Here is a 132353-nt window from a genome sequence, read left to right on the forward strand (position 1 = left end):
TTTGGTCCCTAAGATTATCAAAGGAATAGGCATTCAGGAGAGACAGAGAGGTTGCCAGGTAATGGCTTATCTATCTCCCAAGCTTTTTCATAGCCCCCTCTGGAGCCTGAGGTGAAGAAACATCACAAAAGGCTCTCTTCTAATATATGGCACAAGTGGAAAAAAAGCTTCAGTTCCCTGCCCCTGCCCCCCAGCACTATTTTCTTAAATGGCAGAGGGGGAGTACTATTTAACCTCCTGGGGGTTAAACAGTCAGGGGTTCATTTTTGTCAGGGGCATTTCAGGGCCTGGCCTTAGACTTGTGTGTTCAGATCTGAAATCTGTTTTGAATGCTAGCTTTAGATCATGTGAGCTAATTATAATGAAGAATTACTCCGTTGATGTGTACAGTGTTTCTTACTAACCTTAATGTATGGTCGACTATCAGGGTAGAAAATGTTTTGTTTTTTAGCGGAACTAAAGACTGATATATCTGTGTTTAGAAATTCGTGTGCTGAATGAACCATAGTCTCACATATTGGTGTATTTCCCATGCTATTCAGAGGTTCAAGAGCACAGATGTGTGTGTTAAGTTCCAACAAGTCTCTTCTAATTTATGACAACCCTGTGAATCAATGCCCTCCAAAACAGCCTTGCTTGAGTCTTGCAAACTGAGGGATCGTTGCTTCTTTATAGATGTAATAATCCATCTCATGTTCATAGAATCATAGAATCATAGAATCATAGAGTTGGAAGGGGCCATACAGGCCATCTAGTCCAACCCCCTGCTCAACGCAGGATTAGCCCTAAGCATCCTAAAGCATCCAAGAAAAGTGTGTATCCAACCTTTGCTTGAAGACTTCCAGTGAGGGGGCGCTCACCACCTCCTTAGGCAGCCTATTCCACTGCTGAACGACTCTGACTGAGAAAAACCTTTTCCTGATATCTAGCCTATATCGTTGTACTTGAAGTTTAAACCCATTACTGCGTGTCCTTTCCTCTGCAGCCAGCAGAAACAGCATCCTGCCCTCCTCCAAGTGACAACCTTTCAAATACTTAAAGAGGGCTATCATGTCCCCTCTCAACTTCCTTTTCTCCAGGCTGAACATTCCCAAGTCCCTCAACCTATCTTCATAGGGTCCCTTGGCCCCAGATCATCTTCGTCGCTCTCCTCTGTACCCTTTCAATTTTATCGATGTCCTTCTTGAAGTGAGGCCTCCAGAACTGCACACAGTACTCCAGGTGTGGTCTGACCAGTGCCGTATACAATGGGACTATGACATCTTGTGATTTTGATGTGATGCCTCTGTTGATACAGCCCAAAATGGCATTTGCCTTTTTTACCGCTGCATCACACTGCCTGCTCATGTTTAGTTTACAATCCACAAGTACCCCAAGGTCTCGTTCACACACAGTGCTACCTAGAAGCGTATCCCCCATCCAGTAGGCATGCTTTTCATTTTTCTGACCCAGATGCAGAACTTTACACTTATCTTTATTAAATTGCATCTTGTTCTCATTTGCCCATTTTTCCATTGTGTTCAGATCTCGTTGAACTCTGTCTCTATCTTCCGGAGTATTTGCCAGTCCTCCCAATTTGGTGTCATCTGCAAACTTGATGAGTAGTCCCTCCACCCCCTCATCTAGATCATTAATAAATATGTTAAAAAGTACCGGGCCGAGCACCGAACCCTGAGGTACCCCGCTACTCACCTCTCTCCAGTCTGATGAAACACCATTGACAACAACTCTTTGAGTGCGGTTCTCTAACCAATTCCCTATCCACCTAACGATGTTGGGTCTTCCTCTTTTCCTGCTGCCTTCAACGTAGACCAGAAATGACATTTCATATTTCCTGTTTATAATATAAAGTGCAAATAAAGTTTTAAACGGAAGAGGAAATTCACAGGTTTCAAAGAGTCACTCTAGGATATATTCAAATTTGATGAAAATACCTTTAAGTCTTTATTCTAAGTGCCAGATTGGAAGCTCAAATTTCATTATTGCCCAAGTTTTATTAATGAAACTCATGCCTTTATGCTAATGAGCATTATAATGTGTGCTTCTAATTCACAGATTGCAACTTCAACTACTTCTGTGACATTAAGCTCCAGAAAATGTACATCACAAAAGAAGGAATCAACACACTTTCATCTAACATCTATAAACTGCTGGGTGTCAGAAATGCAGGTTTGAGAAGCTCTCCAATGCCCTCAAAAAAACATTTAAAATAGCCCTGTCACTTCTCAAAACAAGGTAATCACTAGGGTAAGGTGACTGTGCTAGGTTCTGTGATTTAACAGTTACACAGGACATAGGGTCAAATGAGTAGCTGTGTTGGTCTGAAGTAGCACAATAAAATCAGAGTCCAGTAGCATCTTTAAGACCAACAAAGATTTATTCAAGGTGTGAGCTTTCGAGTGCAAGCACTCGAAAGCTCGCACCTTGAATAAATCTTTGTTGGTCTTAAAGGTGTTTCTGGACTCTGATTTTACAGGACATAGGGTGTGCCCCCCAACCTGTGTAGTTTGTGATGTGAGAATCAGCCATTGATATTATTCCTTCCCTGTTCTGAAGATGCCATCAGATCCCTGAGCGATACTGGCCTTTTTATTTAACAGCATTGGCAATGATTTTCTGGGAGTTTTAGGTGATGGAAAATATGCTGTGGGAAAGGATTAAAATATTTTCTTGGTTAGCTGTTTCTCTGCTCATATTAGAAGCCACCCCTTGAAGTGAAGGAAATAAAAAACAAATCTGGTTGCAGATCTCGCACACCGAGTCTGTTTTCACCCTTAAAATCTGTTAAAATATTTAAATATTTTAGGGACACGAAGCTTCAATAGTCTGAAGCTTCAGAACTTTCACACAGTCAATTATTTGCAGAACACCAATATCAAAATCATTGGGCATCATTGGAGAAATCCATATAGGTATTATATCTCCTAAATTGTGGTGGGGAGCCTCAGAAATGGCTGATAATTCATTCTTTGAATTCACCTTATGAGTCTGAAAATTGGCACTGCACCCTTATGCCATTCTATCACCAGCCTTTCTTTCGTGAATCAGAAATGCTTTCTTCCAGGAAAATCTGGAAAGAAAATTAAATTAATAGTTTTTTTTTATAATATCATGGAACGAGGCCTGTCACTCGCTAAAAAAATTACGGGGGGCGGGGGGAGGAATAAGTAATATATCTATCCAACAGTCTCCATAAGTTCTCGTTCAACATTTACGAAGGGTCAAAGCAGACAAGATGGCAGCAGATCCATATGTCAGAATTGGATGGCAGCTGACTATCAACAGCGTGCGTGTGTGAAAGAGGTTCAAAGCAAAGTTCAAGTAGAGAGTGAGGGAGCTAAACCCTCCCCCTGCCTGCACTCCATCCTCCAAGTTTTTTCTTCCAACAGGCCTGTGTGTCTGTAAGGAACCCCCAATGGGGAAATAACAGCCCAGGAGAAGCTGTTTGGGTGGAAAGAACATGAGCAGCAGAACAGCTAAGCTTCCTTTTCCTGCCCACGCATGATGTTCTGTAAGTCTCCCCTCTAATCCCCACCCTTATTTATATAGAATCAGCACAGCCCCAGTTTGGTCATGTGATACCATCACGTCCTATTGCAGCTTAAGAAGGTTCAGCTAACAAGAGACCTTCCTGGCTTTGGGAAGCTTATAGCTAACAGATGTGTCTATTTTAAAAGAATGCCCTTAGTATACACATTGCTTGGCTCCGTTGAATGGCTCATAGATCTCTTTTATGTGAAAATAAAATGGGACATAGATTTTGACTAAAAGGCTCAGACTTGTGGTCTATCTAACAGCCTTCTGTATTTTTTTCAACCATATACCATGAATACTGCTAGCCTACAATGTCTTCTTATGCTTTTACTTAGCTCATCTCTGATCCACTGCTGCCCATACACAATCCTATGCTATCTGAGATCAAAATGTATTTTACACTCAAACAGAAAGTCCAGGGGCCAGAATCTTCTCTGAAAGCAGCACATGAATTCTGCAGAGTGTACGTGTAGTCATTTACCTGTCGGCCACTTCTTTCCCAGGTACATTTTCCCACCACACCCCCTCAAGCTTTCTTCTGTTCTTCCTTCCTTGAGGGTGCCAGGAATGGAGAAAAACAGAGGAAAGGAGATGCAAAGAAAGGGCCACAGGGAGCTTTCTGGGATACTTTGAATATCAGTTCACTAACAAAGAAAGAAAGCCCTCGGAAGGTCAAGTGAGGTTGCTTGTTTATCTTTCTTTTCCTGTATTGGGGGGGGGGGGGGGGACAGCAGCCTCACAGAGAAAGAGGAGGGGAAAGTAAACCCATAAAGCAAATCTCTGCTCATAGAAGTGTGGGCTTTTGGAACTCAATCACTTTAAAACAGATTCCAAAATGAGGGCAAAAATATATCCTGAGAGGGAATGGCAACTGAGAACAGGTAGTGTCACCACGGACTCAATCACAGATGTTGTGAAGGGAAAATATAAAGCGCCCCAAATCAAAATGGAAATCGAATGGTGCAGAGCTGGGGGGGGGGGTATTTGGCCTGGGAGAGGATAAAAAGCAAAGTGCAGACTCAGCCCTGATTTCCTTATCCACTGACCAGTCCTAGCATAATTGCTTTCTCCATTGAGTTGGATTGCATGATATGGCCAAAGTAAGTGAGCCGGAGTTTTTATTGATTTTGCCTACCAATGATATATCAGACTTTATGTGCTGTAGTATTTCCTTGTTTGTGACTTTTGCTGTCCATGGAACCCACAGAAGGAAGGTAACTGAGATTTTAAAAAATGTACAATGGAATTATACAATTAGTTGCCTATGCAGCTGCTTTTAAGCAAACAAAATAAATTGGGAGATTAAGAGAGCAACTATAAGGCAAACTACTCCTGTTCAGGTCTATTCAGCAGGACATATTCCCAGTGCTCTTGAGATTGTACTACCAGTCTCTGATCTCCTGTATTGTGTCCATTTTTTGCCCTTAAAATCTTGAAGGATATTTTCCCCTGGTTTCAGATAGATCAGTACAAAAAAACCAGTGGAATAGAAACTCTCTTTTGCCTTCTGATGGCATCTCAGGGCTGGCACGTTTGAAGGAGGAAGGCACAAAATGTAGCACCACTGCTACAGCAGGTACAGTCTTCTGTGGACACAGATCTGTTGTATACTGCTCATGAAATAGAAAAGAGGCCGTCCATTTGACTGGCTGCTGCTGGAATTGGTCCCCAGAAGTTGTTCTTCAGGATCACAGCCCCTGTAGATGCTACGGGTACCGAAAGTACAATTTTCTATGTTTTCTTTAGTCCATAACACTATACATTTACGTAGTACCAGTTAGAAAGCTATCAACCCTTTACTTTTTTTTCTCTTTTCCCCTTCCTTTTCCATTTCTGATAGTTGGCTCTCTGATTGTTTGTCCAGTAGGGGTCATCAGGGATTTTTGGTGGAGAGTAGACAAAACAGAGAAAGCCACACCAGATGACAAGAAATACTTTAAAAAGGAACAAGTAAATTGCATTCTAAGCATTTTTGCACAAAGTTTCTGACATTATGGAAAACGTCTCCAGGGGTCAATACAATCGGACATCCATAGAAAACTGAAGGGGTGGGTTAAGTTGAAGATGAAATGGAACATGTTTTCAAAGGCAGGGAGAAGCAGTGATGATCAACAGAGAGTTGTTTATTATGACTGGGTTTTCAGCTGCACTCCAGAAAGAGGCCAGAAAAGGAACAAGGAGGTGGCAGAGTCTGAAAGAGGAAGGAAACCGGGAGGAAAAGCAAAGCAGTAGAAGGCAAGAGCCAGGTTGCTTGCACAAATCCCACCCTTGTTTTTCAATTACTGTAATTTGGATTTCAGTTTTCTTATGGAGGTGGTTATTACACATTGTATTTATTCTCAGCCAGCTGGGCTTCCAAAGCAGCTTTTTAAATTAAAACCAAACAGTTGTCTTTTTTTTTTTTTGGCACAATGAATGAAGCTTTACCAAATACCAAAGCCATCTCTTGCAGTGGAGAAATGGAAACCATTCGTTACTAGAAACGATGGTGAGTGAGTTTCCCATATGTTGGATCTCCGATCCAAAGCCTGACTTCCTTCTGCTGATGGCTTCCAATAGACCAGCAGCTTGTTTGGGAGACATTCACAACTGATGATGCTTTTCCTAATGCTGATGAAAATGTCATACAATCATAGAGTTCGAAGGGACCTCCAGAGTCATCTAAGTCAACCCCCTGCACTATGCAGGACACTCACAACTACTTGCCCACCCACAGTGACCCAAATTTCATGCACAAGTGACCCACACACACACACACACACCAAAAATCTTCGGAATCCATCCTGGCCTGGAGGAAATTCACCTACCATCCCACAGTGGTGTTCAGCAATTCCCTGGGTATGTACAGAAGAGCCACAAGAGACAAGAGACTGGCACATCCCTTCTTGCCCACCCAGTCATAATCTGCCTAAGTCGATAAAATGAGAATTTCTGTCAGATGACTATCTAGTCTCTGCTTAAAAACTTCCAAAGAAGGAGAACGCACCACCTCCCAAGGAAGCCTGTTCCACTGAGGAACCGCTCTGGCCATCGTTGTTGATTTCTACAGATCAAGCTTCTGCTGAAGATGCAAGAGCAGGGCATGGCATTTTGTTGAGTCAGTTGGCAACAGGGACCCCGTAAAAGGCTTGATCTTGTATTATGAAACTATCATCTGGTCTTTTGTTTGGAATCCTGTGCAGTTAATGATTGCTGGTTTTCTTTTGTAGGTACATTAAATGATACCTGTTTTGCCTAGATGCTTTACACTTTAGAGTTCATCTGTCATGGGCCTTTTCTTCTTCATTTGGGGGTCATTTGTTTTTTTCTTCTGCTTTTGGGTTTCAATGTCATTTCAGTTTTCCCCCTTTTCAAACCATCTTCATTGGCAGTCCTACCAGCTCTTTTTACAGATGATTTCAAGAATTCCTGTGAAGATCTAAATAGAGACCCTTTTATTATTCTGGCCCTGCTCCTGGGCTTTCAGCAAGGGACGCTTTTCTGGCATTGAGATAAGTGATGGCCTCATTTGCCAGATTTCTGTGTCTCTGGCTGCTGCTTCAAGCACAGAAGCAAGGCCAGAAAGAGACTTAGCAACAGTGGTGCTATTCTACTCTGACAAAATTGGAGGCTGGACTAATGTTTCCATTTGCACAACCTTCCGTGTGCAAGCTGGACCTAGAGACACACTCCTAAATGATTGCTGTTGAATCCTCATGGATAAGAGCAGGATTGTGGTAGGGGACTTTTGGGGGGAGCTCACCCAGGAGTGACACCATTGTAAGGGGGTGATGATCTGGCATTCTCCCCAAATGCTGTGGTTTACCATAGAGTTGTGGACAAACACTGGACTATTGTCCAAGGTTGTAGAAAACAGGAAAGATTGTGCAACTTTCTGCCTGGAAGTCAGCTGTGGCATAGTGAAGCCTAGATTTCTATCTGCCTGTCTAGCACGGTTCAGTTTACATAGGCCTTGGCTCTGTATGCTAGAAGCCAAATCACACTTATGCTAAAGCAGAGGTATGTATGTATTACTACAGTCGCTTTAGTCTCATGCTTCGGCAACAGTTTCTGGCCTTAGATCCTTTGTGTTGGGGTAGCTATACCCTGCCACAAAACCCTGCTAGGTGACTTTGGGCCAATCACACATTCTCAGCCTAATTCACCTTGTCAGCATTGCTGTGAGAATAAGATGGAGCAGAGGAGAATTATGTTAAGCTGTTCTAGCGAGAAAGATGGGGTATAAATGAAGTGAAGTAAATGAACAGGGTGGTCACTGTTCCCCTAGGACATTTTAAGACCAGCGTCAGCCAGTGCGAGATAGTGGCAAGAGTGGCGGCCTCTAATCTGGAGAACCAGGCTCGATTCCCCGATCCTCCACATGCAACCATCTGGGTGACCTGCGGCCAGTCACAGTTCTCTCAGAACTGTTCTTGCTGAGCTGTTCTTGTGGGGAGAGAAAGGGATGGGGGATACGCTTCTAGGTAATACTGTGTGTGAACGAGACCTTGGGGTACTTCTGGATTGTAAACTAAACATGAGCAGGCAGTGTGATGCAGCGGTAAATAAAGCGAATGCCATTTTGAGCTGTATCAACAGGGGCATCACATCAAAATCGCAAGATGTCATAGTCCCATTGTATACGGCACTGCTATAGTGCCTAAGGAGGTGGTGAGCTCCCCCTCACTGGCAATCTTCAAGCAAAGGTTGGATACACACTTTTCTTGGATGCTTTAGGATGCTTAGGGCTGATCCTGCGTTGAGCAGGGGGTTGGACTAGTTGGCCTGTGTGGCCCCTTCCAATTCTATGATTCTATGATAACTCTGCTCCATCCTCAATATGAGCTTCCTTGTTTTCTGAGCTTTACTGGCATTGGTGTTCAATGGACAGAAATTCAACAGGTAATTTTTTTCTGGCCACAGAGATGCAATCACCTGGTGGATTTAAGCCTACCACTTAGTTGTTAAAGGCACAGGTGCCCTGCCAGAAAAATAAGTGTGAGCAGGTTTACTTTTCCTTCCTGTGGACACATAGCGAAGCTGTCTTTTGTTAGGAATAATTAGAACAGGAAACTATTTTCAAGCTTCTGAAAGGAATACTGGTGGTGGTGGGGAAACGAAGAGTAAAAACTGAAAGGACATAGAAAAGTTCTTTCTAAACTAGTGAACTGGTTAGGAAGCAGGTTACTTGTCTGCACTGCCATCTTGTGGCAGTTAGCTTACCACACAAGAGATCTCACTTGATTCTCCCCCACGCACACATCACATATGATCAGTGGGCTATTCTAGAGTGAGACCAAATTAGAGGCTGTAGCAGTGGCCTTCAACCTTTCCAGACCTGAAACTGCAACAATATGGGACTCTCCAAGCTACAAGATGACATCACAGTCATGTGACAGAAAGATAAGTTTCCAATGTCTCCAAACTTGCCTAAACTAAAAATGGATCCTCTCCACTGACCTCAACTTGCTATTTTGTTGTGCGAACAGGAAAATCCAGTTTCAAACAATTGCCATAGTGCATTGAGAGTACATTACCCAATGTGAATGAGAGCAGTGGCATGGAATGACTCCCTTGAGTCTATGGAATTATCAGCTGGAAACATCCTCACCCAAGCCCCTGCCTTGAGGCTAATATTCCCTGCAGATGATTTTGTATCCCATTCATATTCTAGTGCAGCGGTCCCCAACCTTCATCTGGTCCGGGACCGCCTCAGGGGGTGGGGGAGAGCCAGCGGCCGGCTACCGCAGTTGCTCAAAACGCGCACGGGCGGAACTGCCGCGCATGCGCGTTTTGGCCACCAGGTGGCGCTAACACGCATGCACAGAGTTGCCACCCATGCGCGTTTTGGCCACCAGGGGGCGCAAACGCGCACACGCGGCAGTTCCGCGCGTGCGCATTAGTGTCGCTGGCGTGCCGGCTGCCACGCCGTCTGCCGTGCTGGCCTCTTTCCCCCCCTCTCAGTGCAGGGGGGGAGGCAGGCGCGGCCGCTGGCGGCCTGCTCCGATGGCCTTTACGGCCCGGTACCGGACCACAGACCGGGGGTTGGGGACCCCTGTTCTAGTGTGTCAGAAATAATCCAAAAGTACATCTTTGTCAGCAGTGTACCACCCACAGGGGCCAGCTTGATGCCTCTGGAAAGGTATTATCCCTGTCGGGCCTGCGAAACACAGCTCTTCCACCAGGCATTTGGTTGAGGCAAACTTTGAACATCTTATTGGACTAATATCTGACATCCACCCTGTAGCCCAGACTTGGTCAAGCTGGTTGTGCCTCATGGAGGGTGGTTGGAGGGTGGGGTTGGTGGGTTTTATTTTCAGCTGTTGTTTACTGTGTTTTTATTATTGATGTAACCTATCCCAAGCCAGCTGGCCTTGGAGCAGCAGGTAGCAAATCCAATAAAAATAAATAAATAAATAAATTGGCAGACCACAATGTATGGATTTACCTGATTGGCTATATTTGCAGCACGAAAGGCAGGTGTGGATTCATACTGCAAACCCAAGCTCAACAATCAAATTCTGTAGATGACAATTACTACCTGTCAGCTTCTCCTAAGTCACAGGATTGTTCTGGCCCCAACCTGGTGGAATGAGCTTCCAGTAGAAGGGCTCTGTTGGAAGTCTATTCCAAGGGCTCTGTTGGAAGTCTTCTTCCAGGCATGTGTTTGGGGCCAATGAACATCACGACAACCCTGAATTAAACATCAACTAGGCTACAAACCTACAAACCCGCCGCCCCTGAAACTGGAAGCTAAATGGAGCAGTTAATTGACTAACCAGCTGGTATGACTGAGTTTTAAGCTTTTACTGGATTAAATTTAATACTATGTTATGGATACATTCTATCTTATTGGCTCACTTATTTTGGCCATGTCATGCGATCCAACTCAGTGGAGAAAGCAATAATGCTATAATTGATCAGTGGTAAAAGGAAACCAGGCTGACAAAGAACGTAGTGGTTAGATGCAATCAAGGTGGACACCAGCCAGAACATTATGCAACTAAAAGAAGTAGCGCAGGATCGACAATCGTGGCAACAGTTGAGCCAAAGGATCACCAAGTGTGAGACTCAATTGAATGGTGAACATCATCATTGTCTATATTGTGTGCTTTTAAAATGTTGGAAACTGCCCTGAGCTGGGAGGGGCGCTGAATGAATGAATGAATGAATGAATGAATGAATGAATGAATGAATGAATGAATGAATGAATGAATTTTTTAAAGCCTCAACTCCGGGTTCCTTGGAGAACAAATGAAAGGAAATGAAATCAACAAATAACTTGAGAAAAGTTTTGCAGATGGTTTGCAAAAATGCTTTAAAATGTTCATCTCATAGCATGCACAGCAGTTGTCTCAGTCTCATAAGTTGTTGTCTCATAGGGCAGCTGTTGTGGGGCTATGCTGAGGGGGGGGACGGTCCCTGCTTCCTTGCAACCAGCTGTCCTGAAGTCCCCACCATGTGATGTTGCTGACCACCCATAAGGCCTAAGATACAGGCATAGGGAAGGCAATCAGCTGGGGGAGGGGGGTTGTTTGACTACCCTACAACTGATCCTATATATATATATATATATAATATATGTATGTATGTATGTATGTATGTATGTATGTATGTATGTATGTATGTATGTATGCTAACGTCTTTGCATATATATATGTTGCCTTCTCTTTCTTGCAGTGGTTATCCAACAAAGAAAAATCTTTCTCAACACCTACTGCCTTTCAACTGGAAGCGTTGGAGATCTTCTACATGCAATGCAGGTGACCTAAGCAGTGGACTCTCTTTTGCAGTATGGCGATAACTATTATCACCTGTCAATGTTTGTAGATAAAGGAGCACAGGATAAGAAGAGCCTGGCTGGAGTACAGCAGATGTCTATATAGTCCAGTATCTGGTTTCACCCAGTGGTCAATCAGTTGCCTTGAAAGGCAATGTCTTGGCCAACTGTCAGTGGTCATCAAGATGACGACTACTTTAATGCAAACCAGGTTAGAACAGTTGCAAGAAAAAAGAGCTACAGGTGCTTTGGGAAGACATAAAAGAGAATTTCCCTGTGAGTTCCTGAGGAGAAGCAGCAGTGAAAGAATCAGCCAGCATAAAAAGGGAACCGTGTGTTGTACAGATGCATACACACACAAACATGCACCTCTAGAGATGCTAGATTTAAAGGGACATCTAAATATTTCCTAGCAAAGGGCTGTTTTGGTTTCTGGCTTCTATCAAACATGCTCTAATCTTCAGCCAACAAAATAATGGGAGGCACAATTGGAGTCTGAGATACTACCAGCTAAGAAAAAAAACACAGGAATGTTCAGCATGCTTCTTGAACAACAGATGCGCTTTTCTTGATGTTAGCAATGCTCTGTCTTGCCTAAAACTAGAAAACTGGTAACCCTGGAAAATACTGCAAATGGACACACTCTCCTGTTCCCTGTGAACAAGATGGCCACCAATGGTCCACTGAGGATGTGATTGTGGACTCTGTGTTCTTGTGACAGAAAGATGGACATTCTGGGACTATGGACATATGATTCAAATCCTCCCTTATTTCACTTGAGAAGTTACTACCTGTGAACCTGAAAGGGACATGAAAATGCATAGAAGGACCCCATGTTCTTTATCTTTAGCTCTTTGGAGAAAGGATGTGATGCAATAGGGAGATATCCAAAATGCAGATGCCTTATTCAGTATTATCATGGATATCTAAGGCTGAAACCAGGAGAGTAATAGGCTGCTGCTTTCTATAGTGCAGTATTTAATTGCTGCCTATTATGGTATGCATTAGCTGGGTTAAAAACACTGGGCTGTAATCTGAAGAACCGGATTTGATTCCCCACTCTTCTTCCACATGCAGCCAGCTGGCTGACCTTGAGCCCATCATGGTTCCCTCAGAGCTGTCTCAGTCTCACCTACCTCACAGGGTGTCTGTTGCGGGGAGAGAAAAGGTAGGCCATTGTACGCTGCTTTGAGACGCCTTCAGGTAGCAAAAAACAAGGGGAAAAAAGCCAATTCTTCTTCTTCTTGCAAGTCACATGGAAAGTAACGCGGCTCAAACATCCTCCAGTTTGGCTCATGTCTCGTTCACAGATCATGAACAGGAAATGGATTTTCATATGGTCAGTTTGACTGTTTGTTGACCTGTTCAAGGGTGTTTGGCAGGTAGCTTCACAATATTCCTTTTTGAGCATGCAAAACAGCACAGCTGGCTTTATGTGCCTTCCTACCATGCTGACTGTGTAACTGCCCAGCACAGCAGGGAATTGTTTAAATGAGCCTTTCTCAACCTTTTTATCATTGAGAAACCCCTGAAACTTCTTCAGGCTTCAGAAAAACCCCCAAAGTGATGTCAGCAGGCCACACCTTCCTGCCACACTCCCAGATGTCACCAGGAGACATATCACCAGAACTATATGGTCCATCACCTGATAATTTCTTAAAATATATAAATATATCCCACCCAATCCGCGAAACCCTTTCAGTGGGGTTCACGAAACCGCAGGGTTTCGTGAAGCCCTGGTTGAGAAAGCTTGGTTTAAAAGGCCAATTAAATCGGTCATAAATTGTATAAATTAGACATAAAAATGCTATGCTTTAATAAAATCCTACTTGTGTTTGTCTTAATGGCTGTTGACTGGCTTCGTTCAGCAGTGTGTTTGCAGGCGTGTTTTTGCAAAACGAATTAAAAAGCAATTCCTGTTTAGTAGACATTTACCATGCCTGTTCAGCATTAACCAAACAAGCTAGATCAGGGGTAGTCAACCTGTGGTCCTCCAAATGCTGGCTCATGGGGATTGTAGCCCCTGGACATCTGGAGGACCACAGGTTGACTATCCCTGAGCTAGATGATCAGCTCACATCTGACTGACACCTTCAAACACAGTAGTGGAATCAGGGGAAGGTCAACACAGCCCCACCAACAAAGATGCTCCAGTCAGGCATATGTTTTAGCCACATGCTTATCAAAAAAGGTTCTTGTGGGGATGAAGAACCTATACATTTAGCATTCAGGCCTTAGACGTCTGGTTTTAGATTTTTAGATTTTGAAAATTTTAGCCCGATTTTGTCATGATGGATTGTATTGCAATATTTATGTTGTTTGCCACCTTGAGTCTGCCTTAGGCAGAGAGGGTGGGTTATTAATCTAAAGAAAATAATTACATTAATATCAGTCTATTAAACTGTCTTTTTCTAGAGATTCTAGGCTGAACACCCACAGGATGGATGTATTATGTATACAAGTATACATGTAATCTGAATTTTCCCTTTTTATTCTGTAAGAAGTTTATGGTTGCGGAAATTTGGGTAAACAAAAATGTATATTTTACATGCCATGGGCTGGATCCATCAACATGTTTCTGCAGAAGGATTTCTGCCCACAAAGTGCACCCTTTTCACCTTCACCTTCTGGCTGTAGAACAGATATCAGATACATTGGAGCTGCCACTGGAGGGAGAAGGTAAGAAAGTCATATTCTGTAGCTGGAAACCTTCTTGATCAGAAATACTGTAAGAGGTCCCAAAGATGACGGACAAGGGTTCTGCAAGTTCTCCAGAAAGTTTTTTGAGCACTCTCGGGTGCATTTTATCCGGCCCAGGGGATCTGAACTCATCCAGTGCAGCTAAATGCCTCTCTGTCCATGTCAACCTGCCACCCAAACACTATTCCTTGGCTACTGCCATCTCTAGATGTGCCTAAACACTTTGACCTGTGGGAAAAAACAGATGTAAAATAGGCGCTGAGCCTTTCTGCTTTCTCTGCATCCTCTGTTAGAGTTTGTCCATCCACACCCAACAGTGGGCCTATTGCCTCCTTTACTTTACGTTTGCTCCTCACATAACTGAAAAATCTTTTCTTGTTAGTGAGCTTCCCTGGCCAATCTTAGCTCACTCTCAGCTTTGGCCTTTCTGATGATTGATCTACAGTGCCTAGTAACCTGTAGGTACTCTTCTTTAGAGCTCTGTCCTTCCCTCCATTTCCTGCACATTTCCCTTTTCTTTCTTAGTTCCTCTTGAAGTTCTCTGTTCATCCAAATGGGCTTCTTAGAGCTCCTGCAGTATTTTTGTCTTTCTGGGATAGTCATGGATTGAGCATGCAATCTCCCTTCCTTTCCAGCATTCTCATCATGTCTCTGAGTTTATTAAAGTTTGCCCTACAAAAATCCAACATCCGTGTCTGGCTACAAGCTTCCTTGCCCCACCATCTCAAAAGGAATTCTATGAGGACATGGTCACTTCCCCCTAGGGTCCCCACCTCCTTCACCTCATCCACCCTTGCCTGTTGGTCAGTATTAAGTCCAGTATGGCTGAACCTCTTGTGGGTTCATCTGCCATTTGATAAATGAAATTGTCAGCCAGGAAGGTCAGAAAGTTGCATGACTGAGGACGCTTCACAGAGTTTGTTTCCCAGCACACATTTGGGAAATTGAAGTTGCCTATGATGACAAGATCCTGCTGCTTGGATATTTTCTCAAGCTGCTCACAAAGTGCAGCATCCACATCCTCTCGTTGGTCAGGTGGTCGGTAGCAGATACCAACCACCACACTGTTTGTTTTCCCCTCGCTTATTTTCACCCAGATGCTTTCCACTGTAGATATACTCTCCTTCACTAGAATTTCCTGACAGGTAAGCCCTTTCCTCACATACAGTGCCACTCCTCCACCTCTTGGATCTATTCTGTTTTTTTCTGAACAGTTCACATCCATCCACTATTACATTCCATTCATGAGAATCATTCCACCAAGTTTCTGTGATGCCTACTAGATCATACCTTTCCATCAGTAAACCCATTGGCTCATGTCCATCCCAGTTTAGCCACCACTCTTCTTTCCTCCCAACCTTTGGCCATCTCTCTCTTGCACTTGCCTTGCATATTGATGTTGTAATAATAGCAGCAACAATAATAAGCTGTGATACATTTGTAAATATGAGGAAGTATGTTGCTTAGCTGCTTGCTAATTCTTTAAAAAAATCTAGTAGCCTGAAATTCTATGACATAATGAAGCAAATGGATCAGCCAGAAGGATCTTTAGGTTGGACCATCATGAGGTAAGGAGACCCCCTTTCTGGTCCTCTTTCCTTGGCCATGGCTTAATGTTTACACATTTTTTCTTTCTGAAACTATGACAGTTGACAGCTAGCAGTTGCTTCATGATGCTGTTTATTCAAAAGGAAGTAATTAGCAATATGTTAAATATGGCCCTTGCCTTGGAAAAAATTACAACATAAATTCTCAGAATTGGATTTGCCACATTTCTACATGAAGTAATGTGAGGTGGCATGGCTCAGGCATTCTGGAGATCTTTATGATGCAAAAGTTGCAATTCTGCTTCATTTCATAAGCTTTGAAGACAAAGCCAAAGAGAAGATGATTCTTGGTTTGAGAAGCCCTGCAGAGAGAACAAGAAGAATGTACCAGGGGGCGGGGAGGGTTGGCATCTGGATAACACCCACTGTGTTGGTCGCAGCCTCATCCAGCATTCTGTTCTGAGCCTCCATGCGTACAAGCATAATGCTTTGCATGTGGGGTGGGTATGCAAGTTTCAGTATCAATGGCAACTGCTAAGGCTCCAGAGTCTTGAAAGAGCTCATTACTGTGTAGCAGCAATTGCCCTCTTCCTGGGGGCAGCATTAGACCCCTGGAAGGATGTTCGCGCAAGGGGCCTCCCCCTTCTCTGATCCCACCCTGTGTTTACTGCCACCATAGGGGGTGAAGGTGGCTCCCACTCTCCCCTGTTTTCTACTAGATAGCAGACAACAGACAGAAATGAAGAAGAAGACGAAGACGAAGACGAAGACGAAGACGAAGACGAAGACGAAGACGAAGAAGAAGAAGAAGAAGAAGAAGAAGAAGAAGAAGAAGAAGAAGAAGAAGAAGAGTTGGTTCTTATATGCTGCTTTTCTCTACCCGAAGGTACCATATATATATATGGTAGCTGATGTCCCTGGTTACTGCCTTCTCCTGTTTAAGTAAGCCACTGCTGAGATCAGCAGCCCCTTCTGCCATCCATGCCATCGTTTACCTGGGCAGATGAGCAAGCAGTGATAGCACTAGCACACCTGGCAGGAAGCCTACAGCACTTTGCCAAGAATAACCGAAACCTAGAGCCTGGACAGAGTTTGCACCTTGCACAAAGAGCCTGCATCTCTACAGGTTTGGATGAAGACTTGGGGGAAGAGCCAAAGCAATTCCATATGTTTATTCTCCCTAAACTGTTATTTGCCAAGAGCTTTCACATAGCCCTCCTGCAGCCTTTCTCGACTTTGTTATTGTTGTGAAACCCCTGAAACATTCTTCAGGCTTCAAGAAACCCTAGAAGTGGTACAATAGTGTGGAAAATTCGAGATGCAGCAGCGAGGGGTGGTATGAAAATCAAATGAATAGATAAATAAATAAATGCCCATCTGGGGCCCTTCCCCTTCCCACCCCCTCCGGGCCCATCATAGGTCAGGGTGTGTGTGTGATTCAACATGACCAACATGACCATATATATATATATGGTCATGTCACCTGATAAATGGTTAACAAATTTTTAAAGATATACAAAATTAATTGACTCCCACTCATTTTGGTAAACCCTTCCTGGGCTGTGAAAAAACCCTGGTTGAGAAAACCTGACCTAGTGGCTAAAACTTCACACCCTCACAAGTCTGAGAACCACTCGGTTTAAACACATAACCTCCAGCCAATATAATAGTAATGTTGGGAGGGGGAGGAGTGTTAGGACCTGCATCACTAAAAACACAGATCCAAGGGTAATGATATCACCCAATCAGCCCTTTTCACCTTACAGGGGGAAGTTATTTTGATGATCTCTTGCATAGCTGGGGGCAGGCCAAAGAAATGATTCAATTTGGTTTACATTGGCAGCCTTGTTTATTTCACCTTAGAAATTCTAATTTGTAGTTTTGCTCCCCCACCCAAAAAAATAATAATGGAAGGCCAAAATCTCAGCTGGTTAGTTGGGTCCTACAAGAGCCTCTCAGGGTAAAATCTACGGCTGTATGTTTGGAAATGGTAAATTAGCTTATAGTCTCATTTGGCTCTATTCATGTATTTTCAGTAATGCACCTGGTTCTGATTACTGATTTCATTTCAAAATGATATCTATTCCCTGCTTATTTTATTTAGTCATCTTAGTTGTGCATGTGTTGTTTTTCTAACCTTGCATCATAAGATCATTTCTGCATTTTCAGTTTCTGTAGCACATGCTGTCAAAAACCCAGGTTGGATACTGTAACTCTCTTCTGTTAAGTCTTCTGTCAAGGGAGAAAGATTTCCTCTAAAAGAGAAATACTTTTTCTGATGGTGACAATTTTAGCTAAAGGAAGGATAGAAACATGTCATAGAATCCAGCCCCCAACAACCTGTGTGAGTTCAGGTATTAAGGCTGCAATCCTAAGAACACTTTTCTGGGAGCAAGTCCTGCTGAATAACATGCGACTTACTTTGAAGTAGACCTGTATATAAAATGAAGTCATTTGGATTTTTAGTTTTCATTGTTAGCCTCCAAGGGAGAAGCAGAGGAGGTCAGAGAGTAGAATTCCAAAATAAGTACATGTTCTTTGCTTAACTAAGATATAGCAACTGTCATGTTATGGATTCCTAAATATTTTATCAGCACCTTATATTTTTAGAAGAAGAAGAGTTGGTTCTTATATGCTGCTTTTCTCTACCCGAAGGAGGCTCAAAGCGGCTTACAATTGCCTTCCCTTTCCTCTCCCCACAACAGACACCCTGTGAGGTGGGTGAGGCTGAGAGAGCCCTGATATTACTGCTTGGTCAGAACAGCTTTATCAATGCTGTGGCGAGCCCAAGGTCACCCAGCTGGCTGCATGTGGGGGAGTGCAGAATCGAACCTGGGATAGGTCCACACTCCTAAACACTATACCAAGCTGGTTCTCTGTTTAAAAAAATTTTAACTGCTTGTTTTAATTGATAACATTATACTGTAAACATATATGTTATAAACCATCCCAAGCCAGCATCTGGGAGGGGTGGTTATATTTATATTCGTTTAGTACCCATTAGTCTTGTGTATTGGTATGCTGAATTCTCCACTGACTCTAGTTTGGTGTGAGAGCCAATTTGGTGTAGTGATTAGGAGTGCGGACTTCTAATTTGGCGAACCGGGTTCAATTTTGCACTCCCCCACATGTAGCCAGCTTGGTGGCCTTGGGCTCACCATGGTGCTGATAAAGCTGTTCTGACCGAGCAGGGTGTCTGTTGTGGGGAGAGGAAAGGGAAGGTGACTGTAAGCCACTTTTAGACTCCTTCGGATAGAGAAAAGGGGCATGTTAGAACCAACTCTTCTTCTTTTTCTTCTTCTAAATTAAATGATGCTACTGTTTCTGATCTTATGGGATCCTAGACTAACTGGGTGTTTGAGACTCAACTGAACCTAGAAAGTAGGGAATGAGATAAATGTGTACAGGAAACACATTCCAAAACTTCAGCATCCATGACATGGATGCAACTTGGAAAAGCCAAGCTCAATAGATGTCATCCCACTCCCCAACCTAAGTTTACATTATGTGTTCCGGTTATTTAGGCTATATTGTGCCATAAATCCTGCAGATTACTTTGCTTGGGCCACAGGCCCCCGATCATTGTCATTGCTCTTCTCTGAACCCGCTCAATTTTGTCCATGAAGTGTCCATTTTGAATCGATGGCTCCAGAACTGCTCACAGCACTGCAGGTGCATCTAACCAAAGTGGGACTATGACATCTTGTGATTTTGATGTGATGGCTCTGTTGATACAGCCCAAGACTGCATTCAACTTCTTTACCACCGCACTGTACTGTCTGCTCATATTTAGTCTACAGTCCGCAAGCACCCCAAGATCATGTTCACACTGCTAACCATCCAATATGCATGCGTCTGTCCATGAGGTTGGGAGTTCGATCCCAGCAGCCGGCTCAAGGTTGACTCAGCCTTCCATCCTTCCGAGGTCGGTAAAATGAGTACCCAGCTTGCTGGGGGGTAAACGGTAATGACTGGGGAAGGCACTGGCAAACCACCCCACATTGAGTCTGCCATGAAAACGCTGGAAGGTGTCACCCCAAGGGTCAGACATGACCCAGTGCTTGCACAGTGGATACCTTTACCTTTAAACCTCCATACCTCCAAAGATTATTAGTGGCTCTAAACTTATATAATTCTCTCTTAACAATTCCATCACAAAACCCATGTTTTGAACAGAACTATTCTCTGTTTTATTTTGAGTGCACAAATTAAAACAATATATATCATTTACAAGCCAATGTAGACTGTAGACTCTTACATTCAAGAACCCCAAATAGTTCAAATAGTTCAAAAATCCCAGAGTTGCCAACTGTTTTATGGGCTCCTCCTCCCTTGCCTTTAACAGAAGCTTTATCTGCAGCCATTAGCAGATGATTGTACTTATCTGCATGCTGTGAAGGGTTTCATCTGCTGGTTCCTGCAGGTTTAACCGTTATTAAAGACATAAGAGGCAGTCAGCCAGGCTATTTCCTGGCCAGTTGGCAAGCCTGATAGGGCTAAGGCAAAGGAACAAAGTCTTTTTATTTTCAGAAAGTTGATTTAAGCTCATTAGAGCTACACTCTCTTGTTTATATTCCAACCTTCCTCCAAGGAGCAGAGGTGGGGCAGCATGTGTGTGTGTATGTGGTGTGGGTATCTCTTAGTCCTTTCAACCAGCCAGAGACATCAGTATAGAGACGTTGCTTAAGGTGGGTGGAAAAGGTAGACATAAAGACAGGACAAAAACAAAAGAACGACAGTGGTGGTGGATCTAGACATTAGTTTCAATAAACAGTTTCCAAATATCTAAAAATAAAAATATCTAAAAATAAATCCATACACAATTGCTGGCTATGCGTGATGCAGTCAAATACTGATAGAATTCTAAGGTATTCAAAACATTGATTTACTGGAGGTTGGGTTTTATCTTTCTAGCATTGCAATACAAGTCTCTTAACTAGTAAGCATGCCAGGGTCTGTTTTCATTGATTATAGGTTAGTTTCCAAAAAATGGGTCGATAGTTTAAATGTAAACAGGAATCCTCAAAAATCAATGAATATCCTAATAAAAAACTGAGATGAGTAATAACTTCTTCCCAGAAAAACAAATGTCTGGAAACACCCAAAGTATATGTGTCAGGGACGTGTCCTGCAAATTACAATGCCAGCAACTACACAATTTAATCAGTCCTTGCTAAGATTCACTATGGTGGCCAATATATCCTACACATACTTTTTTTGCTGAATAAATCTTAATGTAAAATATTTATTTATTATTTATTTACTATATTTATATACCACCCTCCCCGAAGGCTCAGGGCAGTTTACACAAAACAAGAAACGATACAGGTAACTCTATTTGTAGTAATAAGGAGGCGATAACAACAATAACATTAAAGAACCATGGAAACTGCAAAGGGCATCAGTTCAACTCATACTGAGACCCAGTGGGTGGGTGAATTTGTAGTGGTCATTGTAGGAAGGAGGCTTGGGGGCTAATGGGAAGTGGTGGTTTAGGTCGACCTCAACCAAATGCCTGGCAGAGGAGCTCCCTTTTGCTCCCTGCGGAACCGTTCAAATATATGTGGAGAGTAGGTATAGACTTTAAGGCCATATCCTATTACTTTGGCAAATTGGGGCAAGCTAGCTATTTCTGTTCATTCCATCCTGAGACTTTGCATATCGTGTTCATTAACTGACATCAAATATTTATTTGCAAATGTTGCAGATTTCATTTTCTGCCTTGAATCAACTAGAATTTCCAGGAGCAGACGTTTAATGTCACTGGGCCATCTTTCAATAGCAACAAATGTTACAACTGTTAAGTATTGCTCTTCTGCAGATGGTGACGAATCCTATACTTCAGCTGAGAAAATGACAAAAACCCCTCCTCATAATCTATCAACTGTTCTAAAGTAAAAATCCCCTTGTGAGTTCAAGACTTCCATAAAAATAGATTTTCTTTCCAGTTTTTGGGTCTGGATTGGCCCATTGTGTTAATTTAGAACATGAATATGGATTAAACTAGTAGTGTTGTGCCATTATACACCATGGTTCTCTAGTTGTAGAACCTGCAGGAGTAATGGGATCCATTGTTACATAGACCCTAATGCACTCAGAGAGGAGTACCAGACAAGAGGCTTCCAAAAGAGCCCAAGGGAGAAAATCCAAATGCAAGGAACAATCTCTATCATTAGTACAAGTATGCCTGAAGATATGAATTAAGATCAGGGAAACCAAATCCTTCTTTATTTAATACAAGTTGTATCCTTCTTGAAGAAATCTGAGATGGTGAGGAACCCCACATGAATTCCCAAAACAAAATTTTAATTTGACGACTATATCTGCAAGATGTGTAGAAAGGAATGGCATGTAAAATATAAAAAATCCTAGGTATAATATTCATTTGAGTGTACTTGCGCCCATAGAAACAAGTTAAAAATTGCCCTTCTGTCCTAATCCAAAGATATATCAGCAATTAGCTTGTAAAAATGTAAGGTGTTTTTTAAAAGATGTAAGCTACTTTGAGTGCTATTGATCAGAAGAAAAGTCAGGTAGAATTCTTTTTTTAAAAAAACCCATCATATTAACCTTTTGTTAGAGAGAACATTTCCAGTTTTGATTTCTTGATATCAGCAGCTGTTTAAAGGCTCAGGAACTGGGGGGAGGGGGAATAACAAGATGGCAATGCTGGGGTCCAGTCCAATGCTTTGTCCTCTAAGCATAGCATTCACCTCTCTTTCCTTTTATCACAACTCTGTGAGACGGCTTAGGCGGAGAGTGTGTGTGTCAGGAGCCGGCCCATGGAGGCTGCTGATGAGGTCGTGGAGGAAGAGGAGCCTCAGCCAGGCACCATCTGGGAGGCCTTGAGCAGAAGGGAGCCTCTGGAGCAGGGGTAGTCAAACTGCGGCCCTCCAGATGTCCATGGACTACAATTCCCAGGAGCCCCCTGCCAGCGTTCGCTGGCAGGGGGCTCCTGGGAATTGTAGTCCATGGACATCTGGAGGGCCGCAGTTTGACTACCCCTGCTCTGGAGCAACAAAGGTGAAGGCAGAGTCAGGAGGAAGAGTGCCTGTCTGGCTGGTCGCCATCTGCTTCCTCGCAGGAGATGGGTCAAAAACCAGCACCCCTTGTGTAAGTCTTTGCAGGAGCATTTCCTCATCCCCTGGACATGTCTCTTTGAGGCTGAGGCACTGAGCTCACAGTCTGGGAATTGCGTGGAATTGTTGCCTTGTCCACAGCCATGCACCTAGACTCCTGCCCAGTCTGATCTCCAGATTGTGCCTGACTCTGGGTTGACCGTGACCTCGTCTCCTTGCCGCCTGCCTCGACCTCTTGGACCATCGACCATAACTCTGCTTTGCTGCCTGCCTTATGACTTCAGGACTGTGTACCGACTCGCCTCTGGTTCGTTACTTGGACTTCGGTCACAGACTGCTTGTTTCCGTGTATGTTTCCAAACTGATGCTGTGCTGCTGGCTTCCCGCCAGGTCTAATAATTACAGCTGGGAAGCTGCCAGCTCCAAGGTCAGAGCTGCTAAGCACAGCTCAAGTCCAATGAACATCTCCCTGCCTCACCAGGAGAATGCCTGGACTTCCAGCCCAGCCGGGGACAGGCCACTGGTCCAAGGTCACCCGGCAAAATTCCACGGCATCAGTGGACATTCAAACTGATACTAATCTGACACACTCCACCAATCCACCACACTGGCTCTCTCGTGTTACATGTTATGCTGCTGCTTTAACATAAGCTTTACCAGCAGGTGTGATCATGCATGATCGTGCTTATCTCCATGCTGTGAAAGAGAGTGTTGTTCACTGCTAAAGCCCCTACTTTCAATGAAGGAAATCCCAGATCTAGTCCCTTGCCTTTCCAGCTGAAAAGGAAAGTGCAGAAATGTGTGTGAAGATCGAGGATAAGTCCATCAATGACTCAGACGCTGCCTAGACTCTGCAGGTGCCAGTGAGGGAGGGGAGGTTTGCACAGATCCCCCCAATCTATTCCTTTGGGATCTCTCACACCTCAAGAGCAGTACTGGAGAGCTGCTGCTGGAGGGGAGGAGGGAATATCTCAAAATTGGTCCCTTCCTTGCACCCATGGACATTCTAGGTGGGATCCAAGCCAGGGACCATAAGCCAAGTTAGCTGACTGGAATCTCCACATGCATTCAGTCTCTCACACACAGAACCCTAAGCAAGGGAGGCAACATGACCAAAATAACCTCAGAGAGAAAACTTCCTAGTAGAAATTATGTGAGTGACAAATTGTGGCATAATGTTTCCATCCGTATACCTCCACAGGATCATTCAAAGATACATTCTGGGCTTTCCCACATATTGGGCATTGTTGTGTGAAGCCTGCTGTGTGGCAAAGTGTGAAAAATAATCACAACTCACCAACACTCCACAGCTCTCAAGCTGTCTCGAATGTTTCTAGGCTCTTTTCATGCATCTTGCACTCCTCACTCACTGCCAAAAACGCAAGGAAAGAGAGCAAGGCGCTTTAGTCTGGTTTCGCTTTGGTCTGCCTACCAATGTCACCAACCAATCCCCTCCTGGCATGGTTGATTGACATATGAACTTCCGTTGACCGCTGAAATTTTTTTTAATAGACTTATTCATTTAAACGTCTATCTGAGTATTTATAGAGGCACAATCACAGCTGAGGTGTGTCTCCACCTATCCATAGCTCCAGGTGGTTTTGCATTTTAAAAAGAACTTCCCATCCTGGGAAGAGGGAAGAGGGAGGCGGGTGTGAGGGCGGGACGTTGGAGGCGGATGTAGCGCTTCTTCACCTCCATACATTTCTGGTGCTGGTGGCCTGCTGTTTGTCCATCAGGTGATAGCGCTTTTTATGTTGGTGAATCCACTTTTGGGATTCACCAACTCGTGCTTTAAAATGGCGGATGTAGAGAGCAATTTGCTAGCCAGACGCGGGAGGTTGGCAATGTCGTGTGGAGCAGCCAGAATACAGCATCCTCAGATGGTAAGCATGCCGCTGAATTTATGGTGTGCGGAAAAGCCTGTGTGTTCCACATGTGAGAGGCATCCTCTAGAATTCCTGTCTCAACCAGCTGTTTTCCTACTCTGAAGGAACAATAATTCATGTTGCCCTAATCCTCCTTGCCGTTTATATTTGACCTTTCTATACCGCCAGCCTCATTAACTGTAGACAAAGAGAATGGTTTCCGTCAAGGGAAACCCTTCCACACCCTCCAAAGTCTGCTTATGAACCACTGGCTGCCAACCAATCATGTTTCCACCGACAAGGTGTGTCTCACACTCTTCCCACGTTCTGATGATCCCTTTGCTAACAGTCTGTTAATTTACAAGGTTATGTACCTGAAGCCGGATTTGCAAGGAGCTGTAGAATCAAGAAGGGTGGAAGGCAATTGTTGTGCCAATGCAGCTTTGAACAAGTCTGAAAATAAATGCTGCCTTGAATCTCCCCAGAACACTCTTTGCAATTTTATCAGATTTTCTCAGTGGAACAGGCTTCCTCTGGAGGTGGTGGGTTCTCCATCTTTGGAAATTTTTAAACAGAGGCTGGATAGCCATCTGACGAAGAGGCTGATTCTGTGAAGGCAAAGGGGTGGCAGGTTACAGTGGATGAGCGATAGGGTTGTGAGTGTCCTGCATAGTGCAGGGGGTTGGACTAGATGACCCAGCAGGTCCCTTCCAACTCTATTATTCTATGATTCTATGTGCATGCATACAGAGTCCAAGTCAGGTCCACATGAAGAAAGGAAAGGGGATTTTATCTTTCATCTTCCACTTGGTTTCATTTATCAAGACTGGACTTCCCACACTCTTGCTAATGTTTTAAAGGGGAAATTGATCTGTTCTCAAAAAAAAAAAAAAACCTTTCTCCCTTCAAAAGTCTCTTTGCATGGGGAACTTGGTTTTTAGTGAAACTGAGCATGGAGCTAAAGGGTTTCATTTCCTCTTTCACCCCTGCCTGTCCTCTCTGTCCAAACCAGAGTTGTGCATATGCACGATTTGCTTTTCCCAGCGGAAATTCATGATATTTGGTCCATCTTGCTGCACCCTTGTAATTTCCACCAGTGAAATGCAGCTGGTGCCAGTGAGCTGCCCTGGTTGCTATCTGAGGAAACCACTGTCTTCGTCACTACTTATTTAACCAATGGTGGAAAACGCACGTGTGCCACAGGTCTCCTTCGGCATGTCAGGGGTCTGGCGGTTGATTGCCTCCCTAGCATGTGGCTGCCTTTGCATTCTTCCGCTTTGCGAGCGGCAAGTGCCGCTCATGCTTTCCACGGAGCGGGTCTTGGGGTCTGGTTTCTATCTGACTGAGAAAGCTGTGGGTCTGGAGCACAACCAGAAACAATAAACATTGTAAAGATGATTTGATGTGATTTAGGCTTTTGCAGCAAGGAGCCGGTTTTATTGGCATGGGCGCCTCACCGAGGGAGTGACTTTGATGAACTCGCTCGTCTCTCTTTGGTGAACTGCTGAACAAACTTTCTCACATTAACAAGTCTGCATCCCCTGTGGGGCGGCAGCCCTAAGCCGGATTCTTTGTCCAAGGAACAATAATCATGGTTGCACTTCGAGGGTCCTTTGGGGAAGAGAGTCCTGCAGAGACAGGGGTCAGGGTGTGTTCAGCCAGCGATGCAAACCTGCAGCCACAAGAAGATGTCCTGTCATGTAGGCGCAACGCAGAAAGACTTTGTGGGGAAGAAATCGAAGTTAGCGGCAGATGAGGTTGCTTGCTCCATGTCCTGGCAGAGAGACTCATCCCATAAGCAGACTGCCTGGGGACAGAAGAATGTGCAACGCTAAGTCAAGAATATTGCCAGATATTGACATGGTCGCTACCAAGCCTAAGCCCAAACCAGGAGGCACAGTCTCAATTCTGGCTCTTGGATTTGGGACACCTTCTGGCAAGATATTCTCAAGGGCCCCCTTATAGCCAGGAAACAGAGGGTGCAAACTGAGAATTCTCCCACACCATCTCTTGGATGCTGCATGCAGGATGTTGTTAGAGCGATGGCCTTGGTAGTCTTGGGGGCTCTGGCAAATGCCCAAGCTTCTCACCCTATGGAATGTACAGTGACTAGCAGCATGTTACATCCCCCTCAGGTTTTCTTTAGTGCATTTGTGAGTTCCCTACCGGGAACTCAGTTTCAAAGGGTATGGCACCAAGATAGGGTTGCCAACTTCCAGGTGGGGCCAAGAGACCCCTCACAATTACAGGTGATCCCTAGATTACAGAGATCAGTTACGCTGGACAAAATGGCTGCTTTGGAAGGTGGATTCTATAGAATTATGAGGGTATAATACTTTAGAGTCCACCCTCTGAAGCAGCCAATTTCTCCAATGTAACTGATATCTGTAAGAATTCTCTTCCTCAAGCTCGGTTCTCCCCAGGTTCATTCCCAAATCTCCAGGTATTTCTCATCCCAGAGCTGGCAGCCCTATCTGCTATGAAGTAACTAAACTGAAAAGTATTGTGCTGTAGCTGGTAGGAAAGTTCTCTCTGTGATTTTAGCTCTGAGATGCTCGGTTTTCACACAGAAATAATTTCTTGATGGCATAATCGTGAGTTGAAAATAACCCTTGGGGCCTGTTAGGTTTGCCACAAGGAGACACTTTAACTTCATTCTGTAAGGTGGCTTTTCCCACCTGACAAGCTATGCATAAGAAACTGTCCCCACTCCCCCACACACAAACATCACAACCAATGTTTGTGGAGACTGTCATGGTCCAGCTCTTCCACAAGTACCTCAAGACCACCACAGCCATGCCTGGTAAGGTTAAGCTGAGAGAGAGGGGGGGGGGAGAGAGAGAGAGAGAGAGAGAGAGAGAGAGAGACCAACTGGTCCAAGATCACCCTGTGAGCTCCACAGCATGGGGGGGAGGGACCCTGCTAATCTAACAACTGTGCCACATTGTGCACGAGGAGCTGTTGAACTTTAACAGACCACCATATGGAGCCGCTTAAACTCCATTTGCCAGCTCTAATGCATGCTCTGAGTATGCAGCCAACGTGACACAGGAGAACTTGGAAAAGAGCGTCCTTTCTCGCAACGTGGCTGGATGCCAGGCGACGATTGTTGAGAGTCAGTGATGCTGCAGTGTGGGACTTGGGCCAGGGCAATCTAAGTTCAAGCTCTGCTCAGTTGTGAAGCTTGGCCAAGTGATTAAGTGGAAGGACTGTTGCCAAGTGGGACATACCAGGTTGGCATGCAGAATGTGCAGGGTTGGTTGGAGACTTCTCTCGGAAACACCCTGGGCCTCCCACAGAATTCCCACTATTCCCTTGGAAGAGAAAAGGACACGCTCACAATGTGCATTGCAGGGCTCCCAAACACCTGGAATGTCACTTTATCACAAATACCGCAACAAAACTAATGTGGCTGCATCTCTAACCGACGGGCTGTGAACAATGCGAAACCTTTCCTTGACCAGAGAATGAACGACCTGTGTCTCTCAAGAAAAATATAAGCAAAAGGGTGATTTCAGAGAACAAAATGAGTTGAGCGGGAACAAATTTGGGATTTCCTCCAGGAACATTATATACCCCCCTAGGCCTAGCAGGATGCTTCTGGTTGTTTTACTGCTACAGTCGACACAGAACAAAATGCTGCTCTGTGGATCCAGCGATGGGGCTGGAGGAGGAGTTGTGGGGAACACATCCCCCCGCTGCTTAGTCTGCAATCCAGGATATACGGATGTGGGAACCACAGCCTAGGTGGCAGAACTTTCTTTTGAATCAACATGAGTAGAATTGGGCTTTATGTCTTAGGCTGGTAACTAGCAAATGTGAGCCCATGCCACGTTTTTGGAAGGTCTGAGAAAACAGCTTGTGGTTTTCCTCTCTGCTCTCAATGAGGTGCTGATCTTCCAAGAACATCTTTGGGAAGCAGGGGGTTACTTTCCGCTTCCCAGCCTCCAAGCGCTACAACCCAGCTGTAGCAATGTGCTGCTACTGGAGAGGCTGAATTATGAGGGGTTTGGGGAGCGTGACAGCTGTTGGTTGCTGAATCTTAAGTGCAATACCATGAATTCCCACACTTTTCAGTCTCTCCCTGGTTGCTCCTGCAATTCTCACTACCCCCTATCTTTTGTCCAATAAATGGAAAGAAGTTGGAGCGCTCATGTTAATTTTTAAGGTATTTTAAAATGGCAAAAGCCTCTGCTTGGGCTGTTCCAGAACAGGCAGTTACTCAAATGTTGGGGGGAAATTGAGTTCATCAGTAATAAAAAATGTTGATTCCAGCTTTCCCTCCCTCCCACCTCCCCCCGTTTTGTGAATATTATGAGAGGGGGAAATTCCACCTTCCATTGGCTCTCTGCAGCATCCTTGGAATGAGTGCCCAGGATTCAAATGACTTAATGCAGCTGGAACCCAGAGCTTACACTTCATCCTAAAGTATTCCCACATCAGTGTGGGTCAGCCAGTTAATAATGCAGAGGGATGCCATGATGTCACTCTTTCCTATTGTTAATATGGCCTCTTATGTCCTCATGACCAGATTTACCATCCCGATTTACAGTTCTCTCAAAACCACTATGCCACACCTGTTTGAAGCTTCATTTCACTTAATCATTTCCAGAATGGCTCTCTTTCAGAGCTGGAGCTAGATTCGGTGCTCTATTTTCACAAGACTCTCAGAGATGCTTCTTCTTCTTTTTTGCATTTCTCTCCCTTGCTTCTTCAAACATGGCTTAACAAAACATGCAACATGACACCAAGATGCTACACATTGCTGTGCCTCCTACATTCCATCGTTAGCTGTTGGCAATGTGATGATGTGGTCAATGAAGAGAGAGAAAAGATGTGCAGAGCTGGAAGTTCCACCTCTTGCAATATCTAGTACTGCTGCCCTTCGTTTGCCTGTCCCTACCTCCAGCATCAGAAATGATTGTCTGCCGTACCCCAGAGAGCCAGCAGATTTCTCAGAGGTTGACCTGGGGATACTTCAGTGCAAAGGTCAGTCAAAGAATGGAGGACATGCTTCTCTGCAGACCACTTGCCCACCTCTCTTGCAATTTGCATCTACAGGAGAGGAGAGCAATGGTGTATTACAGGACATGGTCTCAGTTCTTGCAGGAGGACCATGAAGCTCACCAGGTCTGCCCAATGTTCCATCTGAACGGTGTATATCTTAGAGCAGTGGTCCCCAACCTTTTTCCAACTGGGGACCGGCGGGGCAACTGCCCCACCCGCGCAGCGCGCCTGCGCCCATGCAGGCGCACATGCGCCATGCGTGGCCAAAATCACGCATGCACGAAAGTGCCGCGCATGCGCGATGCGCTGCGTGCCCTGATTCCCTCTCCCCCCCTCCCACAGTAAGAAGCTTCCCGGGCCACAAACTTGCGGCCCAGGGATGTTTTTTACTGCGGGGGGGCGGGGAGAGGGAACCGCAGCCCGGCGCCCAGGCCTTCGCGGCCCGCCACCGGGCCGCAGACCGCAGGTTGGGGACCACTGTGTTAGAGTGTTCTTGAAAGAAATCTGACTCCTTATCAGCCCTTCCTGTCTGAGGGCTCCCTCCCAATAGGGGCTCAGGGCAGTTTACATAAAACGTCATGAGTATACATCGAAATCTAGTGACAGTAACATAACAGTGGTTCCAAAATGGAACATAACAGATTATAACAAAACACTATAACAGATTCACAGTGACAACAACTCTCAACTTTAAACATGAACCTGTGGGAGGTCAGCATGGTTCAGATCATGGAGGGGGTGTTTGGGGGACCAAGAGATGTTGTTGAATTAGCCAGCCTCAACCAAATGTCTGGTGGAGAAGCTCCCTTTCACATGCCCTTTGGAACTGTGGTAGTTCAGGAAGGACCCTGATCTCTCTGAGAAGCTAATTCCACCACATGGGGGCCAGGATTGAGAAGACTCTGGCACTGGTTGTTGTATGATTTTAAGTAGGATCTTACTAGCATGAGAAATGAAGCCTACTGATAACCAGCAATAACCATTTTAAAAAATACCCAATGAAGGGAAGTGCTTGGGATGAAGGGCTAGGTGGGGGTCAGGTTGGAAACCTGACTTTGTCAATTGCCTGTCCTTTCCTCATCTTATAATATGCCTTAAGGTTACTCTGTGCGTACCATAGAGACTGTCTACTCCCTTGAAATAGCTATAAATGTGTCTTTTTGTTGTGCCCTCTATGCTTCATTCTCTGTAGTTTCCTTGCCCAAGAAAAGGGAAGACTCCATCCTGTACATTGTGAGGCTCTGACCATGGAAACTCTGGAATTCAGGAAGTTTAAATGATGCAAATTTAGCTGTAAATACACAGAACCCAGTGGCATGGCATTCATTCCTTGGGTCCCAGCAGAACTCTTCCAATAAAATGTTCTTCCACCTTCATGTTCAGCCTTACAAACCTGGTTTGCATTTGCCACCCTCACTCCACCTCCATCCCCAAATTCATACACCCCATTAACTAAAGGATGGAAAACATTAATCTGCGATGGGATGGGGAAGGATGCTTGCGTGCAGTAAAACTCCATTGGGGGGGGGGGAGGTGTATTTCCTTTCTGCTCAGCCTTCAGTCAGATCCATAAATAAAGGAAAGGGCCTTGGGGACCCCTAGGAGAAACTATTAAAAATAATTAAAAGAAAATGAAGCAGGTTAGCTTGAGAAGATTTGGCTGGGCAGCAAAGTTCTCATAGGCCTTTCCCCATAGTTTTAGATATTAGGTAATGCACTGGAAGGGGAGGGGGAGAGGAAGATCAGGTACCACTGCTTGCTATTTCTCATCGGCTGGGGAGAGAGAGGCAGTGGCTCTGTGATGGAGTACCACTTTGCATACAGCAGGCCCCTTCAGACCTTGGCATCATGGGTACCAGGTGTAGGGAAGGATCTTGTTTCTGCCTCAGGTCCTGAAGAGCTACTACCAATTCAATCTGAGTAGACGATGCTCAGTTAAATTGAGTCAGGCTAAGGCAGCTTTATACGTTTGTGATGAACCTTCTCAGTGGTTTGATCACAAACTCCAAATGCAGACATTTGCATATTCTGGGGGTTGTGAATTGCTGGGTTTGGGGTGGGGAGATATGTGCCATTCCTTGCTTCAAAAGTTCAGACAATGCAAAAGATGCCCAATTTGGAGCACTCATGATTTTGCTCTTCCCAACGTTACATAGTGACTTAAGTTGCACTTAGAAGTCAGTCCCCCTGTTCAGCTCAGCTCTACCACTGATGAAGAGGAGGGAGCAAGCTAAAGATCAAGATTTCTCCCCCAATCAGGAATGATTCTTCTCCCCCCCTCCCCCAATCAAAGGACTCACTAAGGGCTCGATCTAGCCGCCTGTGCTTTGGTGCCCATTAAAGTCTATGGCATCTTAGACTATCATGGGAATTTTGGCATTCCTGCCTTTCCTGAGGTCTGGGGGGTTGGGTTTGAGGTAGAGCCTCCAAACTTTCAGGGTAGCTCCAGGAGGCTCTTCCCTGCCCCCCATCCAAATTTAAGAATGATTGGTCCAAGGGGTCCTTGTCTAGGGGCTCCCGAACAGGATGCCCCCATTCCTCCATTATATCTTATGGGATCAACTCTCTGTAGGAGATAATGGGAAGGATGGGGTCACCCTCTGCGGCCTCTGCTCTCCCCCCCCCCTCCTAGCTGGTGCCTGGAGATCAGTTGTTATTCCTGAAGATCTCCAAGTCCCCACGTAGAGGTTGGCAATCCAGCTGGATGCACATGGAGAAGGAGTGGAGGATCAATCTGGGCTCTTGAGATTAGAGTCTCCCATCATCTCCAACACACTGGATCTCAAGATCCAGCAGGGAATGGGGGGGGGGTCAGCATCCAGGATAGCCACAGGGCAGTCATGTGTGCTATCACCCATTGTATTCCTGGGTACAACAGGTTTTGCCCCTAGTTCTGAGTATAATTCTGAAGAGGCATGCCTATATACAAAAGCTTATGCCCAGAATTATACTTTTATTTGTCTTAATGCTACTGCTGGACTCAAATTTTGTTCTTGGGCTAGTGCAGGGATGACCAAACTATGGGTCCCCAGATGTCCATGGATTTCAATTACTTTGAGTCTCTGCCAGCATGGTAATTGTAGTCAATACACATCTGGAGAGCCAGTTTGGCCATCCCTGGGTTAATGACTTTCCCTTAGCCAAACCTACCTCATGGGGTTGTTGTGAGGATAACACCACGGAAGAAACAGAATCATGGATATCACCCTGGGCTCTTTGGAGAAAAAGTGAAATAAAAAGGGACTAAAAATAAATAAGCCTTCTTCATTGCCCTCCATGGCCACTGTCTGGCCACTGTGTGGAGCAGGATGGGTCATGGTTTCATAAAAGCATGAATTTCAAATGTGCTATTTGCTGCTCTTAACCAACATGTGCTCAACTACTTTTGCGGGAGTGTTTATGACATTTCAGTAGAAACAACTATGTGGAAGGAAGCCAACAACATGGCTCTTTTCATATACTCATTCCACAACTTGGAAATTGTCCACAATGTTTGGTGTTGTTTGTGTCTATTCATGCAGTGTTTTCACAACTTTGATCACTTATTAGGCAAGTAATTGCTTCTATGGTTTGCTGTACACAGGAATTTCACTCCATATTGCGTTTTGTTTTCCCTATGAAGGAAAACAGTAAGAAAGTCAGCCTTAGGGAAATGTTGGAGTGTTATTTGTTAAAATAGGGCTGTTGTTTTGCAATTCTCCCCACTACCCTGCTTTTTCCTTATAGAGGCTATATGGTCTTCCTCACCAGAGCAAAAGTGTGTGTGTTTGTTTGTTTTTATTATGATTTTGAGTGAGTTTTAGTGTATTAATGTGATCTTTCTGATTTGCTAGCTTATTGTGTTGTGTGGGGTGGGCCTTTAATTGTGAAACTTCTTGATCAAGAGAGGAACACGGAGAAATGGTACTTTGCTCATTTCCCACCTACCACCTTTTGACAAAAAATGGCTGGAAACCCTGCGTCTCACTGCAAGTTACCTGCTCTTGTGCAGCACAGAGGAAAAGATGGACATGCACATTCAGTGCAGGCAAAACCTTCTGTTCTATAACAGGGTAACATCTACATTAACGCAGGGCATTTGGGTTCTGTTTCCTTTGCCATCTATGTGTGCATAAGAAGCATTCATACTCCAAGAAAGTGTGCGTTGGGTAGAGCCCTGATACCTGAAGGAATTTGCCACACAGCAACATTGCCCCCATCTGTGATGCTTTGCTTTCTCTCTCCAATGTGTGAATAACAGCCATTCAATCAAGAAGAACATTTATGGACAGCTGGTAGTGGAGTGCTAAACCATCCCCCTAACTTGAGTGACTGCAAAGTCTGGATGAGAGGCAGGTTTTACCCCTTTTAAGTCACCTTCCACTTCAGTAACTGTGCCCTATAAAGCTCAATGATGAAAATAATGTGCAGCATGCATAAAATAGTCTGGGGAACTGTAGCATCCAGACTGCTACTGCCTCCAGCAGGGCTGGCAGGACACCTGAAGGTGCATTGGGTGCGCAATACACCAGCCAGATGGTCATGTTCTTGATTGATCTCCGCCTGAGGCCAACATATTCAATACCTGGGATTGACAGTGCAGGAAGGCCCTGAAGGAGAAATCCTCTTGGATTAGGATTGCCACTCCTCCTCCTAGGAGGCAAGTTTCTGATTTGTGTGCATTAGGATTATGAGTTTCTGGAGGGAGAGCCCTGATCGCTATTTATGACATCACAGGGCTGCCCAATTCCAGTTGTTCATTGTATGTAGGGTGTGATTTGTTGTGTGATGTTTGTACCTGGAGGGGTGGCCCGATAGCCTGCTGTGGCATCTCAGGGATGCTGGTCCAAGTGTGTGTTGTGTGTTTGGTTAAGTGGTAGATCATATTGTGTGTTGGGGTTTGCAGTTAGAATTAATTAGTGGAAGCAATCTGGCCAGGGGTTGGTTAGAGCAATCGATTTGGAGCAGATTGTTAATACCTGGCACTCAAAACACCCTTTCTGCCCCTTCTCTGTTCATATTTCTTGGGGATGCTGCTATACTAGACCAACAATCCTAGACAATACTAGACCAACACTAGACACTAGACAATACTAGACCAACAATCCAACTCAGTGCTGTGGCCCAAATCACACGTCTTTGTGACTGAAATATAAGGAACATCAGCCTTCTCCCATGGCAATGAGTTCAGAAACTTGATACAAGCACACTTCTAAAACTCTTTTTAGATGTTGTATTATTTTTTTACAAATGTGCAAGCAGATCTAAAAGACATCTGGAGTGGTGTAACTTTTTAAGAGCCTTGGGATGTAGAAACATGGATTTGAATCTCTGCTTGGAATATGAAACTCCCAGGGTGATTCTGGGATGCTGTCAGTCTAACCGACCTCATAGGGTTGTTGCAATGATAACATGAGATAGGGGTAAACCATGTATACCAGTCTGGCCACTTTGAAGAAAGGGCGAGTTACTGCATAGCAAAAAGGCAGTTTTTGATCATGCTTCATGGATGCATCAAAGTCATCCTGATCTACTCTGACCAGCAGATACTCTTCAGAATTCTTTTACATCACCTCCTAAACGTAAAGGTATCCCCTGTGCAAGCACCGAGTCATGTCTGACCCTTGGGGTGATGCCCTCTAGCGTTTTCTTGGCAGACTCAATACGGGGTGGTTTGCCATTCCCATCCCCAGTCATCACCTCCTACCTGGTCCTTTAAACTGGAGATGCCAGGGGACTTTAGGACCTTCTGCATGCAAGGGAGATGCTCTACTATCAAGCTACTGTCCCACTTTGATCTTCTCCCGAAAAGCTGTCCCTTTCCAGAATCTGGACAGATGCAATTGTGTTTGCCTTCTTTTTAATCACCCCAACCATCTTTTTCACATTTATATCTCTAGCCATCTTTCTCTATTCTCTCCCCCCCCCCCCACCCCACTCACTCTCTGAAATTCTTCTCCAAAGCGATCAGCTTCCAAAGTGTTTCTGACATGGCACTGAAGATAAAACAGAAGCTTTTCAGAAATCTGGGCTAGCCAACGGATGCTCTACCTGTCTGCAGAGCCCCTTTCAAGCAGAGCACTGGGCAGGACAACACACCTCACTTGGGGCATTGTACGGTTTTCACGTAATAGGATAATGAACCTCAAACCTCCCTGCTTTCATCTATGCCACGTTTCATTAGTCAGTAATACAGATGTGCAGCAGATGTTCCCAGGTTATCAGAGAGATGGCAATAATGTGCAATTCATAGGGTGATGGGTTATGAGGAGAGAAAGCTCTTTGAAGAATTGAGGGGGGGGGAGTGAATAATGGCGTTCAATTCTTACCATTGTGCACCATTTCCCTTTTAAACTGCATGTTCAAAGCAAGGCCTTTGGCTAGATGTTGGGGGCTTTAATTCATTCTGTTCCCATTGCATATGTTGAACTCCTTTTCCCTCACCTCTGCAGATCATATCAGATACAAGAGACCAGACTGTGCTTTTGTAAAAGCCAAGGCAGCTGGCTAACCCTTGCGCATAAGTGCTCGTACAAGCAGTCTACTTACATGAGTACTGGGAAAGTGAACACTTGCAAGACTGGGGCTTCCCTAAGCAGGAAAACCACAGCTATTCCCTGCTTGTGTCTTAATGAATTCACTTTTCTCAAAGTGAAGCCCTAAGTGGCTGCAAGTCATCATTCTCTCCTGATCTATTCTATTCTCACCACCACCATATGAGGTAGGTTGGGCTGAAAGAGACTGACGGATCCAAGATCGCTTTAAATGCAGAGGGAGGATTCGAACCTGAATCTTCTAGACCAGGGTTAGTCAAACTGCGGCCTTCCAGATGTCCATGGACTACAATTCCCATGAGCCCCTGCCAGCGAATGCATTTGCTGGCAGGGGCTCATGGGAATTGTAGTCCATGGACATCTGGAGGGCCAGTTTGACTACTCCTGGTTTAGACCCTAGTCTGACAATCTAACCCAGGCTTCCTCAACGTTTTAACCATTGCGAAACCCCTGAAACATTCTTCAGGCTTCAAGAAACCCCACAAGTGATGCAATCATGCAGAATATAATTGGGGAAATAGCTGTGTACATGCCCACCTGTGGCCCCTCCCATGACTGGCCATTTGGGGGGGGGGGCAGGCCAACATGACTATATATGGTCATATCACTCAATAAATGTTTTAACAAATTTTAAAAACATGTGCAAAATTAATTAACTCCTGCTCATTTGGGAAACCCTTCCAGGGCTGTCAAGAAACCCCCGGGCTTCACAAAACCCTAATTGAGAAAGCCTGCTCTAACCGATATATCATGCCTCCAAAAAAAGGAGATCATGCTATATTCCAAGCACTCCTTCAAGAATTCTGGCTTCAGATCTAACAACTTGGAAAGGATCCACCCATCCCTAAAATTTTGAAATGTATAATCGTAGGAGCTCGATTTGCTAATGTATTAGATTTCCATAAGTGGTACTCATGTCAGGCAAAGTGATTCATCAAAAGAAAGTGACTTCTTTGATCCCAGCTATCATGCATGTTTTGGATTTCCCGTTTTTTTGTGGATGACAGTGAAAAGAAGGATGGACTATAAGCAAGAGCAAGGGATGAAAAGACATTGGTTAAGGAATCCTAGAAAAAGTTATTCCTTTCTAAAACCACTGAAGTAATTCGTTAGGTCTGTACTGCAGGAGACTTAAGCAAATGGGATTAATTTACCCTAGCCTCATTGCCTGTGAAAAATTATTCACTTCACTTCCAATTGCAGAGTCAGCTTGGTGTAGTGGTTAGGAGTGTGGACCTCTAATCCGGCGACCCGGGTTTGATTTCACACATGCCGCCAGCTGGGTGATCTTGGGCTCCCCACAGCATTGATAAAGCTGTTCTGACCAGGCAGTGATATCAGGGCACTCTCAGCCTCACCCACCTCACAGGGTGTCTGTTGTGGGGAGAGGAAAGGGAAGGTGACTGTAAGCCACTTTGAGCCTCCTTCAGGTAGATAAATGTGGCATATAAGAACCAACTCTTCTTCTTCTTCTGTGTCCAACAAATGTTTTTAGAAAGCAGGCAGGACCAGGTAGGGCTTTAGTTCAGCAGGGCTTCTGATTGGCTACTGGAGATCTGATTGACTGTTCAGGTTTTTTTTTTAAGTTTCTTTGGCAGCAGCTGCCTTCACAGCAGTGTGACTGAAGGTCAGCTGTATGCAAGAAAATATTTTAAAACAACATGGGTCTTTTAAAAAAGGCATCCTGGTAAACAGAGCTTCTACCTGAAACATTGAAGAGTTACTATTGGAATCACATATCCTAACTCCCTTTTGTGGTTTCTGTAATTGGGTCCCCCTCCTGCGAGGAGCCGTTATATGTCTGCCTCTACCTCCTGCCATGAGCCTCTTGTGGTGCAGAGTGGTAAGGCAGCAGACATGCAGTCTGAAAACACTGCCCATGAGGCTGGGAGTTCGATCCCAGCAGCCGGCTCAAAGTTGACTCAGGCTTCCATCCTTCCGAGGTTGGTTAAATGAGTACCCAGCTTGCTGGGGGGTAAACGGTAATGACTGGGGAAGGCACTGGCAAACCACCCCGTATTGAGTCTGCCATGAAAGCGCTAGAGGGCGTCACCCCAAGGGCCAGACATGACCCGGTGCTTGCACAGGGGATACTTTTACCTTTACCTCCTGCCTTAGCCAGGCCCTACCCTGAGGTTGGTAATTTTACTGCTGGGACTGTCTTAAAGCAATACAGATGATGGCATGCCCAGGTGTGAAAATGGCACTGGGAAGAAGGAACACAACAGCATACTGGCCTGGTCCATATTGAGCCTTTCGGCCCATGGCTAACGTGAAGATCTAGGGATCCTGTTTTGGATCCTCAGCAGCACGTGTGGATCAACCCTAGTTGCCAGTCTTGTTTCCCCTTTCCACAAGAAGGGCATTTCTCTCTCTCTTAAAAAAAATGCAAATACTTTATCACAGAAAAGCTCCCAGCTGCAATTCATCATAACACTTTTTAAATATAATAAGGAAAGCAGATTCTAGCCAATGTTGTAAAGTTTCTGTTGGCAGCAGGAAAGGTACACTGCCCTGCCCAGGCAGGCAGGGTTAACAACAAGCTACTCCAACCCCAGTTGGAACAAAAGGAGTCTTTCATAAACCCTTACATTACAGGGAAAACCATTTGTGTGCATGTGTTTTCTCTCCCCCCCTCCCCTTTTCCAAGCAACTGCTGAGGGGACTGAAAATATTGGGGAGGGGGGAGATGAAGAAGCCAGTGAAGAACTATTGCTACAGATTCCACAAGCACTCTGGAAAAAGAAAGAGGAGGGGCAATAATCTTGAAAATCCATTTGCAGACAGTCTGAGAACACACTCCAGAACATAAAGGACGGAGACGGGCAGAGACCCATCTCCATCCGCTGCTGCTGCAGCCGCCGTGTCAAGGGACGCCTGCAGTTTATGTTCTGTGTTCTTCCCAGCTCCATTAATGGCTGGAAGGGTGTCAAGTGAGGAAGGGGAAGCAAGCTGACATTCCTCGGAGAACTAGCCAAATTGATCCTAAAAAGGGCATTGTTAGACTGTTTTAACCAAACAAGGAAGGCTGTGTGACCTAACAGCACAGGAGGGGGTGCTTTTTTTTGAGGGGGGGGGTCATAAAGCCAACCAGATGTGAAATATCCCTGAGACAAATGCAGCAATTCCTTCTCAAAGGCAAAACTGTGGGATAGGGTTAGGCATCCCCACTGCTTTCAGACATGAAAAACAGAGGCATTTGGAGAAAGACCAGGAGATGAGGGGTGAAGTGAAACAGGTTAACAGGGGAAGAGATGGGCACCCTTAAGCCGTACCGTGTGCGTACAGGCCACCCAGTGAGCTGAATGGCTAGGGTACCTGGTTCAGTTCTGCCCATGATTACTGCCAGTTAAAATAACCACCCTACCTGCCTGTGCCTTGTTGTTGAAGTGGACCAAGAGCTAACATGACCAGTGTTCTCTTTTCACCTGTAGACAAGGCAAAACAGAGAGAGCCATCCGTGTTCTTTGTTACCATTAGAACACAAAGCCATTGTGGGCACTGAAAATCCTACTGGTGGCTGTTAACTTGGATGGCTCAATGGAAGCAACGGTTATGAAGGGCACATGGCAGGACTCCCGCTTTGCTTTATAACCGTATCAGAATGATTCTAACTCACTATGGTAGTGGGGTTCCCCTCTATTAGATTGGATCCAACTTCATTGATGAAGAGTATCCTGGAATGGAGCGCTGGAGTGCCCTTGTCCCCAGACATTCTGCTGTGGTGTGGCTACTCCCCAGGGTCAGAGTCCAGGAAGCAGAGCCAGGTGCCAGAGCTCATTAGAGGGGGGCTCCAGGGGCTGGGGAGGGGCAGGGCATGCAGCCCTTGTCTCTCCCCCACCTGCAAACTGCAACCAATTCCTCACCCAGCCAGGAGGAAGCAACATGGGGAAGCAAGAATGATGAATCAATGGATAAACCCAAGGTGAATGGTAATATCATCAATTAGATGCAGAATGATGTGGTTTTGACAGACTGGAAGGCTACTTCTTCCATTACTAGGCAGATTCCCAGGGCACTCAGGAGAATTTTACATTTCTCTGCTGCTTGCAGATATAGAAAATAACACAACTCAGGATTGTAGAATCTCTGTCATAAATTAGCCTGAGTTCCTCCATGTCAGTTATACTGCTTAATTGAACCTGGCGCCTGCTAGCCCCGGCCTTGTAGTTTGTAGCAATAAAATAGAATGGTGATGTTATTCTAACCTTATCTTGTTATGGGCACACAGGGTTGTTGTCAATTCTCTCAAGGATGGGAGTTTGGAATCCTGTTGTTGTTTCACATATGTCTTTCCTCACTAACCCCCCTCCTTGGGAACTGTCAAGTTTTGGGCGGGAGAAATGTATTGATAAGCTGAGGCAAATCTGGCTTCGAGTCAGATTTGACTTTCAGTCCAATGCGTATAGTGCTAATCAATAAAACTATTTTCTTTTTGAATAAGTTTTGTTGTGAGTTTCCTGTGCGTCTGACATCAAGTCAAATCTCACAACTCCTTTCACCTGCAAAATGCAGGGCGAGGGACATACTTTTTCTGAGCAGGGAGAGGGCCTGGATTGGGACCTCTCCCAGGGCGACGGCGCGAGTGCCGGCCCGCACAGCTCGGGCATGATGCGGGCAATCTCGGGGACAACCCCGGGGCCCGAGGAATTTTTGGAACGACACGTCACCCAGCGCAGGCGATTGTCTAAATACGACCGCCCTACTGGGGACGAGAGGTGGCCGGAGCACCTGGGACTGCCTAGCTACGCGCTGGAGCCTGTGGGTGAGACACAGGACTTGCAGTACAAGCTGGACAGGGTGACTAACTGGCTGCAGGATCTTTCGGGTCGGTTGGATCCGGAGGAGAAGCGCCGAACGCAACGCCTGCTGAAGGAAGTGCTCGGTGGTGGTGCGCACGATACCAGCCTGCGACGAGTGAGTGGTGGGCTTGCACTGCGGGAGCACGGCATGGCGGACACGCAAGCGGCAGCGGATGCTGAGGCGTTGGCCAGGGCCAGGGCGCAGCTGGAAATCGAGGCGGAGGCAGAGGCTCGAGCGAGAGCGCAACGAGAACAAGAAGGCGAGGGCGAGGAGCGAGAGGACGAAGGCGGCGCGGGCGGCGATGGAGCCGGAGGAGACGGCGCGGACGGAGGCGAGGACGCAGCGGCGGCGGCAGCAGCGGCGGCGGCGGCGGACGTTGCGGGAGCCGAGGCGGCGGCGGCAGCAGCGGCGCGCGAAGCGGCGCGAGCGGCAGCGCGAGCAGCGGAGGCGGCCCGGGCAGCGGAACGAGCAAGAGTGGCGGCGGGGAGAGGACGAGGCATCGGCCGCGGTGCAAGACCCCCAGTACCGGCCCCGGCACCGGCGGATTGGGGCCCGGGGCGCCTACCAGCCCACCTCCGGGGTGTGGAGATGCGGAGCACCTATAAATTCAAGGCTAAGTTTTCCGGAGACCCCTCCGATTTTCCTACGTTTCTGGTGCACCTCCAGGCCTACATGATGGAAATGGGGTTCACTTTCCAGGACGACGCTGAGAAAGTGCGTTTCGTGGGCCAAGCCCTAGAAGGCAAAGCAGCCAAGTGGTTTGTGGACTTGTACCGCTATCACCCCCAAGCCATTCGTGACTACAACCATTTCATGAGAGCCCTGCGCCAGATGTACGTGGAACCGTTCGAGCGAGAGACCGCGGAGAAGAAACTCAGGGCTCACCGGCAAGGGAAGTTGTCAGTGGTCGAGTACGCCAGGGAGTTTAAAGAGCTGGCTTCCTCGGTGCCGGACTGGACGGAGCCCCAACGCGTGCTGTCGTTTGTGGGGGGCCTCAATCCTACTCTGGCAGACAAATGCCTCCTCCTGGAAGACCCGCTTACAGTCGAAGGGTGGGTCCAATTGGCTGGGGAGATGGAAAATCGATTGGAGCGAGCTTCGATGGTACAAGTCCTGGCAGGCAAAACCGTGGCGAAAACTTCCACCCCGGCGAAAACCAAGCCCCGAGCCAAGTTGGAGCCGTCTGAGCGCACCCGGCGCATGGAAAAAGGGCTGTGCTTGGGTTGTGGCCAAGCGGGGCACTTTCTCGCAAACTGCCCCACAAAAGCAACAGCGACCCCGAGGGCCGTGAGCAGCGCCCCACCGAAAGCCCAGCCCGCCAAGAAAACCACTCCCAAGAAAAGTGCCAAGTCTCTCCTGGTGCCAGTGGCTGCCGTGCCAGCAGTGGACGACTCGGAGGAGGGAAGCGGGCTGGAGGACGAGGATCAAGCCGAGGAGCAGTCGGGAAACGAGGACGGTCTGCTGTAAAGGCGCCCCGCCAGCAGGCCGCCAACAGGGGCAAACGCGTGGTGAGTGATTCCCCCTTACTACTCCTACCTGCCAAGCTCTCCAACCCCAAGTCGGGGAAAACAGTGGGAGTCCGGTGTATCGTGGACTCAGGGTGCACCCAATCCCTAGTGAGCCCGGCACTGGCCGAGACTTTGGGGGTGGGAAAGGTGCCGCTGAGGGAACCCTTGCCCATCACCCAATTGGATGGGAAATGTGCTCCCGGAGGGGAGGCCACGGCGAAAACGCGCCCAATGGACTTGGACATAAAAAAACATTGGGAGCAAATCCAGCCTTTGGTAGCCCCTCATTCTGCCTTCCCTTGTGTGTTAGGGTTGGATTGGCTGAAGGAACATGACCCCCTAGTGAAGTGGAAAGAAGGGACTGTGGACTTTACCTCTCCCGCCTGCGAGCAGCACGCTCGACCGCGGGATTCCCCACTGACGGGGGTTGTGGCCGCTTTGGGACCAGGGGGGGCAGCGCTCCCTCCTGAGTATCGGGACTTTGCGGATGTGTTCGCGGAGGTAGAGTGCAACCAACTGCCCCCCCACCGTAAAACTGACTGTGCCATTGAATTAAAGAAAGGGGAACCACTCCCCAAAGCCAAACTTTATTCCATGAGCCCCCGGGAAATGGCGGAGCTTAGGGAATTTTTGGATAAGAACTTGGCGAGGGGTTTTATTAGACCGGCCACATCTTCATTGGCGGCCCCGGTCCTTTTTGTAAAAAAGAAGGACGGTTCGCTACGTTTGTGTACTGACTACCGTGGGTTGAACGCGGTCTCCACCTGCAATGCCTACCCGCTCCCCCTGATAAAAGACTTGTTGGGCCACTTGGGGAAGGCACGAATTTTTACGAAATTGGATTTGAGGGAAGCCTATTACCGAGTTCGGATCAAGAAGGGGCACGAATATCTAACGGCTTTTAACACCCCCCTGGGGCAATTTGAGTACACCGTAATGCCGTTCGGCCTCGCCGGCGCTCCGGGCGTGTTCATGAATATGATTAATGAAATTATGCATGATTTATTGTACCAAGGGGTGTTGGTTTACATTGATGATATTCTTGTGTATTCTGAGAATGTTGAGAGTCATGCTGATCTGGTACGCGAAGTGCTCAACCGCTTGCGGAAGCACCAATTGTTTGCTAAACTGTCTAAATGTGAGTTCCACCGCGATGCGGTGGAGTTTCTGGGGTTCCGTGTCTCCCAAGCGGGGATTGAGATGGACCCTGGCAAGGTGCGTGACTTGCTGGCTTGGGAACCTCCCCGCACCAGGAGGCAACTGCAAAGCTTCTTAGGGTTCGCTAATTTTTACAGGACTTTCATCCCCAATTTTGCCAAAGTGGCGTTGCCCCTCACTGACTTGTTGAAAACCAAACAAGGGGGAAAAACGGCGAGCCGCCCGGGGACGCCCCTTCTGTGGACTCCCCCCTGTCAAAACGCATTCGACAAACTAAAGTTGTTGTTTACGTCCGAACCAGTACTGGCCCATGCTGACCCTTCTAAGCAATTTACCGTACAAGTAGACTCCTCGGACGTAGCAATGGGGGCCGTGATCCTCCAAGAGGGGGAGGACGGAAAATTACACCCGCTGGCCTATCTGTCAAAGAAATTCTCGGGGGCAGAGCGAAATTGGGCAATTTGGGAAAAAGAGGCGGCTGCAGTAAAATTGGCCCTTTCCACCTGGAGGCATTGGCTAGAAGGGTCCGCGATCCCATTTGTAGTCTGGACGGATCATAAAAACCTTCAGGCACTCAAGCAGCCCCGATCGCTTTCCGCCAAGCAAATGAGATGGGCAGAGTTTTTCGCCCGTTTCAACTTCTCCCTAAAGCATCTGCCGGGTAAAATGAACTTTTTGGCAGATGCATTATCACGCCTGCCCCAGTACAACAGCAAACGAGACCCATTGGTGGACACCGTTTTCACCCCCGCCCAACTAGGGATGGCCGCCGTGACGCGCAGCCACGTAAAGACTGATACGCCCATCCCAGGGGGCTGGGTCCAGAAGGAGATGTCACAAGATCCGGAGTTTGGCTCCCTCCGCCCTGATCTGACTGAGAAGGGGGGGCTCTTTTTTAAGGGCGAGAGACTCTTTGTTCCTGTTGCGGCCAGGGGAAAAGTTTTGAAACTTTGCCACGACGCAAAAACTGCTGGACACTTTGGTTTTGTGAAAACTCTGCACCTAGTCAGGAGACAGTATTGGTGGCCGTCCCTGCGCAAAGATGTGGAGAAATATGTGCAGGGATGCCCTATTTGTATTGCCTCAAAACCGGTTGGAGGCAAGAAAAAGGGGCTATTGCAACCACAGCCCACCCCCTCTCGTCCATGGACAGATGTCACTATGGACTTTATTACGGACCTCCCTCCCAGCCATGGGAACACCGTTATATGGGTGGTAGTGGATGCTTTTTCAAAACAGGCTCACTTCATTCCCTGCACGGGAGTGCCTTCAGCACCAAAATTGGCTTCTCTTTTCATTGAACACGTGGTACGTCTGCACGGGATCCCGACACGTGTCCTGACGGATCGGGGCCCCCAGTTCGTTTCTAAGTTTTGGAGGGAACTCCTGAGACTTTTGGGGGTGGAGCAAGCCCTCACTTCGGGCTATCACCCTGAATCAAATGGCCAGACCGAAAGGGTAAACCAAATCCTGGAACAGTACTTACGTTGTTTCATCAATCACCAGCAGGACAATTGGGTCTCTTTATTACCGATGGCTGAATTTGCCTACAACAATGGGGTTCACGCCTCAACTGGGGTATCACCTTTCAAAGTAGTGTATGGGACTGATTTAGCAACAGCCCCCACCTGGGAGCTCAGCTCCACTGAGGCTCCTGACATAAATAAATGGGCATCCACCATCAGTACAGGTTGGCCAGAAATTGTAGCTAGCCTCAAGGAGGCAAAACAAGCCTATAAAGCTCAAGCGGATAAGAAAAGGGTACCTGCACCTGATTGGAAAGTGGGAGACCTGGCCTATTTGTCTACTAAGAACCTGAGGTGCCAGCAGAAATCAAAGAAACTTGGCCCTAAATACGTGGGGCCATTTAAAGTGATAAAACTGATTAATACTGTGACTGTTGAGCTAGCTTTACCAAAGACTTATAGGAATGTGCATCCGGTTTTTCATTCCAGCCTGCTGCGGAGAGCTCCGGTCCCAGACGAGTGGCACCCTCCTCCAGACCAGCCTGTGCCAATTTACATCGACAAAGACACCCACTATGAAGTCAACCAAATTTTAGACTCTCGTTTGCACAAGGGTCGCCTTCAATATCTGGTCGATTGGAAAGATTTCCCCTCGGGGGACAAAGAGTGGGTGGAGGCAGGGAATGTGAAGGCACCCCGCCTTCTCCGGGCTTTCCATCGAGCATTTCCTGATTGTCCTCGCCCGGTAGATGCCGGCTAGATGGGGGAGTGAAGTTAGTTTTAATGCGGAGGGATGTCAGGATTGTAGAATCTCTGTCATAAATTAGCCTGAGTTCCTCCATGTCAGTTATACTGCTTAATTGAACCTGGCGCCTGCTAGCCCCGGCCTTGTAGTTTGTAGCAATAAAATAGAATGGTGATGTTATTCTAACCTTATCTTGTTATGGGCACACAGGGTTGTTGTCAATTCTCTCAAGGATGGGAGTTTGGAATCCTGTTGTTGTTTCACATATGTCTTTCCTCACTAACCCCCCTCCTTGGGAACTGTCAAGTTTTGGGCGGGAGAAATGTATTGATAAGCTGAGGCAAATCTGGCTTCGAGTCAGATTTGACTTTCAGTCCAATGCGTATAGTGCTAATCAATAAAACTATTTTCTTTTTGAATAAGTTTTGTTGTGAGTTTCCTGTGCGTCTGACAATATAGTTGCCAAGTTCTGCGCAGCAGCGATCAAAATTCGTAATAGAATGGTCTGTTTTAAATGAATCTGGACAGCTGTGTTTATCTACCTTTTCTATTTTCTATTGCTATCTTTTAAGATGTTTTAATTCCTGGTTTTAGTGGATGTTACCGTATCATCTTATGCTGGTCTATGACCGTAATAAAACTAACTGAACTGACTGGAAGGCTAAGATATGCAGTCAGAAATATCAGTTACAGGAAAGTTATGGGAAACGGATGGGGAGTAAAAATCCATCCTGTGGTAGGAATGTGTACTTCAGTGTCATCAACATATAGGCAATACTGAAAATCAAAGAATGTGAAGACATCCATCAGTATCAATGTGTAAAGAGAGAATAATGAGGAGCCATGGTTGAAGCCCTAAGGATGTCGAATGAACTAGATGGGAAGAGAATCATCAGCGACCAATAAAGACAGAACGGCTGATCCTGTATGAGATTTCCAGAGAGCAACAATCCAGAACCCTACAGTACCCCTGGCTCTGCTTCCAGTCCATTAAAGTTTCACTTTTTAAAAAGCTGATTCTCTGGCTCTGTCACCACTGTCTTTTTCACTGCTCTCACTAGCCGAAGGGCATCACCTTCCAAAAACTAAGAGGAGAAATTCCCAGCCATCCAACCCATTCAAGTCCTGAACAATTTCTGAGTCGTCTGGTGGTCGGCCAATTCATATTCATTAAGCCAGCCAAACTCCCAGCACCAGAACTACAACATGACAAGAGAACTAATCTATTTTAACTGATTTCACCGGCACCTCCTACAAGCTCAGATTTGCATTTGGGTAACAGGGTCAGAGAGGTAATCCCCCCCCTCACCCAGTCTCAGGAATAGATGCAATGGATATTAATATAATTCATTTCCAAGCTGCTAGACCACCCTTCAGCTTGGCTTGAAGCATGAGAACACATGAAACCCCCAAAATACCAGCATAAATAAATGCTTTTACCATCACCACCCACTCCTGAGAGGAGTACAATACCATCTTCTCCCCGGAGCATGCTGTATGAAAAAAAGCTTTAGTGCTATTGTGGGATACAATTCTTCAAGCCCATGCGTTTACTTGGATGTTAGTGGCATGCACATGACATCATTCAAGACCGACGGGGGGAATTCATCTCTGCACAGGGCTCTCCTGCTATTTCAGAGGGTGTTTTTGCAACTCAGTAATAGGATACAGATCAAGCACACGCCGTTATTAAACTTCAGTAAATAAGATTTTAGCAGTCATCTGGCACTTATTTTATATGCTATAACAATCCCTTTAAAAAGAAATTAAAATTCTGGAGTCAAGGTACCAGCAGCTTTCTGGCTTTCACTGTCGGGGCTAATGAAAAAAACTCTCCTCCCCCCCTCCCAAGTTGCAAAAGGCAAAGGAGTATGATTTGGTAGGGGGAAGGGGTAGGTGGACAAAATGGGATCTGTCTTTGCATTTTGCTCAAAAGTTGAAATTGTAGGGAATTGCATGACTAGTCAGCAGAGCGAAGAAAGTCCTCCAAGCTTTCCAGAGACAACAGGGCTATCATAGGAGCTGAATCCCTATCTGAGGTTAACGGTATGAGAAATATGTCCTTGGTCCTTTGGATGACCTTGTGCAATCTCACACACGCTTGCTTGGGGAAAGTGGGGCTTTCTCGGAAATAAATTCGCACAGGATTGCAGCGCATCAAGTAAGAGTTCAGGTAAGGTTCAAGCCGGTTTGATGAGTTTGGGATTGCCAAACTGTGATTTAAGAAGGTCTGTAGACAGAGTCAGCAGTGAGTTTTCAGTGACCAGCCTCAGGATTTTTGTTCAGCAAGCCAGAAAGTATACCCTGCAGGGTTTGGAGTAGACCAGAAGTTGGAGACCGAGGATATAGGCTTCATAATTTTTCCTTAAAAAAAAAAATCCTAATTCAGGATTCTTGAATTTTCCGACAAAAGGTTTGAATTTGATCATGCCAAAGGGAAAAAATACTGATGTGTGTTCCTGCTGTCAAGTCATAACCAAGTCAGGGTGACTTCCAAGGCAAGTGAGAAGCAGAGCGGGTGTGTCATCGCCTTCTTCTGCACAGCCTTACTGATGGGACTGGGCTAGACCATGCCTCTGACCCTCTCACAAAAATATCAAGCAAGCGGGTACCCCTCAGCCAGAAGTGTAGAATGGACAAAGGGCAAGAATACTTCACTGCCAGGACATGTGAGCAGGGGGATCTGACTGAGCTGCATTTCCTAATCTCGCTTCTTGTTCTCCTAAAGCAGGGGTAGTCAACCTGTGGTCCTCCAGATGATCGTGGACTACAATTCCCATGAGCCCCTGCCAGCATTTGCTGGCAAGGGCTCATGGGAATTGTAGTTCATGAACATCTGGAGGACCACAGGTTGACTACCCCGTCCTAAAGGACAGTCTTCTGAGCTCTGGATTGTGTCCAACACATGTCATAGTGGCAGACTTCTAGCAGCCAGGCCATGACCTGAACTTTACAAAAGGGCTGTGAAAACGTATGGTTGGGTAGCTCCAAGCCACCGGGGGGGGGGGGGAGAATTCTGGTGAGGGAAGCAGGTAGAAATTTTTTGTTGAGAGCAAAATGTTTCTGCCATTTTCAGCACTGTGATGCCTCCAGGCTACAATCTCACTTCAGTTTTGGATTGGGCTCAGTCAACTGCACTCAGTGATTAAAATGCTGGCAAGAGTAAATAAGGCAGTGAGGTTGCACACCCTGGCTAAGAGGAGCTAAAGGTTTATTTCGGAATTGCCATACTTGATAGTGCAGAGGAGAGACAGAGATAGGCGCTGACTACATGGCTAAGAGAGAACTAGACTGGAACTGTGGCTTCTGAGCAGAAGCAGGAAACTGACCCTAAGAGTAACAATCTGGAGACAGACAAGGTAGGACACGTAACAGGAGAGAAGGTCCTGACCTCACTATCTTAACAGTCTTCTTCTCTTCTTCTTTCTACGCCAGACATTTCCTATTGGAACATAAAACTCTCACATGCCTTGGATGACAAGGTTCGGAATAAACAAGGACTCAGAACTGCTGGAGTGGCTGCTTGTCAATGGTAATCACCTTTAAGGCCATACACGATTTGGGCCCAGTGTATTTGAGACCACCTCCCTGCCTATACCCCCAAAAGAGTTTTGCGCTCTGCCACTTCCAACTGGCTATGAATCCCTGGCCACAGAGAAGTGTGCCGGTCCTCAACAAGGGCCAGAGCCTTCTTGGTTCTGGCCCCCACCTGGTGGAACCAGCTTCCTGAGAAGATCAGAGCCCTGCCCGACTTTCCACCGTTCCGCAGGGCCTGCAAAAGGGAGCTCCTCCACCAGGCATTTGCTTGAGGCCGTCCGTCTCAGAACACCTGCTGGTCCCCCCAGGCACCCTCCCATGACTGCAATAACTGACCTCCCAATGTTGTTGTTATTTATACTACTAATGTTCCTATAGATTATTAAGATAATTGTTGGAAATAATGAGGTATTGAACTGTTACAATGTTTTGAAAGTTGTTTGAAAGTTGTTCATATGTTCCATGTAAAGTTAGATTATGTTTCAATGTAAACCGGCCAGAGCTGCAAAGCGTGGGTGGTATAAAAATCCAAATAAACAAATAAATAAATATAGAACATGCTCAAGTTCTACTTTCTGCCACCAAATGGATAAAAAAGACCTCTTCCAATCTACATCACCAAGATCACTACTGTTCATTCTTAGTTTTATGCAATATTAATGTGATTGCATGGAACACAATTCAATATACTCCCATATTTTATTTACATAAAACGTATCCACAATACATTCAATTCACAGCCAATGCATTCAGAGGTGCAGAGTGCCATTGCCTCTGCATAGGAGCCTTAGTTTTCTTTGGTAGTCTCCCATCTGAATACTAATCCAGGCAGACTCTGCTTAGCTTCCAAGATCAGACAAGATCTGGCTAGTCTGGGCTATCCAGGCCACAGAAAGAAAGTATTAGAACCCCTCATATACTCAGTGACTGCTTCTTTTTATTCTGATACATATCCTGCATTTCATCCATGGGCAACATATACAGGATTCTTAGGCAGTTTTTCATCCTGGTTTTGGGAGCAAAAACACAAGACATTCACTGAGGAGTTAAATATGTTATTTAAATTCAACTAGTTAATATATAAACCCGTTAAAAGCAGTCAGTTAAGAACAAAAGAAGAGCCCTGTTGAATCAAGCCAGTGGTCCATCTAGTCTAGCATCCTGTCTCACACAGTGGCCAGACACTTGCCCCAGAGGACCAGCAAACAAAGCACAGAGGCCTCGTGTTTTCTAGTATTTAGAGATTTGCTGCCTCAGACTATGGAGGTTCCCTTTAGTTGCCATAACAACATAGTCACTGATGGACCTATCCTCCAGAAATCTGCCTAATCTCCTTCTAAAAGCCATCTGTGCTCCTGGCATTCACTATGGCTATTGGCAGTGAATTACACAATTAAATGGCAATTTAAAGAGTGATGGTGGACAGCTCCAAGGATATCTCATCCTCCATGATTTCTCTATGTCAATGCAAATGAGGGTCATCATCCCCACACATGGACTAGATGCTCGCCCTGGCATGCAGAGAATGGTCCGGAGAGATATGATCCTACATTGTTTAGCCAGAGCAGGTCTTGGCTGGGCGCCTGCCTGGGCTGTCCATATGTTAAATAATAAATAAATAAATCACTGCCAATTTGCCTAAATACTTGGCACAAAAGCTTTCCCAGTATTTTCCCTCTCTTCTCCTTCCTCCCAAACTTCTGAGTCTCAGGGATTGAATAACTGATGAAATCATTCTCCCCCCCCCCCTATTGACCTAGCCTGCAATCCTAAAAATGCGTTCCCAAAAGTAAGCTCCACTGAATAACTGAGCAGGCCTGATTAGGATTGCATCCATCCATCCTTTTTTTTTTTTTTTGCACTTTGTTTAATGCCAGTATCTCCAACTGACTGATATGATCTTTCAGGATATCCATCAAGCCACTTGGCACAGGCAGTAGATGGAATGAGGACTGAATTAGTAAGGAGCCATGTCTCAGTGGCAGAGACTCCGCCTGCTATGCAGAAGGTCCCACATTCAATCCCTGGCATCTCTAGTTAAAGGATCAGGTGGTAGGTGATATGAAAGACCTCTGCTTGAAACACTGGAGAGCAGCCTCCAGTCTGAGCAGAAGGCGCTGACCTTGATGGACCTTGATGGATACCTCTGAAGGTCACTTGCCTTGAAAGTCCCGCAGGCTCACCATAAGTCATCTGTGACGTGACAGCACTTATCACCACCACCACTACACAGCGGGAACAAAACTATTTACTTCTGAAAAGATAATTAAGTAAACCAGTGACTATTTGTGCCTCAAGTCTGAATATGAAGAACCGACTTCAACTGTGTTTATTTATCGAGCTAAGGGATGTAAGCTTTTTGAAATGAAAAATATTTACAGTTTCTCCTTCAGGAGCCTTGCTTTCTCTGTTAAGAAGACAAAGAAAAAACACCATACAATTCCATCACCCTCTGCAGGACAGATGCAAAATTGCAATTAATAATTGGGTTTTTGGCAGGCTTGCAAAATATCCGTTTCACATTGGGATATTTTAGGAAGATGACAACCCTGCATGTTTACCAGGCTATCCATTTTTAAGTATTATTACATTCATGGATGCCTTGATACATGCCATAAATCTCCCAATGTTTACTTTAAGAATAGGAGCAGCTGCTTTTCTGATGGGGCAAATCTACATACACACAAACACACAATTCTGCCTTTTTTCACCATGTGTTTTCAAGTCCTATTTGTTCTAGTACTGTGAAGCACAATGATTTCTGCAACCCCAAATAAGATTGTCTTTATGGGAAATAACCATCCCCAAGATACTTCAGGAATTTGGTTTAGAGTAGAACTTGACCCCAAACTCAATTTACGTTAGTTGTTTTAGAGCAGGGGTAGTCAAGCTGTGGTCCTCCAGATGTTCATGGACTACAATTCCCATGAGCCCCTGCCAGCAAATGCATCTGGAGGACCACAGGTTGAGGATCCCTGTTTTAGAGGACTGCTTAAACGCTAACAAGATAAGTAGTTGTATGTTCTTTGGGAGTATGTTCTCAAAATGCCCCACTTCTAATTAACAAATGAACAGATATTACACCTTAATTCTCCAATGAACTCTCTCACCCAAAGAAAATGAAACCGTTAAGCTACCCCTGAACTTTTCACCTCTACATATGAGAACTACTTAAATAGTACCATTATCAGGACTAACTGAAAATCATCCAACATTTTAAAACCCGTTTACATTTCACAGAATGGTGCCAATGGAAGCCATGATGGGAGGCTACCATGAAAAATGTTAGGGGACTACATAAGAAGCACCCTGGAAGTTATGACAAGTTTGCTGAGACATTTTAACATCTCATTCCATATTCAGGATGCTGATTCAAGAAGCTCATTTTTGACTACTTAATAAGTCTTAAAACCGGCAGCCTGTAGTGAGGCTTACTTTTGAATAAAGCATTGGAAACAGCAAGATTTTAACAGTCACCGCAAGCCGGTTATGGGAGTGGCAGGATATAAATTAAATTATAAATAAATAAAAAATAAACAATTTCAAGATATTACAGATTAACAAGAGAAAACAGCGGCTGATTGAGCCCAGTAAAATATCAACATCTAGATGGGTTCTCTCTTGTATTGCACCCCTACCCTAGGTTCTGTTTAGATACCTATGGGAAGAATTGTTTTGAACTGTGATTTTAAGTATAGTTTTGGTTATATATTGTTCATTGCCATGAGACTGCTCTAGTGAAGAGGATGGTTTATAAATCGAAAGAAATAAAAATAGTTTACAAATAGATATTTAAAAAGTATAAAAGGAGGTGGGGAATACAAACTGGAAAGCATCAATTGCATTTCTGCATAAATCCTTCATTTTGGCTCTTACATGTTTTAGAAGGGCAAATTTAGAATCCACTGGCACCTCTAAGGCCAGTTTTATTCAAGATATGAGCTTTCGTGTGCTAGCACACTTCCTCAGATACAACGGACTCTGTATCTGAGGAAGTGTGCGTGCACACAAAAGCTCATACCTTGAATAAAACTTTGTTGGTCTTAAAGGTGCCACTGGTCTCTAAATTTGTTCTGCCGCTTCAGACCATCACGGCTATGCACTTGAATCTATGTGTTAGTAGCTTCCCACAATCTTCAGTGGAACATATTTAGGAAGGTAAATTACATTGTTGTTTTGGAATGTTACCTCAAGAACGAACTAGGGAATTTTGCTATTACACACACCGATTGTTTATTTAAAGCCAGGACATTAAGAGCAGGTGTTGTGACAATATTTCCAATTCACTGACTTTAAGGCAGCCTCTAAAGCAAACAAGCTGTGTGGCCTTCTTCTAGCCCAAGCATGTGTAAATCTGTCACGCTGGCCATGAACAATATTATTGCTCTGCTTTTGGAGGGGGGGATTCATTCAAAAATGTAACCAGAGACAACGTACAAACAATGAATGTTTAGCTAAAAGTATCTTGCCTAACAATTTGACGATCCGCAGGGAATTGGAGAGTTCAGAATAATGCAAGATGATGTTCCAGCTTTTACAACCCCTGTAGCTTGCAGTGAAATTAAGGCCAAAAAAAATTACATCAGAATTAAAGTAATCAGTGGCTTGATTCAGAATTTCAGATTGAACTCCCAGTTCTGAAGGGCTTCACTAAACAATGTCAGGACAAAAGCTTTTTATTCAGTACTTCCCTTCAGGAATTTGTGTTCTGAACAAATGAAAAAGCAAGAAGGAACTTGATATTCTACAAACACAAATGCAGAAGTTGTCTTGCCCAGCTAGCATTGATTTGTCCTGCAGATCTCTGGTCCACAAACGTTATGGTCTCTAGTCAGAAAACACTTTTGAGTGTGATTGTGACCCACTGTCCAGTTTGAGCCCCAAATTCATTCAACAGGCCAAATATGAGGAAGCCACATTCCTTCCACTGTCTTTCACAATGAGGCTGGACTTGCTGGTTGAAGATCTGCCCAAACCATGGACAGTAACATACACAATAGAAATGTGAACTCTCCAGGAAATTCTACCAGCTTAGAAAGAATACCAAGACCCTGAACAGACAAGAGGGAAACTTGTGTGAATGCCAATTTCTGAGCTGGGGAGTTTGCAAACAAGAATTCAAGGAACTTTACCCACTAAAAGCCAGGCCCCCAAAACACACCCAAGGTTAGCTAGTACTTTCATTCCATTCATTAGTTGTCTTGTGCTGTTTGACCTGCAGTTTTTGTTGGCAAGTTCTGCATTGTGCATGATTGAACAGAATATGAAGGATGTCCTGCAGGGGGCATCAGAGATGTGTATTTAGCATACTTAGGATAGGAACTTCCTCACCATCCTGATTAGCTCAATTGGATACTTCCTGCTCCTTTGAATACACTTCCTTCCGGCTTGCCTTAAAAACCAACATACAGACTGAATGCAGAAGAGTTAGTTCAATTTCTCTCCCCATAAAAACGATCTCTCTTCTAAATAAAATTATTTTATTATTTTATAAGCAGTCAGGGCTTCACTCTTTCGCATATTTAAACTCTCCCAATAGTTTTATAGCCTATACTCCACTAGGAGTCTAATCCCCCCCCCCCAGCCAAATGACAAATAAATCAGGTATGTCCTTAATCTTATTGAGAATACTCCAGTAAGCTTCCAAATCACTTAAAGGTTCCCAGAACATTTTTAAAAACACTGACATACAGAATAACCAGTTGATATCTCCAAAATGTGGCATTCAGAACCAAATATTAACACTTGTAGTCGTCCCTTGACTTTTTACACCTAATAACAAACATGCAGGAAGTTGCACGCTTGATTCCAGGAGACCGACAGAAAGGCCTTGGGTCCCCTTTCCCCCAAAGAAGTTGCTCTCCCATGTACTGTTTTGCTCGCTGCAGAGAGGAGCGGAGTAGGACAGAAAGGCTGTTATAAAAGGCCTTAGGGGAAATGTAGAATTATGAAGTCTGGCAAGGGTATAAATTTGTGTGTACATGTCACTGGTGAGTTTTTTCAATAAAACTTGGAATATACGGAAGTCAAAAAGAATCCTAGGGTGGCTTGTACCTCTTCAGGCTGTGGATGGAGGACCACACTCGAGAATGCCCCCCTGTGTTAAAAGCTCCCTGCACATAATAAGCCAACAAGCAGCACCAGCAAAGAATGGGGCTTAGGCGTCCACCTGGCTACACTGGCTCCCACTCTTCATGCCAGGGTCGCTGTTTGCAAAAGAGAATCCAGCCCACCGTTGACCCTCTCAAGCCCATTCACACCACTTGGTTCTCCTCCTGCATGCCAGAGGCAGATCGTCCAGGGCAGAGGTAGTCAAACTGCGGCCCTCCAGATGTCCATGGACTACAATTCCCAGGAGCCCCTGCCAGCATTCGGTGGCAGGGGCTCCTGGGAATTGTAGTCCATGGACATCTGGAGGGCCGCAGTTTGACTACCCCTGGTTCAGGGCAAGGACGCATTCGAGCCCCGTCTGAAAGCCACTCCGCAGACTCCTCCCCTTCTAAGAGGAGAAACCAAACTCCTCTCTGCAAACCCCGCCCTCAGCCCCCTGCAGCGCCCAGCCTCTGACCCCGCCCCCTACCTCATGCCGCGCCGGCCGCCTATCTCTTTGAATTTCCCCCCTTCGGGATGAATGATTCCGCCCCCAGCCAATCCGCGGAGGCCACATCCGCGTGCGGGGTCCGCCCTACGCCAGCTGTAACCGAACCGGAATGTACCATCTGTGCTCGTCGGCGAGGGGGCAAGCGAATAGGGCTCCCGAGCGCCTCTTTCCCTCCGCGTCATCTCCTTGCGCTTGACCAGCTGTTTCCGTGCGCAGAGTTGATCCGCCGCCACGGCTGCGTATGGGACTTTCAGATTAGGGGCCGGGGTTGGCCTTTGTTGAATGGTACGTCCCGGAGCTCCTGGCGGAAGTGGTCGCTTCTTCCCGTGGTGGTGAGGCGAGGGCAATGATGGCGGCCCCGGGTAAGCCGTGTGCGGAGGTGGCGGCAGCAGCAGCGCCGAGGCCCAGCTGTGGGGGTGGGACGGGCGATTTTAGGCCCGGGGCTGGAGCGTGGCGTGTCCTCCCCAGAGAGGCCAAGGCGGGAACCTCGCTGCGGCCAGAGGGAGCCGACTGTCCTTCCCCGCTTTATTCGTATAAGTCTAATATGGATAAATGCCACGTTTTTATTGGGCGTTTCTGAGGAGCCTGATTGTCCCGCGTGCCTCGTGGCCCGTTATGTCCCGCGTGGGGGCTCGTGAGCCGGTTAAGAGTGTCGGGCGAGGATCTGGAAGAGCCGCCTTGCCCTGGAAGCCGGTCACTGTTAGTCCGAGCTACCCGGAGAGGAGTAGAATCGACCGAGCACCCGCTTGTTAATTGCGGGTTTTATGGTCTGATTTGTAAAGAGGCTATTGGGCCATTGCTGGAAGGCTTCCCTGGTCAGTCAAGTCAAATCCGACTTGTACTCAGCTCTTGTCTGATACAAACCATCAACATATGTTTTTGGTAACTAGGTTCGAGAACATTGTGGCATTTTGTAAGTCAGGGAAGATTGTATGAGGCACCTTATAGCAGGATTGATAGGAATTTTAAAAACTTTGTCAATATGTTTTAACTTTGTCCCTATTTTGATTATCCAAACAGCTGACTGTCCATCAAGTTTTTTGTATACTATTTTGACTGTGACTGCCCTTGAATATATAAGGATTTCTTTCTCTTTATAGATTTGGTAGAAGACTGCAATAAATATTTGTTTAAAGCCCAATCTACCTCTCATGGAGGAACGGAGAATGGTGGTATAGCTTACTGGCGAGAATAATGAGGTGTATATATAGAAATAAATAAAATGATGCAGTCAGCAGCTGTCATGTATGCTGTCTTGAATTCCATGATTCCAGCTTGGTGTAGTGGTTAGGACCGTCTTGATTCCCCATGTGTAGCAAGCTGGGTGACCTTGGGCTCACCACAGCACTGATAAAGCTGTTTTGATTTAGCAGTAATATAAGAGCTTTCTCAGTCTCACCTACCTCACAGGGTGTGTGCTATAGGGCGGGGGTAATCAACATGTGGTCCTCCAGATGTTCATGGACTACATTTCCCTTGAGCCCTTGCCAGCAAACGCCACTCCGCAGTGGCAAACACTGGCAGGGGCTCATGGGAATTGTAGTCCATGAACATCTGGACGACCACAGGTTGACTACCCCTACTGTAGGGAGAAGAAAGGGAAGGGATTGTAAGCTGCTTTGAGACTTCTGGTAGAGAAACGTGGCATATAAGAACCAACTCTTTTTCTTCTAAAAAGGCAGACTATAATTGTACAGGAATCTTGTATGTTAAGTCTGTAGTGCTCTCTTGATGCTGAAGGATTTGGTAGGTTGGTTGAGACCTCCTATAGGGCTCTCCGTAGGTAATCCCATTCCCCTAATGTAAATTGACTCCGCGTAAGTTTGCATGGGTCTGGGGTTCATGATTCCAGTTTCATGTAGGAGAAGCTGACATTAAATGAACATAGTTTGAATATGTTAGCTTGATTATGAAATCTTAAGATATGACTTGGTTAAAAGCTTTAGTGGCCTGCTGTGATTATGTTATATTGGTATCTTTCTATGCCCAATGGTTTGATTTATGGGTCCCATAGTAGATATTTGCATTGTGCAACTTAGGCTTTTTATGAAATTGTGAAATATAAACTCTGTGTAGAGGCTTTCATTGTATTTATTAAGATTCTCCCCTCCCCCCATCTCTTTAATTTCCAGGTTTTCTATCACTTCTTGTCTTGGCCTTGATATTGGTAGCTAGCATACAGGCTCTAACCCCTAGCCATTATCTTACAAAATATGATGTTCAGAGGCTACAAGCTTCCTTGGAGCGCCCATTCATTGATTTGGAAGGAAGTTATTACTCCATTGTAGGACTCAGCAAATTAGGGGTGAAGATCACTGATGAACAGGTGAGAACATATCACATATTTTAATTAATCCATTATATGCATTTTTTGTTTCAAATAGATGGTGTTTCTGCTTTATGCTGTTAAAAGTATTTAGCTGCTCATTTTTTGTTCTTAGATGCTGCAAGAGAGCTCTTCCAATAGATGGAGCCAAAATGTAACCTGCTGCCTGTTGGCTTGCTTTATTCCAGGATAGCAGAATGTGCATGTTATACAAATTTCCTCAGTCACACATTCATTTAGGGCAGTGGTTCTCAACGTGGGGGTCACCGCCCCTCAAGAGGTCATTTGGCCCTTTCCTGGGGGTCGTGGCGGAGGCCGCAGCTACGGTGGGTGGCAAGGCGCTGGCTTCCTCTGAGCCGTCTTGGAGCCCATGTTGCCGCCGCCCCTGCTATAGGGGTTGCGGCACTAGGGCAATTGAGAACCGCTGATTTAAGGTGCTGTTCCAGTTCCACTTAGTATATCTGCTACTGGGACATCCCGGGAAGACTTGAAGAAGGAACAGGCGCATGCGGGGAAAGGGGGTGCAAAGGGATTTCTTTTACCTGCCTTCTAAGCACTGCAAAGGGTATTGGGGAAAGGTGCGACATGCTGCTGTGCTCATACTGTCCCTGCTTCTGCTGTTCCAAAAGTAAACCGCTACAAGTGTGGAACTAGAAGCTCTGTTTATTGCTCAAGTCTGATCCTTTAATAGCTGCGTAGTTAAAATAAAGCATCTCCTCTTAGCTTGCAGACTCAGTAGAAAATGTAAGAGACATTTCTGTGCACATGTACTAATAGTGCAGGTCTCTTGAACAGCATTAGACTGTGTGTAGAATTGGTGCTTGTGCATGAATGATAACAGCCTTTGTACCATGTTTTCAGTATTATAACTGTTTTGGTTCCATAGGGTAGGTCAGTATTATACTCATACTGCAAATCTGAGTAACGGATATTGAAGAGAATAACTTGACTAAGGACTACTAAGGTCCCAGTGGCTCATATTCTAAGACTCCACTCAGCAGAGTTTGAAACATTAATCCCGTCTAAGGATCCTTCCTCTGTCTCAAGCAGTTTTGTTTGTAGGAGAGCTGCTTAAGATGAAGGAAGGTTTCATTTACACTTTTCTGAATGGGGTGGCAGGGCTGGCCACTGGAATTCACTTTCTCAGTAAATTGCATTGTCACTTTCAGTTACAAGTGAGGTTGCCATGTTATGCATTATTATCTGGGAATGGGAATATGCTCTGCTCAACACAGTGGCACAGCTTCTCAGTAAATACATCCAACATAAGGCTGCCCAAGGAACAATCCGGTTATGAAGGAATATTTTCCTGGCTTTTAGTGTATTTATGAATGTGCATCAAATTATAGAATTCTAAGAAATTATTATTTGAAATTGGAATTTGTTTCTCAAAAAATATGGAACATGTAGAAGTAGCAATAAAGATCCTTAGGATATATACAGAATTCAAAGCTGATTATTTTTAAGTAGATAGATGTAAATCCTTTTATATACTTAAGTATTGCTTATAGTTCTCAGTGCATCATTTTTAAAATCAAAATACCTTAACGTGCCTGACCCAGCTTCCAACATAAAGGTGAAGATCACCACACAGAAAAAGATGTCCCCACAACAGAACAAAGCACATGGCAGTACTGGGCTCACCAAGAAAGAGCTAAAGCTCAGTGATAGAAGGCATGCTTTGCAAATGGAAAGTCTCAGTTTCATCACTTTCATCTTCGGTTAAAAGATCTCAGGAGATGGTGGAAAAGGCCTTTCTCTGCCTGCTGCTGGAAAGCTGTTGCCCATCAGAGGAAGCAGAGGACTAAGGATCTGACACTGTGTAAAATGGCTTCAGTATACCTGCACTACGTAGACTAATTTTAAAGGAACCTATCAAAATGAAATTCTGTCCTCTTGACCAGGTGTGAAAACTGCATGTGTGAAGCTAAACAGAATTACATCTGAGCAGTTTTTGCTGTTAGTGTGGCAAAGTGGACTAAACATTTTCAGAGAGTACCAGCCAGGTGGTGATGGTGTGACTGCTTTGCTTTAATGATTGCTTATTTATCTTAGGCCGCATGTAACTTCATCAGATCCAAGGTGGACCCCAACAATGTGGATTCCCTTTTCTATGCAGCACAGGCCAGCCAGGCACTGACAGGATGTGAGGTGAGCTCAGTCCCTGAAGGGGAAAATTTAATGTAACTCTTATAGAAAAAGTATTTTTTCTAGCTATCATTGCACCTGGTTAGTATGAAAACCAATATCCTGCAAGCACTAAGAGTGTGCTTTTTCCTTCTTATTTTGGTAGTTGTAGAGCCCGGGAACTTCATAGGCTGAATATTAGGTCTAAGAAATAGGATTCTTGTTCAACGAGTTCTTTCTCCATGTGAATCAATTTGTTGCATTGGACTGGGGCTTTCTAGTCCAAACCCATGTACAGCGCAGGAAACTCACAACTACCTGCCCACCCACAGTGACTCCAGTTTTATGCCCAGATGTTGCCCCCACCAAAATAAATTAGAATCCCTGGCCAGTCTGAATGTTCGTTTTGTCTATGATGTTGACTGATCTTTGACAGAGCCATTGACTTCCAAGATTCGGGGTATCATATAGTGCTGAAACCTGTTCTTTTGCTGCATAAAGGTAAAGGTAAAGGTATCCCCTGTGCAAGCACCGAGTCATGTCTGACCCTTGGGGTGACGCCCTCTAGCGTTTTCATGGCAGACTCAATACGGGGTGGTTTGCCAGTGCCTTCCCCAGTCATTACCGTTTACCCCCCAGCAAGCTGGGTACTCATTTTACCGACCTCGGAAGGATGGAAGGCTGAGTCAACCTTGAGCCGGCTGCTGGGATTGAACTCCCAACCTCATGGGCAAAGCTTTCAGGCGGCTGCCTTACCACTCTGCGCCACAAGAGGCTCTTTTTCTTTTGCTGCATACATTTGGTAATTCCCACTGCTGCTCCTGCAGGCTGCCATTTAAAGAGAATAAAGCTAACACCGTATGGGATGGGGCCAGCCTACAACCCATAGGGGGAAGTGTACACCTCTGGGTTCCTTCTGCAGGTTTCTCAAATAGTTGTAATTTGTTTCTGGATTTAAAACATTTGCCAAAGTTCTGTCACCCTCATTGGATAGTATTTCTTAGATGAAATGCTGGGCATTTCTGGTGGGCATTCGTGAAAACTGTATCATTAGGTGAAAAAATTAAGCCTGACGTCCCATCCATATTTTTTCTTTCTTAGATTGCCATTTCAAATGAGACCAGAGAGCTGCTACTTGCCTCTATCAGTGAGGATTCCTCAGTTACCCAGATTTACCATGCTGTTGGAGCTTTGAGTGGCTTTGGGCTCCCTCTTGCTTCCCAAGAGGCTCTCAGTGCCCTCACCTCTCGCCTCAGCAAGGAGGAGAATGTCTTGGCGTAAGTGTTGCAGAAAATGCTGTGATTAATTGTGTGCCAATTCAGTATCATTTATCCGTAAATCTTTATCTGCTATTTGATGAGTAAATCTTTCTCTGCTTTTGAGAGGGCATGAATGAATTAATTTAGAATGCTACCTTTTCTCTGAATATGTAATCCCCACCCCCACCCAGTTTTAGAATTTTGAATTCTGTTCCTTAGTGATCAGATCAACTTTCTGATTGATCTTTATACTCTGAGTAAGCTAAAAACAGTAGATGAGAAGTTGACCACACTAGGTCTTCCCACTTCAGTTTAAAAATCTATAGGGCAAAGGAAAGCCACCCACAAAACACCAACTGCCCGGCAGAAATGGAGTTCTCCTTTATAAGGTTTTAATGGAGGCTGTTTAAAAATACCATTTGATTAATATTTTCATTTTAACAATGTAAAGTTTATCAAGATAACTATTACTTGTACATGCCTTGTTGGTGGTCACCCTGAGCCAACTGGGAAAGGCAGCTATGAAAATTAATTTATACTATTATTATTTTAATGATTGATGATCATATAGAGCAGGGCAGCCAAAGTGTGGCTCTCCAGATGTACATAGCAGGGGCTCATGATAATTGTGGTCTGTGGAGAGCCACAGTTTGGCCATCCCTGATATAGAAGATTGATTATCCTGAAATTCTGGATAAAGCCTATGGGGTGTGTTCTCCTCTCATATTCAGTTTAGCTCTGATGATTCCACATGAATATGCATGTTATTTATCCATTTTAACTATTACAGGATATTACCATGCTGTTATTCTGGCTAGATTTAATGTGTTAACATCTGCAACGATGACAGGCAGATCCAAAAATAGTGTAACCAAGCCTAGATTTTATTTCGGCACTGTTAACTTGATTGACTTTTTTATTTCAAAGTAGACTTAATATTAAGGTACACCTGGATTTATTGGAACTTGTATTGGCTGATAAAAACATTTTTTCTTAAAATTTTATTGTCTAGGGTTGGCAAAATAATCACTATGCAAATAGCTAAGTTTCTGTACTATACTCTGGACATACCGGCTGAGATAATGTCTAGTTTACTCTGAAAAACTCTAACCCATCTCATTGTTTGATTTACTAGGTTGAGTGATATATTTAGATATATCATTTTAGTTAGTTAATTAGCATGGTTTGTTCTGTTTCTGTATGGCTTGTGGCTTTAGTAAAGACATCTGGACCATGTGCCTGCTAACTAAACATGGTTTGCAATAATTTCTGGAGCCTACATGATTGACTGGGGTCTTCTAGTTCTTTGAATCTTACCTTTTTGGTGTTGGAGTAAGTGTGGCTTTAGGTTCAGCACTTTTGAAGCCTCAATGCACTGGGTTTTAAGAACATGAAAAGTCCCAGTGTAACAGTTCTCAACCTTCTTGGGGCCGTGTCCCCAACTTTGGTGGCAGCGTGCACATGTGCACAACAATTGCTCCAGCGCACCACTTGCACCAGTGGCAGCAGCAATGAGCTCTGGATGAGCACAGATGGGAGAGGAGCGAAGGGAAGGGAGGGTGTCCATCTGGGGAGGAAAAGAGACAATGGGACGCAGGGAGGTCTGGCTCCACCAGCCACCGCCACCAACTGGGTGCCACTGCTGCGTCCAGCAACAGGGCGACTCCACGGAAGACGCCAAGCTACCCCAAATGGAGTCACGGCCCCAAGGTTGAGAACTACTGTCCCTGTAGATCAGGCCAGACTGTCTGCATGTAGCACAGCAACAAGCATCCCACAGTGGCCTGCCAGTTGTCCTTTAAAGTCCACTTCAAAGGCCAAAACATTCCCAATTACTGTCAATCAATAACTGGCATTCCAGAAAATACTGCCTCCCAAAAGGGTGGTCCACCTTAGTTCTTGTATTTAGCAGCCATTAGCAGACTTGTGTTTTGAATAAATGTCTTGTTTGTCCCAGAAATGCTAGGAGATCAGACCTGGGAACTTCTGCACGTAAAGCAGATGATCGGCTAGTGAGTCACAGCCCTTCTGGTTTTATTCCAGCACGCAAAATCTTTTCACCCTCATAGTGGATTGGATCAGCCATCTTCCAAGGGGCTTTCTACCATCAGAAGAGTTGGTTATGATGGAGAAAGGCTTCAGAATTTGCTTGATGGAGTGGAAGGATAGAATCAGGATCTGCCACAATATGTAACTTTAGTTGTGCAGCCTCTGTTTCTTTCAGCAGCTTTTCTGAGGCCTTTTGCATTCTTCATGTCTACAGATGAGAACACTTTGGAGCCTTTGGTTTCATGTTGTAGTTTTAAATGAATTCATGTGGCATGTTTGCTCATCCTTTCCCCACAAACTCATTTCTCTTGTTCCAGAACAATTCAGGCTTTGCAGACTGCATCATACTTATCCCAGCAGGCAGACTTGAGTGGCATCGTGGAGGAGATAGAGGTATTTATTCAGTTATTTCTTTTATATCGTGCCCTTCAGCTCAAACAGCCCCAGCATGAGTTAGGTGACTAACAGCAAAATGTCAGTATAAAACTATTAAGATTCTAAAAACTGCAGTATTAAATACCATGTGCCATCATAACCTTCCTTTGGTGGAATAAAAAGATGTTAAATCTGCTTGTTAAAACAAATACAGCTATATATCTTAGAGGGTAGCATTCTCTAACTTGAGGACTAGTGCAATTGGACCAATGACCAGTACTTAGGAGATCCAAGTTCTGCCATGATGCTCCCTGGGTGACCTTCTGCTAGTCAGCCTCTCTCAGGCTAACCTACCTCACAGGGATGCTATGAGGACAAAATGGAGGGGGAATCATGCACACCACTCTTGAGCTTGGTGTGTGTGTGTGATAATAGAGAAAAAATGCATAATTCCATGCTGGTTAGATGGACATGGTCATTCTGCTACCACAAGGGTCTTGTAACTAGGTTTACATCTTCAATTGCTTCCAGGATCTTGTTGCCCGCTTGGATGACCTGGGAGGGGTGTATCTGCAGTTTGAAGAAGGACTTGAGACAACTGCTCTGTTTCTAGCTGCTACTTACAGACTGTCTGACCATGTAGGGACAGAGCCAGCAATGAAGGAGGTATGCATTTGGCATTGTTCCTGTTTTCTGATAGACAGTGGTATACTGGTTTTGGAAGGAAAAATACATTAATACTTCTATATGCAGGTGCAGAGAAGAATTTAGATAATAAGGGCTGGACAGATTCCATAAATCTGTCAGAATTGGCATTATATAACTTCTATGCTAGTTATGGTCTTAGCTTTATGGTCTTAGCTTTATAATACAGTGGTTTTCAACTTTCCTAATGCCACGACCCCCTTTGGGTTGCCAAGGCCGTGGTGACCCCTGGGGAAAGGGTCAATTGACCCCCCAGAGGTTGTGACCCCCAGGTTGATAACCACTGTTAAAATACCAAAATGTCAATGCAACCCAAAAAAGAATATCCATAGTAGCTTGCAGTAGCAAATGAATATAAAGAATTATAATGACGAAATGGGTTGGATACACATCTGTGCACATATTCTTTGTCATATCAGTCCCCATGTGTGACAGCATTCCCTGCACATGTACGGTGTACAGTTAAACATAAGTATTGGGAGTGTGCAGAGCTCTGTCCTATAGTAGTATAAATAAATCTCCCATTGAATGTAAGAAAAGGGAGACAGATGCTTAAACAGGAAGTAGCTTAAATTCCTAACAAGGGAACAAGGGTACAAAATATCAAACGAAGTCAAATAATAACAATAAAAGACAGTGAGTCTAAACTCTTCATACAGAATAACCAGGATTAATATGTTCCAGAATTCTCCTGGCAACCAGGCTGCTATCTCTTACAAATGCCTGAGATGAAACATACTGTGACAGTGAAACTGGTTTAAGGTCAAAAGATGGAATCCCTCAAAACTCACCAAGCTAGAGGATCTTGGGGTGCACAGACAGAGCTTACCAGTAAAGGGAGACAGTATTGACCTCTACATATGCTAAATTAATTCAGTTCATATAACAGAGCTTGTGCAGTATGATGGTTAAAGGTTTGTATTGGGACTGGCAACACACACTTTCAAATTGCTACTTATTCACAAAGCTCATAGACGGGGGAAGAAGGACAGAACATGAGATTCCATAGATCCCCAGCAGAATGCATGCTGTGCAAGCACTATACCTGCCACACAACTTGGTTGTGCTTAACCTGGTGCCTAAAACTGGTGACAACTCTATGTATAAAATGACGATAACGATTTGTTTTCATGGTCCCTCCGTGTCCCCGAAATACCTTAAAGGGTTGTTTTTTTTTTTAAAGCAGATGAAAAAGGGGCTCTGAACAATCTGGAATGGTTTACAAGGGATGGGGAATTTGGGTCAGACATGACCCGGTGCTTGCACAGGGGGATACCTTTACCTTTTTATATGTTTTTAAGCCTCTGTGTGCTTTTTAAATCACATTTGAGCTTAATTTTAGGTGACCAAATCAGTTATATGGGGCATAAAGAAGGAAAGTCAGAAAATCCTTAATGTCTAGTCTAAAGCAGCCATCATTTTTGTGAACCATCTAAGTTGTTAATGATCCAGTGTGCATTGTTTGGGTTGTTGGGTTGTTAGGCTTGGGTATTGTAGTGAGACCTAGAATGAGGATAGAGACTTAACAGAATTTAAAGGAAAGGCTAAAACAAGTTTCAGATAACAAGCCATGGCTGAACTGTGGTCCCTTGACAGCACGATGAACAATTGACATTATTTATAGAGCTTGTCCAGAGAAGGTTGTATGCAGGGTCCTTTTATGTGTAGGTGAGTGTACGTGTTGCCAAGGGGTTAATCTCCTAACCACCCAGACTGTATTCCTCTAGATTGATAACATAATGAATGCCTAGCCTGTCTCATTGTTAGAGGAAATGATGATGGACTGAAAGGGTGGTAAGACCTGACAGTGGAGTTCGCTCTGACCGCGTATAGGAGTATTGCTGCAAAACAAACGATGCTGAAACATTTTTCATATCACCGCGTTTGACTCAGTCATTCCAGTCAACTTAATGTGATGCATTACAGACTCCCAGACATCAGAGGATGCATTATAAAAAGGATCCACACACACAGAACGGCGACATCTGAATTAGGCCAATTAAAGATAATTATCCGGAGTTGGCTATAAATTAAGTTGTCAGGAACTGCGATTTCCCCACCACCTATTTTTAACTGAATGAGACAATGCCTTTTGAGCCACATAACTGTTAAAAGTAACTCTGAGATATTATGGCCAAACTAGATGTTACTCTAGATTCAAGTGGTTGGCTGTGTTGGTCTGAAGCAGCACAACAAAACAAAATCAGAATCCAGTGTTGGCCTTAAAGGTGCAGTGGTCCCCAACCTCCGGTCCGGAGACCGGTGCCGGTCCGTGGCTCCTCCTCGTCCTCCTCCCTGGCTGCTGCCCTGCCATTCTGCTGCCGGCTCACCTTTGGTGCTCTCCAGCAGCTGCCATGGCTGGGGCTCCCCCTTGGCATGGCACTGCGCAGCTGCTGCTGGCAGCACCCCCCAGTGGGCAGCAGGAAATCAGGGGCGCCAGCGGGAAAGCAAGTGGAGCAGGAGCTCAGGCGGCGACGTCCCTCGGCAAAAGACTACCCCCCCCCCCGGGCCTCAGTAAAATTGTCAAGCGTTGACCGGTCCCCGGTGATAAAAAGATTGGGGATCACTGTGCTGCTGGACTCTGATTTTGTTTTGTTGAGATGTTACTCTAAACAGCCAACTGTCTCCAGAATTGGCAGACAACTAGCTCTTCTTCCATGTATTCATGTCACAACGTTCTGAGTTTTCCTCTGCTGTCACTGGAAGGGGGCAAAGTAGCATAGGACCGAGGAAGATTTTGAGACAGTTTGGGGAGTATGAACAGCTATACACTCAACTGGCTTCTTTTGGCAGAACCTGAACATGTCGCAAAGGACCTTCTTGGTTCCTTTATTGCTCAAAGAGTTTTTTGAGCTTCAGCGTTTGTTCCTAATAAAATAGCTGGTGGTTAGAGACTGGCCTAAAGAATGATGAAGCCCAAGCAATGTGTGTGAGAACAATTTATTAAGAAGCTGTCTTCCAAATTTCCCAACATGTTTCCAACAAATATATGATTTCTTAGCAGAGTAAATGAAGCGTGGCAGACTAATGCAGCACAGGCACATGTGTGCTTAACTTCTAAGTAAAACCTCTGCATTAGGGAAAGGATCATATGGAGAGAAAGCAACAACAGTTCAGTTCATCTTTAGTTCTGCTCTACACCATCTGGCTTCTTCGTTCTGTCTGACCCTAAGAAGGAAGGAATGGAAATTCCCACTCCCCAAGCTCCACCCCTTGGGTACTTGCGGAATAGCATGAACTATCTCCACTGTATTGGTTAGCCAGCTGATTGGGGGGGGGGGATCCCCGAAACGCAGAGAAATAGCGTAGTCTGCCAAACTCTTTCTTCCTTGCTAACTTCCCCTCTCCTTTCTGAACTCCTTGGAAATCATATCCCTTGCCATTCTTGCATGCACTGGAGCCACTTGGAGCAGAAACTTGCCATTTTCTCTCAGCTGACTTGCTTTGTTTTATACCCTTTTCAGGATCAGATCATCCAGCTGGTTAATGCAGTTTTCAGCAAGAAGAACTTTGAGATCCTTTCTGAAGCCTTCAGTGTGGCTTGTGCAGCAGCATCACTTTCGCAGAATCATTACCACTTGCCAGTCATTGTGGTCCCTGATGGGCCTGCAGCTGTGTCTCACCATCAGCCCATTCTTAGGGTGAGTTGACAGATACATTTTTATTATATATATAGGCTACTTCCCTGAGAGGAACTCAAAATAGCTTACACCTGTTTCCCCTCCCTGATCTTATCCTCACAACAACCCTGTGAAGTAGAATAGGATGAGAGAGAGTGTGACTGGCCCCCATACCCAATCAGCTTCCATGACACTGGGGATTTGAACCTGGGGTTCCCTGATCCTGTTCCATGCAAGATCTGTTTAATTTATTTGACTCCTAATTAAACTTCTGCATAGGTATAATAATATTGAATGCAGTTCACAAACCAGAGACTGCCAACATTGATTGGGACTGAGGCCTATTTACTGGGATGGACTAGAATTTTGCTACATAGTATATTGGTGGGAGCTCATTTGTGAAGTAGAAGTAGATGACCCCCTTTTCAGCACCCTAAGGTAGCGATCCCCAACCTGTGGGCCGCGGACCACATGCGGTCCTTCGACTAATTGGAGGTGGACCCCAAAGGACGCCTTCTCCCCCCCCCCCCCCCGGCCCTTTACTTCATCCCCCCCAGCCCTTTACAACACACTTAGGGTGTCATTGACTCCCATCACTCCCAGATGGGACTATCTCGTTGCAGAGAAACAAGCTCAGGGTTCCCATTGATTTGTCATTGTCATGAGTTAAAATTTCCATGAAAATAAAATGTTCCTTATGTTCATTGTTGTGGCGTGTCTGTATCTTATTTTGAAGGGATGTTTAAACATGACCATAGTGATCAGAGAGCGTTAGGGCAGTGGTTGAGAGTATAGGAATAAACTATCCCCCCCCCCCCCCCTGGGCCTCAGTAAAAGGCATTGAGTGGTTCCCGGTGATAAAAAGGTTGGGGACCACTGCCCTAAGGAGTCTCAAAGCGACTTACTCCCCTCCTCTCCCTACAACAGTCACCTTGAAAGTATGATATTTCTGCTGCTAGTTGGCACGTGTGGTGTAATACCTGTACTGCTAGAGCCAGCTTGGTGTAGTGGTTAAGAGCAGCGGCCTCTAACTTGGAGAGCCGGGTTTGATTTCCCATGCATCCACAGGTAGCCTGCTGGATGACCTTGGACCAGTCACAGTTCTCTCAGAGTTCTCTCAGCCCTCACTTACCTCACAGGGTGCTTGTTGTGAGGAGAGGAAGGGTAAGTGATTGTAAGCCACTTTGAGACTCCTTTGTGTAGTACAAAGTGGGTTACAAAAGAAGAGCTCTTAACACCAGCAGTGTTCTTTCTATATAAAAAATTATATATATATGTATGTATATAAAATGTCCAGTCATTAGCAGCCATTCAGAGGTCCTGCTTGAATACTTGTGCCTTGTTTAAGATTCCTGCAGTCATATTTATTATTGTAGTTAATTAATAGCCCGCCACTCCCGGCACAGCCAGCTCATGACGGGTAACATGATAACCCCACAATAAATTCAGCAAAGCCAGAATAAAATATATACCCTGGCGGTAAACTAACCATCCCTTCCTGCTCAACAGTCCACCTAGTCCTATTACATTGTTTTTTAGATGCCGCCTCATTCTCTTGCTTGTGCTGACTTGCATTATGTAGTTCATTTTAAGTCTCGGTGATAAATGGCAACACATGAATAAAATAAACCAATAAACCCATGGGTTGGGACTCTTGGGTGGGAACCTGCTGCCAGAACTCACAAAGCCTTGAGTTTGGTTGCCTTTCAGGGGACAAACCGCTGCTAGTTGCTCACGCATAGGTAACCAGGGCACTATGCGTCATGCTTCTGTTGCACAGGCAGAAGGGACAGGAAGGTGAGACAAGATCACTTGCTGATGTGGAGGATTACTCAGAGGCTTTTTCTTATAGCTCATTTCTTACAACAGTATGCTTCTTGGTACCCAGCTTGTGTTTCCTGTCCTCATCTCTGGGAATGCTGCATGGGGTCCTGGCCTTGATACCTCTGAGGTCATAACCGTGACTTCTTGTAGCTTGGCAGGTTGCAGGTCAAAAAAAGACTTGTAGCTTATGTGGTATAAAGTGCAATTAATTAGTTGCCAGGAACTACAGTTCTCTGAAGTGGCTGTTAGCCATACATCTAGGAGTGTTCTGTTATTGCTGCGGTGGCAGTGGGACTTGCATGGAGGGCCCCTGTCAGTAGCTCACCACTGCAAAGTCTTCCCATCCCCCTAGAAGTTACCAGGGGCTGTGTTTCTGGTGACCATTTGGGATGCCGCTGTGTTGATGGGAGGCAATTGCCTGAGCTGAGAAATGTAGATGAACAACCAGGGCATGTGATGTCAGTTTTCTGGGGAAAATTAGGAAGGGTATGATGATAGAATGAGAAATGCAAGGTGTTGGTGGGAAGTCTCTCATTTGGAAGGATCAGAGGAAAAAGTGTCCCATTGAGAGTTGAGGGTTCAAACTAGTGTATTTATTAAAAGCCTTTTCTCTTAAGGGAAATTATGGAGGGAGAGGGGAGAGTCTGTGTGTGTGTGAGTGTGTTAAAATGCAGGTCACCCTGAGTTTACCTGATAGGGTAGGCTGCAAATTTAAATAACCATGGTTAAAAGCATTGTAAAAAACAGAAGAGGTTTATCTTTGGCAGATACAGAGAACAGTGGCAAGGAACAGAAGGTGGAATTGTTGCCATCAGGCTCCTGCCTCTTGCAGGAGCTTTCTTTCAGCCTGATAGCCTTCATATGCTGGACAGGGAAATAATCTTGCTGGCCTTTCTTGTTCCATAGCTCCAGGTGACCAATGTCATGTCGCAGCCACTGACTCAGGCAAGCGTGAACTTAGATCATGCAAAATCTACTGCTACTAAAAGCACAGTCCTTCATCAAACTGCCTTTGCCCTGTCCAGGTAAGAATAAGTTTTTGTCGTATTTTGATACTTTGTCTTGCAATGTACGGATGAGGAACCTCACTGGGGGTGGGGAATCTTATTATTTTATTAGGTTGTCTCAGTCTAGCCAAATTTCAACACCTTGTGTCTGAGGAGATAAATTAGGACAGAAACATTTTAAATAAATCATCAGGGTTCTTAATATTGTGTACAGATGTGCCTTTACCAGTCCCCTTCCCCAATATTGCCTCTTTAAAACTGTGATGCTTTGAAATGGTAAATGATGTCACACAAGCTATGCCTTTGTAGATCACTCTGGATCTAGAATTTAGGATTCTTTAGAAAGAAAGTTGGGGCACGAGGAATACACACAACATGATCAAATTCATACTGTAATAGTTGGTGACTCTGCCTTTTTTTAGAATATTCCTTGGCAGTGGCATTTGTATCCATGTAGTTTTTCTCTTGAAATGCTATCTGGCCACTTTTTGCTGCCCTACTGACCCAGCTTCTAATGTCCTTGAATCATTGTCATTCTTATTTGTCATTAACAGAGATGTCTTCGAGCTGAACTTCATGAGTGTCAAGCCTGCCAGTGGCTACTATGATTTTGCAGTCAGTGTTGACGGGGATACTAGATTTATTGCCAACAAAGTTGAGGTGGGTATATGCTCTGATTCCACTTTCAGTTTGCGAAGTAGTTATTTAAATCATGCGAGCTGAAAACAGGATTATTTACATTGAGTCTTTGGTGGGGTTTTCTTGCTTCTTCATTGTTGTTTTTTGCAAAACTGAGTGCTTCTGCTATACCCATCAGGGTGTACTATGGCCATATAGGGCTTATTCTCAGAAGTCTTTGAGTCTGGATATCTGCTTGCTTTCAAAAGAGTTATCCATTTCAGGAAATTATTTCTAGGGAACAGTTAGCGGTTGTGATATTGCTGACATAACTCAGCATATTCTGATACAGAGTTAGTGGAGCTTGAAGAAAGATCTTGGTATTGTAGTTCCTGCCTTTGGCCACAGAACTTATTTTGAGACAGCCGAGCAGGGAGACTGTCTGGTAACCTAGGCAGAAACTTTAAGTCAAATAGCTTGCCCAGTTCTCTTCTAAAAAGGCTTACACTCTCTGTGTTGTGCCCTATTCCCAGCAGATCTCCTCCCTGTACCTCAGCATTACCTTACCTCTGCCCAGATCATGAGATCCCGCCTCCTTCTCAATCTTATTTGGTCCTTACCCTAGCGGCTTACATCTGATTGTTGCCTTTGTATTCTGTAAAGCCTCGACTGTGCCATTGCACAAACATTTAGCAGTTGGAGTTGTACAATTCAAGAGTGTTGTTGTATATTGCCATTGTTAGTAAACAACTCATTAAGGAAGTTAGAACAAAACTTATGGCAAACCACAGCCCTATTAAAATGTTTAATTAAGAAGCATCCCTTTGTGTTCAGATTTTAATATACGGTACACAGAGCAAAAGAAAGGAAGGGCAGTGTTTTCCTTTTACAATGTTTGCATGTTGATGCACCGAGCAGAAGTGGCTGCTTTCTTTTCCCTGCAGACTTTGTTTTTTCCCCTTTTCGCTTTTTCAGAGTGATTCCAGAACTCACAGCAATGGCAGCTGGATTCACTTGTCGTGGTGGCGGGCTTTGTTTTTTAATTGCTGTTTCCTGTGGGTGCTCAATTTTTTTTTTGCCCCTGATTGACTTTGCAATAATAAAATTAGCATTTAAGTCTTACTGCTCCCTCGGTTTTGAGAAGCTGGGAAGCAGCGCTTGTTTACATGCGCTGGCCTTTGCCCGCATATCAAAGCCAGTGTGGTAATTGGAGTGATAATTTCCGTAGAACATCATAAAGAGGCTGATGATGATGTGCATACCCTCCTGCAGTAGGTGCAGCCTGGGGGGGGGGTGCGTTAATGCTGATGGTCTGGCGTGAACAGGACCTGTTAATAAGCCAGGTTGGTACTGGGAAAAGCAATCGGGAGAGATGCTTTTTAGAGCCTGCCATTACCATTAATTGCACTTAATGTTTCCAAGTTTTCAACTGGAGGTTAGAGCTGTTCAGACAGGCTGCATTTCCTGACATTAAAGGGGTGGACGGGGGGGGGGGGGGAGAGAAAACAAGAGAGTGTGCATACTCCAGGATGTGATACACATGTTCACCCTGAAGAAAAAGCAGTTGGCTAGCTCAGAAAGAGAAGGCTCCTTGGAGCTGCCCCTGGTTCCATCTCTGTCAGTCCAGGTTGGAATCAAACTAGGTATTTTGTTCTCCTTCGTTGGGACCTCCAGTTGTAGGATTTTAACATTTTGAACATCTGTCTACTGTATTCATGGTTTTGCTTTATTTTCCAAGTAAGTGCATGGCTTGACTTTTGGCCTGTTGCAGTCTTTTGAGAAAATAAAGTTTCTCCAACTTGTTGTCAGAAGACTTGATTTATTAGTAGAGGATTGTAGTATGCCAGATGGACTACTGGTGTGAAGGAAGGCTGTGTGATTTTGACTGTATCTTGAAACTGCAAATTCTGGATTTCATGCTTCATTTTGCTTTGAGCAAATTAATTTTGCGTAAAAATGAAAGAGTACCTGATTCCAGTCACTAATATAGAAGAGGGAAAAGGGTATATCAGCACTTTAAGTTAGGATAGAATCATAGAATAATAGAGTTGGAAGGTCTTCCTGGGTCATCTAGTCCAACCGCTTTTAGAATGCAGGAAATTCACAACTACTTGCCCACCCACAGTGACTCCCAATTTCATGTATAGATGATTACCCCCCCCCCCCAAAAAAAAAACCACGCACAACCACCAGAATCCCTGGCCAGTCTGGCCTGGGGGAAATTCTCCTCCTGACCCCAAAGTGGCAATCAACACCAAGAAAAAACCATAAGAGCCAAGCTCAGACACAATCCCTTTGGCCCACCCATTCACAATCAGCCTCAGGTCACAGAATCAGCATTTCTGTTAGATGGCTATCTAACCCCTGCTTAAAAACTTCCAAAGATTGAATCCAAGCTTTTAAACTGCGTTTTGTACAAATAAAATGTGCTAGCATGATTAGTTTGACAATCCTGTTTATCGTATCTTTGCATGATTATATCATGTCAACAGATTTTGAGATTTGGCATTTATTTAGGTTATTTTTGTTCTAGTCAGATTTTCGCATAATCCTGTCATTGTTTTGGGGATACATATAAGAAAATGATCATGTTTTCAGGTCCCATGATACTATAAAGGAATGTGTCAAGAGAGTCTGCTAAAAACGGCAAGCAGAAAGCACCTTTGTGACTCATTTTGTCATTGAGGTGGAATGCCGGCACTCAGCACTGGACCATCTGTGGAACTCATCTGTTGATAACCTCTTGTGTTTTACTGCAGTTGAAAGTCAAGGTCTCAACAGAAGTTGGCATTGCCAATGTTGATCTTTTCACTGTGGACAAAGATCAGAGTATTGCACCGAAAACTACCAGGTAAAATATTGGCAGACACAACCCAATGCTAAACGGCAGTCCTGTGACTCTCAGTTGATTGGCTTTACAAGGGTGGGGAGGAAGTTGACACATGTTCACAGTATTTGATATGTACACTTACTTAAAACACTTGGTAGAGACTTAAAATGTTAAGAGGAATCAACCGTGCAATATTTTTTTGTGATAAGTGAGCCTAGCCATATAGTCTAGCAAGGAGTATCCATGCTGGTGCAGAGGTGTAGCTTTCAGCTCGCTTACCTGCCTACCCAGACTGCCTATCTTCCTTCTCCTCCCTTTTCTAGTGTGCAAAGTGGAAGGGTCAGGTCTTCTTGTTGAATATTAGGAGGGAGGCTGTCCTGTTCATGCAGGATGCCCAAAGGTAGAAGAAACAGCACGGCCTTCTCCACTTGGGTAACTTTTGTGCATAGAGAGAGGAGGAGGAGGAGGAGGAGAAGGAGAGAAATACCTTTGTGACTGAAGGTCCTTCCTGATTAGTCAGCACTGCCCCTCTTTTCCTCTTGTTCCGATCTTCCAGCATCCCAGCTAGATCCTGTCCTACCCATTTGAATTCTACTGGCTATTCCCCTTTCTTCATTGTGCCGCCAACTACCACTCTTTACTTCTCCCCTCCACCTCATGCCCCTGCTCACTTATTATATCTTTCTTTCATTCCTTTCTCACCTGTTCTGAGTTTAAGATTGTCCCACTGGCTAATCTACTTGTTGATCAGTGAATTAAGGCTGTGCAAATTTAGGGTTGTTTTTTTTAAACCATTATCTAATGTCTGTTTTGCTCAGATCGAAATAGTCAGCCTGTTAAATGCATTTTCCACTTAGTCTAGTTTCATGTAACTTCCTTCTTCCCAACATAAGCTAGTTATTATCTGTCATTTGGAATCACATCCCTACAGCAGCTGGTCTGAAGAGATCCGGTGTGTATTGGGCTTCTGGATCACCTCCAGGGCTGTGGATATATAACAGTGGGGGAGCCATGTGCAAGTCCATGTTTTCCAGCTATGATTTGTTGGCCTCCTTTATGGTGGAAAGAAAACAGTCCCATCAACCGGTTCTTGGAATCTGAGCAGTGCAGCCCTGTGCAGTGTTACTGCTAGTCTAAGCCCATTGATTTCAATAGGCTGAGACTGGAATAATGCTCCATAGGATTGTACTGTAAATATGTTGCTTGATCTGTTGTCATGCAATCAGCATTAATTTCTCTTGCAGAGTCCAGCTTGTAAACAGCAGTTCTGTGTTTCATTCTTCCTTTAGAGTAACCTACCCAGCCAAAGCCAAAGGCTCCTTCACTGCTGACAGCCATCAGAATTTTGCTCTGTCTTTCCAGCTAGTAGATGTGAACACTGGAGCAGAACTCATCCCTCACCAGGTTAGCCTGATCATGTAATTATCTTGTCTCTGTGGTTATCAACCAGAAGACATCTTTGGCAGAGTGCCTTTAGAGAAAAGATTTCTGAGGTTTTAAAAACCATCTGATGGATTTGTTCTAAATTGGATGGTGGCAGGAAAATTACAGATAAATGTCTTACTTCCCCCACCCAAGAATATGGAGTCAGAGAATGCAATTTATTGTGCTTTTGTCATGTGCTATATCAAAGTTTTATTGTGTATTACATCGTTTGGGCAAAACATACAGCTGCTTACATAGGAATATTTCTCATACACGGTTTTCTGAATACTTTTTCTGGCATCATTTCTGGAGGGCCTCAGAGGGATGTCTCTTCCCAACCACTGCTGCCTTAAATAGTTAAAACATTTTGGCTGGTTGGCTCATTTGGTTCCTCCCACCCCCGATGGCACTCAAAGCAGTTAACTTTCTTTAAAAAACCAATAATATTTCAGTGTTGAAATGTATTAGAACAATTGAATTCCAAAGCAGCAGCCCTCCATTTTGGAGGGTACAAGTCTAATGGACCCCCCAGAAATACCAGATTCCAATACTGGCAAAATATCCGGAACTGGGATTCTTCAGAAATCCCATAATGTTTGGGTTCCAATATTTTTATTACTATAACTATTTCAATTTATTACCCGCCACTCCCAGATGGCTCGTGGCGGGTTACAACAGTCTGAATAAAATCCCCATTAAACCCCCATTAAAACCCCAGACATAAAACAAATATAGATCCAATAATCACAGTACAAAAAGAAGATACGGTGGAAAAAAAACAATTAGAAGCATTAACAATTCCCCCAGTAAATATCTCATAGAGATTTTTGCTCAGTAGACCCAAGATAGAAAAAACTGGTTTAAATGGGCTGCAGAAGAAAAAGAGGGGGAAACAGTTGGTGGGGGGGAGGAAGCCCAGTCATTTTGGATGAGATGGATCTTCCGGAATACACATCTGTCATTTTGCCTTTAAGCAATGCATTTACTTAGGAGATGTAAATCCTGTCTTTCCTTTCTGAAAGAGTCCTCAGGGCAACTTACAATATTCCACCCTGTGTTTTACACCAGCTGCAAAGTCTCTCGTTGTTCTTATGGGAGATGGGCAAAGATTTGTTTAACTGTGTTTCCATTTAGACATTTGTGCGGCTCCATAATCAGAAGACTGGGCAAGAAGTGGTGTTTGTTGCAGAACCAGACAGCAAAAACATCTACAAGTTTGAGCTGGATACTTCTGAGAGGAAGACTGAGTTTGATTCAGCCTCTGGGACCTATGCTCTTTATTTGATCATTGGCGATGCAACTCTGGAAAACCCAATCCTCTGGAATGTGGTATGTTACTCCAGCTGCATCGTGCCAGCCCTTCGAAATCTGTGATGTATAGGGAGATTATGGTTACTGTATTGGGCATCAGGTGTGACTTCAAGGCGCTAGTCTGACCCAGAACTGAATAAGATGAAATTCCGTTTAAAAACACCTCTATGATGCATCATATCCCAGGTACCTACTGAGGTTGCTGGAGCCATTCCCATAGCAACCAGAAGTGCATTGGACTGCATCTGAAATCACATCATCAGCAAACATCAGGAACTGATAGTGTTTCTCTGCATAAGGGACAAGCTGAGGGGAAGGTTGGAGAGTGGCCTTGGAAGCCTTAGGTTCAGCAGTTAAATGAGACAAGAGCTTCTTGTTTCATCCTGTTGCGATGGATGAAAGACACTGGGAATGCTGAAGCATTTTAGAATATTTGTTTATTAATTTGGAACAGTTCTATGTCACCTTTCCACCCAGTTCAGAGGGCCCCCAATAACAAGGGGCAGTTTCTTCCTGTGTTGGAACATGGGCCAACATGAACCTTTATGATGATAAAATACAACACAATGAATCCTATTCCATTGATTGAGGGGGCAATATTCAGCATATACTGGATGATTAATGATATAGCTTTATGCAGTTTTCTTGCTACCTTTCGTTTGGTTTGTAGATGCATCACATGACTTCCCAGCTTGGGGAGTAAGATTGCGTTGCTTGGAATGGCTCCTCTAATCATATTATTAGTTCCCTGATCAGTTGATCATAATGGAAGCATTGCCTCTAAACCATCAGAATTTGAATTGTGTGATTTAGACTGGGTTTTTTGCCTAACAACCTCTGCATTTGAATTAAGTTTACTGAACAAATAATCTCTCCTCCTTCCCATTAATAGTAAAGAGTTATTCAGTTGGCGTAGGACTTGGAAGAATGATTCTCAAAGGAGTTAGGATTGCTGTGATCCCATTCAATCTCTAGCCAGGAATCTTTTTTATCAATCAGACATAAATAACCTACATGCAACAAATCCCATTGATCCCTGATATTCATTCCAGGCTGATGTTGTCATAAAATTCCCAGAGGAAGATGCTCCGTCTGCAGTCCAGTCGAAGAGCCTTTTTGTACCAAAGCCAGAGATACAGGTAACAGCCCAGCTGATGAAAAGTTGGCTGTATTTTTCTTAGGGGGTGCTGGTTTTTACTGGGTTTGTGGCAGCTATTTTAGAAGGCATCAGCCGCCAGAGAAGCCTTCCTGTTAGTAAACTGGGGCCACTTAGTCATTACACTGGTACTGTATTTTTCCCCTCCCCTCAGGATGTGCAGATGCCTCAGCCAAACTCACATCTGAGCAACTGGGGCGCCTCCTGTTTGCTTTAAGCATCTGCTTTCTCATTCTGACATGTAGAGACAAAAGAAAATTGCTAGGATCTAGAAGTGTCTTCCATGCCCTCTCCCTTCTGGACAGCTTCTCAGATTCGCATTGAATAGGAGGATGTCTGGTAATTCCCTGGGATGCATGAAAGAAAGCTACTTTGGGGGGTGGGGAGAGAGAACAGTTGGGTTAAATACTAGATGCTGTTAAATGTTTATATTATGGGTTCTGAAATGCAGAATGAGAGGTCTGTAGCTGTGATTAAAGTTATGGGTGGATACAATAACCCAGATTTTTCCAGTTTGATATCAGGAACCTTTCTGATACTTTCTCCCCTGAAATTCTTCTTTTATAGCATCTGTTCAGGGAGCCCGAGAAGAGACCACCCACTGTGGTCTCGAACACATTCACAGCCCTGATACTCTCCCCACTGCTTTTGCTCTTTATTCTGGTAAGTTTTTCAGGTCCAAAGAAGTTGCCAAACTGTAGTTCGCGAACAGGGACAGGTCTTATTTACTCATTCATTGGTTTGATAGCCTGCCTTTTCCCCTATTCAGGGATTTGAGATGGATCACAAATGATGAAAAAATCTGTAGAATGCCAGACCATCCTTATTTGAAACAATAAAACATAGCAGCTTAGACTACCAATGAAACATAGCAGCTTTACTCACTGATGCTTGTAATTTCACCGCTTTTAAAGACTGAATCATCAGAAACACAGACTTCTACAGCCAGATTTCAAAGAGACTGTTTCTGTATTTGGCAATGTGGCCTAATTGCCAGGGTGCCATAAATTTTGTAATCTACCCACCCATGCGTTTAAGTTTCTCCCTCCACCCTGTGCACACACGTGCCCACTTCCCCTTCCTGTGGGAGTCCCCAGGGTTTTTAAGTTTAGGTAGTTATTTTGCAGCCTGTGTTGTAGTAACACTCTGATCCAAAGATCATCTTAATGACAAAGGTTCATGTGATTTGGGGTTGTGTGTACCATGGGCATTGTCATCGAATTAACATTTTGTCATGTTTCAGTGGATCAAGATTGGGGCCAACATTTCCAACTTCAGCTTTGCTCCCAGCACCCTGATCTTTCACCTGGGCCATGCAGGTAAATGCCAGAAAGATTCTTCTCTCCTGTTCATTGTTTTCACATGGATTCACAAGCATAAGCCTGATGACAAATAGCTTGCAGTCTATTAACTGTAATGACTATAAAAGCATTGCATTCCTCTCTTCTCTCCCCCCTCTTTTCCGTCTTTTAGAGTTATTCACCTGCTGCTAAACATGTGTGGCTCATCAATTTCAACAGCTATCATTATACTCCCCCCGCTTGCCTTTTTAGATATATTTGATGGCACATTGTGTCCAGAATTTCATTTATAATTTCTGTTCTCACTCATTTGACCGAGGAAGGCTATGTCCTCTTTGTACCTCCTGATGTTTATTTGGGAGTCTCTTGTTTGCCTCTGTAGTACTAAATAATCGAATGCAGGAACATACGAAACAGTAGCTCCCAGTGTCCAGGAGCACATCCCTTACAGTCCCCAAAATGCTAGTGCCATTAATTCCATTCCATGCATACCTTTGCAATTTGCTGATGAAATTGGAAGTCGGTGGCTGTTTTGGTGTTACATTTCAAGCGTAGGAGTTTGGAGCACATATTCTCTGTGGTTTGTTTTGATGTTTGGTTTGTTCTTTTTTATTTCTGTATTGCATTTATTTACCTTCGTCCCCAGCTCTGTTGGCTCACGGTGGTTTACGACAATTAAAAGAATAAAACACTACCATGGCATAAAACACCACTCCCCCCCCAACCCATCCCAGTAAACCCACCCCTTCACCCCCCCCCCTCCCCGGCTCTCTACCCATCCCACTCCACTGCCGGTATGCTCAGGAAGATAGTAAAATGGCAGTCCAGGGAGGGGCAAGTTCTTCCCTGTTCTACCCCACCTCAACCAAGGGCTTGGCCAAAGAGCTCAGTCTTACAGGCCCTGTGGGACAATACGAGCTCCTGCAGGGCCCACAGCTCTTCCAGGAGCTCATTCTTCCCAAATGCTAGGTATGCATTGATGCTACGGTGTCCATGGCTGTGAATTTAGCTCTTTTCCTCTTTTTTCAAACAAATTTAGGAGCCATGACATGATTTTTCTTTTTTTACAGCCATGCTGGGGCTCATGTATGTCTACTGGACTCAACTCAACATGTTCCAGACCATGAAGTACCTTGCCATCCTGGGCAGTATCACCTTCCTAGCAGGCAACAGAATGTTGGCTCATAAAGCAGTGAAAAGGTAAGAGAAAATCTCTCCGCTGAAGGGAAGCAGACAGGGAGTGACAGATCAGACGTCTTGCATGTGGTACTGGGAAGCACTTCTCTAGTGTCTCCCAATAGATCACCTCTTAAATGAGAGGTTTCTTACAGCCGTTAATGGAGGGGCTCTAGCTCAAGTGAGGTTCAGAGATCAAGCAATAAATGGTTTGCTTGGGAGATTTATTTTACCCTCACTACATACAAGAACCTACATACAGCCTTTAAAGTTGTTGCTTCATTACTGAGAATTCAGCAAGCAGGTCAGGTTTGAACCTTCCCTGACAAGCTGCTTAGGTTTCTTTGTAGACACTTGCAAAGAAATTTGTAAAAACCTACTCAGAAAATCCTGGCAGGAAGTGCTATTTAGAAACATTGCCAAAGATTTATGCTCTGAAGCTTAGTGTAGTAAACCTTAAGGTTTAAGCTTCAAGATGATCTTATTCTTAGTATAGAAGCTCCCTGCCCATGTGTTTCTCCCAAAGAGGGGTCTTTTTTGGCCTTTGTTAGTCCAGTCCTCATTGGTGGTAGAAAAACCTGGACTTGCCGAAGTTAGAAGGAATCTCTTAGGGTATTTTAAGCTTCCATTAATTTTCTTTTGTGGAACTTCCCCCTCCCTTTCAACAGCCAGTGGGGGACCATTGACGGAAAGTTAATAACAAGCACACCAGCTTCTCCTATGTTTCTTAGCTCCCAACAACTGTCTCTTGTTTTCTTTTAGCTTAGGCAGCCTAGCCTTGTAACATCTATTGTACTAGAGATAGTCTTGGATGCTGCCATTACATGCTTCAGCTGGTTAAGTAGACTTTTGTCCCCATTTAATATTTTTGTTGCTTGGGACACAAGTTGCACAGTTAGATCTACTTCCCATAAGAAGGAACATGGCAGAAGTCACTGTCCACTGTCCATGGCAAGAGACTTCATGCATGTGATAGCTTACATTTCAAAGCTGGGGTTGGGCACTTTGGCATCCGAAATGGCCGTTCACACCCGTTTCTTGTTTGCAGAAGTACACCGCTTGTGCTCTTCTGTAATACTGAAAGAAAACAGCATTAATTGAAGCCTGTTCCAAGTTAGCTCTTTGCATGCTTCGTTTGTGGTGTTTTCAAGTTTAGCAGCAAACAAGGGGCTTCTGTTTTTGTTGTATGTTGCAGTGCACAGCAATACTTTTCTTCAGATCCCCTGTTCTAGGAGTCACAAAAGTGAATGCCTGTGGGACAGCATTGTTTTTCCCTTCATGGGGAAATGCAGAACAGCACACTCTCTAATACAGGGGTAGTCAAACTGCGGCCCTCCAGATGTCCATGGACAATGCTGGCCGGGGGTTCCTGGGAATTGTAGTCCATGGACATCTGGAGGGCCGCAGTTTGACTACCCCTGCTCTAATATCTTTGTTGTGTTCCTCAAAGTTTTGTGAAATTGGCACACAATTGTCAGAACAAAACCATTGGATTAAAGATGGGCCAAATTTTAATCGTAGCTGAGCTGGAGGATCCACCCATTCCTAACTTTTAGTCCAGGACATCATAGCAAGATCTTTTCGAGCACTGGAATAGCACCATGGGCAGCAAAGTTTCGATGCCCGGAGGGTGATTTTTTCTGTCTCTTAATTTGTTTGGAGACCACCCCGAAATAACACAAGAGCAGGGAGGGCTAATACATTCCTGTTAATTGCTTTTGGTGGCATGGAAGCAGACCGTAGAGTGGGGGATCACTCACTACTACAGACAGAATAGTGTCAAGGTAAGTTCCAGTGCTCTCCAGGTAGTTGTGACGCAGACTGTTTCACTTCTACTGGGCTCTTAGCTAACTGAAAACATTTTCCAGCCATATCAGTTGGTTCATCAAGGCTGTTATTCAAAAATTAAAACAGCACATTTGCTTAAGTCCCAAATTGTATATGTTTTTTGTAAATGTGGTTTGGAAGTCCTTGTTTGTTCACACACATCTCTTACAAGTTTCTGGGATACCTGGGTTTGCTCTTTGCATGTTTCTTTTCTGTGTGTTGTCCGTTCCTGGAGCAGCATTGCTCTCTGCCTCACTGTCCTCTCTGAACTTTTATCCCTCTCTCCTTTTGGCAGGATCGCTGCAGAACAGAGCAGTAGGTTGGCAAAGTATAGAACGCTGCGGTAAAAGGGGGTTGTGCTAGTGACCAGCTCTTCCTAGAAGTAAGGGTCTTTGGATGTCACCTTCCCAGGGCATGCTGGATGCTTCATTTCATGCTTACCATTCATCTCCTCCAGGGCCAAAAAAAATCTTAACTTGAAGCCATTGCTTTTGGAACCTGGCGAGGGATACTATGTAGCTCATAATATAGCCAAAGAGATGTTATCCTATCACTCAGAACTGTCTCCATGATGCCTTCATTATGCTCCAAGCCTGTGTGATGTATTAATGGAAAGGTCCATGTGCATCTTTGCTTCCTAGGGCTGTTGACCAATCACAGCATGATGGTTTGTTTCATCCCTATGCCTTTTAGGGGACTAATCAGTTAAACTGAAATAGATATACCAGAGCTTCAGTTAAGCGCCATGAAGGACATGTGTGAGAACTTGCAGTTGAAAGGCAATCATTCATGGCTAGCTTTAACATTTGCTTTCTCCAGTTATACACATACTAGAACTAAAATAGAGCCTCTTGTGGTGCAGAGTGGTAATGCAGCAGACATGCAGTCTGAAGCTCTGCCCATGAGGCTGGGAGTTCAATCTCAGCAGCCGGCTCAAGGTTGACTCATCCTTCCATCCTTCCGAGGTCGGTAAAATGAGTACCCAGCTTGCTGGGGGGTAAACGGTAATGACTGGGGAAGGCACTGGCAAACCACCCCGTATTGAGTCTGCCATGAAAACGCTAGAGGGCATCACCCCAAGGGTCAGACATGACCTGGTGCTTGCACAGGGGATACCTTTACCTTAGGACTATAAAAGTAAGCAAATGTCTTGCATTCCCAGCCCTGCGGATCAGCCTAATGCAGTAGTTGATTGATTAGCCAGTTAAAAATGGCAGGTCTACTGCATACCAAAAAAAGTGGTGGGAGACCCTTGACTGTTTGTATGTGCTTCAGAGTGGTGACAAGAGAACACAGTAAAAGCCTTCATTGTGGCTTTATGGTTCTTCTGTCTCGATCTACTGGTGCAGCAGGAGGGGCAGAGAGCAGCTTTGGAGCTCCGGAGGAATGCCTAGACTACCCAGCCAATTGTATTAATATGATCTGTTAGGGTTTAAAGCCAAGTGCTCTGCAAACAGTGATACTTAGAAGCATCATACAGCATCATAACTCAAGACCACAGAACTAAATTGCTTCTGAATTCACTTGAGAGTAACTTTTTTCTAGTTACTGAACAAAGTCTGACTGTATCTGCTGCCAATTTTTGTAGCCTGGCTGTTTTCATTTGAGAAGGAGTTCTACAACTGTACTCTCTAGAGGAGAATTTCAGTTCTCCCTTTCTGCAGAAAAATAATGGCAGCCTTTTGTTTGCTTTCATTCTAATGGTCTGTAATCCCTGTTTTCTGGCTTTTTTCACAACTGCTGCCCTTGCCTGAGATCCTCCCTGCTGTTTTTCTTCTCCCTTCCACTCAGAATGATTCCATTAATTTTGCAGAAATAAGGAACATTGTACAGTATTTATTTAGATTGTAGAGGCTGAGGGGTTGAAAAGCTGAGAGTCTTGGCACAGGAAATTTTGCTTTCAAGCCTGCCATTGGGTCCAAAGATGCTTTTTTGTGAGCTATGTTATGTCCTAATAAACAAAGGATAGTTCTTGATTAAAGGACATGGTTTGAATTTAACTCTTATGCGATTCAAGATCATGAAGATGCCGAATGGGGGTGGGGCTATGGTCCATTTCTTCACTGAGCTAATCTTCATTCAGCTGCCCAACACTGTCTGAATTTGATTTCTCTGTATATCTTTAAAAATATAATTTCTTAAGTTGGTGGAAAGCAACTTAGCAAGCTTGAGAAGAGATCAGAGCTGCCTAAACCTTTGCATAGCACAAACAGCTAAATGCCCCTCGGACTTCTGTGAGCCTGTTGTGATAGAGTTGCCATTGTTCCAGCTATATACACCCTGAACACTGTATGTTCCTCAGCTCAATACAGCTGCAAATTCTTCACTACAGAAATCTACAGAATTAATTGCTCACTCCATTTTAATAATTTAGTGGGGAGGGAATTTTGGAGGGAGGTAGCTAAGGGAGGAATTTAAGAGTAAAGGAAGTGTAGCAGTTGTTATTATTATTACAATTATTATATTTATTAGGAGGAGGAGAGAAATGCAATGCATTTCTAGAAACTTACTCCCATTGAAAGAAAAGCAGAGACACTCAGGCTGACAAATTTGGTACTCTGGGTCAGATCTGGCATTTGTGCCATCACCCAAGACTAATGGTATACATACGGTCCTGGGCATGTCAGTATAGATGAAATAGTCGGTCCAGACTTGTGACTGACTGTGTGGGCCATTTGTCCTTGCAGGCTTTAGGGTATAAACATTCCATTTTGTAAATCCTGGGTTAGAAAAACTCCGCACAGTGAGAGAACAGCTGATTGAGAAAAATGCATTTTACAGACATCTCTTTCTGAAAACTCAAAATCCACTCTTCTGAAAGGATTAATGAGAAAGTCAGCTATCAGTGGTTCTGAACTCACTCTGGGCCGTCCATGGGTAATATGTGGATAGTCACCAACTGGAGAGTAAGTAGACTTAGAATTGCACGTAAAACACTTAACAACACCTTAGAAGTGCCATATAATTGCAGTGTTATTTCGGTTATTTCTATTTTGGGTACAATTAGCACAAATGCCTTCTCTTACCAAGGGGAAAGAGTTGGAAGTGTTCAGGTAAGAAGTGTCCCCGTGTAACAAGAGGTCAAAAGGTTGAAATTGCTTCCTATATATTTGCCCCAAGGCCATTGTTTAAAATAAATATTTGTATAGCATGTTTCTTGGCCCACAGAGTTCCAGTGCCCCAGATTGCATGTGAGTTTCGTTTATATTTTAGTTGCCTGATGGCATCGAGTTCATGAATATTGGATTCTAATGGCTTAGAATCCTCTCTTTAGCCACACACAAAACACCCTTTTGGCGAAAATGTTTCTCATCCACTTCAACCCTCTGAACTTTGAGACAATATTAATGTTCGTTTTCATACTGACAAAATATCCCTTTAAATTTATTTATTTATTTGATTTTTAGGCCACCCCTCCCTGCACAGCAAATTTTTGCTGGGTGTCTTTTAACTGGATAAATTAAGTTTTAACTGTGCAGACTCTCTCCATATTTCACTTGGCACAATCTAGGTTAGGTTCATATATCAGCTTTCTTTCAGATATTAACTTGGAGACATAATTTCAGTGCATTTGTTTTGTGATATTCAAGTTTGGCCACCCACAAACCTCAAAGGGAGGTTTGCTGAATACAAGGAAGAGTTGCTCTTCTGTATCTGAAATTTAACATCAGAGGCATTTCTTTGTCTCCTTCCAGAACACACTAACATCAGAAGAAAAGGAAGAACTGAAAAAGTATCTGTATAAGCTCCAGGGAGAAGGAGCCGAAGAAGAGTGTAAAGGCCAGAAACTGCAATGTGGAAAAGTATTGCCTGTAATATTGAAATGATGGTTGGTTTTGTTTTTCTTAAAGGAAAGTAAAAAAAAAAGTTTTTCTACAGCTTGTGGTTAGTGAATGTCCAGTCCCTTTGAGTTATGGCAATAGCATCATGTCTGCTGCCAGGTTGTTTGTCCTTCTTTGAATGATGAGCTCTGCCTGCCTCCTTTTGTGGAATAAAGAGGATGAGAGTCAAATGGTTTTCCCAGTTGATTTTGCAGTCACTCCACCGGTTCCAAAGTGAAAACCTGCAGTTTTGCCTCTGATTCCTAAGTTTGTAAAACCGCAGTCTCCATCTTGTTTGAAAAGCTACTTGTGGATGGTGAGGAAGGCTCAGAATCAGGAGTAATTTGGTTTACATTGCATTCTAGGAAGCTGCTGCTAGGAAAAAGACACCCTATTCTTTAGCACCCACCTACAGGGCCTTCCATGGGTATTCCCAAAAGTTTTGCAATAGGTATGGTAATGCAAGACAAGGGGCTGTAGCTCAGTGACAGGTTCAGTCTCTAGGATCACCAATTCAAAGGATCTATTAGGTGATGTGGAAGTCCTCTACCAGAGACCCTGGAGAACTGCTGCTAGTCTGACTAGACAATGCTGACCTTCATAGACCAATGGCATGATTCATTACAAAGCAGTTCCCATGTAGTAGTCATTCCCTGCATGTAGAAAATAAACAGTATATGAAGTGCAGAAATTGAACCTCTCTCCTTCATGTGCTGCTTCTTATTTGCTGGGATACATACACGGATGAGCAATATTAATCTACTCCCTTACTCCTGCTGGTCTGATATAATACAGGCCATTCGGTCTCCTTGTTCTGTTTTATCCAGTGGCTAAGCATCTGACTCTTTCCTACATTCAGTTATTCTCCTGACATAATTGCTTGGGATGTGACCTTTGTTGACTGAAATAAGAGGCTAGCAGGTTCACTGGGTTTTGACAAATCTTCAACAGAAAGCTGTCCATGGTGCTGAACCTGGAGGCTGGGCAAATGCTTCCCATTCAACCCAAACGTCAGCTACCTTTTAATCCTGAGAAGCCCCAATGCTAATCTGACCATCATAGAGAATTGTGTGTGATCAAAGAGCTCCAAGTTCAGTATTAGGTGACCAGGATCCTGGCCTAGGCACTTTACTGTTCTTCTCAGTTCAAAGAGAGAGAGAGAGAGAATGGAGGTGGAGACTTTTGGAACAATAGAAAAATAGCCACCTAGATGTCCTGTTCATTAGGAATCATTCTATTCCATCTGGAGATGGGTAATCATAAGTTTCCGCAATCTCACAGTATAATCATGGGGCAATGTGTGATTTTTTCTTTACTTATAGTACCTTTCAGTGGAAGGAAAGGGCATCCTAGACATTATACATTTAATAAGATGATGGTTTATTTTACCACACTGCTTGCAAAGCAGGAAGAACTGCAAGACATGGACACTCAGAGAATGGTACTGACCAGGGCATGGTGGGAAGAGAGGAAGCTTATTTACAATTCCATGAGCTTTGTCAGGACACTAATAAAATTCTCTAAATGGTCACTGTTGACATCTTGGGACCTGAAGGGAGCAAAAGAGAAGAGGCAATAGTCACAGATCTGTACAAATGTAATATGTGTGATTTACGTCTTATGTTCTTCTTGCCCACCTTTGATTCTGCAACATGGCTCCCAGAAAATTCCTCAATACCATCTCTTGGTGGTAGCCACTGTCCATAAGAATGCTGTCAGACTGGCGTCTGGTCAAGAATTCATGTTCCACATCTCCTGTGCGGCCTTCACTGCAAAGTAAAGGAAACCATTGTGGTGCAGAGGATCAACCTGTATCAGAGAGACCAGGTTCAAGTCCCTGCTCTGTGTTGAAGCTCTAAGATGACCTAAGACCAAGTCATTTCCAACTTTGAGGAGAAGAAGAAGAAGGGTTGGTTCTTATATGCCGCTTTTCCCTACCCGAAGGAGGCTCAAAGCGGCTTACAGTCGCCTTCCCGTTCCTCTCCCCACAACAGACACCCTGTGGGGTGGGTGAGGCTGAGAGAGTGCTGATATCACTGCTCGGTCAGAACAGTTTTATCAGTGCCGTGGCAAGCCCAAGGTCATGGCTGCATGTGGGGGAGCGCAGAATCAAACCCGGCATGCCAGATTAGAAGTCCGCACTCCTAACCACTACACCAAACTGGCTCTTCTCAAAAGAGTTATTGTAAAGAGTTTAAGTGGATAACTCTGTGGATAACAAGTTTCTTGGAGAAAGGGTAAAGATGCACATGTCATTGCTATACTGCAAGATGTGCTGTTGTGGGCTGGGATACTTCAATTGCTATAAGAATAACGATGGAAGGAATGGTATTACATAGTTCTTTCAATAACAGGCTGAAATGGAGGGGGTGGGAAGAAATGCTTGTGGGAGAGAAAGGGCATGTGGTCAGCACCCCATTGGACTGCCCCTTCAGAATGATTAAGTACTTCCTCGTGTGTTTTCTTTGGAATGTTCTCACTGCACATGGAACCCTAGCATTTTCATGCGCTTGCCATATATCCTGCCTTTCCTCTAAGGAGCTCAGAATGACACACAAGGACATGGGTGATCCTATCCCCTTGCCCCTTAATCATCTGAGCCTGGTGATTCTCCAGCAGGGATCTGAACCCTATTCCTTATCCATTATAGCAGGCTTTCATTCTATCAAGAGTGGGTAGGGGATCCGCATATTTGAATGCATCCTTATTCTGGCAAGAGTTTAAAATGTCCTGACGGATTACACCTAAACACATTTAATCTTTCTGCAACTTTAAAGTTATTCCAAATTGGCATTGCCCGTTGCTGACCTTTCACCCTGTGGATGTGATCTGCTTCCTGGACCTTAAGATGGGAAAGTGATTGTGAGGAATGCGATGGGGTACAGTACTGTGGGTTCTCAAGGGTCAGCATAGGTCTGCAGAACTTCTGTTTGACAGACCTGCATTAAGTAAAAATAGGCAGGGATTCTCAACCTGTGGTCCTCCAGATCTTCATGGACTACAATTTCCATGAGCCCCTGCCAGTGAATGCTGGCAGGGGCTCATGGGAATTGTAGTCCATGAAGATCTGGAGGACCACAGGTTGAGGATCCCTGAAAATAGGGACGCTCATAATATAAATGATGATAATACTCTACTTACCCATGTCTTTTGCCAAAAATCGCCTGTAAGGCCTTCCGGGCTGAGATTTTGCCCTGGATTTTCCGGAAATTGTTGGTAAATATGGCATCTGCATGACGCTGCATCCTAACAATAAAAGAGGGACGTATTTTCACCCTGATGCAATTGCTCCTTCCACCCACAGGACCTTTATATAAACAACTACCTTAACTTTCATTTTAATTGGAGGAAGATAGGGTGAATACATCTTCTACTTCAGTGGAGGGGGAACAGAGTAAGTAGTGGTGTGCCTTCTGGCAAATACCTGGAAGTGGCATCATGTCACTCTAGGATTTGGACCAAACTTTATGGTTTTGCCCATTGTACAATGTCATCCCCCCTTTCCCATTTCATCAAGGAAACAGAATGAGGGAAGGTTGTTTACTCCTTTTTTTTCAGCCTCCTGCAGCTGCATTTTGTTAAGACAAATAGCTGGGAAAAACAAAACATGGAACTATGCAATAGTATTTTCTCCCTGAGCTATCTTATCAGGATCAAACAAAGACCCGTCTTTCTCTGCAAGATTGTTTATATCAATCTTTGATTCTGTCTTCCCTGAGCTAGAAGGGGCCAAGTCCAGAAATGGCACAGCCTCATGATTTACTACTTTTTTATTGTTTTTCATGTGGGTTTTCCCCTTTAAAAACAGGCTTTCTCAGTCAGAGTTTCATGAAGCCTGAATGGCTGGGAGTTCATTGTTATTTATCAGTTGATATGACCATATATTGTCATGTCGACCCCTCCCCATCCCAAAATGGCTAGTGATAAGCACGGAGGAGGTGGGGAGGGTAGGGGCCCCAGGTGGGTGTGTACACAGCAATAACCATATTCTGAACAGTACCACTTCTGGGGGCTGCTTTTTAAAACATTCCAGTTGATGATATCATGAGCTCTCCTTGCCTATTGCAGCTACTGCTTTCAAAATGACCTCCTTGGAGTGGAGGACAGGGAGACCTAATATACCCACCTTTTCTCAGCAGCGTCCGTGTGGAAGTTCTCCTCCTCCTGTTCTTCCACTGAGAGATTGTGACTCTGTACTGGGCTACTTTCCTGGAGCTGAAAACTCACTGCCTTGCCTGAAATGGGCAGTGGAGTATACCTGAAGGCAAATGGGACACAAATATTCTGAAAACACACGAACAAATGCCTCTCATTCCGTATCCGTGAGACAACAATTGCTAGAGACGCCTCTATTTTTACAGGTTTTCGTTCTTCCAGACACAACCAGGCTTCTTTCATCACAGGATGGACACTTCTGCTTTAGCTTTAAAATGTCTAGCTTAAAAATGTTAATTACGTTTGATTGCCTGACCATGTCTTGCTTCTTAAACTGCCTTGAGCAGGACCAAGGTCAGATGAATATTTTAAATCAGGGGTAGTCAAATTGCAGCCCTCCAGATGTCCATGGACTACAATTCCCATGAGCCCCTGCCAGCAAATGCTGGCCGGGGCTCATGGGAATTGTAGTCCATGGACATCTGGAGGGCTGCAGTTTGATTACCCCTGTTTTAAATGAATACATCCTATTCAGAATTAGCTGAAACGGGTGTGTCGGTACAGAGCTACCCTTATTCAAGTAGAACGCAAGTACCTTCGGAGTGCGTGGAGGGAGAAGGGCCTCTGTTACAACGGGGGCATTCGAAAGTGCCCTGCTGGGAGTGTCGGATTTGGAGGCACCTTTAAACAGCAGCAAAATTAATTGCCATTGGGGGAGAGAGTGCCCCTTGGATTTTCTGTCTTGGGCCCCCAAAAGTAATGGGCCGTCTCGGACAGGGGAAACTGGCCATTTTTAATTTGGGAAGAAGGAAACTGTTTAGGATTTCAGGTATTTACAGTCCAGATGAAGCATCAGGGGACCACAGAGTGTGCTGCAGCTTGGTGAACATGACTGAAGCAACTTGAGGACTACTGACTTGTGGAGTGTTGGAATATGCAAGATCGGTAGCATGCCTGATTCCAAAGGATATGAAGAATATCCTGCGGGGGGCATCAGATGTGTATTTCATATAGTTCGCATAGGTACTTCTTGATGTTTTTCAAATCGTCTCCCCCAGCATCCTAACTGTGGCTCATTTGGAGACTTCCTGCTCCTTTGAGCCTACATCCTCCCTGCTTACTTCTAGACCAGGACAGAATAAAGACAACAGAACAGTTAGACACTTAGGTCTCTCTCCTTTTTCAATAGGTTCGTTTCTCTTCTCTATAAAAACATTTTATTCCTTTTAAGCATTTTGGTGCTCTACTTCTTTTGCATGTTTAAGCTTTACCAAAATGGAGGAGTCTGCCTGAGACTGCATTCAAATATTTGTGCTCCTTTGTTCACCCCAGTGGGGACCCAGAGTAGCTTATAGGACCATGCTCCCCTTTATCCTCACAACAGCCTTCTGAAGAAGGTTAGGCTGAGTGTGTGACCAGCTCAAGGTCACCCTGTGAGCTTCTTTGGCAGTGTGAGATTTTGAACCTAGGTCTCCCAAATCCTGATCCAGCATGCTACAATATGTTAACCTGTTGTATTTTGTAAACAAACAGATGAGGGGGGAAAGCACTGCCAGTCTCAAGCAAGCTTTCCTCAGGAGGAAAATGACCTTTGAAGAAACCGGCTAGGATTTCCTACACAGCGAGATATGGAAAGTCTGAAACAATGTTTGGACTCAGCAGGCAAGTGGGGAGGGGGGGCACCCACCTGAGTGACGGATAGAGCGGGGAAGAGAGAGAGCACATGACAAAGCGGAGGAGCAGGAGGAGAAGTGCCCTTTCCAGCATCCTTCACCCTTCGGGTACCACCTGTTAAAAGAAGAGAGAAAAACGAGCATTGATCAGAACACCAAAGGCTCTGCTATTGCCAAGGAAGCTTTGTTAGTCCAAGCCGTGCTGAGTCAGTTTGGTTTGGGTTTTTGTTTTGTTTGAACTGCGAGACCCAGCCGATACGTGACGATTCTTTTATCTCTTCAATCAGACAGAGATACATTCAGAAATCAGAATTCAGATTCCTGCTGTGATCTCGGTGTTCCAATGCATCGTTACTGCAAAGCAAATCCCATAATAGGGCATCGTTCCCAGGATACGTGTATGGGATTTCTAGCACGTGTGATGTTCACTTCCTAGGATGCACACTTGTTCTGAAACATTGGCCTACTGCAGAAAGACACACACATACTCCTGCAGGGGGGGGGGGGAAGGACATAGTCATTGTCACTTAAATATTTTTCTGCCTTTTAATGGCATTCCAAAGTTGGTATTCAGAGCATACAATTGCACCCTGCTAAAGGGTAGAGCCACCACTGTTGTCATCCCCCATTTGTTTTTCAGTCTGGCTAAAAAGATGCAGGCAGATCCTGCCATGAGCAGGATTTTCATCCAATATGCTATAAGGAATCAGGCTGTTGCTTTTGTTGGGATGAAGTGGTGCAGGATCCCTTAAGTAATACCCAGGAAGGCCCTCATCTTGGAGAAAACATTATCTCTTTGTGAACAGTACAATAAAGCTTCTCAAACTGCAGGCCTGGAAAAGGTGAGTTTCCTTTATGGACCCAAGCAGGTGCAATGAGAATCCTTTCACATTAGGGTGTGAACAGGGTGACAAAAAGGAAGTGGGGGAGAAAGCATTTATCAAGTGAGACTCTGGCTCTCTTCCACAACCATTGGAGCCTTGATGGAAGTCCAGAGTCCCTAGGCAGAGGAGGGCAATGGCAGATCACCTCTGAAGGTCTCTTGCCTTCAGAATCCTACCGGTCAACACAAGTCAGCTGCAACTTGACACCCATTTACACACTCACTCACACATTCCTGTTGCACTAGTGAAGCTAAGATGGAGTGAACTGGATAGGTGCTGGGATGGAAGACCACTGGGAGCTCCGCAGAAGCTACGCTAGGCTTTCTAGAGGAAGAATAGTAATAATCACAATAATCCCTCTTCTGTTTGAGAAAGTTTGTGCCCTGCATCCTGATATTAAGGAGAAGATTTTTCTGATCCTTCCTCCATGCAGAACTGCTTTGACAGTCCTGGAAAGTCTTGTTTCTGAAACTGAAAAACGCTCAACGTTATTTTCATCTTGGCTTTTGGAAAGGAAAGAGGTAGTGTGCAGAACATAATTAAAAAGAAAATCCAATTACAAAGTAATTCAAAAATAAATCTTTGTTGGTCTTAAAGGTGCTACTGGACTCTGATTTTAAAGTAAAAACCTTTAGTCTATTCCCGAAAGACAAATTCACCCATGTTACTTGGCAGCACTTCTGAAATCACCCTCTGCACTGGTATAATATGAAGGAAACACAGAGGGATGATGGAAAGAAAGACAGGTAGAGATTTATTAATTGTGCCATAGATTTGGGGGGGGGGTGACTAATCTGTCTGGAAAATAGCACAAAAAGGATAGAACTAATTATGGTCTGCAAGACAATTTAGTCACGTAGATTTAAAAATTTTATGCCATGCATGTCAAATTGGTTAAATTGTAGCAATGCACCAACAGCATGTTGTATACAAAATATGTTCAGAAAGAAGAAATCAATCCCAGTAAGGTAACCAGGTTAACATGATCACAAAGTTTAGTGCAGATGAGTTTAGTTGTTGACGGCTTTTACACCAAGAAGATCTCTGTTTCAGAAATGTACCCACTCAGATAGATAGAAAGATTCTTGAACAGGATATCAAGCTTCCTATTTCCTCTCCTGTCTAGAAAATCAGACTTATTTCCAACTACTTCTGTTTCACCACAAGCAGATTGATAGCTAGCATTGTAGTATAAATACCTGATCGGTGTCACAAGATTAAAATAAGAATACAATATCAACAGCAGAATTTCTACCTCATTATGAATGGGGCATCCAATCCCCAATATATTTCTTCAAAAAATTAACCCCACTGGGTTTTATTCCCAAGCAAGTATACATAAGGACTACATTATTCGGCAGTCAATAAAGTTCCATGTGGTTAAGGAAATAGAACTGATTTACTCCCATTTTCCCACCAGTTCAGTAAAAATTATGCATGGCACCAAACTTACAGTTGCCTTCAAGAACGGCCTCCACTCAGGTCTGCAAACCTTTCCTTCCTGTCTTTCCTGATGGTCCGTTTTCCCCGCACGTCTTGCCAAGTGTCCCAGGAACGTGGAGAGAACTCCTTCTACTTACTCAGAATTAGAGGAGCTGGTCTCTTGATGTGGTGGGTGTTGCTTCCCTGTCTTTTATACCTTCTCACCCACAGGGAACCTGCAAGCTCCTGGACGTCATAGGATCAATTACCTCCCCGTCATTCAAAGGACTGTGCTTAGCATCCCCTGTGTTGCAAATGAGGGTGCGGGAAGGCATGGAGAGCTTGTGCTAACCGCCGGAGGATGGACGGCATACAAATAATAATAATAATTAATAATTAGGCAGACCAAAGGCCAGGTTTGCTTTGTTAGGTAAACAAGTTTCTGAAAAATAGCAGTTTTTGAAACATGAAATCCAACAATGAGGGGCACGTTAACCATTAATATCACCTCCTGCCTTGTCATGACAAGAATCTCTCCATGGTATGTTCTGTTCCTCTTGATTATCAGCATTTCCTTCCTTTGCTTTTGTGGCTCACACCTGCCGGTGTCAGTAGGGCAGTTCATGCTTCGGTCTTTGGCAAACAGTGACAGAAATACAACACCTGGAGAGGGGATCTATGGGAACAGCAAAGGCCTTGTTCAGTCAGCTGGACATAAAAATCAGTATGGTTGTCACATTCAATGAATCAGTGTGGGGTCACAGCTAGAACGTTGGATTAGGTTCTGTAAAGCCCAGGTTTGAATCCCTACTCTGCCCAGGGGAGTTCACTAGGGCCAGCGGGCTGGTCTCTCTCTCTCATATCATAGTCTACCTTACAGGGCCGTTATTGTGAAGATGAAATAGAAAAGGCAAAGCACAATGTTGTAAGCTACTTTGGTCCCCGTTGGGGATTAAAGCATGGGATAAGTATATCAGACAATTGGTCTGTGGCAGAAGTGGGATTTTCTAAGTTCCTGAGGCTGCCTTCTTAAACTACTGTATTTATTTTATTCATTTTCATCCCGCTTATCCTTACAATGGAGATCCAAAGCAGCAGACAGTACCATTTGTCACCAGCAGATCTATGCTGAGGTCAGGCAGTGATATGGGAGAAAATCGTATGGGAGTGCTTGTATGCAGCGCAGCAAGATATTCAAGACCACAGCAACATTTGCTCAGATTCACAAAATTCTGTACATCCGCCTTGGCATCTAATAAGAATGACTTGCTGCATGGCTTTGTATCACTAGTATATGCAGTGTTGCCAGCTCCAGGTTGAGAAATAGCTGGAGCTTTTGTGGGTGGAGTCTGCGGAGGGCGGGATTTGGAGAGGGGAGGGACTTCAAAAGGGTAGAATGTCCACCTTCCAAAGCACCCATTTTCTCTGGGTGAAATGATCTCTCTGGCCCGGAGATTACTCATAACAGTGGGGGATTTTCAGCCACCACCTGGAGGTTAACCCCAAGGATACGACTGGCCCTTCCTGCAAGAAACTCAGCTTACTGCTTATGTCACCTTTCAGCCATCTCCTTCAGAGAGTTCATATTCCCAGACGACCAGAACTGAGGTTGGCATGCACTGTCCCATTAAATCACCTGCAGTGATGCCATCTGCAATCTTGACTTAACAGCTAGACCTCCGTAGTTGGAATGACGTCTGCTTAATTCTATTTTTCTGAGGTACATTAATCAATAGCGGGACTCGGCACTGGTTATCTACCACAAAGGCAGAATCAAAGCATTTTCTTTAAATTCCCCAAATGTTGATTTTCTCTCAGAGCCAGCGTGCTGTAATAGTTAAGAGCTGCAGACTTTAATCTGGACGAATGGGTTTGATTATCCACTTCTCCATTTGCAGCCTGCTGGGTAACCTTGGGCTAGTCACAGTCCCATCGAGTTCTCACAGAGCAGTTCTGTCAGAGCTTTTTCAGCCCCACCTCCCTCACAAGATGTCTGTTGTTAGGAGAGGAAGGGAAGGTGATTGCAAGCCCCTTTGAGACTCCTCTGGTGAGCCAGGCTTGATTCCCCACTCCTCCCCCACATGCAGCCATCTGGGTGACCTTGGGTTTGTCACAGCCCTGATAGAGCTGTTCTGACTGAGCTGTAATATTAGGGCTCACCTACCTCACAGGGTGTCTATTTTGGGGAGAGGAAGGGAAGGTGATTGTAAGCCCCTTTGAGACACCTTTGGGTAATGAAAAGTGGGGAATAAAAACCAACTCTTCTTCTTTTAGGACTGTTCACACAGAGCTGTTCTCTTAGGGGTCTCAGGCCCACCTATCTCACAAGGTGTCTATTGTGGGGAGGGGAAGGGAAGGTGATTGTAAGTCATTTTGGGATTCTTTTGAGTAGTGAAAACCAGCTCTTCCTCTTCTCCCCATTAAAAAAAATCCTTTATATTAGATTTATATGCAGATAAACCAGTTAGAACATAACATACTCTATAGCAGGACATCAACAGCAGTCATCCGGTGAGTGACAGGCAGTTGAAGTTCAGCCTCTCCTTAAAAGAAGCCAATGAGAGCAGACGGCATACTGAGAGAAGGAGATTTGGAAAACAGCAGTTGAAAAATGACTGACAGGTGAGCAGCAGACAAGTAGACTGCTTAAGTGCTGAGGTGAAGAGAGGGCTTTCCGACTGAAGGGAAACTGTATAGAAATTAGTAAACTTGTAACTAGGGGATCCCTGCAAGAGTTAAATGGAAGCAAAACATGGTTTCTTATCCTTTATATCAGGGGTAGTCAAGCTGTGGTCCTCCAGATGTTCATGGACTACAATTCCCATGAGCCCCTGCCAGCAAACGCTGGCAGGGGCTCATGGGAATTGTAGTCCATGAACATCTGGAGGACCACAGCTTGACTACCTCTGCTTTATATGATGAAAGGAGGGTAAGAGCACCCCCCTTTGGAGCTTTAGTGTTCTCTGCGGCAGGCCCGCGCATGCGCGGACGCAATATGCACCTGTGCACCAGATATCGATGAACAACAGTTAAGGGTAAGTGCAACTCTGTTTTTTCTTTCCTCAGAATTTTATTGATATCATAAATAAACCCTCCTTTTTAATTGACCCTGTGGACTGCATGCCTGAGGGAAAGAAGCACACACACACACACTTTAATACCTCGGTCTATATTTAGATTATTCCAGTTGCCTGGAAGCAATGGTGGTCTGGGCTGAGCAGAGCTGCCTGAAACTCAACCCCTCCAAGATGGAGCTCCTGTGGCTGGGTAAGAAAGAGCCAAGAGAGGAAGCATGTTTGCCTTGCCTGGACAGTGTACAGCTGACATATTGGAAACTTTTCACACTCCCTAGCCACAGGCGTGCTTTTATGGCTGCCCTGTTTGCTACACTCTCGTAAGCCAAGTTAGCAGTTTGTAGCCTACCATTCCATGCTGCAAAGCCTTCTTCCAACTTAAGCAGCTCTTTGGCCAAAGTGAAGGCAGGTGCTTTACCTCCCCGCCCTTTCCTTCCTTCCGCACCCCTCAGGATTTCTATCTCATGTTTACAAGGTGAACCCAGGAGGGAAAAGAGGAAGATTAGACAGACCGACAATCCATCCCTCCCTCCCTCACATTCTTCTCGATTCACCTGGGCACACATCCCGGTGCCACTGAGGATGGCTGGCGAATGGAGCAGGATTGCCTCCTCCAGCTCCTGAGGCAAGAAGCAACAGCCCTGGGGCCCATTGGGGCTCCCAAGACATACCTCCATGCAGTGGTGGAGAGGCCGGGAAGACTGGTTGGAGTGTGGCACCTCAGCCCTCCTGCAGTTCCGTCTTCCCCCAGGGATGGTTCATGAGGAGGCAGGTGGGAAGCTCATGCTGTCAGGATGAGGCCTGCTTGTGGTAAGGGGATGAGGGAGGTGCACTGTGCTCCAGTGTTGGGAAGGCAGCTGAAGGGATGGTGGGATGGTGGGCATATAAATTTCTTTGAGGGTAGGTTGCAGGGGTGAGGGGAGAGTGGGGGCCTAGGGGAGGGGAGTGGGTGTAAGAGTCCTGCCCCAATTTCCATAGTGTGATTCCACTGTACAACAAATCTATATGTGCGACTAATAATATTTTGATATCAAAAAACTAATCTGCCACTCCAGCCTAATCACCTGTCCTGAGCCAACCAGACAGGGTGAATTATTAAAAATATAAGGATTTGTCTATTTATTTATTTGTGGGTTCTACATGAGAGACTTTGTATTAAGTCTCATTACTTTCCTTGAGCTGGATTTTGCTTAGAGACACTTGAGATTTTGGGCTGCTTCCACAGGTGAGCTTTCCCCTCTCCAAGTATTCTTGCTGCATCAAAATACATACTAGGAGGGTGTGGCTAAAGATGTCGTCCTGAGAGGGTGGCAGGGCATCTGCTCTGCTATCTCTGAAGCCTGACAGGGGTCAATTGTGCAAGCAATTGGCAGAAAAGAGGAGGGGTACGCAAACCTCACCTCACCTTTCTACCCAGGAAGTTCTTGGGGCCGTCTCCAATCCTTTAGGGAGTATATCTCCCTGGATTATAGGCTGTCAGCGTTCCAGGTCCAGAGGACGACTGCCATTTTCTACCTCGGACTTTCTTTTCTTTCTTTAATCTTAAAGTATCTGCTTCAACCCTACATGATGATTTACCACAAACGAACGCTTTGAACTGAGGGGAGGACTTCGGCTGAGTTCCAAAACATCATTTACTGCAAGTATCTCTCGCTTTTTTTTTCTCCGTCTCTCTTCCTGCATCAAAGCCCTTTGTTTCCCCCCTCCTCTTACTCTGCTCTGCCTGAAGCCACCTCGTTAAGAGGCAGGCTAATTCTCCTAACTAAGCAGAAGAAGGATTCAAATCAACTCGAATTAATTGGCAAAAGCTCTTATTGTAATTGTTTTGGTTTTCGGAGATAGAGATAAGAGCAGTGAATGTGAAAATCTCACGAGAACTTTGTGCCAGTACGAGAATCCCTGCCTTAACCGGCTTCAATACGTCACATGCCTGTGCCGGAACATTAGAGGATAAAACAGAGGACCTCTACTGGCCACTTGTAAAATTGTTTGGGGCCGGGTTTTTTTAAAGTCAAAATCATGTCTATGTTAAAAAGATTGGCTCATCTAATAGAGATACAAACCCAAGATTACAAAGTATTCTTAGATGGATTGATCAAAAATATCTCCAAGGAGATCCAAGATGGCAAGGAAGAAGTCTTCAATAGGAATGATGGATCAATAACAGTGACTGATGACAGCTTTAAACAAGGTGGAAAACCAACAGCAGAAGAGAAATCTGAAATTCATATCTTCAAGGAGATCCAAGATGCCAAGGAAGACGTCTTTAACAGGAATAATGGATCAATAACAGTGGCTGATGACAGCTCTAAACAAGGTGGAAAACCAACAGTAGAAGAGAAATCTGAAATTCTGGAGACGGAAAATGGGATGCCGGAGTTCTGCAGCCCAGATAAGGACACCCTTTTTAAAAAGACATACAGCCATCTCAAAGCAAGAGTGTACAAAAATCAATCAAAAGAAATATGGATCTGCAGTGAAAGTAACCGATTTAAAGGATCTCTCTGGGGAAAAAATTGTATTGATACTGGAGTCCAGGAGGTGCAACGGCCTCAAGATTTATCGATGCATATTTTGCGGGAAAGAGTACAACTGCACTTTCTACGCCAAAGGCCAATGGGACAGAATATAATTTTACGGGAACGACAAGATGTAGCAAGCCTCGAGATGAGACCCCCTTAAGAAGACCGAAAGCTCATATTGTTTTATGTTTAATGTTATACCGTATTCTATATTTCCATTTTTATGAAAAAGGGGAAGCAGTGTCTCTTTCGCTCTTGTTTTTTTTTTTTTGTCTCTTTTCTTTTATAGGCATATAGGTAATATAATCATTAGTGCTGAAAATGTAAAATGGGGTTCTCCCCCCTTATTTTTTCTTTCTTCTATTAGTGAATTGTCCTAGGACTAAAGCCTACACTGAGGATGGTTCTTAGAATGGGTCAAGCAAAAATTGTTTTGTAGATGTATTAGAACCAAGGATAAGGAGAAGCTATAGAAGACTGAAAGCTTATATTGTTCTATGTTTAATGTTAAGCATTTAATCTAAACCTGGAAATCTTATTATTCTCTGTATTAACAACATATACTGTATCCTATATTGCTATTTTTATGAAAAAGGGGAAGCAGTGCCTTTTTTCTCTGTTTCTTTTTCTTAGTAGGCATATAGGTAATATAATCGTTAGCGTTGGAAATATAAAATGGGGCTTTCCCCTCTTATTATTTTTTTTATTGGTGTATTGTTATAGGGCCAAAGCTCATATTGATCTGTAGAAAATGCAAAGCTCTCAACTTATACCTGTCAGGATGGCTCTTAGAATGGGCCAAGTATAAATGGTTTGTAGATGTATCTGTATTAAGGATAAGGAGAAATTATGAAATCCTTTTGTAATTTTTTTTCTTTGTACATCTTTAAGGCAAAGCCCTACTTTCCTCTCCCTTTATCAGGGTATTGATACAGGGCCAAAACTAATACTGTGCTATAAGAAATGTTTAATGTTAAGCATCTAACTCAAACCTAGAAATATCTGCTAGGATAGCTCTCAGATTGTATCAAGCAGTTAATGTGAGGTCTACGATCTCTCAAGTAAGTTGATTAATAATAACTTTTCTTTTGTATATCTAAACAGGCTTTTTTTTTTTTTAATGTAGTGGAAATGTGGATGGCTCTTAGACTCATGGCTCTTAGAGTTTTGGGCAAAAGTTTATATCACTGCGGAGTCAATGTGGGGTCGTATATTCTCAAATGATGACTATATTTCTATCTTTATGAAAATAAAAAAAAATCATTATAAAAAAAAAAAAAAAATACATACTAGGTCAGCTTGATTTGGTCTTCCACACTTAAGTCATATCCAGTATGGGCTATGTGCATTAATGGACATTATACTCATTGCAACATTTCATGGCCCTGACCTGGATGGCCTTGGCTGGCCTGTCTCATCAGGTTTGTTCCTGATTAATCATCTGCATTGTAGACTCCCAAGGAAGTCCAAGGTGGCTTCACAGAGGCAAACAATTGCAAACCACCTCTGAACTGCCTCAAAAGCCCTACAGGGGTATTAGAATAAGTCTGTTTCAACTTAATGGCACTTTCCAGCACCACCAAGCTTTCATGAGCTAAATGCCACTTTTTCAGATGGACTAAAACAATGGTCAGTGGTCCAAATGAGATTATACCACTACTCACCAACAGATGTCACTGTTTAACAATCTTTTTACTACAGGTCATGCAGCCTCTGCATATTTTCCAGTGCACAGATACCCTCTGGCATCCCCCCACCCTTTCTTCTGGGTGACAGTCACCCGGGAATCATGGGTGACATCTATGCTTGATTCAGGTAGTAACTGTGGCGTACTTGAAGAAGATGCTGATTTCCTGACCTACCAGGTGCCATTTTGCCCATTGGGGAAACCCATGAGTGTACATGTGGATTTTTGCGGTAGGTCAAATAATGCCTCTGAAGTGATTTCAGGGAGGAGGAAGGGTGAACTAGGGTGCCTACAGAAGATATCCTCCGTGGCCCATATCTGGTTGCCCCCACAGCTGCCCCCAAATAAAGATTGCATTGTGAATGTGAAGGAAAGAGAGACGTGTTTCACATGTCAGGATGTTACTAGCACTTCATTGTTATATTCCATGCATTCAATTGGAGATGTATGAGGAGGTGCTGATATGGTGCATCTCTTCTTTCCCATGGAAGCATCATGTTGAATTTTTGTTCAATGCAAAAAAGCCGTGCTGTTGATTTCCCAGTGTTATAGATAATCCAAAAACAAAATCAAAAGGCCAAAATAATGAATCTCCCATCCATTCTTATTAAAGGTAAAAGTATCCCCTGTGTAAGCACCGGGACATGTCTGACCCTTGGGGTGATGCCCTCCAGCGTTTTCATGGCAGACTCAATACGGGGTGGTTTTGCGAGAGCCTTCCCCAGTCATTACTGTTTACCCCACAGCAAGCTGGTACTCATTTCACCAACCTCAGAAGGATGGAAGGCTGAGTCAACCTTGAGCCAGCTGCTGGGATTGAACTCCCAACCTCATGGGCAGACAGCTTCAGACAGCATGTTGCTGCCTTACCACTCTGCGCCACAAGAGGCTCTTCCATTCTTATTAGGTATATATTTAATCATTCAACTTCTCGGCAATCAGAACGGAGTCCCAGGTATGTTTCTCCCATTTTCTGATTCTTCCTCAATGATTGCCACTCCAAAATCTATGCTCCATTTAGCAGTTATAAATCAAATAGAGCGCATCACTTGGCTGTAAACTCTGCTGTCAAGATACATTCAAAGACAGTAGGGCTTTTCTAGGTATTTAAGCTGCCAGTCCCACTATGTGGGAACCACCAACAGGTGGTTTTTGTTGTCAGATCAGCTCCTTGAAATAAAAGAATATATAGCAACAGCAGATGAAGTTGCCTTATGCTGAATCAGCCCGTCAGTCTATCAAGGTGAGTATTGTCTTCTCAGACTGGCAGCAGCTCTCCAGAGACACAGGCAGAGGTCTTTCACATTACCTGCTATCTGATTCTTTTAAATGGGAAATGCCAGAGATTAAACCCAAGAACTTATCTGTATAAAGCAGAGACTCCATCACAGAACCATGGTCCCACCCTGAGCAAATATCAACACAGCACCAGGCAAACAGATGCATGCAAATGGCATCTATTATGGTGTTATTTAGTGAAGGTTCTTTCATTAGGCAGGTTCAGAATGTGTGCACAATATTTTAAAAACTGATCTGATGGGATTCTTATTGCTTGAAGAAGCTAAACTTCTTCCCAGATGCATCTGCCCAGAGAGCAGCCCACAATCGGTTTAACATAAATCAGGTCTCCTCAACCAGAGTTTTGGGACAGCTCTGTGGGTGATAGGACCATATATGGTTATGTTGACCTACCCCCCCTCACAAAATGGGTAGTGATGGGCCTGGAGGGGGTAGGAAGGGGAAGCTATGCTTCCCAACCATACCTGCACAATTGTACCATTTTGGGGTTTCCCAAAGCCTGAAGACTGTTTCAGGGGTTTCTCAGTGGTAAAAAGATTAAGACAGGCTGACATAACCATAAGCAGGGCCCAAAGAACTGTTCACAGGAAAATGTGAAACACAACAGCAAACAAAGAAACAGGTTGTCTACTATGCCTCAAGTCAGATCCCATATGGAATATGTTGCCTAGTACTAAGCAAGCAGATTGCAGAAATAAATTTAAATGACAGCCAGCACTGAGCTGCTCAGAGGTGCATGTAAGAGAGCACCAAGGGTTTCGAAGACTACTGTAAGGGCTGCCACATTTGGCTGACTAATCTGGGACATGCCACTGGATTAAATGGCGCTCCCAATCTAATGGACAGCAGTTTTAAAAAATGGTAACTGAGTCCCAACCCAATCTCTCTCTCCAGGTTTTTGTAAACTCTCTGTGTTGGGAGCAGGCAGATTTCTCATCCCTTCACCTTTTCTGTCTTAACTGGACTTCAGCTGTTCTCCAGTGCTCCATCCCTTCTGGAGCAGATTTATTCCCCACCAGGCTGTTTTTGAGAGGGTTCCTATCCAGTTTTCTTTTGGTTAAATTTCAAGGTTGTTTTTTCTGTCTGGAGAGTCTCCAAAGAATGTTTGGGCAGGCCCCAGCTTTTGCAATCAGCCTACTATCCCCCTCATTACAGACCCCCCTCCCGCCCCCAAATCCAACTTGCTTCTGTTCATGCAGGTCCCACAATCCCCAGTTTAGCCTTTTGGGGTGGACCTCCGTGCTTTTTCACCAGTAGAAAAGTAGGTCAGATCTAGCCCCCTGTCTGTAGATGACCTGGATTTGCTGCTTACATCATTCATATTTTACTACTAGGTACAGCGATTTTGAATATAAATTCTTACAATTGTGAAGGGAGCAGATATGTGGTTAGAAGAAGCATTCCTCTTTCTCTCTTTATTCCTACAGTGTTCTGCATTGTGGAAGGCCAGGTGAGCAGATGGCACATACCTTGTTTGTGGGATTGGTAACTCTGGGTTCAGATCTGGGTGTGGACCCTGGGAAAGCTGAAGTTTGGGGAGTGGAGGAACCTGATTTCTCTTGCCTGGAGATCTGTTCTAATTCCAGGATTTTGTCAGGCCCCACCTGATGGTTGTCAACCCTACTAGCCAAAAGCCACTGACCTTTTTCTGGCTGTAAGTTTCAGCACCTTCAGGACAGGCCACCAGTAAACAGTGCAGCTTCTCCTGAGAAGGAGATGCCACGTACAAAGAAACATTTCACCTACTGAATGCATGCATTGTTGAAGGCCCAACTGCCCTCCCTGAAAAAGGTGGTGATCCTGTTCTGGGCCGTCTCAGCCCCAAACCTCTGAGTTAAGCAGTGGCCTTGCATGGGTTAGAGAAAAAGTCTATATCAGGAGAAGGTGGGTTTCCAGTTCCCTTTTTCATGACTCAAGCCATCTTGGTAGTGGTTAAGAGCAGTGGCCTCTAATCTGGAGGGTCGGGTTTGATTCCGCACTCCTCCTTTGCCAGCTGGGTGACCTTGAGCTAGTCACTGTCCTGTTAGAGCTGTTCTCCCAGAGCAGTCCTGTCAGAGCTCTCTCAGCCCCACCTACCTATCTCACAGAGTGTGGTGAGCGCTTGGTGTACTGATTAGAAACCATGACTTGGGCTAATCACAGTCTGGATAGAGCTGTTCTCACAGAGCAGCCCTGTCAGAGCTCTCTCAGCCCCTCCTACCTCACAGAATGCGGTGAGAGCTTGGTGTACTAATTAGGAGCTGTGGCTTGGGCTAATCACAGTCTATATAGAGCTGTTCTCATAGAGCAGCCCTGTCAGAGCTCTCTCAGCCTCACCTACCTCACAGGGTGTCTGTTGTGGGGAGAGGAGGGAAGGAGGTTGTAAGCTGCTTTGGGCAGTGAAAAGCAGGCTATAAAAACCAACTCTTCTTCTTCAAAAAGAGAATGAGTCAATTTTGCTTGCTCGCCATTTCTGCATGACTAGGACTCTCTTAGCCTCCAAAGCTATCCAAAGTGTCACATAGGGGTAAGAAAAGATTTAGGGAAGGACATTAATGAACTCTGGGTTGGGCAACTCCAGGAGGTTTGGGGGCAGAGCCTAGGGAGGGCACGATTTGGGGAAGGGAGGGAGTTCAGCTGGAACACAGTGCTGTATAGTCCACTTTCTGAAGTCGCTATTTTCTCCGGGGGTACTAGAGGTCAGTAACCCTAAGAGAAACACTATAGAAAATGAGACAGATGCTCTAGCATGTTGTGCATTATTGCAATGAATTCAGGTGCGTGGCCCAAAGATTATTCACCGCAGATATTTGTGATGGCAAATGCCATGGATCAGCCTTGTCCTGTGCACAGCACACAAAGTCGCCCTCTGAAGCAGTTTGGAAATGTTTTATTGATGCATGACTTTTCCTAGGCAACAACATACGTCATTAGATTGAGCTTTGTGAACTGCAGAAGAGGAAGAATTGGTTTTTATACCCCACTTTTCACTACCTGAAGGAGTCTCAGAGCAGTTTACAATTGCCTTACATTCCTCTCCCCACAACAGACACCCTGTGAGCTAGGTGATGCTGAGAGAACTCTGAGAGAACTGTGGCTGGCTCAAGGTCACCCAGCTGGCTGCATGTGGAGGATTGGGAAATCAAACCTGGTTCTCCACTCTTAACCACTAAATCACACTGGTTCAAGACAAAGAAGGAAGAACGCTTTGTGAGGGGAAAAAGAAACAGAATGACAAAGATGCTGGCAGACAAGGGGGCAATGAAGGGGCATGCAAGAGCTCCCCTTTTAAAGCTGGTTCTGGCTACAGAATAAAAGATGTTAGGATTGCCAGCTCTGGTTTAGGAAACTCTTGGAGATTCATAGTAGGATGGAGGGCAGGGTTTGCAGAAAAGAGGGTCCTTGGGTAGGAGAAACAGTATCCTAGAATCCACCCTCTGAAGCATCATTTTCTCTTGGGGACTGATCTCAGTAGTTTAGAGGTCAGTCATAATTCCAGGAGCCAGCATAATGTCATTGTTAGGAGTGGCAGCTTCTCATCTGGAGAGTGGGGTTGATTCTGTGGGCTCTATTCAGTGCTAATGCTGCAACTTGCACCAGTCTCAAGGTGGAACATGGGGAATGACAGCTCATCTCCAGACTACAGAGATCAGTTTCCTTGAAGAAAACGGATGTTTTGGAAGGCAAACTCAATAGCGTTGTACCCTACTGAGATCCCTGTCCCTCCTTAGCCCCAACCCCCAAATTTCCCAACCTGAAGTTGGCAGCTTGACACCATCCCTCCAGTTGGTGACAGAGGCGGAACCTGGCAACCCTACACACTTGACAAAGCCATATTCCATGGCTATATCTTTGCTGAATATTCAAATTGTATTTAGCAAAGAATCAATCTCCAGTTATGATTTTCCATAGTGAATGAATTCCATATTCAGCAAATGAATTGTATATTTCTGAGTACTCTAAACTAGTTTATTCATCCAGCATTGCTCTGCAGTGTCTTTAAGCCTTCCTTGCCATCTGGTATCCCAGACTTCTGCACTTGATAACGACGGTGGGCAGTTTTAAAACAAAGCGAAAGAACAGCCATGAATTGTTATTTCATGAAAATAAATGAGCTGGGCACAGGAACCTCCTTGCTCAGTGACACAGTGCTTAAAACACCAACACCTTTAATGTTTTATGGTTAATTTTGATGATATGATTATATATGATATGGTATGATATATGATATAGTTTATGGTGGGGTTTATGTCTTGCACGGGAGTGGCGGGCTACACTTCAAATTATAAATAAATACAAAATAAATAAAAACCCGGAAGCGGACTATACCAGTCTAGGCAAAAAGAGCCTCCTTGGCAACGCCTGTTGCCGGCGGTTGCTAGGGCAGGAGGCGGCGGCGGAAGCAGTTCCCGGGCAGTTCAGAAGCGCTTCCAGGCGACGAGGGCCGGCCTTGGCTGGAGGAGCAGAGAGGTAAGATGTGCTCTGGAGTGGGGCGAAGGGGCTGGGTCACGGTGCTCCCTGTTCCGATGCATCTGCACTCCGGGAAAATAATGTCGAGGATTGCAACGTTAGGCGCCTAAAAACAAACAAGCAAAACATGTCCTCCGTGCAACAGCGGGTGAGATTGCCCCATCCCTAAATCCTTCCCCCTATGGATCTGCCTGGTCCGGGGGCAGAACCTCCCCTCGGGTGTCTAAAGCCCCTCTCCTCCTTTTAGGGAAAGGAAATGCGTTTGAAATAATACATTCCTCGTCCACAGTATAATTAGCAATTAGGCCGGTTCTTTCCCAGCGGGCCAGAGAAAGAAAATAGGTTAGGTAATGTTATTTTATTGGTTCAGCCTACCTCAAAAGTATGCCGTCTGGAAATTAGCAGTGGGTTTAGAAGGGTATGTTATTTTACACAGAGAGAGAGAGACTGGGCCCAGAAATCTAGATGAAGGATTTCTGGGGAGTTTCAAGCCGAACACAGTTTAAGGGCAGAATAGATTATGCTGCAAATTCTACAGTGTCACAGCTTTCTAAAGCCTTTGTGTTCAATAAGTGTGGCTGTTTAGGATTGGCCCTGTGAGTGAATTGCCCTGAAGCACTATTTGGGGTTCTAGCAGATAGGGTGGCCAACTTTCTAGGGAAGAACTGTAACTTTTTAAAATAGGTGTTGATTTGTTTCCATGCCATACAGATTTTTTACTGCCCATTTCTACATGGTAAGCCTCTGTTAAAAGACATTTTTCCCCAGGGCAGCTGGCAACTCTGCAACCATATCTTCTGGAGGAGGGGAGGTGGTGGTATTGCATGGGAAATGGGCCTGTGGTTAATATAGCTAGCAGACATGTGAAAATACCCAACCCCTTTAATAGAAGCCTAAAAGTGTGGAAATGGATAGCTGAAGTTTTTAATGGCATAGATAAATAACATCACCTGGGAAATAACATCTCTTTAATTCTCTATTAGAGCCCTGCTTGTAGGGCTTGTCACTATGTGGCTCCAGCATCCATATGTAACTGGATTAAGTTATATTTAGCAAATTGAAGTCCATTTCTTCCATGTGCTGTGCGAGAGAGAAAAGGGTGAAATATGCAGTGCTGTTTATTGGAAATATTTAGTTTTCACCATGTGGTTATTGTTATTTGTGTTATAATGGCCATTATGTAACAGAGAACTTGTTTCTTGCATTTATTTGTGTTGTGGTTATAGCTAGAGTTGCTAACTGACTGGAGGGAAAAGGAACTGTCCCTTTAATAGAGGCTTCATGAGATATTATTTATCAGGTTACAGGGGATGAGCAATAGGGTTGTGAGTGTCCTGCGTTTTGCAGGGGGTTGGACTAGAGCAGGGGTAGTTAACCTGTGGTCCTCCAGATGTTCATGGACTACAATTCCCATGAGCCCCTGCCAGTATTTGCTGGCAGGGGCTCATGGGAATTGTAGTCCATGAACATCTGGAGGACCACAGGTTGACTACCCCTGGACTAGATGACCCAGGAGGTCCCTTCCAACTCTATTATTCTATGATTCTAGGTGATGTTATTTGCCTCCATGGTGTGAGAAGCTTCAGCTGCCAATTTCCTAATATTATGCCCCTATTAAAGAGGCAGGACATTTCTTTTCTCTAGGTTGTTGACAACTGCCTTTTCTACTAAGGGATCCATAACATTTAACACCCCAATAAATAACCACAAGCAATAACTTAGTCTGTATTACAAATAACTCCCCAAACAACCTTCCTGTTAGGTATATGATCGTTCTTAATAACCTGTATGGAACTTATTCAATGAATATAATTAAAGGTTTGCAAGAACAACTTTTGTCTCCCGTTTCTTAAAATTCTGGGAGATTTGGGCAAAATGCAGTGCTCCTGCCAGGCTATTCTGTAGTGCAGAAACCACTGCTAAACATCTATGAGGTGAGAGAGTGGCAATCTGTCCAGGTTGAGATGAAGGTATGTTAAGGAGGCACTTCTGAGCAAACCTTTAAAATTAAAATCAATACCTTGAGTTGGATCTGGAAACAGTCTATGCAAAGTTTGAATCAGCATAGTAGCTGATGTTTCACTGTGTGCTAGGAAGTTTCACATGATAGTTTCTTCCTGTGGCTGTAGCTGCCATATGGTAAGGTTTAAGTGCCTTTGCTCTGCAGATAATTCAAGTGAAATGACCCTGAAATCTTGGGTTCTCAAGCTGCTGTTCCTATTTTACAGCTACATGGGTACTGTATTTTACAAGGTCTTCTGCTTCACCATAGCCTTCCAGACCAACTTGTTTGTTTAAAGATTTTCTGGTATTTGGACTACAAAGGATTCATCTCTTGTTTGGATTTTGAACCTGAAAATAATGAAAGTACTAATATATCGCACTGTTGCTTTGAATACTTTTATGAAAAATAATGGGAAATGTATGTTACAAAAATGTTATTTTCATTTCAAAAAGACATTTGAGGTCACTGGAGGCACAGTTGGAAATTTCTGCTATGGCTGCTGAGCTGGACTTCACACCTCCAGAAATCCCAGAGCCGACACTCATGGAGAACATCCTACACTACGGCCTATTCTTTGGAGCCATTTTCCAGCTCATCTGTGTATTGGCTATCATCCTTCCCATTCCAAAGTCACATAAAACCGTAAGCAGTTCCTACTGTCTGTAGAAAAAAACAGTGAGGTTGCTGGTGAAATGTTGTGAATCCTGGTGAAATCCTGACTCTTAGAGCAGGGGTAGTCAACCTGTGGTGCTCCAGATGTCCATGGGCTATAATTCCCATGAGCCCCTGCCAGCAAATGCTGGCAGCGGCTCATGGGAATCGTAGTCCGTGGACATCTGGAGGACCACACGTTGACTAGCCCTGCCTTAGAGGCCAACAAGATTTTGAGGGTATGAACTTTTGGGATTCAAAGTGAAGGGAGATTACTCCCAAAGTTTATAGCCTTCAAAATCTTGCTGGTCTCTTAAGGTGTGACTAGAATTACATCTAGCTGAAATTGGCAGTTTGCCAACATTGTTTTGGGGCTTCCTTACAGGTATCAGTTTTCAATTCCTTCAATTTATTGCAGGCATTCTCAACCAGCGTTTTGTGGCATCCCTGGGAAGGTTTCCTGAATGGTGGGAGTTAATTAATTTTTTACATTTAAAAAAAGTTGTTAAACATTTATTGGATGATATGACCCTATATATTCTTGTTGATGCACTCTCCCCACCCCCCAATGGCCAATGATGGGCCTGAAGGGGAAGGGAGGGGTCCAGGGTGGGTGTATACACAGCTATGCTTCTCACCCATATTCTGTATGATTCCACCACTTCTGGGCTTTCTCAAAAGTCTGAAAAATGTTTCAGGGTTTTTTCAACTGTTAAAAAGTTGAGAAGGATTGACTTACTGAGATTCCCAGGTAGATATAATGAAATGGCCTATGGATTTCAGAGCAAGATTGTGGCTTGGTAGTAGAACAAATCTTTATATGCAGAAGGTCCCAGGTTCAATCTCTGGAATCTCCAGAAAGGAAGCGAGTAGCAGCTAATGTGAAATCTCTCCAGTCGAGACCCAGAAAAACATTGCCTATCAGAGAAGACTCTGCTGGCCTTGATAGACCACTGGTCTGACTCAGTAGCCGCATTCACACATTATGGTGAATGCACATACATCCTGCTTTTACCTGTGTACATCTCTTTGCAAGAAAGAGCCAACTTTACAAATAAAATTGAAGATCAATATCTGGGTTAGCCAGCTTGATGTAGTGGTTAAGAGCAGCATCTTCTAATCTGGTAACCCGGTTTGATTCCCCGCTCCTCCCCCACATGCAGCCAGCTGGGTGACCTTGGGTTTGTCACAGCCCTGATAGAGCTGTTCTGACTGAGCATTAATATCAGGGCTCTCTCAGCCTCAGGGCATCTGTTGTGGGGAGAGGAAAAGTAAGGCGATTGTAAGCTGTGTTGAGACTCCGGGTAGAGAAAAGTAGCATATAAGAACCAACTCTTCTTCTTCCTTTCTCTTCTAAGTGGGGTGTCAATCATCAGTTGTATATGCATGGCCTTAACATAATTATTCAGTACACATATTTTTAAAAAGCATCAAGTGTACATTAATTGTACATGTGTTCAACATAACTTCTGAACAGGGCTACTGTAAAGCAGCTACATGTGTTCATTAAATTATTTATTCTGGAAAGGCATTTTTCCTAAACAGACTGGTCCACAGCCTTCTGCAGCCTTGGAGAAAGGCTCTGGTCAAGCTGGTGTAGAATGAGGACCATATGTTTCCTTTTCACTGTTCAGAATGTTTCATGGCCCTAGCAGTACCAATAGTGCATGAATTTTGTGGATTTCTCCAGCAGAGGATTTGGCATCCTGATAATCCCAGCTTTTTTCTCTTATGCTTTCAAAGCATGTTTGTTCTCTTGACTGTGAGCGGTACTGCGGGTAGATCAGCAGGTGAGGTTTTAGTAAGATGCACAGCTCTTTTCTCATAGCTGCTGTTAAATAGGAAGCAAACTGAGGAATGTGTCTGCCCAGGAGATTTCATTATACTGTACTTCAGCTTTTTCCTTGGTGATTATACAGCAAAGAGTCTCAGAACAGGGCAGGGGGACAATACACACTGGCATTTTACTCTTGGCTTGGTTGAAGCTAGCCGGAATCCATCTTCGCCCAAAGAACCATTAGACGGATGACCCTGTGGGTTAACTCTTTTAGGTTCAGAAGGTGTTTCTTTTTAACAGCGTATGAGTAGTTCCCAGAACCATCTGAGTCTTCAATCATGCCAACAGAACAGTTTTCAGTGCTTTGCTTTATATCTGTGTTCCAGTAATTCTGAACATAAGACAAGTTATAAATATATAACGTATAAATGAAAGATGCTTTAAAACAAAAAGAGAGAGGCATAGTTCTGTATTGGATTTTTTTTTTCATTATACAAACAGTGCTTAATACATCAGAAAGACAATAAAACTGCATCATAGAAAAGGAAAACAATTGTTTTGGGGACAACCTCACAAAGTTTTTAGTTAGAGAGTGACTTCCTGTGAAGAGGGCCAAAGTTGTCCAAAGCTCCAATGGTATTTAACGATAACCTGCAGTAGTTACTTTCAGTTGGTTCAGAAATATCTACTTTGCTGTCCCATCACACATATGAGACCTTTAATGAAAGATTCAGGCTTTGATTATGGCATTCCTCTAACAATGCCAGAATAATTTTCTGGAGTTGGTATTTACCATCCATTCCTGTTGACAACTTTTGCCCCCAAGCAGACATTAAAGCCTTTATTTCCAGTCCGGTAATAAACCTTATACCTAAATATATAACGTATAAATGAAAGATGCTTTAAAACAAAAAGAGAGAGGCATAGTTCTGTATTGGATTTTTTTTTTCATTATACAAACAGTGCTTAATACATCAGAAAGACAATAAAACTGCATCATAGAAAAGGAAAACAATTGTTTTGGGGACAACCTCACAAAGTTTTTAGTTAGAGAGTGACTTCCTGTGAAGAGGGCCAAAGTTGTCCAAAGCTCCAATGGTATTTAACGATAACCTGCAGTAGTTACTTTCAGTTGGTTCAGAAATATCTACTTTGCTGTCCCATCACACATATGAGACCTTTAATGAAAGATTCAGGCTTTGATTATGGCATTCCTCTAACAATGCCAGAATAATTTTCTGGAGTTGGTATTTACCATCCATTCCTGTTGACAACTTTTGCCCCCAAGCAGACATTAAAGCCTTTATTTCCAGTCCGGTAATAAACCTTATACCTGGCATCAAAAACTCCCTTGAGATCAATGATCTTTTTGCCTCTTACTTGATATTAAGTGCTTTGCCTAGAGTTGACCTAAAGTGCTAGTAAACCAACAATGGACCCTGGGTGGCAAAGGAAACTGTTCTGCATTTGAACAGGAGCTGTAATATCTTCTGACTATGGATTGTAGCTTGGATCTTATGAACAAATGCACTAGGAGGTCTTAGCCACGGTGCTCCCTTATTTCCAATAGCAATTCTATTTGTACCATGACCATGGTTTTCCATGAGCCCTTGCACAAAGAGGAGGTGAGTTCTGTGAACTCTCTGTCCACCATGGCCAGACAGCCAGCATGGTATAGTGGTTAAAGAACGGTGGCTTCTAATCTGGAGAACCAAATTTGCTTCCCTGCTCCTCCACATGCAGCCAGCTGGGTGATCTTGGGCTAGTCACAGTTCTCTTAGGGCTGTCTCAGCCCCACCTTACTTCACAGGATGTCTGTTGTGGGAAGAGGAAGGGAAAGGGGTTTGGAAGCTTCGTTGGGACTCCTTCAGGTAGTTAAAAGTGCAAACAGTTCTCTTGTTCTTTTTCTCCTCCGCCTCTGTTATGTTCAGCATTGTCCTGGTGCATTGTCCTACAATAGTCCTGCATCTGGGAACCTGATCTGTCTTCCCAACAGACCTTGAAGGCCCTCTGGAAGGAAAGATAGAACATAAACCTTTTAATAAATATAATACTTGAAATATGTGATCCAGGAAACTCTCGTTCGCCAGGAATTATTCTACTTATTAAAAAATCCATAGTAATTTATACTTTGACACAGGATAATAGGCTAGATCAGTGGTAGTCAAACTGCGGCCCTCCAGATGTCCATGGACTACAATTCCCATGAGCCCCTGCCAGCAAATGCTAGCAGGGCCTCATGGGGATTGTAGTCCATGGACATCTGGAGGGCCGCAGTTTGACTACCCCTGGGCTAGATGGACTACTGCTCTTCTGATGCACCAGGGTTCTTCTTACGTTCTTACTCCTGTTGAGACTCAAGGTGGATTACAATGTAGTAACAGCCACATAATAATATTTACCATCAACAATTAGTCATTTTAGTTTTAAAATAGAGACACAAAAGCAGGAGCTACAAGATGGTTGCACAACATAGTGAGCCATAATAATACACGTAATAGAAAAGGTAGTAAAGATGGATTAGAGAATTTAAAACAATGGAATAAATCCAATATAATATACAGGTTCCTCTTGATTCATCTGTAACTCAGCTAACCATAAGGTTGGATCAGCTTAACCACCTGGTTGAGTCACATGATGCTCTCCTGAGTCAACTGACCATCTGGCTACATCTAAATGTTTAAACAAACAGCTGTGGGGGGGAATCTGTGGATTGTTTTGGAAGAATTGTTTTTTATGTTGTACTCTTTTCCTTTTAATATGGTTTGAGCTATACTGGTTGGTTGCCTCTTCAGTAAGCTGCCTTGAGTCTCCTTTGATGGGAGGAAAAGCTTGAATATTCTGTGAAACCGAATAGAGTAAACCACGAGTTTCTAGGACTGTAGGATTCGACTGGTTGGATTAGAGGTGGACATCTTGATAGGTGAGAAATGCACTAGAAGGGATTGCCATCCCATTGCCAAAAACTACTACTATTAATATTCATTTCATTTATAGCCCACTTTTCTCACAGTCTCACAGACAATTAGAACAGGGGTAGTCAAACTGTGGCCCTCCAGATGTCCATGGACTACAATTCCCATGAGCCTTCGCTGACATGAGTTCATGGGAATTGTAGTCCATGGACATCTGAAGGGCCACAGTTTGACTAACCCTGAACTAGAAGATATGACAAGCAATTCATATAGTCAAATGTGACCAAATTTATTTTGAAAATGAGGGCAATAAGTTTTTTCCCCCAATCAAACAGAAATCTGGGGATTGGATCCTGCCCTCCGGCTTCTTGAGATATCAAAAAAGCTGATGGTAGAGATTGTGGGACCCATATGGGCAAAAAAGAGCCTCTTGTGGCGCAGAGTGGTAAGGCAGCAGACATGCAGTCTGAAAGCTCTGCCCATGAAGCTGGGAGTTCAATCCCAGCAACCGGCTCAAGGTTGATTCAGCCTTCCATCCTTCCGAGGTTGGTAAAATGAGTACCCAGCTTGCTGGGGGTTAAACGGTAATGACTGGGGAAGGCACTGGCAAACCACCCCGTATTGAGTCTACCATGAAAACGCTAGAGGGTGTCACCCCAAGGGTCAGACATGACCCAGTGCTTGCACAAGGGATACCTTTACCTTTATGGGCAAAAAGGTCTGTGCCTGGGTTGGATGTATTGAGGGAGGGGGAACCAAGCAGATACAGTCAATGTACAACAAACAATATGACAATCCCAGCAAGGGACTTTTCAAGGCAAATAAGAAGCAGAGGCGATCTGCCATTGCTTTCTTCTCTAGAGCTTTCCTTGGTGGTCTCTGAACCAAGTACTAACTCTGCTTAGGTTCTGAGGTGTTTTGAGATCTGGCTGGACCATGTCACCTCCTCATGTTTTACTTTGTGTGTAAAGTGACTTACAATGTCTCCAACAAGGGGCTTTCAAGGCAAATGAGAAGCAAGAGGTGGTTTGGTGCTGCCCTTCTCTGAAGAGTCCTTTTTAGTGCTCTCACTTCCAGGTACTGACTGCCTAGCTTCTGCCATCAGATAAAATCTGTCTACACTATGTCATTGTCCCTCCTACAGCATTATTACTTGTATAAAACAAAGCCCATCTTTGCATGGTTTTCGGAAAGCCAGGCAAGCTTTCCATAAATAGGGACCACAGCTGAGACTTATAGGAATATGGGTACTTGTAGATAGATGTGGCCCATTTGCTCAAGATGAGCAAAACTGTCGTGTTGGATTGGGGAAAGATTTCTCATGTTCTGCGTTGCTGTTGTGGGAGGGTTTTTACTTGGAATGGAGGGAGAAATGTGCATCATCCTCGAAAGTTTCAGTGCTGTCTAATGGCTAATCCACTTACTCCCTTTTCAAATGTATTTTTTAGATGTACTGGTGGAATGCTGAACCACAGAGGTTGATAAACTCATTTTGGATAATTAAGGAGATGGCATTGCCTGAGGCTTCTTGTCTGTACATAATTAGGGAAGTCCCTTAGTGATGCACTTGTTCATGGCCTGTGCCAAATACTTACCTGCAGTACGTATACACTGAGAACAGTATGCGTTTGCCCTTGTCTCAAACCATCACTGATAAATCGCTAATGTGGCCTTAAAGCAGTTGGGGATAGCTAGTTGTAGTGCACAAACCTGCACAACAATTGTCATGGGGACCATCACCTTTAGTTGGAGAAATCTGCCAATATCATCTATGGAGATTTACTGCAGGATGGAAAAATCAAGCCCCTAGATTTGAAAGATGCATGAGAGCCTCCATGGGTGGGGATGAAATGGTCATATTGTGCTCTGACTTCTCATTTGTTTCTGATTGATCGTGTTTAGCAAGCTAATAAACAAGGTGGAGTGCTCCCTGGTTGGACTAGCCCCGCTGCTGGCTTCAATCTGCTTCGCATTCCAAGTGACCTCTATGTTTGCAGAGCAAACAGGCTTTGGAAGCTTGCCTTGGACAGAGCATTAAAAGGCAGTAGTGATCTCCTTGCAGTGACTGTGAACTTTGAGTCTCTGGATAATAGAAGTCCATTGCTCCAGTTCTCTCGAGCACCGACTGGAGATCTTTTGGCCAGCTTCCTGTGGGTGAATCACATCCTTTCGGAACTGAGCCAAGGCTCTCTTCTCAGGAGGCCTCATGGACGTGAAGGACATGGCCCTGTAATTTGAGAAAGGCTTGAACCAAGCTTGTGAATGATAAAGATACCGTCAGCTGTCTCCCACCCTTGTTCACTGTGCTGTTTTCTGACAAGCATGGGGGATTAGCACATATTTCTCGCTGCCATTTTTTTAATGGCCTTTTCCAGTTGGCTCACATGAAATGTGAGAATCTCTAGAAGCCTAAAAAAATATTTATACCAAAGCTTGTTTAATGAGAGGAAGCAATCTGCGTGTGCATGTGGTTTTTCCCAGGAGCCTGGCTCTTCTCCGATGTATGTGTGGGGTTTTTAATTTTTTTATGAGATGGTGAGATTTTGGTTCCCAGAGAATAAATGTTTTTCTCTTACTGCCTCTGACAGATGACAGGGAAACAGTTGCTTGGGGCAGGGGGGGGAGTGTTGTTGTTGTTGTTGGGGGAACAGTATTCTTGTCAAATTTCCAGGAGGAAAATTTTTTAAGACTGTTTAGTGTCAAGGGAATCCATCAGAAATTGGTCTCTTTGGTTGCTGTTCTAAATTAACTACCATATTTCCCTGAAAGGAAGATGGCTCTGATTATAAGACAGTCCTGCTTAAATAGGGTAATATACCAAAGGTTTTTTTAATTATTGTTCAAAATTGTAATGCTTATGCAAATTGAGTATGCCTCCCACTCTCTTGTTCGAGACAGTGATATAAAAAGGAGAAGCAAAAGAAAAAGGGATCATGTAACAAACCTATAAACATGAAAAACAACTATGCGGTACGGGGGGGGGCTCTCTCCAACATCCTGTACAGCAGGGGTAGTCAACCTGTGGTCCTCCAGATGTCCATGGACTACAATTCCCATGAGCCCCTGCTAGCAAACGCTGGCAGGGGCTCATGGGAATTGTAGTCTATGGACATCTGGAGGACCACAGGTTGACTACCCCTGCTGTACAGTACAGTTTCCACATAAAACTGCATGGTTCTTCCAACAGTGTGCAAAGGCAGAGGCTGAGCAGTGGACGGCCTCCTGCAGGGCAGTGTGGCCCAGCTCATGGAAGGCACAGGGGCCAGAGCAGCCAATGAGGGGGCTCTTGCAGAACAAGGCAGTCGAGCCGTCAAGCCCAGCCACCCTGTTCTGCAGGAGCCCTCCCGCTCTCTGCCCTCCCACCATTCTACAGTCTGTTTTTAAGACATGCCTTGCTACTAGTTCTCCATAAAGTGCAACAATTCCCACCACAAACACTCCAAATTTCAAACTTTACAACTGATGTACTCTGTAACTATATTGTTAATCTCATCATCACATATTCCACATTACATATCTTGTCATTTCTAGACACTGGCTATAGCTTTCAGTTCAAAAGAAAATCTATTATATATCTCACAATAAAAAACAAAAGATATGTGTATTCAAAATCCATTTCCTTATACCTTTATGCTCAAAACTTATTCTGCTTCTGCATTCTGATATATTTATCTGCATTAGAGGATATTTATATACAGTTTTCAAATTGTTTCTCATTCTGCATTTGTCTGCTGCTTACATGTTAAACATTCCATCTCCCAAAAAATTTCAAAATTGATCTGCTTCTCAAATAAGTTGTTGATTTCACCATCACTGCATAATCAGCAAGTTTATTTTCCCGTTCGTCGAAGCTTGGACAGATACCTGGTTTCTATTTTGCTGCATAAATAATTCTACCCAGTGTTATCATATATTCAAATGTCTTTTCAAAACGTTTGGTAATTTGTTAGGTAATATTCATGGTGGCATCTTTTTAGTTTCCATAAGGAATTTCAATTTTAATTTATCCTGCATTTCCCATGTATTTCCTTCCAGTGTTTTTTTTGGGGGGCGGGGGGGGGGCGAGTCTTCCTTTCAGGGTTTTTAATCTCTCTAATTTTGCATTGGTAGCCTGAACAGGCGAGTTTAAGCGTTGAATTCTGTGGCACTCTCGCGTACTGAAACTCACCTGGATTCAGGAGCCTTTGATCTAGGGTTACACTGTACAGAATGTTTCACAGACTTACTTGGAAAAATGATTAGCTCCTTGGTCTGTGTTGCTATGCTCTTATATGTAATTTTTGTACTGCTTAATTTGTCATATGCTGTGCTTCAGTTCTTTCTGGTTCCAGACTTCTAAAATCTTAATGCATGGGTTATTAGGTGTCCCTTTTTGTTGATTGTACTGATTCATTATGAGTAATCTGCCTTGTGTCTCTGTGAGAAAGGCAGGCTTTAATAATAATGGAAGTAAATTTAGAAACCTCTCTGGAGATTTGCATACTGACTTAGAATTCCAAAGCCTACAGGTTGGATCAAACCAGATTTCTTACTGATGAAGAGGGGAGGAAGTAGACCCCTTTAGCCACCCAAAAAAAACCTTGCTGTGGATCAGGTCATGAAAAAAGTAGAAAGAAGTAGGTAAATTAGGTGAGATTAAGTTTTTTAAGTTGGCTAGATCGAACTGTTATTAGTCAGGTCTCAAAAGCTAAGCAGGGTCAGCCTTGGTTAGTACTTAGATGGAAAACCACTCAGGAAGTCCAGGGTTGTGACCGCCTAGGCAAGCAGTGACAAGCCACCTTTATTCTGCCCTCGCCTTGAAAAGCCTATGGGGTAACTATACGTCAGCTCAAACTTGACGGCACTTTCCACCAGATCTCTTATGCACACATACAACTGAGTAAGTTAGGGCATTTTTTTTAGTGACACACAAAGAAATACCATGGTGTTAAAGGGGCCCAAACCTCTGTGGCAGGCATGGAATCAATTTACTGCATTTTTATCGGGGTGTTGTTTACATGGATTCCTGGCCTCTGCTTTATCCTCACAACAACTCTGTGACATAGGCTAGGCTGGAAAAGAGTGACTGGGCCAAGCAGGCCTCCATGGCACATGAAACCTAGATCTCCCAGCACAAGAACCACTATACCACATTGGGCATCTTTCTTGGGAATAAGCACCCCTAAAGTCAATGGGAAAGAAAAGTACGTAGGATCCCCTTCCCCCCCCCATTTCCAAATAAATGTACGTAGTCCGGTCCGTCTCCCCCCCCCCCCCATTTTCTTGAGTTTTGACGCATGCATATGGTTTTCGCTGGCCAAACAGTACCTTGAATTTGAGCTGGGGGCATGGTTCTCTTCCATTCTGCATCTTGTGTTAAGAAACTTTGTACGTGTCAACCAACAGCATAAGAGGCCCCCAAAAGTTCATTCTTCCACATGAAAGTACCCTGTGACAATGGGAGAAGCAGACACCAGAAACTCCTGTTGACTTTGTCTTCCTTCCCAAACTGTTCTAGGATACAGAAGGCTTTGAATCGAAAAGCTCAGAAGTGGTGAAAAAAAACAAAGCTGCTGCTACATCAGCAAGCAAGAAACCAAAGAAAGAAACAAAGAAGAAACGATAAAACAGCTTTTGCGATGAGCAAGAAAGATGGTTTGTCAACAGCTCTCTTTTTGAATACATTGAAGAACATCAAGCCTAAAAAAGCATCCAGTGCACCTGTGCGTATATCTCATTCCTGGCGTAGAAGCACTTTTTAAAGAAGTGACAGTTATTGTTTCATATATAATATGATGTGCATTCCCTTACTTATGATGCAGCATAAGGTGGGAGAACTGAAGGTGGGAGGAAAGTGAGATATTTCCTTTGTGACGCTCACGGTTTCAAGTACAGGTCCTATAAAAGGAAATCAGACCACGCAAAACGCCTCCCCCCCCTTACATTTGTAAGAGCAAAGGGATCAAGTAGCCCACCTTTGTATTCTGTATATTAATGATGTGCTTAATATACCTGATTTTGTAATTTAATGATCATATTTTCACTTTGTTAAAAAAAATCTCTGGATTCTAATAATGGTTTTTCCTGAGTTTAACTTTCGTTGGATAATGATATTCTTTGACTGTCTCTTCTTCCTTTGTGTGCCTAATTATGTAAGTAACTCATCTCTGCTTTGACAGACATTTGGAGCTTTTTTCCCGTTTCTATTGGGCTGAATGAATGAGATGTATGACTCATCCATAGTGATTCAGGTTGTCTTGTGAGTGGAGATGTTCTTCCAATGGAATGCAGAGGGGAAAAGACAAGTACCACCATACTGCTGAAAGTCCACAGTAGAGTCAAGAGTAACAGTGTACGTTGTACAGAATTCTGCACTGTTAAGGGCTGCTGTTTTTATTTTTTCTACTAACCAAGTACGAAAGCCACTCTGTTAGTATCCCCAGCCTCTTAGCTTGCATGTCACAGTCCACTTCTTATGTTACTTTTAGCCAAGGGTCTTAAGCTTCCTTTTATTTATTGTATTTATTATATACTGTTTCATTCACTAACGTTCCCAGAGATCCATGTCAATCTCATTTTTGAGTGATCAGATCAATTTTAACCCTGGAATCTCCTGTTGGTCAATTTCACCCAGGAATCAGTTTTTTTTTTGGGGGGGGACCTGGAAGGATAGATCCAGTAATATGCTGGCAATCAAAGTGATGCTTATCAGAACAATTAAGGCTCCAATCCTCTACCTCCTTCCTCTGTACTGGCTTTCTGAAGTCAGTGAGAAACTGCTTGACCTTCTCTTGATTACTTGCTTATACCTCTAAACCTTCCTTTACAGTCCATTCAGCAATGAAAGACTACCTTTAACAAAGAGCCCCTGAATTCTAGCCTACCTGGAATGACTCATCTGCTGATGCAACAGGCATTAAGTTGCTGAAACTTTCCCCACTGCACCTTACAGGGGACAGGCATTTGTAAAGGGTCAGCAGTCTTCTGGTATGCTGTCGCATTCCAGCTCAGAAGCATCAGGTGAATAACAATCATTGTTGCTGTTCCTGGCTAACGGCCGGAAGCAGCTTTCACCATTTTCCATTATTAAATGAGGTCATATCGTATCCCTCGAGCAGTTTCTCTTTGAGTGACTTGGGGACATTTTGCCTTCCTGGTAATCAATAGGTCTCTTGCAACCTTATTCTGTAGAGGTTAGATAGCCAATGATCCTTCATTTCACTGCCTGGTAAATAGAGGATTGCCGTGACTTTTCTTTTTAGGGAATTGTAAATAGGGTTGTTTTTTTAACTGGAAAATCAGTTTGCTCCTTCTTCAGAGGAAAACATAGCCCAGTCTGCTGCAGGCATGGTAGCGACACACAGAAGATTCCCCACAGAAACGTTTCCCACTATGCTTGTGCCCTTGCAGACAGTCAACAAGCTGCTAGGACAGTGGGAGGTCTTTGTGCCTGCCTCCTATATTCCCACCAGATACTTTCCTCTCATTGAAAACTAATCATGTCCTGGTACACAAATGCTGTATTTACCCTAAAGGAAGACTCAGGCTTTCCACCCTCCCAGGTATGCTGTCAAAAAGAAAGGGGTGGGGGGTGGGGAGCTGTCGTATATTTACATATAAGCCACAGGAGTGTACAGTAATAAAAACTTGTATATAATATTGGAGGGGGGGTCATGTTACATTTAGAGTCACCTTCCAGGTACATATGGTGACTGGTACTGATGTGAGAGGAGGCACAAATGAGGGCTCAGGGAGGCACGCCATGTACTGCTTATGCATGTCTGGGGGAGGGACTCAGAGCATTTTGGAAGCCTCTGTCGGCAGCCAGGCGGTGTCAGCTCTACAGCCGCCAGGGCTGTTGCCTGTGTCTTGAACTTCAAAGTGCCTGATTGTGTGATTCATTGTGTTAGAATGTTGTTTGTAAGTGGCGTGCAAGAAGCATGATGTGTAAATTGCATCTGGCTAGGAGAATAGAAACTGCATTGGCAGGCTGCTGAGCTGTGCCTCTTTCTGAAAAGGGATCATCTTCAGCATAAGATTTAGTCCTGAAAACTTCAGTCCTCTCCTCTAAACTCCCCCTCACTGGCAGTCTTCAAGCAAATGTTGGATGCACACTTTTCTTGGATGCTTTAGGATGCTTAGGGCTGATCCTGCGTTGAGCAGGGGGTTGGACTAGATGGCCTGTATGGCCCCTTCCAACTCTATGATTCTATGAAACACTTTGGGGGTTGCTGTGGCTTGTCAGTGGCATGAGAAAGGCTCTCTTGCCTTGATTTTTACTTTTTGGAGTCCCTGGATTCTGGTTCCCATCTCTGTAAACGCTACTTCCCCTTCTTACAGGCTGAACACTTGCCACTTTATATTCACAACAGCCCTATGAGGTAGAATCATAGAGTTGGAAGGGACCTCAAGGGTCATCTAGTCCAACTCCCTGCACAATGCAGGAACTCACAACTACCTGCCCACCCACAGTGACCCCAATTGCAAGTCCAAGTCAACCCTACCCCCACCAAAAATCTCCAGAATCCAGCCTGACTTGGAGGAAATTCACCTGCCATACCACAGGTTGAAGGTCATCCAGCAGCCACACTTAGCACAGGATTAACCCGAGTCTCCTAGATCTAATCTAATAGTCTAACTGCTACACTGTGCTTGTTCTCAATGTGAGACCACATCATGACCCCTTTGGAAATGGAGGTATTCTCTTACCTGCACATCTCCTCCCTCCATCTGTACCAAGGAGTGAAACAAGTAGTAGCAAAATTTCTCACAGGATGATTCTGAGAAGGAGGAGGGAGAATGATTAAAATGCACACATTTCCCATTTATTTCAGCAGAACCTCCTGCAAAAGATCCCAATGGACAGTGCCCCAGATTTCTGCAGTACTCTCTCTTCTGGACCCACTTTTCTCCCTCTCAGCAGAAACTAGATAGAAAGATGGTGTTCTGTTTCGAAAGGGAAAAAGCCCACATTTCTGTGTTGAGACTTTTCACCCTCCCTTTGCAATGTATTACAACAAAATTGCTGCCTGTATTGTGGGCCTGCTGTGTGTGTTCATCCCTTCCAGGGAAAGTGATTATGTTAACAATGTGTCCTTGTGCCGCTCCTGTGCTGGTGGCACAATCCCCAGTAATAAGTAGCTCATGATCAAAAATCCTGGTGGGCACAAATCGTTGAAATCCTCTGTAATCTCATTCAGACCTCGTTTACTTTCATTCCAATGCATGCCTTATCTGCTCCAGATGCACCCGGGCAGGAGAGGAATGAGATGCCTTTGTGTGGGTTCGAAGAAGCCGGGCCTGCCTCAGTCATTTCTCCCAGGATCAGAAATGCTTTGCAGCCTGATGTTTTACGTGCAAGATCCGGGAGATGGAGATGTGCCTCAAGAACTTAAAGCAGCCAGTCTTCACACAAAGACCGATCTGATGCATATCCCGCTCCATCCCAAAGGCTCCAAGCAGTGGATGCATATTTAAAATTTCACATTGGTAAACAAAGGGGAGTTCCCAGACAAAGTCGGTGTCTAGACATGCCCTAAAAGTAAACCAGTAAAGAGGCCTTATTAGATCACCTTACACTCAGGAACTGGGTGTTTCTTAATTCTGAATTTCCACTTTCTGCCAGTCATCACACTATCTCACTGGCTTTAGGAGGACTTTCAGATTCTCTGTAACTTCAAGTCCTGGTTGCCTGGGCTGCTTAGTCACCTAAGGCTGTGAGCATGTTAAGCAAGTAGGACAAAGTCTTTGCTTATATATCCTCAAGGCAGGGCAGGTGGTGGAGGGGCGAAGGCAGAGGCTGTGGTTTCACCGTCATCTTGCTATGTGATAAATGGGTAGAAGTAGCCAACCCACATGCCATGATAGGGGACAGAAGGAAACACTTTGCTTGTTCTAACTGGCAGGCAGGCAGGACTGCAGAAATGGAAGGAATAGAGATATATGCTCCCCCCCCCCCCCCATGTAGGAGACCCATCTGCCCTGGAAACAGACAAGGGTAACAAAAACAAGGGATTTAATCCCCCAATGATTCTTCTTCCATGCAAATTGTCCCCTCTCTCTAGCTGCCTCAGTAAGGGGGGAAAGGTAACCACACTTGCTTATGTGTAAAAAGTCCCACATCCTATTCAATATGCTGGAAAAATGCGCAGTAACCTCTGAGGGCTTAGCTCCTCTAGCCTGTATAGTCCATTTTTTGTTTAAAGACAGAAGCCAATTCCCTTCTGCTTGATGAAGGGGCACCACCCAGTTCAGTTCACACTTGTCTCTCAGTTCTGCAAGTGAGGATTTTAATTACCTGTAGAATGAGAGAGCTTTCTCCTATCTGCCCGAAAAGTGGATAAAACATAAAAACTCAAGGAATTCTATATTAGTTGGAGGAAGAAGCCCTAGGCAGAAGTATATTTCTCATAAAACTAATGACAACAGTTACTGGATTTTCTCCCAGAGAGGGTCAAACTCTGGGTTTCCAGATGTCCATGGACTACAAGTTCCATGAGCCCCGCCAGCACATGGGAATTGTAGTCCATGGACATCTGGAGACCCTCAGTTTGGCCCCCTCTGGGAGAAAAAATACTGTATATAGCTCAACGGTAAAGCATATTCTTTGTATGCGGAAAGTCTCCCATCTCCCATGTGAAAGGATATGAGCTAAAGGTGTAACTCACCAGAAAGCTGATTCCTTTGTTCAAGTCGGCTACCTAGTTTTCACTACTTTGTCCTGACTGAGAACAGAATGGTCTATGGGGGTCATAAAGTGCAGCCACTGTACAGTGTCAATGATGTGTGGATGCAGCCCTAACAAGTGCAGAGGCAATAGAATGTAGAACATTTTCAGTCTTCAAGAAGCAGTACTTCTTGACTACCCAAACCCACTCTCTTGGAGGTCGTGGGATCTGTCTGTACAAACTTGTATGGGCCGAGGGGTTGAAAGAAAGAAAACTGAGTAAGATTGCATGGGGAAAAAGAACCCGGCTGGATCCAACCTGAGTTGAGATGAGTTTTGTACCCCACTTTTAACTACCTTAAGGAGTCTCAAAGTGGCTTCCAATGGTCTTCCCTTCCTCGCAACAGACACTCTGTGAGGTGGGTGGGACAGAGAGAGCCCTGAGAACCGTTATTAGCCCAAGGTTGCCCAGATGGCAGTATGTGGAGGAGGAGTGGGGAATCAAACCCGGTTCTCCAGATTAGATGCCACCACTCTTAGCCACTCTACCATGCTGGCTCTCATCTATTATCAATGTCTTTGTTTCATGTATGATCGTAGTTGTCCCATCATTTCTTCATAGAATCATAGAGTTGGAAAGGGCCATACAGGCCATCTAGTCCAACCCCTGCTCAACGCAGGATCAGCCCAAAGCATCCTAAAGCAAGGACATCATAAAGTCCTGAGCTCATCTACATTCACCTTGAGCCTCGCCTGTTTTCTGTTCCCCTCAGTTTTCCTCATGGTGTGAAGAATTACACAACATGGCCAGTGTGGTCCCTAGTTCTTTCCCTTGTAAATCAGCTGGTGTGATCGGCTAATCTGTTTTGTGAAGCAGACCAGCCAACCTGACTGAGGGAAGCATCTCACCTTGAGCACCCTAATTGTGAAAATGCCTCAGGTTACACAGCTCTGTCTTGAAGGAGAAGATTTATAGTTCTGAGAGTGAGGAGTAGTTTAAGGTCACACACTTTGTTGGCTGACCCGACAGATTTACATTTGATTGATGCTGCTCTACTCTCGATTTTTAATAGCACCACCCAGAGCACATACCCATTGTCGGTAGTAAAATGAGCCCCTTTGTGTGACTGGAATAGAAGCAGCTCATATTAGATTTGGAATAGCTGAGTTTAGGTTTTTTAAGCTGTTTTAAGATTTTATCAATACGTTACTAGAATAATCCTTTATCTTTAAAAAATTGGTTTACATATCTTTATGAGCTATTGCAAACTACCATAATAGCTCTTCTGGAACATGTTGAAAGATACAAATTTGAAAAATATACAAATAGATGGCTAGATTTAACCCACTGTCCTGGGGCTTTGACCACCTACTGGTTTCCAGCCTTTCTTTCTAGATGGGGCTTCACTAGTAATGATTGGTCTGTGATGGTCTTTTGACTGTTCGTATGACAAATGAACATAATTGAACCTACATGATGGGGGGGGGGGGCTTCTGGCAGCACAAGAAACTAAATAGTTGTAATGTTCTCTCATACATACTTCAGACCTTTGCAGATTTCGTCCCAGAGCCAGAAGAGTACACAGGAGGAAAGATATGGCAAATTTGCCACTAAGCGTGCTAAACCATTGAAATGAACCTGTTCAACTGTGTGGATTGTACGTGACTTGGTCACTGCATCATCTGACGGAGAGGCTGATTCTGTGAAGGCTCAAGGGGGTGGCTGGGTACAGTGGATGAGCAATAGGGTTGTTGTGAGTGTCCTGCATAGTGCAGGGGGTTGGACTAGATGACCCAGGAGGTCCCTTCCAACTTTATGATTCTGTGATTCTATGAGTCTGATCAGTTCAGCACCGAATGACTCGGAAGCCTGATGAACAGGTTTTGCATTTGGGCTTTTCACAACTGCATATGCATGAAGATGTTGCTGATCCGAACATATCAACACCAAATAATGTCACTAAGGTCTAGTTCAGGCCATCATCAAATGGTACAATTAAAACAAAACAAATGGTTTGTATGGGTTGAGACTGATTTAACTCTTAATTGAAACAATTGCTTGCCGAACACAGCAGCAGGGAAGCAAAGCAAGCCAGCGTGCCACTGAGCTAGGTGAGACCACACAGCTGCAAGAAATTGATTGCCGTGTTATCAAGGAATATGGCGAAACGACCTGCTGAACAAATAAGTTGATGAATACATGAACTGCCCATGAAGAATTGGCTTGTTCACTGCTGGCAAACAGTCCAACATCCCTGTGAGAGAAACCCATACAGAGGAATTTGAGTTTCTGGCCTGTGGACTCTGGCTGTCATTCCATACAGCCCACTTTGCACATTATATTTCCAAGTCATACCCTAAGATGTCTTAATTATTCAACTAAAAACTATTACGATAAAAAGTGGGCCATTATTTTGTGCATTATGCATACACATAGCATGGTATGCACACATATGACAGTCTAGACTAGATGTGCTTAGGGCCTTGTTAATCTTTGTATTGTTTCAAATGTTAGTTTATGCGTTTTTTTAAAAAAGTTGTATGTCCTTGCATATGCCATTATAAAGATAGGCACATGTGGTGAACATAAAAGTTTTTTATGAAGTTTGTTCAAGAAATCACATTTCTATTCTAACGTTTTCAAAAGGGTTAAAAGAGCCTAATAGTGCAGTCCTAAAACCACCTTCCTGGGAGTAAGATATAACCTGTTAAGGTATGGCTTATTGCACGATAGTATATCTTTGATCAGTTAAATTCTTTGGCTATCCATGAGACCACTCAAAAGGCCCAAGTTACAGCCTCATTTTGCATGTAGTTGCCCCAGGAAACTAATATCTCTGTAAAGCTGCATCATCAAGTCTGTCTACTCATATTTTGCAGCTGTTCTACACAGACCATACATTCCATAAAGGTATTAAGATGCCTTGCTGAAACCCAGCTGCCTCGACCTTTGTAAGCCAAAATTAGACAGTAATTGCTTTTTCATAACTTCTGTTTTGTGAATGCAATTCACTTTGTGCCACGGTTTTGGAGGATCACAGAACATGTACCTGAACCTGGACTTATTATAGGGGGCTAGCACAATCTACTTTAGCAAGACTCAGGTAAAGTTTTCCCCAGCTTTGATATCTGAGATCCTTTAGTCCAGGGGTAGTCAAACTGCGGCCCTCCAGATGTCCATGGACTACAATTCCCAGGAGCCCCTGCCAGCTGGCAGGGGCTCCTGGGAATTGTAGTCCATGGACATCTGGAGGGCCGCAGTTTGACTACCCCTGCTTTAGTCAATAACACCAAGGATTGAATCTCAGACCATCTATGTACAAAGCATGTTTATTCCTGACAAACAGTGCACTGGAATGTTTAGCAGGAAGCCCGGAAGCATCCAGTTTACATGGGGATAATGACACAGATAGTTGTTATATTAGTAAGAAAATCGAAAGCCCTTGCTGGGCACTAAGAAGCATAACATACATACTGGTATTGCTATTCCATTTATTGCATGCCTTTTTGCTACAGCGAGATTCCCTTTTACACAGCTTTCTGATCATTCCACAATCTGATCAGTCCTTGTGTTTCCAAGCAAGAATTACAGAGCCAGGCACTCCCTCTTCAGTTCCTTGAGCAAAAGCAAAGCTTCGATCAAATCTCAGCTACTACCCAGATTTCCTGTTATTTCAGCTGTGTGTGCTCTGCAGCGACAGGTACGATCCAGGGGGCTGAGTCATGCCTCCTGGCGCCAATTTGGACAAGCTGCTTCTGCCTCCAGTGGCCACTTTTTTTGAGTCGACTCAGTTGTTTATTGATTCATAATGTATCAGGGTATGTGGATGTCTGTGGCTACTGCATTTGTTATTTGACAGTAACCTCTGATACCGATTCCAGAGCTACAATTCCAGAGCTGATACCGATTCCAGAGCTACAATTCCCACTTTAAGCATTTAAGATCCAGGTTGACTGTCCGTAGGCACTTGAAACAGCATGCACATGTTTATTAGTGCCCTGACTTCAACGTCTATCCTGCATTGGGATAAATTACATCTTCTCCCAGAGGTATTTGCTTTCCCAAAGCAAGGAGATCTCAGTAAAGAAGCACTTGCAAACCAACAATTCCTGGGGTACATAGCAAAGTAGTACAGTCACGCAGAAGGTGGTGAATGCATTTCCTCCCACTCCGAACACTTGAATTGGAGCTCAGATATACATAGAGAAAGAGGAACAAGATGTCCAAAGATTCAATCCTTTGCAATGTCAAAATATGTGGAATGACTCTGGTCCAGTTCAAGTAGCAGATAAGCACAGAGGAATTTTGCTAGTTCTGGTGCTTGGTTCACTTATGACTGCAGCATACGTAACACCAACTCAGATGGATATCCTCTCCATCCTCTTGCCTCCTCCCTTCCAAGGCCCATCTAGTCCAACATTCTGCTCCTATCAGTAGCCAATAAGATGCTTGGTTATTTGTTCTGCTTTTTACGGTCTTTCATTCTATTTTTAACATGTTTCTTGCTCATGCTGGAAGCCACTTTGGGCAGAAATGTCAGGATATGTGTAGTCTTTTGTTAAAATTGACAAGAAAAAGTTGTGGACAGAAACATTAGCAAACCCAAGGCTCTCCAGGTCAAAAGCTAGACTTGGGCCTCCTGCCTGTTTTCATTGCAATATGTCAAGTAGTTCTCAAGGGAACATCTCTGCCATGCAGGGCATTCCCAAGGTTATTTGGCACCCTCGGAAAAGTAGGACTTTAGCTCCTTAACACTACCAATTCAGTACATGGAAATGTGAGAGATCTAGAATTAGCACTACTTACTGTTCATTAAAAATGAAGGCTGTAAAAACAGACAAGCTCTTCAGGATCCCTCCATGTTTCATCATGGCATGCTTAACACATTTGGAGATTTCTAAAGCCAGTGAATGTCAGTCTCCCCTTTAAAGTCAGTAGAAGAGTGACCTCTGACTTTCTGGTACCCTAATCAGGGGTAGTCAACCTGTGGCCCTCCAGATGTCCATGGACTACAATTCCCATGAGCCCCTGCCAGCGTTTGCTGGCAGGGGCTCATGGGAATTGTAGTCCATGAACATCTGGAGGACCACAGGTTGACTACCCCTGCTAGGCGATTGTCTAGGTAAGTGGTTCTCAACCTGGGGGCCGGAACCCCTTTGGGGGTCGAACAACCCTTTCACAGGGATTGCGGCAGGGCAAGAAGCTTGGTAGGCGGGGTGGCCGCCACTGTTGCCGCTTCTCCTGAAGGCACCTGCCAATTTATTTACAATCATGAACAATGGATCTTCACGCTGTTGGTCAGTTTTGGTTTAATTTCTGTGAAAGAACACTTGCATAATTTGATGGTTGGGGGTCACCACAACATGAGGAACTGTATTAAAGGGTCGTGGCATTTGGAAGGTTGAGAACCACTGGTCTAGGTTATATAGAAAACTCCCCTTGTCTTCATGCTGGTCATATTTTCCAGTGGAGAGGACAGCAGTTTCTCCTTCCCATGCTGGGGGAATGCATCCTTCCTAGGGCTTTGCCATGACAGCACTAGCCATGTGAGCAAGATTTATGGCCATCTCGTAGGGTTTTCAAGGCGAGAGACAAGCCGAGGGGGTTCGCAGTGCTATCCTCTGCATAGCAACTTCCTTAGTGGTCTCTCATCCAAATACTAATCAGGGCCAACCTTGCTTACTTTCTGAGATCTGATTACGCCATGCTAGGCTGGACTATTCAGGACGCTCCTATCATACCCATTCCTCTCCGTTACAGCCAGAAATACATCACAGGGATACCAGTGTCGGGAGAGGAACCTCTGTTCCCATCTGAAGACAGGGGAAAGATTTGTAGCTCATTAAAGACTAACAACAAAAAAAGGTGCCACACACTTTTATGGAGTATTGCTGATTTCATCAGCTACATTAAAACTTATGCCACTGTACATGCGGTAATCTTTAAAGCGCTGAATGACTTTTTCTCGAACAGGACACGCCGAAGTTCATCAGGAAGGGAAAAGTCCCTCCCCCAAAAGAACTCTCAACTGCATCCAGAGTTCATTGCACACTTGTATACATATAAGCCTCTATAACCCTCTGGTCTATACAAGCTGATTACAATATGCATTGCACTTTTGGATCTTTTAGGCACATTCTTGTGGCGCAGAGTGGTAAGGCACCCGCCTGAAAGCTTTGCCCATGAGGTTGGGAGTTCGATCCCAGCAGCCAGCTCAAGGTTGACTCAGCCTTCCATCCTTCCGAGGTCGGTAAAATGAGTACCCAGCTTGCTGGGGGGTAAACGGTCATGACTGGGGAAGGCACTGGCAAACCACCCCGTATTGAGTCTGCCATGAAAACGCTAGAGGGCGTCACCCCAAGGGTCAGACATGACTCAGTGCTTGCACAGGGGATACCTTTACCTTTAGGCACATTCCCACTGTAAGAAAAAGACCTCCATTCCACTTGTGCCTGATGAAGGGAGCTGAGCCTCTGGACAGCTTAGAGCCTGAAATTCTTGTTGGTCTCTGAGGTGCTAGTTGACTCGGATCTATTGCAATCTGATGTTTGCAGAGGGGGCCATGCAGAGAATTAGATATATCGATAACAAT

At 44.4% G+C, this 132353-nt stretch overlaps 4 protein-coding genes and 1 long non-coding RNA gene across 10 annotated transcripts; 3 read left to right on the top strand and 2 right to left on the bottom strand.

Annotated features, from left to right (window-relative positions):
- The first annotated feature begins 40465 nt into the window (after positions 1-40465).
- On the top strand, positions 40466-45535 carry LOC143836299 (uncharacterized). Its single transcript, XM_077335447.1, has 2 exons — positions 40466-42338; positions 45452-45535. Exon 1 carries the CDS (start codon positions 40537-40539, stop codon positions 42295-42297), a length of 1761 nt encoding a protein of 586 aa, XP_077191562.1. The 5' UTR covers positions 40466-40536; the 3' UTR covers positions 42298-42338; positions 45452-45535.
- A 10307-nt stretch (positions 45536-55842) lies between these two features.
- RPN2 (ribophorin II) lies at positions 55843-86793 on the top strand. 4 transcript variants are annotated; one of them, XM_077335449.1, is made up of 18 exons: positions 55843-56130; positions 57978-58171; positions 60227-60322; positions 61400-61575; positions 63924-63999; positions 64513-64647; positions 68151-68327; positions 71037-71155; positions 71692-71797; positions 74515-74606; positions 75875-75989; positions 77145-77339; positions 78374-78460; positions 79045-79140; positions 79721-79796; positions 80849-80978; positions 83077-83163; positions 86477-86793. In XM_077335449.1, exons 1-17 carry the CDS (start codon positions 55872-55874, stop codon positions 83126-83128), a joined length of 2181 nt encoding a protein of 726 aa, XP_077191564.1. In that variant the 5' UTR covers positions 55843-55871; the 3' UTR covers positions 83129-83163; positions 86477-86793. The 4 variants fall into 4 exon arrangements, with proteins under 4 accessions (XP_077191564.1, XP_077191565.1, XP_077191567.1 ...); XM_077335452.1 differs by having other exon boundaries at positions 55987-56207; XM_077335451.1 differs by lacking the exon at positions 55843-56130 and adding an exon at positions 56704-56758.
- Positions 81835-83326, bottom strand: LOC143836301 (uncharacterized). The gene is made up of 3 exons (XR_013230569.1): positions 83223-83326; positions 82966-83081; positions 81835-82031 (listed from the first exon to the last, which is right to left on the bottom strand). It is a non-coding gene; the product is annotated as an uncharacterized LOC143836301 (long non-coding RNA).
- A 1165-nt stretch (positions 86794-87958) lies between the features above and the next one.
- Positions 87959-95038, bottom strand: GHRH (growth hormone releasing hormone). 2 transcript variants are annotated; one of them, XM_077336344.1, is made up of 6 exons: positions 94768-95038; positions 92445-92545; positions 90729-90860; positions 89744-89848; positions 88240-88371; positions 87959-88151 (listed from the first exon to the last, which is right to left on the bottom strand). In XM_077336344.1, the coding sequence occupies exons 2-6, from the start codon at positions 92522-92524 to the stop codon at positions 88082-88084; spliced, it is 519 nt and encodes a 172-aa protein (XP_077192459.1). In that variant the 5' UTR covers positions 92525-92545; positions 94768-95038; the 3' UTR covers positions 87959-88081. The 2 variants fall into 2 exon arrangements, with proteins under 2 accessions (XP_077192459.1, XP_077192460.1); XM_077336345.1 differs by having other exon boundaries at positions 94895-95033.
- A 12609-nt stretch (positions 95039-107647) lies between these two features.
- Positions 107648-121334, top strand: MANBAL (mannosidase beta like). Of its 2 annotated transcripts, none has more exons than XM_077335453.1 (3): positions 107648-107767; positions 110225-110414; positions 120613-121334. In XM_077335453.1, exons 2-3 carry the CDS (start codon positions 110265-110267, stop codon positions 120718-120720), a joined length of 258 nt encoding a protein of 85 aa, XP_077191568.1. In that variant the 5' UTR covers positions 107648-107767; positions 110225-110264; the 3' UTR covers positions 120721-121334. The 2 variants fall into 2 exon arrangements, with proteins under 2 accessions (XP_077191568.1, XP_077191569.1); XM_077335454.1 differs by lacking the exon at positions 107648-107767 and adding an exon at positions 107774-107915.
- Positions 121335-132353: the final 11019 nt, after the last annotated feature.

This window comes from Paroedura picta, chromosome 4, assembly GCF_049243985.1.
Source record: "Paroedura picta isolate Pp20150507F chromosome 4, Ppicta_v3.0, whole genome shotgun sequence".
In the NCBI taxonomy this organism is placed as follows: Eukaryota; Metazoa; Chordata; class Lepidosauria; order Squamata; family Gekkonidae; genus Paroedura; species Paroedura picta.

Coding starts and splice junctions, on each gene's coding strand:
- GHRH (XM_077336344.1), bottom strand. CDS start 92,524: ATGCTGGAAAGGGCACTTCTCCTCCTGCTCCTCCGCTTTGTCATGTGC. Junction 89,849..90,728: donor ACGGACGCTGCTGAGAAAAG/GTGGGTATATTA, acceptor TTTTATTGTTAG/GATGCAGCGTCATGCAGATG. Junction 88,152..88,239: donor GCCATGTTGCAGAATCAAAG/GTGGGCAAGAAG, acceptor TGCTCCCTTCAG/GTCCCAAGATGTCAACAGTG.
- MANBAL (XM_077335453.1), top strand. CDS start 110,265: ATGGCTGCTGAGCTGGACTTCACACCTCCAGAAATCCCAGAGCCGACA. Junction 110,415..120,612: donor TTCCAAAGTCACATAAAACC/GTAAGCAGTTCC, acceptor AAACTGTTCTAG/GATACAGAAGGCTTTGAATC.
- LOC143836299 (XM_077335447.1), top strand. CDS start 40,537: ATGCAGGGCGAGGGACATACTTTTTCTGAGCAGGGAGAGGGCCTGGAT.
- RPN2 (XM_077335449.1), top strand. CDS start 55,872: ATGAATGATTCCGCCCCCAGCCAATCCGCGGAGGCCACATCCGCGTGC. Junction 71,798..74,514: donor TTATTGCCAACAAAGTTGAG/GTGGGTATATGC, acceptor GTTTTACTGCAG/TTGAAAGTCAAGGTCTCAAC. Junction 80,979..83,076: donor GCTCATAAAGCAGTGAAAAG/GTAAGAGAAAAT, acceptor TCCTTTTGGCAG/GATCGCTGCAGAACAGAGCA.